This window comes from Crassostrea angulata, chromosome 7 (genome assembly GCF_025612915.1).
Source record: "Crassostrea angulata isolate pt1a10 chromosome 7, ASM2561291v2, whole genome shotgun sequence".
In the NCBI taxonomy this organism is placed as follows: Eukaryota; Metazoa; Mollusca; class Bivalvia; order Ostreida; family Ostreidae; genus Magallana; species Magallana angulata.
This window is the reverse complement of record NC_069117.1, coordinates 39,364,947-39,483,682: the sequence shown is the minus strand read 5'-3', so window position 1 is coordinate 39,483,682 and position 118,736 is coordinate 39,364,947. Positions and strand designations below refer to the sequence as shown.

The 118,736-nt window shown below is 32.6% G+C and overlaps 4 protein-coding genes across 10 annotated transcripts; 1 reads left to right on the top strand and 3 right to left on the bottom strand.

The window, feature by feature from the left end:
* Positions 1–19,017: 19,017 nt before the first annotated feature.
* Positions 19,018–77,891, bottom strand: LOC128156461 (mucin-3A-like). 3 transcript variants are annotated; one of them, XM_052818623.1, is made up of 21 exons: positions 77,755–77,891; positions 77,499–77,662; positions 73,797–73,854; positions 68,961–69,005; positions 67,222–67,349; positions 67,017–67,074; positions 65,671–65,841; positions 64,576–64,754; positions 64,403–64,463; positions 63,242–63,286; positions 62,894–63,018; positions 62,526–62,574; positions 62,179–62,304; positions 61,038–61,142; positions 58,819–58,908; positions 56,809–56,898; positions 26,964–27,101; positions 23,322–23,360; positions 23,200–23,223; positions 21,940–22,093; positions 19,018–19,246 (listed from the first exon to the last, which is right to left on the bottom strand). In XM_052818623.1, exons 1-21 carry the CDS (start codon positions 77,798–77,800, stop codon positions 19,066–19,068), a joined length of 2,076 nt encoding a protein of 691 aa, XP_052674583.1. In that variant the 5' UTR covers positions 77,801–77,891; the 3' UTR covers positions 19,018–19,065. The 3 variants fall into 3 exon arrangements, with proteins under 3 accessions (XP_052674583.1, XP_052674584.1, XP_052674585.1); XM_052818624.1 differs by having other exon boundaries at positions 62,182–62,304; XM_052818625.1 differs by having other exon boundaries at positions 62,218–62,304.
* A 5,320-nt stretch (positions 77,892–83,211) lies between these two features.
* LOC128191178 (mucin-2-like) lies at positions 83,212–91,681 on the top strand. Its single transcript, XM_052863264.1, has 9 exons — positions 83,212–83,323; positions 83,597–83,757; positions 84,955–85,012; positions 85,672–85,722; positions 86,127–86,254; positions 86,380–86,437; positions 86,714–87,124; positions 90,292–90,426; positions 91,601–91,681. Exons 1-9 carry the CDS (start codon positions 83,281–83,283, stop codon positions 91,609–91,611), a joined length of 1,056 nt encoding a protein of 351 aa, XP_052719224.1. The 5' UTR covers positions 83,212–83,280; the 3' UTR covers positions 91,612–91,681.
* A 4-nt stretch (positions 91,682–91,685) lies between these two features.
* Positions 91,686–98,502, bottom strand: LOC128191180 (uncharacterized). The gene is made up of 9 exons (XM_052863265.1): positions 98,370–98,502; positions 97,316–97,416; positions 97,168–97,219; positions 96,860–96,892; positions 95,290–95,396; positions 94,287–94,344; positions 93,998–94,144; positions 92,222–92,387; positions 91,686–91,913 (listed from the first exon to the last, which is right to left on the bottom strand). The coding sequence occupies exons 1-9, from the start codon at positions 98,422–98,424 to the stop codon at positions 91,733–91,735; spliced, it is 900 nt and encodes a 299-aa protein (XP_052719225.1). The 5' UTR covers positions 98,425–98,502; the 3' UTR covers positions 91,686–91,732.
* A 1,657-nt stretch (positions 98,503–100,159) lies between these two features.
* Positions 100,160–118,303, bottom strand: LOC128156453 (adhesive plaque matrix protein-like). 5 transcript variants are annotated; one of them, XM_052818611.1, is made up of 6 exons: positions 118,005–118,303; positions 110,256–111,624; positions 109,227–110,138; positions 108,704–108,865; positions 107,927–108,538; positions 100,160–101,271 (listed from the first exon to the last, which is right to left on the bottom strand). In XM_052818611.1, exons 1-6 carry the CDS (start codon positions 118,077–118,079, stop codon positions 100,739–100,741), a joined length of 3,663 nt encoding a protein of 1,220 aa, XP_052674571.1. In that variant the 5' UTR covers positions 118,080–118,303; the 3' UTR covers positions 100,160–100,738. The 5 variants fall into 5 exon arrangements, with proteins under 5 accessions (XP_052674571.1, XP_052674570.1, XP_052674572.1 ...); XM_052818613.1 differs by adding an exon at positions 101,985–102,172 and having other exon boundaries at positions 100,983–101,271; positions 109,227–111,624; XM_052818610.1 differs by having other exon boundaries at positions 109,227–111,624.
* Positions 118,304–118,736: the final 433 nt, after the last annotated feature.

The following is a 118,736-nucleotide window of genomic DNA, read 5'->3' as shown; positions in this document are numbered from 1 at the left end:
TTTTGATTTGAAAACGCCTCGGAAGAAAAGAACTTTTCAATAAATATTTGTTTAAAAGATTAAGTTATTTGAAGTTCGAAGTTTTTCCTACTCTAAAGAAATACACGGTTACAAAATGAAAATATTAATACAAACTTTTAATGACTCATATTACGTCATTTTTTGGATGTTAATACAAATATCTTACATACATAAGAAATATGTTTGTACATCAATAAATGTTCTTACTTTCATGAAAATATATATGAACAGAAGGCGACACTGTCTTAGTATTTTTTCATTGACCTTCCTTGTTTTTCTTGTATATGAGTTTGGCAAAAATGTAGGGCGTGCAAGGCGTTATATATATCCCCCACTTGGAGCAATAAAAAAGAACTTGTTCAAATGTTACTAAATTTGTATTCTTGGCTTGTATACATTGTTTACACTATACATTTCACGCTGCATGTCAATAGCGTGTTTTCATTCTATAAACACAAGAGATATAGGTTTCCAAATTAATCCACTCGACGTTTTGTGCCTAAATCTTGACCATATTTACTGCACATGTGCTAAATTGCAATTTTTTGGTGTGAATGAGTCCAGCCTCCATCCTAAATGTACTTTTATTAAAAGGATATATTTTCATTTCTTTTTAAATTATTGATTTATTAAAGTGGAGTCTAGACCCATTATGGGTCAAAATTCGTGGTTTTTACAAAGTTTCAAAACTTCAAAAATTAATATAATTGTCAAATTTTTACACATCTTATTATGTTAACGTAGCTCACTGTGTTAGGCGGAGGACTGTAGACAATATTCTCGTCTGAGAGGGTGTTCGAATCATAGTGAACTTTTCTTTCTAAATTTTGCGCTTTTGTTTACTTTTAGGTAAAATGTTATTTTAAAAAAAATATGTAATGGATCTAGAATCATTTAGGAAAACATTTAAAATTCTTTAGATAACGACAAAAAAAACATAATGATCTTGTTCATTTCAAATAACGTTTAATCAACCATAACGCTAGCACATTCAGAGATTGCTTGAGATCAAGTTGTAAAAAAAATAAACATAGAAATAAAGATAAGAAGAAAAGTATAAGTGTTTTTGTGTATGATCTGAGAATGCAGTTTCATATTATACATATTCTAATGCACACCTTTAAATATAAGGTTCTCTTATATGAGATTTACATAAGTCGTTTAAATATCAAAGGCGCGGGGGTTTCGACAGGCATTGTACGCTCTTCTCCTTTGTATACATATGCGTTATTATTTAAAAATCTTTAGTTTATACAATTAATGTACAAGAAAAAACTTGACATGAGTATCGGAGAATCAAATAATTTTCAAAATGATTGAACTTTTCTAGTGGAATAAAGTAATTCCACTGTGTAAAAATTAAAATAAATACTAAAGTCAGTATTTACCTACACATCCCTCGTTATCACAACAATGATGGTGGTTGTCTTCGTGGCAATGACCAGCCTATAATGATAGAATAAGGATATTGAGGGATCTACCGTTCTAAACGGAAACCCTTCTGTTAATATGCTGTTTCTTTCCTTCTTTTTTTATAATTTTTTTTATATGTCATAACCATCCCACCTCTCCAAATATCTCCTTTAAGGTGCAACCGGTTTAAAAAAAATTTATGGAGATGATACAAAATCACAATATCAGAACCCGTTTCTTTTATTTTTCGGTTTTCTCTTGTAGCAGTTGATGTAACGTCAGGCAATAATTAATATTATTATACTTTCATGTTAAATACTGAAATCTGATTGGTTCAGACGCAGTTGGTTATCCGTTCTATTACCCTCAGCGTTAGCAACACACCTAGCAACGGGTAACACAACGAATTGTTACATGCGCGTTAATCATAAGCGTACGGTTCTCCGTAGAATTCATGTCATTTCTATATAAAAGTAGTAAAAAATTCTCTAAAATTAAGACATTCAGTATAATAAAATAAACAGTGCCTGTTTGGGAGGATAGCAGTTGAAATTGACACCCCTCGAAAACCCCTGTCAACCTCCGCTTCGCGTCGGTTGACAATGGTTTCTTCGGGGTGTCAATATCAACTGTTACCCTATCAAACAGGCACTATTTATATAATGTCCTTTTTCAATAATATTTCTGAAGAAAAATGAACCATTCAGTGAACTTTGACACAACTCGTCTAAACATTTAGGTCGATGTCTTACATTTTGTTTTCTGTTCATCGGTAAGCTAATTGACTTCTTAATATTACAATTTAATTAGAGTAAAATATCTATCGCAGAATTTTTTAAATGTCAGTTTTCATACCACACCCCAGAGGATTTTCGTACCAAAATTTTGAAACCTCCCCAGTAAAATAAGGAAGTCGATGATAATATCGGTTTTTTTTAATTTTCACTCGCCATTAACTGTTTAACCTTATATAAAAATTTGAATTAAAAAAACTATTGTGGAAATGAATTGGTCTGCCATCCTTAATTGTTTTAATTGGGTGAAAATAAATTCTTCCTTATTTGAAAAGCGTTATATTTGTGTTGCTCTTAAAACCTGCCTCATACAATGGCTAACTCAAAAGAATTTTTGCTGAAATTAAAAATCCTCAACAAATTGAAAATTATTCAAATCGACTAAAAATAAGTCCCAATCGATACCAACTTATATAAGTTTTCTCTTGCAATTCTAATCCCGATAACATGTTTATGGATCCAAACTGATGAAAATAGTTTTGTTTTAACATTATAGAGCTCTCTTTCCATAAGATTGTTTTGTACTAGGTTCGATTAAATGTATTAGAGAAGTCAAAAAATGTGAAATTTTTACATACAGACGGGAGGGAGGACGGACGAATGACCGACATTAGGTGATCAGAAAAGCTCATTTAAACCATCATCATTCATGTGAGCTTAAAACAAATGAAAGACCAACTCTTTGCTCGCAACGAGATCACAATAATCATTGTATACTTAGAACTCAAATATGTAGGATCAATGAAAAATAAAAGGCTCTTCTATATTATAATCTCAATTCAATGACAACATTTAAAGTGGTAATTTTCCAGGAAACTTGTAAAATTTTATTACAACTTTAAGTTTTGGGGGATTTTTTGTGCATTTTCCTCTCATATTAAGACATTGTAAGTTTCGATACACCTTTTAAATTAGTAATTAGAGCATCCATGCAGATATGGAAAAAAGCTGCGGCAGCAAGTCTCAGGAATGAACAGAATTTTATCATAGATTTAAAGGATACCCATCTAGAGTCAGATATATGATGTTTGTTTTTGCACTGGATGTTTCTATTTATAGTAACGGCTAGTATTGCATTCTGGTTGATTAGCCTCTATAATCCAGAAAAGTTAAGAGAAAAATTGTCAAATTCAGTAATTAATTTCAAAATGTATAAACAATGTTTGAAAAAAATAAAACTATATTCTTAAAGAGGAAGCTCAAACCTTTAATCGTTGCATATTTTTTTTCATATTTCTATTTACCGGTACACCATGAAGTCCCAAGGGTGTAAATGTTGGGAGGATGCCAAGAAATGATAATTATACATTTTTGTCAATTTTTCAGAAAGAATTTCTCAGATAGTGGCGCATTATTTTTTGAAATTTTGTGATAATAAGAAACTATTTTATGTATTGTTACAAATATATAAAATCCATTTTTGAACTCTCAAGGACTTAATAGTAATAAATTAACAAAAACATCCGATTTTCAAAAAAAATAAAAATTTGTTGGTTTTTGAAATTTTATTCTAAAAACGATTTTAATTCACTGAAGTCAATATTTGTACTTAAACATAAAAAAAACCCACCTTATTTTTGCTTTTAATTAGAAAAAAATAGTTGTTATCATTGTTTCTCAAAGAATTCTTTTTCATTTCATTTGCATTTCATTACTACTGTAAGCGTTGTCTCCCCTGTTGCGCTCTTCTGTAGAGAAGGTAAACTAGTCAGAATGTTGACAAAGCTATACAAGTTCATGTTCAGGCTAAGTATAATTGAGAAATGATGTGAGTGTTGTTAATATATGTTATGATATTGAATGATTTTAATTGCACAAAAATTGCCCCATCTTGTTAGTGTTATTCACTATATCACATATTGAAGCTTGATGGAGACTTGTATCTAGTCTATAAACTGCTAATTAGGGCTTTTCGACTTTCGGTCGAAAATACCTATTGTTTTCGTCTTTTTTTATTATTATTCTCGACAGGATTTGTGTCAGCGATTTTTTGAAAACGGAAAGACATATTGAAACAATTATGCAACTGTCTTAAAGCAATTGTTGATGACACGCGTATGTAAGGTTTTGGACTTCCGGTTCCGTTACTTACGGTTTTTACAAGGATATCACTAAAAATTGAATGAAACACAAATTTTACTTACTTTTTGAGTTAGAGCATTCAAATTTTAGAATAAGATGTATCTTGTCAAGTTTTACAAATTTGTCATTATAAACGTTTTTCTATATCTTATCGTTTTTAAGATATTTGACCTCAAACTTGAGAAAAGGGGGGATAAAAAACAAAAAAATTCAAATGACCTAAGAACTTTAGGGATCTGCAGGGGTTAACGTTCAAAACAGCCCTTTTGTTGTAACTTTTTTATTTCTCTTCCGATTTTCAAAATCTTTTCCGTTTATTGTTTTAAATAAAGAGTAGAATCTTAAACCTATGGTCCGAGGGGCCACTTTTTGACTCCTTATAGGGGTTTGGAAGGCCTTAAGATCATTACAAAAAAAAAATTAGTAAGAGTTATTTCGCTTTGCTGTAAAAATGTAGAGCATAAATACTATAGGCATACTAAGTTTTGTGTCCGAGGAATGAATACTTACTTCAATATGATTTTTTGAAAATATTCCTCTGGAAATTAAAAGTGTAGCTTCTTGTAAAGTTCTGGAGTTATCTTTCTTTTGACATTTAACTACTCATGAATTCCTATCTAAGCAACTGGTTATACATGTATCTATGGGTCATGTGTACTTATAAAAAATATGTATTGAAATCTTAGGTCAAGAATGCTTAGCCATTCCCTCTTCTTTCCAAAAACAAAAATGTGCCCAATGTACCAAAAAAATTAAATGTACCAAGGTGTTCAGAAAATTTGGAAATAGATTAGAGATAATTTTTTGACCTTTTAAATAAAAAGGGGATACTGGGGCTGTCGAAAAGCCCTTACTTTTTGTTGAAGACAAAAAAAGTTCTAGTATATTTTACGGTGCTACCGTTCTGGCGAGGGCAGCAAGAATTACACATTCCTTGCATCATTGTCAACCTAGTGTTATTTAAGTATCAACGAACGTCAAAGTATTTTGAGAGAGTATTGTTCTACAATAAGTTTGCCAAAGGTACTAATTTTAATGGTTATGATACATTCAGCGCAACCCCTACCCCTCTCCCGAGAGAGAGAGAGAGAGAGAGAGAGAGAGAGAGAGAGAGAGAGAGAGAGAGAGAGAGAGAGAGAGAGAGAGAGAGAGAGAGAGAGTGAGTGAGTTTGTGTCTGCCAGTCCCTGTTTGTAGGTGTATAATTTCCCACTTTAAAATTTACTGGTTTGACTATGCAATATCTACATAAATTTTCTAACTTTATTTTTTCTCTTAATTCCTTTTTATTTAGTTCAACATGTCCTATTGTTTATTTCCTCCATACTCATATACTTACCTGCCTACTGTACATGCATGCACAATTAGCTTAAAAATGGATCGATATGACAGTAAAGTATGGCTCTTGCTAGTATATATTTATATAATCTCTATAAAAAAAAATAAACATAAATCATATGTCAATGAGGCATCGCAGTCTATACTGAAATAGCTAGTACACGCATTACAGATGTTTCATCCACCTCTAAATTTATCGCGGGAAATATAGCGCGAGAGCACTGTGACGTCATCCATGACTTTGTTCGACTTTGTTTACGTATCTCGACTCAATACGAAGGTATGGAAGCAAGTAACAAATCTCTTGAGTCTCGCCAAAGCATATGCCGTACTCTAAACCTGTCTTCAAACCTTAAGACACCGTAAATTACGAGTTAAAAGTCGGCAATTTTTGTCATAGCACCACGGGCGAAAACATTAAAGAGCATTATGGGACGTAGACAAAAACTTTTGTTTGATGAACTGTACGTTTAGCTCGTTCTTTTTCCCGCGCACACTGGTTCTTAGAGCTCGCGCGCGCAGCGCTCGCTATTATCTGTCCTGATATAATTAAGCAGCACATTTGGACGATTTTTAATCAAAATATACAAACTTGTGATAGAAGTGCAATTAAAATAGATGAAGGGGAAATTTTCAAAGATAAATTCATTCACAGATTATCATATTTTACTCAAAAAAATCACAAAAACGAGAACTGATTTCTTACAAAGATTTAATTTATAATGGGGTATGTTGAAAATGACAGATGTCCTACGGACCCGGTTTGACCTGAGCGTAGCCTGGTCACGGTAAGATTATTTTTTGTTGCAATAGACATCACATTTCTATACGTGTACATTTCACTGGCCATCTATAAACCACCCTGAAGATGTTAAGGTTAGACTCCTATAAGCATTAATTTTGACTGTTTGAATTTCTTAAGCAAACAAATAATTGTAAAAGTGAGTAATTGCACACCTTTTCATTGTGATTCGCACTTAAATTTTAAAATCATAATTAAATGACTTTAATCAAATATAACTATACCTTTGCGCAGTATCATTGCAAGTTTTGATCCACCCGATGGAAGAATTTATAATGTAAGTTATATAGTTAATTTCTCCGATCCTTCTTTTTACATATTTTTTTTATGAATCAGACTATTTTCTAATATTCATGGAATCTTTAAATGACGGGGAGGGGCCAGGGTTTTTTTTTAGTTCTTGAGAATGTAACACAGTAAGTACATCTGAAATTAATATAGAGCTCTACTCCCTACATCTCTATTACATGTAGCAGTTTACCTCCTCTTGGAAAGTTTGTACCTTTTCTTAAAATTAAAATAAAGTTATAAAGAAAAAAATTAGGTGTAAGGTTACCCTTTCCCCCGGCGATCTCAACCTGCAAAAACCGCATATAAATATAAACATAAGCTACCGGTATAAAAAAAAGTTATCCCAAATATTAATATAGACATCATAACTTGTTTTTGTGGGATTGTTATTTGGGATGTTATTTAATCATAACCCATCATAAAAAGACCTGGTCGCAGAGTTATGAAGCTGTCTAATAAAAAAGTCAAAATTGTTACACTCTCTTATTGTCTTGTGACTAAAAAAATTGAAAAAATGAAATGCCAATAATTATATTACGCTAATTTTCTGCTGATATTTACAAAATTTAAGCGTAATTTATGATGAATTATATTTTTTATTAACAATTTTTCAGGCTTAATATCGGGTCCCTCCACCCCTCAAACAATAAAAGTTCAATCCTTTATACTGTCGGACAAAAATAATTACCAAATTATTATTATTGACCTTATTCTATGATCATTTAATGTGATGGACATTCATTGGCAATGGGTTCCACATCACTTCCACATTTTAAAAAATCGTCTGTTAAATTCAACAAAGATATGTTTAATCATTCTTTTTCCATGGAGGTGATCCTTTTGGTTTTGGTTTTTGTTTGTTTGCTTGGTTTTTTTTCGGTTTTTTTTTTGGGGGGGGGGGGGGGCTTTGAAATTTGGTCCTACTTCCTGAATTAAAAGATCACTAGTTCAAGTATAAAAAAAAGAAAAGATCAATACATAATACATGTATAACTATGTTTATTGAATTAGCAGAGAGGGAGAGAGAGAGGGAGAGAGAGAGAGAGAGAGAGAAGGTCAATCTGTAGTAAATATGTAAAATTACACACCAAAAGAGCCCGGCTTTAAGTACTTCAGTACTTTGAATTTTGTACTTTTGTCCCTGAAATTATTCATTCGTGTATCTAATGGGCACTCTGCTTGTCTTAATGTGTAACACTGGCAAATAATGGGGGTATGTAAGCTTGCTTACTTTTTCTTTCATTAATAGTGAGAAATATAAGATTTTTAAAAAATAGTTAAGTCCACTTCAGCGTACTTGTATATTCAAATTCCCATTTTCCCATAATTTCTCGTGTTTTAATGCATTGATTAAAAAAAAAACTTGAAATGTGTTGAAGCAACCCTTCAGTTCAGTAAAATATGGTTTGGCTCGCGAATATGTCGGCTTTTTTCCTCATAATATACATGTGACAATGTAAAGGTACCGCCAAACTACAGTTTCTGGAGAGTTTTAAAAGTAGAAAAATGTCCAACTTTAAGACATTATATTTGCAATATTATTGAGTCCAAAGACAGATTTTTGATATATTGTAAAGATAAAAGTCCTTTTATAACTAGATACAGATTTAGTGAATTTAAAGTGCCACTTTCTGACTTTTAAGCATTTAAAAAATGTATATTTTTACAATTTTTCAAAAAGTTGGAAACATGCCAGATTCATGACCTATCTGCATATAACAGAAAGAATATATGGGCATTCTCACAAAATGAATTACACAAGTGTATCTTGTTAGTGTTAACTCTAAATGACTTTTTGAATTCATATTTAAACTAAACTCAGAATTCTTAACAATAATTTGGTGAAATATGCAAAATTTTATTCTTAAAAGGGTCAAAATGCTATTTTTAGTAACAGTGCTGCAGAACCAAGTTTAGACTTACCACATCAAAAACATTTTTGTGGCAAATTAATTCATATAGATGCACACTGTTACACACAAAATATGAAGTTGATCAGAGAGCTTTGCTACCACCACCTTTTGTATGGTTTTCTCGTAGACATGCTCTTGAAACATAATTTTCAGCCTCTGTTAAGTGGTCATCACGTGTAAACTATCACTCCTATGTCGGTAACTTCCCAAGGGTTTGCTTTGCCAATATCGGAGCTCTAATGAGCCTTGATGTAACCGTTTTATTTTGCATTTATTCTAAGTAATTTCAGCAGCATTATTTATTGTTGTCAATATTCCATGAAATACTTAATTGTGAACTGGAATCAAAAGTTCTAAACGTTTACTTTTTTCATTGTTCGACATACATTGTAGAGACTATCCCATTAAAGGATATATAACAAGATACAAATTCATATGTTCTCAGATAATACACATAAAGCCAAGCATTCCATTTGGTTGAAGATATATGCAAAGTGAATAAAGTATTGAAAGCTTCGAAAATAATTATCGGAACTCTTTATTTTCGAGTTTGGCGTTCAGTGTACACCTGATTTTTGAAGATTAGGGAATCCTGTTTTAAATACGAAAATATCAGTAATTAAAATTTCTCGACTCCTGCAACAGCCTAACGTCTCAAATGTGGTGTTAAACTATTTTGGAAAGTGTAAAATAATGCCTATCTCCGTGAAAAAAATTACAGATAAGGGGAGGGTATTCTCAATAACCTTCAATTTTAATGTCATTTTATTTCCCGCTTCTCGTGTTTCCACACAAACCTAAAAGCATTATTTATTTTCATTTTATTTTCAATTGTTATTTTGATCCACTTGTGAAAGGCTTGGCTCTTTACTTTAATAAACTTAAATCCATTTCACACAAGGTTGCTGTGTGCCAAGTTCGGTTAAATTTTGCCTAGTGGTTCTTGAGGAGACGTTGAAAATATTAATATTGAAACAACAAGCTGTTACATGGTTTGGAAAAATTATCCTTGAAACAAGTCTTTGAATCCCAATGTTTTTTCATTCTGAGGTAGGTAGTTGAACATTTATCTAAAAAGGTCTTCTCAGAAAACGATTTACATAACCGGTGTTGGTGAGAGATGGATTCCCCAAATATTTTGAATGTATACACCATGTTTTCAACATTGCCATGTGTTGTTATTCGATCATAAATCAATTCAAATACAATCATGTAAGTTGCAAGGACATATGTTTATCACTAGATCGAAAAAACCCACATTATAGCCGCATACAAAAATATGAAATAGTGAGTCTCATCATTTTCATTTATGGTTTTAATTAACACAATACACAAACATTCAATTAACTTATTAAATGGTTTGTTTAAATATGTACTGAGTACGTTATACTTTGAGCAGTGCATATCTAACAAAACAAAATGAAAAAAAAAATAGTAAAGATCTAGCTCACCTTAATATTTCCTAAAATACTTCAGATATAATGGTTATCCTTAAAATGAACTCTTTGAATTTCCCAAACAAAAACTGATATACTATATTGTAAATTGCAACAAAAAATGTAGGAATAATGAACATTTGCATAATGAAGTGAACGCAGAGAATCACTTTATCTATCAATCATTTCTTGATTCTATAGATTGATAAAAAGATAAATGTTCTGATTTTTTACTTACTTGGATGCATCTGACATCTACCGGCGGCTGATTTTCATGGGGTATGTAAATCTCACAAAATACACATTGCGTCAAGATGTGGAAATCACAAACGTGATGCTCACATGTCGGACAGTTGATTAGTGGAGTATGGTGATCATCTCTTCTCAGCGAACTTGCTGAGATTCAATTTTTTTAAAAATAACATCAACAATAGGAGGAAGAATGTTTTTGTCGGATTACAACTATAAAAAGAGTAAGCTTTTTATAAAAAAAAAAAAAGAAAAAAAAGAAAAGAAAGACGGCTTGCTTTAAATGATAGAATGCATTTTTATAATATGAGTTATGCCTTTTATTGACCAAGATTGGCTTCAGAAAAAAAAATTACTTACTTAGTGTTGTCCCCACTAATGAAAGTATAACCACGACGAAGAACATGGTACTCTGCAAAAGTTATCGACGGGATAGGCTGGGTCGTAAGGTGAAGGCACGGCTGGCGTACACACAGCTGTAAAACAATTGTGTCACTGTCTTTTATCTCTTCTAAATGCACACAAGGCTATGCCAGTTCTGCTATTGTTATCATTCTCTCATTCTTCACAATTTAGCTTGAGTATATGCAATTTACTGTTAATATGTAAAGAATATATAATGTTCAATATCTAAATAAATGAAATCAGGTGCCACAGTAAGTAAAGTTCTACTATTTTGAAATGTTTAATTTATAAGAATGTACATGTAAAAAAGGGCAAGGTACTTAATGTTAATTTTTCTCACCCTTTTTTATTCTATCCTTCCGTCACACTACTCTTTAAGACTTTTCTTTCGGTTGTTGTAAAACTGAGCCAGTGGTTATTGTGTTGCTCTTAATTCATGACACAGATTACATGAAAGTTACATTGAAGACTCACATCCTTTCAACTGAATTATTATCAAGCGTTGCGTTTGGAAACAAACGTTGATATTTTTTTGTTGTTTTTTTAAGTTTTAAATCATTTAAATTTTTCTTACGCTTTTTCTTGAATATCAACTACATAAATATTATGCCAATTATCTTAGTCAATCGATGATGTATGCTTTATCAAATATTCCCTTGCTCTGTCCCTTTCTTGTAGATTTGTGACACAAAAATGAATGGAATAAAGTTTAGAGGATGATTTTAAAGCGCCACTTGTCTTGATCATACTTTTAAAAAAGTAGAGCAAGTAAAGCTTTATGCACATGCATAGTCAAGTACTCAATGATTTTAGCGAAATACATTTGAAAACGAGAGTCTTTTTAAATCAAATATTATGTTATTGCCACATTGATCTTATCTTAAATTAAAGAACATCTAAAAATTTTGATAAAATATACCTAATGTATTTGATTTGAAATAAATTGGAAAGAATTTCATCGAAATATCCCTTGGAAAGTGTTCTAGCTTTTTTTCTCTCGTGACTCTTACATATAATTTAGCTCCGTATCATCTTATGCAAATCAAATATGACCTGTTCCACGGTACTAAGTCATTGTCCTTGCCTAATCAATGATCAAAGTTTAATGATTATAAAAACAAACGCCTTAAGATAATTATTGATATAATTAAAGTTTTGATAATACAAACATCTAATCCAATAAATAACTGAGAAGAAAACACAAATTGTTGGGTAACGGTATATGTCTGTTTAAGTAAAGAGAAATAGTGAAAAGAGATTACTTACTAGCCGCTTCAAAAATAAAGGGACATCGATGGAAAAGAGCGTAACTTACGGATCAAACATGTCGATGAAAGAAAAACTGTTATCAACATCCGTAGAACAAATACTGCTGCGTTAAGAAAAAATTAATAATATTTTTAAATTTTATTTACTTTATTACGAGTAATCGACTAAGAAAATTTTAGTCGAAGATCGGTGTGATCAAGCGATAGTCGAGTACTGGAGTACTCGTTGACATCCCTAAATTCTGGACTATTTCTGGTTTTCCATTTGAGTTTGCTGAATGAATAAAAGTTTTGACCAAATATTCCCCTTGTCTAACATATACACTTTCATTAGGTTTAACATAAGCATCTATGAATGTCATAGGCATTTCCGATTAGATCTAAATTCTTGTCAAATATGTGTATGTTGACTTATAGTCCCGAAAATGCATAAAAGCTATCACAGACAACATGTTAACTTTTATTGAGTAAGTTACAATTTTTTAAAAGTGCTAGTTGCAGTTCTACTTCAGTTCCATGTAAAAAAAAAAAAAAAAAAAGGGAGGAAGGAGATTACCTAGGAAGCTTTTCAAACATATTCATTTGTACTTTCAACCGATACCTTAAATTTTACACCAAATTTGCGGTTTCAGACGGTATGTTGAAGCATTGCTATGCGTCCTCTAGTACCAATCAATAACTGCTCAACACAAATATTCAAATCTGTTTTGTAAACAGGTGGCAACACGGTTAAAACGGTCATCAAGAGGACAATTTTTTTAAGTTAAAAGAGCAGAAATACTGAAAATATATAATAAAAAATATTTCTTTTATAATTTAATTGTAAACATATCTCCTCTTTATATGCAAGACATTAAACGCATTATTTAAGAAATAAGATGTCATTTTTGGTTGTATATCGGGATATAAATACGGGTTGGTCACGTGATAAAATCCGTGCCAACCCGTATTCATATCCCGAAAAACATCCAAAAATGATACCTTTTTGTTTATATTTACATTTGTTGCAAATTATAACGATAACATTGCTCCATACTTTTCTTTTTTTGTGATGACCTAGAAAACCGCTGTTGCAACGCACTTTGAAAAATTACGTACTTTGAAATTTTTTTTCAAAGTGCATTACTTTTGGGACCAAGTCAACGCACTATGAAATTTTTTTTTTTTCAAAGTGCGTTGATATCGTCGATATTGACGCACTTTGAAGAAAAAATGTTCAGGGTTTAGTGTTTTATATACAATAAATATTTATTATTTTAACCTTGTTTAGCTTTATGTGATATATTTAAAAAAGAACTCATTGCATTCTCAGCTAACTTGATAAACAGTTTCTAGGTGAGAATTTTTTGCTTTTCTCATAAGACAATATCGACAATTTACACAGAAAGTAAAATTCGGGAGGTTTGAATTATCCAAATATGACATACACTTCATCGCTTAGCAACTGCATTTTTCTTTTTTGAGTAAGCAGCAAATTTACTTTTTATCTAGTATATTGGGCTATGTGCGAACGAATATGATTTAGAGATATGAATATTGGAGATCAACGTATAATATATTTCAACTGGCTTATTGAAAACATGTGAAAAAGGATACCTTAGTTATGTTTATCAAAAACAATATGATCTTTTAGAAGATCAGTGCGAGATAAATAACCCACATCCTAATGCTTATCTTTATGTAATAATTTAATGTTCGTTAATGTTAATATAATTTTATTGAAGTGATTTATTTGATTAGAATACGAAAAGAGGATTACTGTTGAAACACATAGATTCTTTATTCAGAGAAATTATTGTTCGGCCAGCTCATTTTTTCAATAACACTGCATGTACTTATACAGAGCATATTTCTTTTTCCAATCTTAAATGTTTATCCAAAGTTGCTGAATATCATATGTTTTGGAAGAAAAAATGGGTGACAAGGGACCTTCATCTTGTAATCAATTTAAATGATGCACTGGTATTTGACCTGTATCTTTGGTTAACCCCAACCCCTCACCCCACCCCCATCCCTGTACTAAATACGGTAAATTAGAATAAGAAGAGTGTCGATAATAAAAAATGTGGATGTACGTTCATAATGCACTTTGAAAATTTTTTTCAAAGTGGGTTAACTTGGTCCAAAATTTAACGCACTTTGAGAAAAAATTTCAAAGTGCGTTAATTTTGTTTAAAATTTAACGCACTTTGAAAAAAAAAATTTTAAGTGCGTAATATTTTCAAAGTGCGTTGCCACACCGCTTCGATAACATGACGTAACAAAACACAGTTCAGCAACGTTGCAAGTACTTGATTATCTTAATAAATAATTATGATATAATGGCACTATTTTTGACAATTTAGGACAAGACTCTTTTATAATAATAAAGTGAAACAGGAAAGATTCACTTGTGCAATTAAAAAAAAGACTGAAGCTTGGCGAAATAGTACCACTTCCGTTTAAGTCACAGAGTGGTTGGAAATTTGAAAACAAAGCGATTAAAAGCTGAGTTAGAGTCTACATAGGCATAAACCATTTTTAGAGAAAAATTCAATCGCAGAATCAGATTCAAGAGCGTAATAATTTTTCCCGGATGCTGTAAGTGCAATTAAGCTCTTCTACTTTCTTTTACGGAAGAAACGGACAGAGAAGCAATTAATTTTAACCATAAATGGAATAAACACGAGAGGTCTGTGATATTGCGTTTGCGATTTCGATAGAGACTTTTTATAAGAGTATGAAATGAACTAAACTGATTTTAACAAGTTTGGCATATTGCGATTGTAATTTCCAAGAAGGCTTTGTAACGATGTTGATCCATAAACATTATCTTACGTGAATCTGAAGCCATGATAATTTATTCCTGTAATTTATGTTATATATAGTAAAAAAAAAATGAATGAATAAAACTTAGAATAACAAAACATAGATTTTTCTTTCTTTATGCATGAATTATGTTTTCATTACGATATTAGGTGTTTCTATTAGCATAAGTCTATTAGTTTAAGTAGTACGTAGAAAAAGTAGTGACCTAGATAATTCTTGCGCTTCTTTGACGTCTTGACCATGACTGATGTTTTACAGGAATAACAGCGGATTGCGCAAACTGTGTTATAAGAGGGGAAACATTTTCGAATGTTGATATTCGTATTTAAAGATTTTTGGTTTTTAATTTCATATACTAGCATATCCTAGTGAGTATTTGTTAATTTATGTACTTGATTCTTCATCTGGCTCTCCAAATTTTAAATGACTGAAGTTTTTTAGCGTTACCGTTGGAATGGAATTAGATTTAAGACAATTAGATGACATTTAGAGAAAAAATGCAAGAAAAATGTCGTTATTGATATCACAGATGGTCCATATCACCCCTCTAAAACAGCGGTCAATTATAAAGTTGTGTGTTGACAGAAGAAAAACCGCAATGGAGACAAAGGAAATGTTGGAATCAACCGGAAATGCAATGATTATTTCAGTATAATTGATTTACAAGTAACACAAACGGTTTTAGATGATGTGACTAACTTGGGAGATGATGCAAAGAGGGGAAGACCATTGACAAAAAACAAAATACCGTATTTTTGACGTCATGAAATTAAGAAAGGCAGCCGTCTTACGTTCAGAAATATTTAGTCCTTCTGCGATTTAGAGCAAATTGTGTGATTTTATGATTATTACTAGGACGTAGTTTTGGCACGAGTCGTGACTGCGCTAAATGGGTACCAAGACTTTTGTCGGACGATCATAAAAAGGCAACTGCAAACAAGTAAAGCAGTTTTGCAAAATATCAAGGCTTGGGGAGAACATTGGCGTGATGGAATTATTACGACTAATAAGACCTGGCCCCGGGGCCAGAAAACTTAGACGAGCTTACTTTTGATCTAAGTCTCACTTTTCCACTATATGTTCCTTTTGTAAAAGTGAGACTTAGATCAAAAGTAAGCTTGTCTTAAGTTTTATGGCCCCAGGGCCTGGCTGTATTAATTTGATTTTGAAACCATAAGAGCTTTAAGTATATGAAAACAACATCATATTATGGTTCTACAGCACCAGAAAATTGAACAGATGTACATATTTTTTTGGTGATCGGCACGAGATGACTCTAGTTTCTAGTCAGACAGTAAATGAGTCATACTATTCTCGGGTAAACATTTTATATGTAATAAGCCATATTTAAATATCTGAATACTGTAAACGTATTACATTTGGCTGTGTATTCTATTTAGAGCTTTTGGCGGAATACGGCTTCCGCTAAATCAAGTACATCGCTTAATGTTATGCGTATATGTATAAGAAAAGGCACATTCAGGAATACGCTAATTCAAATCTACGCCATTTTGTTCAAAAACTAATTTCCGCCAAATATCGTACACGCCAAATATACTACGTTTACAGTAACGATATAAAAAACAAATAATTACAGCAGTTGAGTTAAGCCGGGAAACCAATTTTCTAAGTGATTTTGCAGACAAAATGTCAAATGGAAAAGATTTAGAACAACTAAAAAGCATCAAAGTAGATTTGTTTTCTCGGAAGATGGTGAAATTTTATCTGAAAATGAAGGATTTGGGCATTCATCTGCGCAATCGTTGCACAATGCATATGATTTGTTCATAAATGCATTAATGGACTATACACATTTGTTCATCACACATTAACTGGATAAAGGTTCATCGTGACATGAGATAAATCAAAAAATCCATTTCATAAAGTGAGTTTTTGAGGTACGTGTAGTATCTTAAATTTATTTTCGGTAGTATCAAAATATAAATCACACAAACGAATCAATAGGCCTAGTAAAACAGGATCCCTGGATCTTATTGGAGTGCAACACGTCTCATTAGCTGCTTCCTGTAGACACATTACATAACGCATGTTCGTTGGGTCAGCAAAACCGGTACCATACTAATTTGCTGATCGTGAGAGATTTGACCATAATGTTGTTGAGTTTTGCTGCATGCTTACGTTATGACAAATTAAGTAACACTCTCGAATTGTTAAAGAATTCTTATCAACAATAGAGAAGGCCATCACACATGCCAAGAAATAGACCACCGCACACTGTAGATAAATGATATGTGTTCTTATGACCCTTTTGTTCTGTGAAGTACAGATTGATGGCTAATTTGACTATATGTAGTGTGTGTTTAAGACCATATATGAAGATCAAAAAAGGTTTTGTCCATTAATTTCTTTACATATTGATTAGCTGGTATTTTGTGACCAAAACCGGATGTTACAAATGTACTCGTTCAATAGACGACAATTGATCATTGTAAGGCTATCAGGCAAAATCACTACAAATCAAACAGCCATTTTTAATTTTTTAAAGACAGTTTTCCAAACATTTGCCCATTAAATGTTGATTTTTCATTTTTTTTATTTGGATTTTTGGATTTTCTTAGTACTATTTAATGAATGATCCATTTTGGAATTTTTAATACTATATATTTAATGAATGATCCATTCAGTCTTAACAATTTAAGACTGCACTGACTGATCTCGGCTCCCTCTTTTATCTTTTTAAGTCCATAGATACGGTATTTTAAAGTAGTTTATGATTTCAAACACTTGTATCATCATTGCTGAAAAAACAATTGAAAACGACTCTACAAATTTCGAAAGACATATGGCAGACCGTTCGTTTGGTTTTCAGTCTACTGGTGTTCACTTTATTGACTTGTCGAATATCCATGTTAAACCATGTGAAAAACTTGAATTTTTTAACGACTTTTTTTAATCTCCTAAATACTTAATTAGATACAATATACTAGTATCACTCATTATGGACAAGAGATTAATGAGGATGAGGAATTGTGTCGTCCGACTCAACGATCCATTGACCTGGCTTCCCTTCTGCAAAACCACTGTCAGATGCAGGTCTAACCAACTAGCCTTGCAACAACATCAGGAAAAACTGGACTAAAGATTAACCTTAAGACCTGGTAGACAGACAGGGTGGCACAAACCGTGACATTAAGTCCAGAATTGGCAAGGCAAAAGTGTGCTTACCATGCTAATGAACAAATAGGCATCAAAGAATATCCGCACTACTACCAATCTGTTGATCTTACTTTTTTTTATCCTTGCAGTTTTTAATCAAACAGAGTCAGATAGACATAGAGTGGAAGTAGTCAAGAAAACCTGTCCCAACAAGTTTGTCCAATGAATCCGAGTAAGTGATTGGCCTGTGGATGTACATATGCATGATGTCGACCAGAAATCTTCATATTCTGGAACATTATCTACATGGTTAAGGAACGAGAAATAATGTAGTAAAATACTTCACGTGAGGAATTATTTTCCCAGTGCAATGAATTGCACCAGGGTTTTTAAAATAATACTGGTAGTGACATGCGTAGATGGGTGTATATGACCCCGTCGTTGACCATCATCATTCGCCTTATACCCCACTTGTTAAGGTGGGTAAAATTCTGCACAATGATTCCTTGCATGAACTTTGCATCAGTAACATTTGCTAAAAGGTCCTTTTTATAAATGTTTAGGCTATTTGGGTGATATTTTTTTGGCAATTTTTTGTGGCGAACAAAGATGTAAGAGATGTATTATTGTAACATTTAACCTTTAATCATTTGATTATGGGTTACAGGTTGCTTTTATTAGGTTCCTTATTTTGCTGTTAAAGAGTGTACCAAATCCAATGATATTAATTTTTTAAGCGGAAAGAAATTCATCCCCCTAATCGTAACGCCAGTCTGACGTCACAGATACTTGTTGTGCATTAACTATTTGTATTTTCAGAAATACAGTGAGACAAATTAAAAGACAAAATGCACTTAACCGTTCAAAGCTTTAATTGCAGTACATTTTAAGAATTAATAAAATGTTTATCTTAATTTAAAAACGTTTATCAGCTACACAAATAATTCAGAAGACACAGGTAGATTACCAATTTTTATATGAACATTTTTTATACTTGAAATTATATCGGAACTAATCAAACAAAGAAAAATTATTTTTTAAAATTAAGAACTAAAGTATGAAATGAAAAATAAATATGTAAATTAAATTGCGAGACTTTTATTTTTATATGAAGGAACGGAAAACACAAATTAGGCTTTGATGTAGTAAGTGGAAGGATCTGGGATTAGTCCACGGTTACACCTATCTGTTGTACAGCAGTAGTGACAAGAGTAGTCGCCACTAACCATCACGTTGCCATAATTGGTACAGTGATCCTGGTCAGACGTCTGTGACATCCACAAGTTCCTACACACCGTCTCATTTACACATCTGTAGTATAAATATTTACAGATGTATTTAAACAACTTGTCTTCGTTTCTTAATAAGGGTCATTTATCTATACCCATTCAATTCAATTACTAATTTGTATATATACAAAAGACCTATAAGGACTTGGCGGTTATCTGAGTACCATAACCTCTGATGGATAAATTGACCTGTCAGTGAGTCTCACGCGTGAATTTTAAGTTAAACCTCGGATTATCTATACCCTAGCTCCGGGGACATAAAACATGTAATCTTTATGTAAAAAAGAGACCTGCAGGGTTTTAATGGTCACTCTTTTAAAATATTCAGTTTTATTTATTATGCTCACGACATTCATACAGATTATTGTTACAATCTAACAATGCACAGGTAATTAAAGAAGATTTTAAGCTCACTTGAGCCGAAAGCTTTTGTGAACTTTTTCCAATCAAAATTGTCCTTTATCTTTAGTTGTCGTTGTAAAGCTTTCAACATTTCATTTTTTTTATCCAAAACCATTTAGATGTTTTTAAATCAGCAAAGCATTATTTGGTTAAAGGGATATTACATGTAATTTGTTGAAATGAAGGGTTGGGTCCTCTTTAAATGGGAGACGATTCAGAATGGTAGAGATTTTGTTGGTATTTTGAAAAAATCTTTTTCTCAATAACCATTTGAGAAAACCGTGTAAAGGGATCCTGAGTTGTGTACAATAAGGTTTGTTCAAATTATAAACCATGGAAGTAGGATTGGGCCCCAATAGGGGGTCAAATATTTCTATAGAAATCATTAAACATCTTCAAAAACCAATTGACCAGAAAAGCAAAAACTTATATTGAAGCATCCTCAGGAAAGTAAAATACAAGTTTGATTAAATTATTGTCCTTGGGGGAAAGGTTGGACTAGCTAAACATTTTTTTTTTGGGGGGGGGGGTCAAGTTTTTCAAATAGTAATATCTAGAAACAAATCCTCTTCTCAGTAACCGTTATGCCAGAAAAGCTTCATCTTGTGTTAAGAATATGATAGGATCTCAATGAAAGAAGAATGATTTTTTTAAATTCGAATTAGAAGAGAAAACTCTTTTAAAATCTTCTTAAATACAATTTGATCAGAAGGGCTGAAACTTCTGCGGAGCCAATCTCAGGTGGTGCCTATTCACGTTCGTTTAAATCATGATTTCTGAGAGAAGGGTGGAGCGTTATGGGGAAGGAAGTAAATCTTTGGAATAAATACTAGTAGAATTTTTCTAAAAAATCTTATTCTCAAAAACTAAATCAACGGAACTCAAAGTTTAACTTACAGATATTTTATGTTGGATATTCTGAAGACGATTTAAGTGTTTCTGATCAGTTATGGCTTTTATATTTATGTAAGTTATGTGGGCATTGTGCGTTTTGTTTAAAATAGAACAAACCCTAATTTAATATGGTCAAGTGTCAACTAACATTGTTGTTTTAAAGAAAAAGTAAAAAAATGTAAAATTATTTACGGATGACGGACAAAAATATGCATCACGAACATAATAACCATGTATTCAATTTATCTCCCAAAACTGTGCAAGAGATGGTATTCTCAAATTTAATACATTTTTACTATTAAGCAATATTCGCTCTGGCAAAGGGTCTAAATCCTTGACCCAAGGGCAATGTATTTACAATTAAAGTAGGAAGATTTATGAACATCACAACCATGCATTTAATTTTTCCTTAATATATATGGTAGCTTTTTAGAGAGTTAATACATTTTCACTTTATGGAGATACCAGCCATGCCATAGTGTTTGAGCTTCTGTCCCAGGAGCCGTGAATTTCACAATTTAGGTAAAGGGATTCATGGACATTATAACGATGCATTTAATTTTTCTCAAATATATATGGAAGCAGAGAAGATTATCTAGATTTAACATTTTTCCTATATGGCAGTATTGGCATCGCCGTAGGAACTAACACCCTGACCCAGAGGCAACGAATTTCACAATTTAGGAAGAAGGCTTCATGGGCATTATAAGTGTGCATTTAGTATTTCTTAAATAGAACGGAAAGGAGTTTCTAAGTTTGAGAAATACATATTTACTGTATGGCCATACTTCCCCCACCTTAGTGCCTGAACCCCTGCTCCAGGGGCTTTGAATTTCACAATTTGGTATGAGGGCTTTCCTGGCGTGTTTGGTCCTGCCTTTGAAGCCCAGAGGGTTGTAAGGGTAATAAATTTCACAATTTGGGTTGCTTTTGTCCTAGACACGTTTCAAGCTTTAAATTGTGACAATCGATATTATTAATTTCAAGGAGAAGATTACGATGGAATGTCACTTTGATAGGAGAGATAACTTAGGTAGAAATCAATATCACTTCGGTTTTGTTAACTCACAATAATTAAAACAAGTAGCAACAAGTCGAAAGTGCTGGACCCCAAGTTTTGTTGGAAGGTGACATTTATTTAAATTCAAACATTGAAAAAAATAATTTAAACCAAACAAACTGAGCCCCAACTTTTGACAGACCAATTGCAAAAGGGTTTTTGAGTGACTCAGGTGACCTAAAAATTCATTGCAATCTAAAAACAAACAAAACCAAAAAAGTTGAAACTTATTCTCTGAAAAGCTTTTTATGTACAAAGTACAATGGTGAACAAGTCTGTTTAGATTAATAATTGTAATATATAACACATACATGTAAAAACATGTAGTTCTTTAAGCTGAAATCGATCTAAACTCAAACCTTTTAAAAGTTTTAACGTTTCCTTGTTCATGAACAACGTCGTTCATGCAGTACGCTCCTTCCGTACAAGCAACAAACGACCCCTTGTATACACTCGCTAGATCACAAGGAATGTTACTGTCATAATCTCCACAAACTTGGCAATGAATGGGAGCTGCACAAGTAAAAAAAACCAGTGAACAGGAATCAAGATATATTTTCATCATATTCGCTTCCTAGAATATCTTTTAAAGGAATATTGATGCTTTAATTTTACATACTATATGGCATATGCAGCAGTAAACCGTCAGGGATGGCAATAATATAGCTGGTTAAGTATCTTCTTAAGTAATTCACATTGTACGAATATACTTTAAACGTACTACATTTGGCTGTGTATTCTATTTAGCGCTTTTGGCGGAATGCGGCGTCCGCTAAATCAAGTACATCGTTAAATGCCATGCACATATGTATAAGAATAGTCACATTCAGGAATACGCTAATTCAAATCCACGCCAACTCGTTTACATCCTAGATTCCGCCAAATATTCTACACGCCAAATATAATACGTTTACAGTAGTGTTTATCAATAGAAATTAATTTTTATGTGCAATTATTCATTATATAAATGTCATTTAATTCCACTGAAAATTGATTGCTTTATTTGAGTTTCTTCTATACAAAATTTCCTTAAAATTCATATCAATTACGCGTGATGTGAATTTATAAACTAGTGCACTGACTCTTTTTAAAAGAGTTTTATGTGGTACAATTTAACAGTATCATTACCCGAACCCTCTTAATGGTCTTAAAATCGTGATTTGTCCTTTTTCCACACATTAGATAAAACACTTATACGAGGCACAGCTGGTTATGTAATTCTACGTACACTTATCAAATACCTATTTAAATTATTGGCTTATGGTGTAAGATTTAAACATAACTTCTTATTTTTGAGAACTTGCATATACCTTGGATTTAATGCTGAAAAAGAATGCAGACAGAACAGAAGGGAAAACCAAGAGAATTTTTACTCGTTCTCTAAGTCATATGTGGTAAAAACATAATACAAGCAAAACGAAATTGTAAACAATTAGCAAATAAGATTAAAATATTCAGAACAAAGTATTTTTTTTTAGATTTCTACATTGTATGTTTATTATTTTTTAGATGAAATGTCATTATCATAACCTTAAAAACAATGAAAACCAAACAAAGGATTTAATCAAGGGAACATTATTTTAAAAACCCTTTGTTATTTTCTTTGAAAAAAAACTCACCCTGGGTAGGTCCAATGGTGGTAGCTAAGAAATATGAAAATGAAATACTTTTTTTTGAAAATAAATTCTATAATGACATATTCTATATATTTTCAAGATTTTGGTATATTATACAAACTTACAAGTGGTTAAAGCTACTGTTGTTAATGGTTCGTATGTATCTAAATAAATAAAAAGAACTTCTGTCAATATGCAACAAACCAGTAAATGCCAACAGACCAAGCTTTTTTTAAAGGACTATATATGATAAGGGCCTAAAATGGCCCCCTAAAATGAACATCATCATTTTACTATCATTCTTTGTTTTCTTAGTACAGATATGTATGTGATGTGTTTACATAATATTTATTTTGGTTCAAGTGCCCACAATTTAGAAATATGACATTGTAAAGACAACCTTTTCCCGCCATTTTTGCATTTTTAGCTTAAAACAGCTTGTTTTCAAGCAGTTTTTCCGTCCGAAAACATACAGCGCATTCTTGAACAAATAAAATAATTTAATCAGAGATGTATATAGCCAAGACCAATAAGTGACAAAAAAAAATTTCCTTGTTCAAGCATGCGCTCTATATTTCCCATTCGTAAATAGATAAGAGAAATGTCAATATGTGAACAAGAGGCCCATGGGCCACATCGCTCACCTGAGGAACAAGAGGTATGATAAAATCAGCTCAATGGAGTCATAATATAAACTATCTGGACAATGTACAATAATTCATGTAAATCCTGTATAAATAAAATCCATTTTCCCCTGGATATTCTTATGTTTATAATCATTAGTCCCTTTTCTAACAGGATGATTTTATAGTCATATCATATGTTGAGTATTGCAGATCTAAAAAAGATCCCTAACAATAGTTTATATATGGGATATAAACGTACATCAAACTCTGAACCTTCTCGTGAGGCCAAAGAATTGTCCTGGGGCCAAAGTCTTAACAATTATAAAGAATCATCTGGCTGATTAGTTTTTGAGAAGATTTTTAAAGATTTACCCTATATATTCCTTTGTTAAACTTTGACCCCCCCCCCCATTGTGGCCCCACCCTACCCCTGGGGATCATTATTTTCACAACTTTGAATCTACACTACCTGAGGATGCTTTCACACAAGTTTCAGCTTTCCTGGCTGATAAGTTTCTGAGAAGAAGATTTTTAAAGAATAACTCTGTTTATTCCTATGTAAAACATCGACCTCCCATAGTGGCCCAAACCTACCCCCAGGGGTCATGATTTTCACAAATTTGAATCCACACTACCTGAGTATGCTTCCACACAAGTTTTAGCTTTCCTGGCTAATTAGTTTCTGAGAAGAAGATTTACTGTATATAATCATATGTTAAACTTCGATCCCCCATTGTGGCCCCAACCTACTCCCAGGGGTCATGATTTTCACAACTTTGAATCTACACTACCTGAGGATGCTTCCACACAAGTTCCAGCTTTGCCGGCGAATTAGTTTCTGAGAAAAAGATTTTTAAAGATTTACTGTATTTATTCCTATGTTAAACTTCGATCCCCCATTGTGGCCCCACCCTACCCCCGGGGGTCATGATTTTCACAACTTTAAAATTTACACTACCTGAGGATGCATCCACACAAGTGTCAGCTTTCCTGTCTGATTATATCCTGAGAAGAAGATTTTTAAAGATTTACTGTATATATTCCTATGTAAAACGTCGATCCCCTATTGTGGCCCCTCCCTACCCTCGGGGGTCATGATTTTCACAAATTTGAATCTTCACTACCTAAGGATGCATCCACACAAGTGTCAGCCTTCCTGGCCGATTACTTTCTGAGAAGAAGATTTTTAAAGATTTACTTTTTATATTCATATGTTAAACTTCGACCCTCCATTGTGGCCCCACCCTACCCCCAGGGGTCATGATTTTCACATCTTTGAATCTACACTACCTGAAGATGCTTCCACACAAGTTTCAGCTTTCCTGGCCGATTAGTTTCTGAGAAGAAGATTTCTTAAGAGTTACTCTATATATTCATGTTAAACTTCGACCCCCCATTGTGGTCCCATCCTCAGGTGAACTAAAAAGGTTAAGTTTACAATTCAATAAGTGGGTTTCTGGAAGAACAGATTTTGAAAATTTTCGTAATAAATATTGACAATTTTTTATACTTTTTTAATCTTTAGCTTTTAAGATCTGTGTACAAACATAGAATTGTGAGCAAATCTCTGTATCTTGCTTATAATTCGAAGCTTAACACTCAAATATGGTTAGTAAATAGAAATTGTAAACAACATGCACTACATGTATAACAAATAAAGAAAACAATTTATTTTTTCGAAATGAATCATATATATATGCATGGATATACTTACATATTTCCGTAAGCGATATTAAACTCTATTTAAACTGAATAAACTAGAGAAAATGCCGAGCATCTCAACAAAACCTATTGCATTAATCTACCATTACGCAAAAGATAATGCCGAATTACCGATAGAATGAATTGTATTTCAGTACCCCTACATCAGACTTTGCTTAATATGCGCAGGTAAACAGTTAACGTAACTGTTTGATTTACCGAAGTCTCTGATTGATTTGATAAGAAAAATCACGAAATACAGACGATAGTTTCCAGGTTACAAAGCATAAATAATGAAAACGAAACGAAAATCAGAACAAGCTAACACCAACGTCATGTGTGAAAACTGTCAACGCATTGAAATATTTAGCCTCAATTTACTTCACAAAATCGGCACCAATATATTTTTCATGTTTCAAAACTTCCCTTCATACGCGAACTGTTGCACAACAAGCAAATTCGACCCTTTTTCGTATAATGTCATGGCTGCTTTAAACAAAGAACCTCGTTTTAGAAGTATGGAATACGAGTCTTGGTAAAATGGGTATGCAAACCCGGGCCGTGGCAAAATAAATGCCAGGGCAGATCGGCAATTGTCAATTCCAAATACGCATTATTTTGCAGCAATATCTACAGCGAATACAAATATACTAGTCCATCAAATATCCTGAAATTTTAATGAGATTGGCAGATTAATAACTGCCAATCTTTTGTTTTGCCCAGGCCAAGTCTTGCCTACCCATTTTACCGGATGCCGAGCCCGATTGAAATACGCCTTTCCTTTATTATTATTTTCGTAATAACTTCGATTTGAAACAAAATTACCACTTAATTTTTGCAATTTATATTTTCCTTCCCATAAGGATAATTTATGCTAAACTACGTTGAATTTGCCTCGGTAGTTCTTGAGAAGAAGATTTTTGAAAATGCACACCCCTTTTTCTACGGTTTCAAGGTTTTCTCCGCTTTGAATACAGATCGGACTTTAATTTTTGCAATTTATATTCGCCCTCCCATAAGAATGCTTTGGGCCAAATTTGGTTGAAATTGGATAAGCAGTTTTAGAGAAGAAGTTCAAAATGTAAAAAGTTTACAGACGGACAGACGGACAGACGGACGGACGGACAGACGGACAGACGGACAGACGGACGACGGACAAAATGTGATCAGAATAGCTCACTTGAGCTTTCAGCTCAGGTGAGCTAAAAATATATTTTATATCAACTCCTCTAAAAAATAAGTTAACATTTTATTGTACCCAAAACACTTAAAAAGTGGCGAATTATGGGGGACAAATTTAACTCTTATCATATATAGTTCTTTCCCAAAAAATTGGTCAATTTCGTATGATGTTTAAATATCTTTTTAAGAAACAGATAGATTGATGAGAGAGAGAGAGAGAGAGAGAGAGAGAGAGAGAGAGAGAGAGAGAGAGATTACCATTGCATCGATCACATGTACGTTTACATTGGAAAGCAATATCGTACTTGGTTCCTTCCTGAGGACTTGCGTGACATACACCCATGCTTTTAAACATGGCGCAGTTTTTCAGCTCATCAACACAACTGTTTGTTGTTCCTTCAACATAAATCCATGCAAAAATACATATATACGTAAGTACATGCATACAAAACATCATTGTATGTTACGGTGCGGGGCGAGCTCTGCATAAGCTATACATATATCACGCACCATTGTCAACTACATCCGATCTATATACGATAACCCGCTTGTCAGTTTTATTAGGGGCTGGCCCCTCAAACTAGGAGCCAAAAGGGCAACAAATTATTTTCATTATAACTTATAAAATTTGATATTAAGAGCATGTCTACGAGAAAACCATGCAAATATGGAAAAAAGCTGCGGCAATAAGTCTCAAGAATGAACAGAATTTTATCATAGATTTAAAGGATACCCATCTAGAGTCAGATATATGATGTTTGTTTTTGCACTGGATGTTTCTATTTATAGTAACGGCCAGTATTGCATTCTGGTTAATTAGCCTCTAAAATCCAGAAAAGTTAAGAGAAAAATTGTCAAATTCAGTAATTAATTACAAAATGTATAAACAATGTTTGAAAAAAATAAGACTATATTCTTAAAGAGGAAGTTCAAACCTTTAATCGTTATATATTTTTTTTTTCATATATATATTTACACCATGAAGTCCCAAGGGTGTAAATGTTGGCAGGATGCCAAGAAATGATAATTATACATTTTTGTCAATTTTTCAGAAAGAATTTCTCAGAAAATGGCACATCATTTTTTGAAATTTTGTGTTAATAAGAAACTGTTTAATGTATTGTTACAAATATGTAAAATCCATCTTTGGACTCTCAAGGACTATAAAATGAATAAATTAACAAAAACATCCCATTTTCAAAAAAAATAAAAATTTGTTGGTTTTTGAAATTTTATTTTACAAGCGATCTTAATCCACTGAAGTCAATATTTGTAATTAAACATGAACAAACCCACCCTCTTTTGCTTTTAATTAAAAAAAATTAGTGGATATCATTGTTTCTCATAGAAATCTTATTCATTACATTTGCATTTCATTACTACTGTTAGAATTGTCTCCCCTGTTGCGCTCTTCTGTAGAGAAGGTAAACTATAGTCAGAATGTTGACAAAGCTATATATACAAGTTCAAGTTCAGGCTACATGTGTAAGAGAAATGCTGTGAGTGTTGTTAATATATGTTATGATATTGAATGATTTTAATTGCACAAAAATTGCCCCATTTTGTTAGTGTTATTCACTATATCACATATTGAAGTTTGATGGAGACTTGTATCTAGTCTATAAACTGCTATTTTCTGTCCCGATATAATTAAGCAGCACATTTGGACGAAATTTTAATCAAAATATACAACCTTGTGATAGAAGTACAATTAAAATAGATGAGGGGAAATTTTCCAAGATAATCTCATTCACAGATTATCATATTTTACTCGAAAAAATCCACAAAAACGAGAACTGATTTCTTACAAAGATTTAATTTATAATGGGGTATGACCTGAGCGTAGCCTGGTCACACTAAGATTATTCTTTCTATGTTGAAATAATTTGGAATTCACTAGGAATGCCTCGTGCAATTTTTCATCGTTATCATCGGAGTCTGTTGCAATAGACATCACATTTCTATATGTGTACATTTCACTGGCCATCTAAAAACTACCCTTTAGATGTTAAGGTTAGACTTCATGGAATCTTGAAATGACGGGGAGGGGGCCAGGGTTTTTTAAGTTCTTGAGAATGTAACACAGTAAGTGCATCTGAAATTAATAGAGAGGTCTACTCCCTACCTCTCTATTAGCAGTTGATCTCCTCTTGGAAAAAATTAAAGTTTGTACAGTCGTTTTACCGGTAACGAATACTTGCCAGTATCGAATAATTTTTAGAAAAAAAATATTGCTAAAAGACGAAGGTAAGCTTTTAAAAAATCCTAGATAGGTAATTATAATACAGAAATAAAGATTCTATCAGTGTGTGAAGTTGTTTGACATTTGCACAATTATTTACCGAATTGTTTACAAATTAAAAAGGTGACCCAGGTATGAGCTGCCGGAAATGCAAGGCAGAAAAAACGAAAGTGTGAAAACAAATAAACCTAACTATGAAAAAAAGTTTGTTATTGACCCCTATTTGGTGGATAATAAGTAATTATAATCCATCTAATAAGATAATGCATCATATTAAATAATAATGGAGCTTTGAATGAAATTACGACCTTAAATAGAACCACGTGTAGTTTTCCTAGTTTCGGTTCACTGCAATAGAGGCATTATTTGGCTGGATATATTGATGGATATACGGGCAAAACAAAGGCAAATGACAATTACTTATCATCAATTACTATTATAGAGTGTTTTCATGAAAATTAAATTTCATAAAGTAACACAAATGAAAACTGTTTAATTAAGTCCAGTTTCAATTTGACAGGAAAACGGTTTGATAAAATTACCAATCATATTATTTGCTTAAATGACATATTCCCACAATTATTTTTCTTTCTTCATTTATAATTCTATTAACATGTACCTCTAGTACATTTTTGAAATTAATTCGCCTCAAAATATTAGGTCAGAAGTAATAGAAGGCACTTCATTCGATACTGGAAAACGAATTCGAAACTAGAAAAATGGAGGGGGTGTTGAAATTACTATCTCCGTAATTCATCCTTTATATTTTCGGAAGTTTGATACTACATTTTAGAAGGACAAAGAAATGTGTATTAAACAAAAATAAAAACATTTGGAATTCCGATAATAATAGTCGCATGCACGACGAAACCGCATACTGATTCGTTACCGGTAAAACGACTGTACCTTTTCTTAAATTTAAAATATAGTTGTAAAGGAAAAAATGAGGTGTTAGGTTACCCTTTCCCCCAGGGATCTCAACCTGCGAAAACCACATATGAATATAAACATAAACTACCGGTATAAAAAAGTTACCCCAAATATTAAAATAGACATCATAACTTGTTTTTGTGGGATTGTTATTTGGGATGTTATTTAATTATAACACATCATAAGAAGACCTGGTCCCAGAGTTATGAAGCAGTCTAATAAAAAAGTAAAATTTTTTACTCTCTCTCTTATTGTCTTGTGATTAAAAAAAATGAAAAAATGAAATGCTAATAAAATGTGTCTCTATATTATATTACGCTGATATTCTGCTGATATTTACTAATTTTAAGCGTAATTTATGTTGTTATACTTTCATGTTAAATACTGAAATTTGATTGGTTAAGACGCAGTTAATAATATTTTCTATTACCCTCAGCGTTAGCAACGCACTTAGCAACGGGTAACATTAAAAAATGTTACATGCGCGAAAATTATGCGCGTACGGTTCGCTGTAGAATTCACGTTATTCCTATATAAAAGCAGTAAAATTTTCTTAAAGTAAAGACATTCAGTATAACAAAATAAATAGTGCCTGTTTGGGAGGATAACAGTTGAAATTGACACCCCTCGAAAACCATTGTCAACCTTCGCTTCGCGTCGGTTGACAATGGTTTTCTCGGGGTGTCAATTTCAACTGTTACCCTCCCAAACAGGCACTATTTATATAATGTATCATATTTTTTATTAACATTTTTTCAGGCTTGATATCGGCTCCCTCTACCCCTCAAACAATAAAAGTTCAATCCTTTATACTGTCGGACAAAAATAATTACCAAATCTACCTTATTCTATGATCATTTAATGTGATGGACATTCATTGGCAATTGATACCACACCACTTCCACATTTTTAAAAATATTCTGTTAAATTCAACAAATATATGTTTAATCATTTTTTTTCTCATGGAGGTGGTCCTTTTGTTGTTTTTGTTTTTGTTTGTTTGCTTGTTTTAGAGGGGTTTTTTTGTTTGGTTTTTTTTTGGGGGGGGGGGCTTTGAAATTTGGTCCTACGTCCTGAATTAAAAAATCACTAGTTCAAGTATAAAAAATAAAAAGATCAATACATAATACACGCAGAGAGAGAGAGAGAGAGAGAGAGAGAGAGAGAGAGAGAGAGAGAGAGAGAGAGAGAGAGAGAGAGAGAGAGAGGGGGAGGAGAGATTGTCAATCTGTGGTAAACAATATGTAAATTTACACACCAAAAGAGCCCGGCTTTAAGTATTTCAGTACTTTGAATTTTGTAGTTTAGCCCCTGTAATTATTCATTTGTGTATCTAATGGGCACTCTGCTTGTCTTAATGTGTAGCACTGGCAAATAAGTCCACTTCAGCTTACATGTATATTCAAATTCCCATTTTCCCATGATTTCTCGTGTTTTAATGACATTGATTTAAAAAAAAAAACTGAAACGTGTTGAAGCAATCCTTCAGTTCAGTAAAATATTGTTTGGCTCGCGAATATGTCTGGTTTTTTTCCCCATAATATACATGTTACAATGTAAAGCTAATGCCAAACTACAGATTCTGGAGAGTTTTAAAAGTAGAAAAATGTCCAACTTTAAGACAATATATTTGCAATATTATTGAGAGTCCAAAGACAGATTTTTGATATATTGTAAAGATAAATGTCCTTATATAACTAGAAACAGATTTAGTGAATTTAAAGTGCCATTTTCTGACTTTTAAGCATTTAAAAAATGTATATTTTCACAATTTTACAAAAAGTTGGAAACATGCCAGATTTGTGACCTATCTGCACTTAACAGAAAGAATATATGGGAATTCTCACAAAATGAATTACACAAGTGTACCTTGTTAGTGTTAACTCTAAATGACTTTTTGGATTCATATTTAAACTAAACTCAGAATTTTTAACACTAATTTGGTGAATTATACAAAATTTTATTCTTAAAAGGGTCAAAATGCTATTTTTAGTAACAGTGCTGCAGAACCAAGTTTAGACTGACAACATCAAAAAATTTCTTATGGCAAATTAATTCATATAGATGCACACTGTTACACACAAAATATGAAGTTGATCAGAGAACCTTGCTCCCACCACCTTTTGCATGGTTTTCTCGTAGACATGCTCTTAATCATAAAAACAAAAAGTAAAAGCTTATTATTCATAATTTAAAACTAAAATCCGTTTTAAAATCGGACGATGCATTACATAGATATAGGGGTTTAAAAATTGATTTTTCCGGAAATTTTGATTCCCCATTCTTGGTTAAGAAAATAGTTTTATTGTTCTGAGTTTAATTAACTCCTACCTAAAATTATTCGATAATTGTCAAATTGTACTTCAACACATTCGGATTTGTATTTGCTAAGTCGTTCTTGAAATCGATAAGTTTTGTTAATTCGTACTTAGAATCATTCGGATTTTGTAAACTCGTACCAAAATAATTCGATTTTTTCGTTTTGTCTTAGTTACTTATGTTTCATGGTTTAAGAACTCCGCTTCTTACAGGATCTTTTGCTTTACTTTCGACATTTACGGAAGACCCACTCGTTGCCTGTCACTTGATATAAAAAAGAGGGCTGGCCCCTGAACTTTGGGGCCAAGAGGGCTCTAAAGTCTTCTTACAAGAACTTCTTACTGAAAAATAATTTGTTATTAATTATAGAAGCAAAAATGGCCATTCTACAGCTGTTAACCTATACAGTACAATACATATGCCTTAGATTACGTAATTAGGGGTTTTAAGGGGCCAGAAATTCAAAACTTTGATCATTAATATCTTAAAAAGGAGAAATAGTTGGAAAAGCAATGTAGAAGAAAAGTTGCTAAGAATAATGTTCTAAACAATATGATACCTAAAACTTTTTTGTTAGTGGCCCTGGTAAGGAGTTTAAGGGTCGGCCCCTAAACCACATTTGTCATATAAAATATGTTGACCTTTCATTTGATATCAAGAAAAAGGGGCTGACCCCTAAAAATAGGGGCCAGGAGGCCCTAAAAATAGGGGCCAGGAGGGTAACAAAGTCGTTCTATTATAACTTTCTCATGGACTATAATTTGAGATCAACGATTTAAGCTACATCTAACAATGAAATCCATTTTAAAATCGGACCATGCACTACAGAGATATTGGAAAAAAATTATTTTTTCCGGAAATTTTGATTCCGCATTATTGGTTAAGAAAATAGTGTTATGATCAAAGTGAAACTAAATCGCACGTAAAATAATTCGACAATAGTTAATTCGTACTAAAAATTATTCGGATTTTGTTAACTCGTATCAAGAATAATTCGATTTTTTTCTTTTTGCCTTACTTACTTATTTTTATTGGTTAAAGAACTCTGCTTCTTAGAGGAACTTCTAGCTTTACTTTCGACATTAACGGAAGACCTACTTGTTGCTCTGCAATGAGCTTTGCTCTAGTTTCTCTTTTGTTCCTTGTAGTTTTTATTATGTTTTTACCTGACTTATAAATGTTGTTTGATTTTCAATTTGTACACTTTTTTATGGTAGATATTCGTCGTAAGTATATGGCCCTTGTAGGTGTGAAATGTATTACCCATTTCCATTTAAAGTTTTGAACATATGCAATATGTAATAAGATTTTTTAATTATTTCTCTCTCTCTCTCTTTCTCTCTCTCTCTCTCATATTTTATTACAGATTTCGTGGCTGTTATTCTAAAATAAATAGGTTTATATAACACCTCCCCACTATCGGGTCGATATAGAGTAAAACATGGATCTTGTGTATTCATAATCCACACGTCTAAATCATAAATCAAAGCAAAAAACTAATCAGCCAAAAGATCGAAATTTATACTACAATAAATGTATTATAACACGTAACAGGCGGCATAGATGCTTGATTCATCTCTGCATAGCGCGAGTTAAGTTAATGTGATGTCATTTGTAAACTTCGTTGTGCTTTGTTTACGTTTCTCAAAAGATTACGAAGAAATAGAGGCACGTCGTAACACTCTTGGTTTTCAACATAGCGTGACAAAACGGGTCGACAAATCTAATGGAACCGTACATTGGGGATGAAAGGTAAGCCATTTTGTTAAGTACTGCAAGATCGAGCTTCGCACCGGCGAACTTCGCTCGCTATTATTATTTATTTAAGATTTATAATAAGAGATTAAGCATTAACATTTAGCTGAGAAATGCATCTGCAAATGATAAAAAATAAACACATTTATCATTTTGTTTAAAAAGGCAAAACGAACAATGGAAGAATATGTGCTTTTAAAAACAAGAATTGGAGGACCATTATTGCAAATACAAAATGCTGGTAATCCATTGCGATGAGGACACTGTCCGTAGTTTGATTTGCTGTGGTCATGACACGTAAATATTTATAGATGAACAAGTAAGATTGTGGGTGAGTGGGTAAGTACGGAAGCCCATTTAGGACCTATCAAAAAATATTCTTGAATTTGTTAAAACGAATTTAAATCGTCATAACGAATGGTTGAATCCGTTATAACGAATTAAATTTGTTATAACAAATTTTAGGAATTCGTAATAAAGAATTTAATCTGTTCTAACAAATTTTAGGAATTCGTTATTTCAAATTTTTAAATCTGTTTTAACAAATTAAATTTGAAATAACGGATTCTTGAATTCGTTATTTCAAAGTTTTAATTCGTAATTTCGGTTTTTAAATCAGTTATAACATATTTTCACCCAATTTGTAATAACAAATTTCATGTTTTTGGGAACAAATTAAACGGGGCGGACTTCATTCGTCCCATATCGGCGTACGACGAAACGGCGAAATGGTAAATGAAGTAAACTGGCGTAAAACAAAAGTGGAGGAACATATTGTCACAGCTGTTGCTGTAACCCATGGTAACAGATGTAACAATTCCAAAGGACACCTTACTTTATCGGCTTTGCTAGATTTCCTACATAGATAAAAACAAAATGTTTAAGAACTGCTATATATGTAGCAACGCATTTTCACCAAAAATATTGTGCAGTATATACAGATATACGGGTTTCTGCGCAAAATGCCAAAAAATTGTTTAGTCAATGCTATTAATTATTGAGCATGCTGATTTATAAAAGGGTACATGCAGCCCAGCCAATGTCGAACTTATGTCATAGAATCTATTTACCAGAATTTAATGCAAAAACCGCATCGAAATCGATGCAACAATAATGGAGTTATTAACGCCTCTTCAAAGTGCCTATTTTTACCTCTTTAAGAAATCTAATCAAGAGAAACTGAAATTAGGCAATAACAAGGCTTCAGTTACGTCACGAGGTCAACACTAGGGAAGTTTCCTTACAAAGTTATACAAAATATATTCAATTTTACGGCAAAAATGATTGATATAGGTCTGATGTTTTGACGTATCCATTTATTTTAAGTATTGTAAATTTAGAAAGTTGTATCCGTAATTATTTTGTTACAGTCAGATTTATTTTTAACGATTTTAAAATTTGCTATTCTAATCGTCTCTTACCGATGAATAGGATATCTTTAAACGCTTGCATGGGCAGATTTATGTTCATTATTAGTCCCCTACCGGTTTCACCGGAGGGGACTATAGCTTTCCTCTGCGTCCGTCAGTCCGTCTGTCCGTCTGTCTGTCCGTCCGTCAGTCCGTCTGTCTGTCCCACTTCAGTTTTCCACACTTTTTTTCTTTATGCATTTGAGGAATAATATGAAACTTGCTGAACAGCTTCAAAATGTCAAACTACAGATCAAGTTTACACTTTTGTAGCGTCTGATTGGCATACCGTATAACGGGTATTTTCTGCGGTTGTTTATTTTCTGCGGTATTTTGCGGATAAGAAAAATCCGCAAAAATTCAAAACGCAAAATATTCTTTTTAAAAAATCACTAATTTTGACACTATTCAAAATACAAGCTATAATTTTCAAACGTGATCAGTCCGTTATTAGGGGGCTCTGCGTCGTATTTCACACCTAATTATCTCATGTTACCTGTCCGATATCAATTATAGCTGAACAAATATAAGGACTGTGTGTTTAGTCAAGTATGAAATAAAAATGATCTGAGAAAAGTACAACAGTATTTTGTATTAATACGCTACAATAGTGTAAGTTTGGTTCTCTAGTTTACGTTCCCTATGGCAAATCCGGTAAACACATGTATTTTTTTTTTGCGGTCTAATGTAACCGCAGAAATTGAAAACGCAGAATATAATTTGATACTTTTTAGGGGTTAAACCGCAAAAATTTCAAGCCGCAGAAAATACCCGTTATACGGTATTTTCGAGAAAATTAATTTTTTATATTCCAATTTTTTAATGTTCGGGTTCGTTATCGGGTTCGGTGTGTACCTGAATAAACGAGGTCAGTATGTAGTCAGTAATAATATCGTGCGTTACTTGTACCATTCCTTTTCCTGTACCATTCCTTTTATCATTTCTAACAAACAAATAAATTCTATAAAATAGTGTCAAGCATTGTGTTGTAAATTTAATCGGCAGGGTTTTTTTGTAGTATTATTACAATCGGGTTCGTTGTCGGGTTGGGCTGTTTAACTGTTTCGTTTGATTCGGGGTACAGAAGACGGTAAGAAATGATATAGTGCATAACAGTGCATTGTTTTCACAAATTTTTACCAGCGAATACAGAATAGACTTGGCGAAATTACAGAAGATGAAATAAAGAGTATTATTTTACCTATTTCATATTTAATTTCTATATCAACTATATAGTTTTAATTTCCTCTGTTCTTTTATCTCTGATTAAAGCATGACATCTCGTTTACAATAGCTCTGAAATAGTTGTGTGCTTGGAACCTTTCATAGAATAATACAAACCGGTAGGGGACGTGTATTGCTTATGCAATACTCTCAGAATGCTTGTTCATATTTATTTTGGTCGGAGCGTGTTCAAATCCAAAAAAGCTTGAAGGGAGTTATGATAGATTTGATATGCACGCTCCGACCGAAATTATCACCTCATAGTATTCAAAGAATGATGCCTTTTTGCTTTTAATTATATTATTTCCAATTTCTACACTCCAAAACAACATATCAAAACCACTGGGGGTTTTTTTTTCATGCATAGCACATGTTATGTATTATTGCAGCAAATACCTTTTTCGGTTATGCTGTAGGACACGTTTATTTTGTGTCGCTCATTTTTTATGAAAAATGATTGGGCCATAGGTTTCAAAATTGATTTGTAATGTTATCACAGTAAAGGACACTTGAAAAATATAAATATGATATTTTATATGACATAGCCAGGCATTATAACCAGGATGTGTGCATGCGTGAACCAACTTTCCATCGGGATTGGTAAACGTTTGCGAGGAAATTCGATAGCTTCTTGGAGAAACTTCGAACTGAAGATAGATGCCAAAAAACAAAAAAAAAAAACAAAAAAAAACTGCGACTTTTATATCATATAGTCATTAAAAGTGATAGGAATGTTATGTACCTTTGGTTTACAGTAAAATAAATTAATTAAATATTTGCGAGAACAATAAAGGCAATGTTACAGGAAAACAATAGACACGTAGCTTCAAACGAGTGGGTTGGTGAGGGTGACAGGGAGAGGCCTGTCCCCATACATTTGCCCCCCCCCCCTTTCCTAGCATTTTCGGAGCATTTTAAAAAATTGAAAGTTACTGGGAGGAAATAAACAGTGAAATTTAAGTTTGAGGGAAACTTAGCATTTCTATAGCCACCCCCACGGTGTACGATTTTCGAATTTTTTAAAGACTTTTTGTTTGCATGTCAAGAATTGTTTGGCGATTTTCCCATCCCACCCCCCTCTTTTCACTTGTTTACGATGCCACCTGCCTGAACAAAATATCATGGTTTCCTTACATAAACCAGTAAAAAAGAATTGGGTTTATATATATACCAATATTACTGTATTTCATACAATATACTATTCACCAGGTTCTATAAACACCTACGCTTAAATTCAATATAAAAAATTCAAGGTTAGGAGGAGAAAGACAATTTATTTTGCTTTTCTTTTTTTTTCGGGGGGGGGGGTTATTGGGGTGGGGTAGGGGTGGTCAGAAAACCGACCCCATGTAGCTCTATCTATAACCCCTCGCCAAGGTCTGTGTGTCCATCACCGGGGTCTGTATACCCGTCACCGGGGTCAGAGTACATATTACCAGGGTCAGAGTAAGTACTACCAGAGTCGGTGTACGTAACAACAGGGTCTGTATACGTATAACCAGATTCAGTATACCCATCACCAAGACACCAGGGTCTCAATACTTATCCCGAGGGTCAATGTGTCTTTGTGCTCATTACCAGGGTCTGATTACCCATCGCCAGAAATCCACGTACCCTCACCAGGGTCTCAATGCCTATCAACAGGGTCAGTGTACGTTTCACCAGGGTCTATATGCCTATCACCGGGATCTGTATACTAGCATTAATAGGACCGGACTGCACATCACTAGCGTCTGTATTTCCATATCCAGAATCAGTATACCCATCACCAGGGTAAGTTTACCTATAACCAAGATTAGTGTACCTAATTACAAGAGTGTGTACATGTATACGCGTAACCAGAGCCAGTATACCCATCACCTGGGTCTCAATACCTATAAAAATATAGGTTATGAGACCCTGGTAATGGGAAGACCCTGGTGATACGAACACTGACCTTGGTGATATGTATTAAGACCCTGATGATGGGCTCTAATAACTTGGGCACACAGACCCTGGTGATACGTACACTGACCCTGGTATAGATATAGACATCCTGATAATCGTAATATTGACCCAGGTTATGGGTATACAGACCCTGGTGATACGAACACTGACCCTAGTGATACATACACTATGCTATTCAAACATTTAAAAATCCTAATCCGTGGGGGTATGGGGAAATGCGTACCTTAAACTTCAATTCTACAGTATATTTCCTCCCTTTCATTTCAGTTTTTACCTAGTCCCAAAAACATTTGGGGGGGGGGGGGGGCTCCTTGCTATTTCACCTTTTATATGTTAATTTAAGAAAAATGTTTGCTGCGAGAAAGCGTGTGCTGAAGGGGGTAGTCTAGCTCGTCCCCCTGCCCCTGCTCTACTCCACACCCCCTCCCCCTCCGATGCTAAGTGCCTGTTGTTTTTCTGTAACATTGCTCTTTTTTGTTCTCTCAAATACTAATATTTATACAACATTTTGGTGTAAATCTAATGTACACAACATTCCTATCGCTTTTAATGAACATTTATAATGTAAATTTCGAATTTTACTATACGTTTTTAAATTGCGCGAATATCCTCCCAAACGTTTACCGAAAAGTCGGTACACGCATGCATGTTTCCTGGTTATAGTGCCTGGTTGTACTATATAAAATCAAAGTACTGAAGAACTGATGGGAGTTGATTTTTTCGATTATTATTTATTTAAAAATCAATGATATGTAACTTTGCATGGCAAGAACTTTCCTATATGTATTTGAATTACGCACATTTTTAATAATATGAATTCTTCCACAGGAATTTCGTGAAAACCCAAAATGAATCATGTTGTATAATATTCAAAGATCTATTCTATCAAACTATGTATCAGTAATCGGAATAGTTATGAGAAATTGTATGGATCCAAGCAAAATTGAACTCTAGTCTCGTTCAACCAGACTCTCAGCTGTATCCGTTAATCACCGACAAGCAAGAGAGACTCTCTGATTGTCGGAGATTTACGGAGACAGCCGAGCGTCTGGTTGAACGAGCTCTGGCGTAGGAATATATAAAATGTACGACTTCAAAAATTATCTAAATTGTTCGTACCATTTAAAATCTAACTATTAACAAGGGATCTATAAATAAGTTTCCTTGAAAAACAATGCTTAAGAACTCATTACATCGAATTTATCGATTAGAACTAAATGTTGTCAGCAATGTTGATTTGTACATAGGTCCAAACACTGTTTCACTTTCGGTTTGCCTGAGTAACTGCATACATGTAGGAGAGTTCATTAAAATCAACTCCTAAAAATAGCCTATTCTATACATCGTTCTGATGGAAAGTTGGTTCACGCATGCGCACATCCTGGTTATAATGCCTAGCTACATCATATAAAATATTATATTTATATTTTTTAGTGCCCTTTACTGTGAAAACCCACACATAACCGAAAAAGAGTATTGGCTGCGCTGCGTAATAATACATAGCATGTGTTATTCATTAAAAAACAGTGGTTTTAGAATGTTGTTTTAAAGTGTAGAAATTGGAAATAATATAAATATAAGTATTAAAGTAATAAGGAATCATGCTTTGAATATTATGTGTTGATAATTTCGGTCAGAGCGTGGTCATATCTATTATAAATCTCGTCGAGCTTTATTTGATTTGAACACGCCCGGCCAAAATCACCTGTTAATATGTTAATAAATCAGCATGCACATTGATTGATAGCATTTATTAAACAAATTTTTGAAATTTTGCACAGAAACCCGTCGAAACAAATCTGTATATATTGTATTTTTGGTGAAACTGCAATTGCTACATATAGTTCTTAAATATTTTGTTTCTATCTATGTAGGAATTCTAGCAAAGCTAAAAAAGTAAGGTGTCTTTTAGAATTGTTACATCTGTAACCATGGTTACATTTACTTCATTTAATACCATTTCGCCGTTTAACGCCGATCAATTGATCGGCGCATTTCGTCGTACGCCGATATGGGACAAATGAAGTCCGCCCCGTTTAATTTGTTCCCCAAAACATGAAATTTGTTACCACAAATTGGGTAAAAATATGTTATAACCGAGTTTAAAAAACCGAAATTACGAATTAAAACTTTGAAATAACGAATTCAAGAAATCGTTATTTCAAATTTAATTTGTTATAACGAATTCAAGAATTCGTTATTTCAAATTTAATTTGTTAAAACAGATTTTGAAATTTGAAATAACGAATTCAGTGAATTTGTTATAACAGATTAAATTCGTTATAACGAATTCCTAAAAATTGTTATAACAAATTTGATTCGTTATAACGAATTCAACAATTCGTTATAACGATTTAAATTCGTTTTAACAAATTCAAGAATTCGTTATATCAAATTCAAAAATTTTTTTGATAGGTCCTAAATGGGCTTCCGTACGGAAGCCCATTTAGGACCTATCAAAAAATATTCTTGAATTTGTTAAAACGAATTTAAATCGTCATAACGAATTGTTGAATCCGTTATAACAAATTAAATTTGTTATAACAAGTTTTAGGAATTCGTTATAACGAATTTAATCTGTTTTAACAAATTCGCTGAATTCGTTATTTCAAATTTTGAAATCTGTTTTTACAAATTAAATTTGAAATAACGAATTCAAGAATTCGTTATTTCAAAGTTTTAATTCGTAATTTCGGTTTTTTTAAATCAGTTAAAACATATTTTCATCCAATTTGTGATAACAAATTTCATGTTTTGGGGAACAAATTAGACGGGGCGGATTTCATTTCTCCCATATCGGCGTACGACGAAATGCGCAAATCAATTGATCGGCGTTAAACGGCGAAATGGTAAATGAAGTAAACTGGCGTAAAAATAAAAGTGGAGGAACATATTGTCACAGCTGTTGCTGTAACTATGGTAACAGATGTAACAATTCCAAAAGACACCTTACTTTATCAGCTTTGCTAGAATTCCTAAATAGATAGAAACAAAATATTTAAGAACTGTTACATATGTAGCAATGCAATTTCACCAAAAAATACAATAGATTCAGATCTGTTTCGACGGGCGTCTGTGCAAAATTCCAAAAATTTGTTTAATTAATGCTATCAATCAATGACCATGCTGATTTATTAACATAAATCTGCATTTTTCATCTCATTACATCACCAAACCGTGATATTACGCCATACTTTAAAAAAAATACCGGTCTGGAATAGAATTGATTTAAGAATAAGGAATCATTCTTTGAGTATTACTGGTCTCAGGTAATTTTGGCCGGGAGTGTTCAAATCAAATAAAGCTCGAAGGGATTTATGATAGATTTGACCACGCTCTGACCGAAATTATCAACTCATAATATTCATAGAATGATATTTTATTACTCTAATACTTATATTTATTTTATTTTCAATTTCTACACTTTAAAACAACATTTTAAAACCCCTTTTTTAAATGAATAACACATGCTATGTATTATTACGTAGCGCAGCCAATACTGTTTTTCGGTTATGCTGTAGGACACGCCCATTTTGTGTCGCTCGATTTTTATGAAATTATTAGGCTGGGTTATCACTCCTAAAAATATAAATATAATATTTTATATGATGTAGCCAGGATGTGCGCATGCGTGAACTAACTTTCCATAAGAACGATGTATAGAATATGTTATTTTTGGGGGGAGTTGATTTTAGACCTCAGCACAAATCATTGCTGCTGACAAGACTTAGTTCTTGAAAATAATTGATAAATTCGATGTAATGTATGCTGAAGCATTGTTTTTCAAGAAAACATATTTATAAATACCTTGAAAATAGTCAGATTTTAAATGGTACGAACAATTTAAATATTTTTTGGTAGTCGTATGTATTCCTACGCCAAAGTTCAAGATAGTCTCGTTTAACTCGACGCTCGGCTCTCTCCGTAAATCCTTGTCGGATATTTACGGTGTCAGCCGAGCGTTTCGTTGAACGAGACTAGAGTTCAATATTGCTTGGATCCATACAATTTTCGAGAAATATTTATATTACTGATACATAGTTTCATTGAATTCATTTAATCATTAGATATTATTTAACATGATTCATATGGGGGTTTCTCGACATTCTTGTCGAAAAAGTCCAAAAATTCATATGATAAAAATGTGCGTAATTCAAATTAGAAACTACATGTACTTGTCATGCAAAATAACATATCATTAATTTTGAAATAAATAAATATCGATAAAATAAACTCCTGTCAGTCCTTCAGTACTTTGATTTTATATAGTACAACCAGGCACTATAAACAGGATGTGCGCATGCGTGTACCGACTTTTCGGTAAATGTTTGGAAGGAAATTCAAAAGCTGTTTGGAGGAACTTCGAACTGATATTTACGCAATTTAAAAAAGTAAAGTAAATGTTCATTAAAATAGATAGGAATGTTGTGTACATTAGATTTACACCAACATGTTGAATAAATATTCGTATTTGAGAGAACAAAAAAGAGCAATGTTACAGGAAAACAACAGGCACTTAACATCGGATTGGGGGAGGGGGTGTGGAGTGGAGCAGGGACAGGGGGACGAGACTACCCCCTTCAGCACACGTTTTCTCGCAGCAAACATTTTTCTTAAATTTACATATAAAAGGTGAATCCCCCCCCCCCCCAATGTATTTGGGACCAGGTAAAAACTGATATGAAATGGAGGAAATAAACTGTAGAATTGAAGTTAAAGGTACGCCTTACCCCATACCCCCACGGATTAGGATTTTTAAAGGTTTTAATAGCATAGTGTATGTATCACTAGGGTCAGTGTTCGTATCACCAGGGTGGCCATTACCTGGGTCAGTATTACGATTATCAGGGTGTCTATATCTATTTCCAGGGTCAGTGTACGTATTACCAGGGTCTGTGTACCCATCATCTGGGTCTGCATACAAATAACTTTGGTCAGTGTACGTATCATCAGGGTCAGTGTATGTATCAATAGGGTCAGTGTTCGTAACACCAGGGTCTGTATACCCATAACCTGGGTCAGTATTACGATTATCAGGATGTTTATATCTATTACCAGGGTCAGTGTACGTATCACCAGGGTCTGTGTGCCCATCACCAAGTCATTAGACCCATCATCAGGGTCTTAATGCATATCACCAAGGTCAGGAAACATATCACCAGGGTCTAGATGCCCATTAACAGGGTCTCAAAACCTATACTGTTATAGGTATTGAGATCCAGGTGATGGGTATACTGGCACTGGTTACTCGTATACATGTACACACACTTGTAATTGGGTACACTAACCTTGGTTATAGGTAAACTTACCTTGGTGATGGGTATACTGTTTCTAGATATGGGTATACAGACGCTTGTGATGTGCACTCTGGCCCTATTAATACTAGTATACAGACCCCGGTGATAGGCATAAGAACCCGATGAAGTATTGAGACCCTGGTGTCCTTGTAATGGGTATACTAAATCTGGTTATGCGTATATGCGTATACTGAATCTGGTTATGCGTATGCAGACCCTGGTGATACGTACACCGACTCTGGTAGTTTATACTCTGACCCTGGTAATATGTACTCTGACCCTGGTGATGGGTTTACAGACCCTGGTGATGGACACACAGACCTTGGTGAGGGGTTATGGATAGAGTTAAATGGGGCCGTTGTTCTGACCACCCCTAAACCTCCTAATAATCCCTAAAAAAAATAGATTGAATTTTTTTTATATTGAGTCTAAGCGTAGGTGTTTATAGAACCTGGTGAATAGTATATTGTATGAGATACAGTAATATTGGGTTATATATAAACCCAATTCTTTTTACTGGTATGTGTAAGGAAACCGTGATATTTTGTTCAGGCAGGTGGCATCGTAAACAAGTAAAGGGGGGGGGGGGGAGAGGGCTGGGATGGGAGAACCGCCAAACAATTCTTGACATGCAGAAAAACAGTTTTTTCAAAAATTCCAAAATCGTACACCGTGGGGGTAACTATAGAAATGCTAAGGTAATCAAACTTAAGGTCAAGATCTAGTAAATGATTCCAGAGCATCTTTTTGGTGATAGAACCATTATAACGTCATAATTGATTTGAAAAATCATTCTCCCGTACTTTACGGCCCTAAAGAATTATGTAGAAAATTAAACATTTTCTTGACATTTAATGTTAAATCATGGGAAAAGTAATCCCGATACCTATATTCAATTTGACATCATTTTAAAGAGGAAGTCAAGAGCTTGTTTTATTCCATTTTTGGAGAGACTGTAGGCATTCTAGATATATTTCATTAGTCAAAAATGGACAAAACTCCGAAATATGTTTCTTATTAGGGTCTTCCGTTTCCAACGGAAGACCCTCTTGTTATTCTACGGTTTCTTTTTAGGGTCTTCCGTCTTCAGCGGAAGACCCTTCTATTATTCTATTGTTTCTTTTTCACTTTTCTTATTCTTATTAAGGTCTTCCGTTTCCAACGGAAGACCTTATTGTTATTGCTTTGTTTCTTTTTCCCTTTTATTATTTTTTTTTTTCTTACGCTTTTTTGTACAAGCGATTTCTTGAAAACGGCTTGACCGATTTTCGTGAAATTTTCAGATCTTGTAGATATTGATAAAAATCTTATATATAATTTTTTATTTTAATGACGTCATTTCCGTTCGGGAGATATTGACGTTTTAGTGATTTTTAGAGGGTCATTTTGTCCTGCTATCTCCTCCTAAACGAAAAAAGATATTGAATTTAAATTTTCAGGGATTGTAGACAAAAGATTGTAGATGTGTTTAAAGGCATTTATGGTTGTCTGGCTTCAAAGGCGTCGAAGCTCGCCTGGACCCGAAAATCGAGTTTGAAAAAACGACGTAATTTTTAATGGTTTTCGTTCTTTATCCCCTTTCCTGAAAATATTTTACTATAACATATAGAGCAAATAAAATTCATATTTACAAGAGCTTTCGATTGATAACAAGAAAAAGGGGCTGGTCCCTCAATTTAGGGGCCAAAAGGGCTCTAAAGTCTTTCTTCCATAGCCCTTTACTGAGAAATATTTTGTAATATGTTAAAGAAGCAAAAATGTTAATCTTTCACTAAAAAAAACTATACATTATAAAATTTTTATTCTGCGTTACGTAATTAGGGGTTTTAAGGGGCCAGAAGTCCAAAACTTCGATCGAATATATCTCAAAAAGGACAAATATTTTGAAAAGCAATATAGAATAAAAGATGCTTAGAATGATGTTTTAAACAACATTCAATCATAAAAGTTTCGTTATCTGGCCCCATTAAGGAGATTAGGGGTCGGCCCCTAAAATGTCCTATCCCAGATAGCTCTAAAACGGGAAAGAATTTCTAAACACTTGTTGAACAAAATATGTTTAATATCAAAAGAACTTTCGTATGATGCCAAGAAAAAGGGGCTTGCACTTCAATTTAGGGGCCAAAAGGGCTCTAAAGTCTTTCTTTCATAGCCCTTTACTGAGAAATATTTTGTAATATGTTTAAGAAGCAAAAATGTTCATCTTTCACTAAAAAAACTATACATTATAAAATTTTTATTCTGCGTTACGTAATTAGGGGTTTTAAGGGGCCAGAAATCCAAAACTTCGATCGAATATATCTCAAAAAGGACAAATATTTTGAAAAGCAATATAGAATAAAAGATGCTTAGAATGATGTTTTAAACAATATTCAATCATAAAATGTTTCGTTATCTGGCCCCATTAAGGAGATTAGGGGTCGGCCCCTAAAACGTCCTATCCCAGATAGCTCAAAAACGGCAAAGAATTTCTAAACACTTGTTGAACAAAATATGTTTAATATCAAAAGAACTTTCGTATGATACCAAGAAAAAGGGGCTAGCCCTTCAATTTAGGGGCCAAAAGGGCTCTAAAGTCTTTCTTTCATAGCACTTTACTGAGAAATGTTTTGTAATATGTATAAGAAGCAAAAATGTTCATTTTTCACTAATAAAACTATACATTATAAAATTTGTATCATGCGTTACGTAATTAGGGGTTTTAAGGGGCCAGAAGTCCAAAACTTCGATCGAATATATCTCAAAAAGGACAAATATTTTGAAAAGCAATATAGAATAAAAGATGCTTAGAATGATGTTTTAAACAATATTCAATCATAAAAGTTTCGTTATCTGGCCCCAATAAGGAGATTAGGGGTCGGCCCCTAAAACGTCCTATCCCAGATAGCTCAAAAACGGCAAAGAATTTCTAAACACTTGTTGAACAAAATATGTTTAATATCAAAAGAACTTTCGTATGATGCCTAGAAAAAGGGGCTGGCCCTTCAATTTAGGGGCCAAAAGGGCTCTAAAGTCTTTCTTTCATAGCACTTTACTGAAAAATATTTTGTTATATGTTTAGGAAGCAATATATTCATCTCACATTTATTTAACAATATATTATAATTATTTTATCATGTGCACCGTATTAAGGGGTTTTTAATGGGTTTTAAGGGGCCAGAAGTACAAAACGTTGATAACATACCTCAAACAGAACAAATATTTTAAAAAGCATCATTTTGAAAATCAATATAGAATAAAATGCTGAGAATGATGTTCCTAACAAAATTCAACCATCAATTTTTTTTTATTGTTGCCCCGATAAGGAGATAAAGGGTCAAATATCAAAGTCAAGGTCATATAACCTTCAAAAAATCGCACGGAAGACCTCCTCGTTGCTCGCAACGAGATCGTGTCTAGTTATTATTATTATTCTTTTTTTTTCTTACCGATTTTGTGCAGACGATTTCTCGGAGATGGCTGGGTCGATTTCGCTCAAATTTTCAATATAAACGTGTTTTCATCTAAACCTGATATATAATTTTTATTTTTTGAAAATACACTTCCGGTCGGAAGTTATCGTCCGTTTACGATTTTAAAAAGTCAATTTTGTCTGTCGGGTTTCTCAAAAACGAGCAAAGATATAGAGCTGAAATTTTCAGAGATGATAGATCTACCGTTTTTCTAATGTACCTCGGTCAAGAGAATGTCCGCCGTCACTTCCGGTCGTCACCGGAAGGAAATTTGAAAAATTGAATTTTTCGACTTTTTTATTTTTTAATATTTTTCTTTGAGATTTTTACACCTTATAGTGACCCTTTTACTGATTAAGAATATGTAATTAGTTTTAAAATCGATCAAGGCATTCTCGAGAAATTAAGCGTCAAAGTTCTGAAGCGGAGTCCGAGTAGCTCAGTCGTTATAGTCGTGGACATGGCCCAGGCGACCCGGGTTCAAGCCTCGAGTGCCGCAAATTTTTTTTTTTTTTTTTCGCTTAGATCTACGATTTTATCTTTGAATTGATAAGTTTAATCTTATCTATTCAAAAATTGGACGGAAGACCCACTCGTTGCTCGCAACGAGATCGAATCTAGTTATTATTATTCTACATTTTTCCTCTGACATTTTTCGAGAGCTATAACTCAAAAACTATTTGGTCGATTTTCACCAAATTTACAGGACTGATAGAACATAAAACGTGCTTGCGAATGTAAAATTTTGAGCTGATGACGTCACTTCCAGTTTGAGATTTTGAGGATTTTGTGAATTTTTTAGGACCATTTTGTCCACGTAACTCCTCCGAAACTAAAGGGTATAGAAAAGTGAAACTTTCAAGAATATGTAGATGAATGTCTGTAGATGATCCTCTGTATTTGACATTGTGGAAAATGCGCACGGCGCCGAAGCTCGCCCGAGGTCAAAAATTGGCACCAAAATTTTTGGCAAATTTTGAACACGTTTTGCAAAATATCTTTTAACCTGTTGATAATTTGTAAAAACATGTAATGCAAAAGTTGTTAAGATTTACACGAGCTTTTGTTTTGTTTTAATAAAAAGGGGCTGGCCCCTTTAATTAGGGGCCAGGAGGGCTCTAAAGTCTTTTAATTTTAACTCTTAACTGAGCAATAATTTGTCATTAATTATAGAAGCAAAAATGTTCATTGTACAGCTGTTTATCTACACAGTACCTTATTTTAAACATTTGTTACATAAGTAGGGGTTTCAAGGGGCCAGAAGACCAACACTTTGATCATTAATATCTTAAAAAGGAGAAATATTTTGAAAGGCAATGTTGAACAAAAGTTGCATAAAATAATGTTCTTTAGAACATGGTACCTTAAAATTTATGGTTTGTGGCCCCAGTAAGGAGTTTAAGGGTCGGCCCCTAAAACACTGTTGTCAAGATATCTCCAAATCGGTCAACAATTTCTGAACACTTATTAAACCAAATATGTTTATATTAATAAGATCTTTTATTTAATATTAAGAAAAAGGGACCAGCCCCTCAAATTAGGGGCCAAGAGCGCTCTAAAATCTTTATATAATAACTCTTTACTGAAAAATAATTTGTTATTATTTATAGAAGCAAAAATGTTCATTGTACAGCTGTTCATCTATTCTGGACCATACTAAAGTCATATGTTACATAATTAGGGGTTTGAAGGGGCCAGAAGTCCAAAACTTTGATCAATATTATCTTGAAAAGGAGAAATATTTTGAAAAACATTGTATAACAAAAGTTGCTGAAAATAATGTTGTGAACAATGTGATACCTATACATTTTTCGTTGGTGGCCCCAGTTAGGAGTTGAAGGGTCGGCCCCTAAAACACAGTTGTTCCGATATCTCTATAACGGTTAATAATTCATGAACACTTGTTGCATAAAATATGTTTATATTTGCGAGACCTTTAATTTGATATCAAGAAAAAGGGGCTGACCCTTCAAATTAGGGGCCAGGAGGGCTATGCTACAAAGTCTTTTTATAGTAACCTTTTTTAGAGCGATAATTTGTTTTTAATCATAAAAGCAAAAATAAAAGCTTATTAAGTTTAATGTAAAACTGAAATCCGTTTTAAAATCGGCCGATGCATTACAAAGATATAGGTTTTTGAAAATTGACTTTTCTGGAAATTTTGATTCCACATTCTTGGTAAAGAAAAGAATATTATGTTCATAGTTTAATTAACTCGTACCTAAAATATATCGATAATTGTTAAATCGTACTTAAACACATTCGGATTTGTATTTGCTAAGTCGTTCTTGAAATTGATAATGTTATTGCTAATTCGTACCTAGAATCATTTTGATTTTGTGAACTCGTACCAAAAATAATTCGATTTTTTTTTTCTTTTTGTTTTATTTACTTATGTTTATTGGTTTAAGAACTCTGCTTCTTAGAGACACTTTTAGCTTTACCTTCGACATTATCGGAAGACCCACTCGTTGCTTTGCAACAAGCTTTGCTCTAGTTTCCTTTATATTTCATTGAAAATGACAGCTTAAAACATGATTTTTCAATGTGTTTACCTAAAATTTTAGCCCCGGTACACCCTATTTTAATGAAGCATCATGAAAAGAAATTATATCTTAAATTTTATAAAACTGTAGGCACCTTTCATTTACTTGATCTTGACCTTAAATTTCACTGTTTATTTCCTCCAAGTCACTTTCCATTTTTTACATGCTCCGAAAATGCTAGGAAAGAGGGGGGGGGGGGGGGCAACTGCATGGGGACATGCCTCTCCCTGTCACCCCCAACCACCCACCACCCGTTTGAAACTACGTGTCTATTGTTTTCCTGCAGCATTGCCTTTATTGTCCTCGCAAATATTTAATTAACCTTTTTTAGTGTAAACCAAAGGTACATAACATTCCTATTACTTTTAATGACTATATGATATTAAAGTAGCGTTTTTCTTTTTTGACACCTATCATCTGTTCAAAGTTTCTCCCAACAAACGTTTACCAATCCTGATGGAAAGTTTGTTCACGCATGCGCACATCCTGGTTATAATGCCTGGCTATGTCATATAAAATATCATTTATATTTTTCAAGTGTCCTTTACTGTGATAACATTACAAATCAATTTTGAAACCTATGGCCCAATTATTTCTTTAAAATGAGCGACACAAATAAGCGTGTCCTACAGCATAACCGAAAAACGGTACGGTATTTGCCGCAATAATACATAACATATGCTATGCATGAAAAAAAAAAAAACCCAGTGGTTTTGAAATGTTGTTTTGAAGTGTAGAAATAAGAAATAATATAAATATATAAGCAAAAAGGCATCATTCTTTGAATATTATGAGGTGATAATTTCGGTCGGAACATGCATACCAAATCTATCAAAGAGCCCTTCAAGCTTTATTGGATTCGAACACGCACCGACCAAAAGAAATATGAATAATGAACATAAATCTGCCCATGCAAGCGTTTAAAGATATCCTATTCATCGGTAAAAGGCAATTAGAATAGTAAATTTTTTAAATCGTTTAAAAAGAAATCTGACTGAACAAAATAATTATGGATACAACTTTTTAAATTTACGATACTTAAAATAACTAGATACGTAAAAACATCAGACCTATATCGATCATTTTTGCTGTAAAATTGATTTTTTTTGTATAGCTTTGTAAGGAAATTTCCCTAGTGTTGACCTCGTGACATCACTGAAGAAGCCTCGTTATCGCCTTATTTCACATTTTCTCTTGATTAGATTTCTAAAAGAAGGTAAAAATAGGCACTTTGAAGAGGCGTAACTCCATTATTTTTGTATCGATTTTGATGCAGTTTTTGCATTAAATTCTGGTAAATAAATTCTATGACATTAGTTCGACATTGGCTGGGCTGCAGTTTCCGTTTTAAAAATCAGCATGCTCAATCATTAATGATTAATAGCATTGACTAAACAATTTTTGGGAAGTTTGCGCAGAAACCCGTCGAAACAAATCTGTATACCCTGCATAATATTTTTGGTGAAAATGCGTTGACATAGCCAAGCATTATACTAGTAACCAGGATGTGCGCATGCGTGAACCAACTTTCCATCGGGATTGGTAAACGTTTGGGAGGAAATTTGATAGCTTCTTGGAGAAACTTCGAACTGATGATAGGTGCCAAAAAACAAAAAACAAAAAACCGCGACTTTAATATCATATAGTCATTAAAACTGATAGGGATGTTTTGTACCTTTGGTTTACACTAAAAAAAGTTAATTAAATATTGGCGAGGACAATTAAGGCAATGTTACAGGAAAACAATAGACACGTAGCTTCAATCGGGTGGGTTTGTGGGGTGGCAGGGAGAGGCCTGTCCCCATGCAGTTTCTCCCCCCCCCCTCTTTCCTAGCATTTTTGGAGCATGTAAAAAATTGAAAGTGACTGGGAGGAAATAAACAGTGAAATTTAAGTTTGAGGTAAACTTAGCTTTTCTATAGCTACCCCCACGGTGTACAATTTTCGAATTTTTTAAAGACTTTGTTTTTTGCATGTCAAGAATTGTTTGGCGATTCTCCCATCCCATCCCCCTCTTTTCACTTGTTTACGATGCCACCTGCCTGAACACAATATCACGGTTTCCTTACATATACCAGTAAAAAAGAATTGGGTTTATATTTAAACCAATATTACTGTATCTCATACAATATACCATTCACCAGGTTCTATAAACACCTACGCTTAAATTCTTTATAAAAAAATTCAAGGTTAGGAGGAGAGGGATACTTTTTTTTCAGGGGTTATTGGGGAGGAATAGGGGTGGTCAGAACACTGACCCCATGTAGCTCTATCCATAACCCCTCACCGAGGTCTGTGTGTCCATCACCAGGGTCTGTATACCCATCACCAGGGTCAGAGTACATATTACTAGGGTCAGAGTAAGTACTACCAGAGTCACACCTATACTGGTGATACGAACACTGACCTTGGTGATATGAATTAAGACCCTGATGATGGGTCTAATGACTTGGTGATGGGCACACAGACCTTAGTGATGCGTACACTGACGCTGGTAATAGATATACATCCTGATAATAGTTATGTTGACCCAGGTTATGGGTACACAGACCCTGGTGATATCCTAGTGATACATACACTATGCTATTAAAACATTTAAAAATCCTAATCCGTCGTGGTATGGGATAAGGCGTACCTTTAACTTTAATTCTACAGTTTATTTCCTCCCTTTCATTTCAGTTTTACCTGGTCCCAAAAACATTAGGGGGAACTCTTTGTTAATTCACCTTTTATATGTAAATTTAAGAAAAATGTTTGCTGCGAGAAAACGTGTGCTTAAGGGGGTAGTCTAGCTCGTCCCCCTGCCCCTGCCCCTGCTCCACTCCACACCCCCTCCCCCACTCCGATGTTAAGTGCCTGTTGTTTTCCTGTAACATTGCTCTTTTTTGTTCTCTCAAATACTTAGTACTAATATTTATTCAACATTTTGGTGTAAATCTAATGTACACAACATTCCTATCTCTTTTAATGAACATTTATAATGTAAAAATCGAATTTTCTATCCTTTTTTAAATTGCGCAAATATCAGTTCGAAGTTCTTCCCAGACGTTTACCGAAAAGTCGGTACACGCATGCGCACATCCTGGTTATAGTGCCTGGTTGTACTATATAAAATCGAAAGACGGGGTCTTGAAAGTTCGAATTTGTAATTGTCCTGGATTTCCTCGAATATGCTTTCAAAATTTATGAGTTTGAATTAGTTGTTACAATCTATGTTAATTCGGCTTTTTTGCAATTGTCTGATACGTTGTCTAAATTTTACTCAATCCCGGCCTTCATAATTGTAGAAAATTGATACAACGGTATATTATGTAAAATAAGACCCCAAGGAAAAATTTTAAAAATTACTACTAACCGGGAAAATCAAACAACTCTATTAAAGTAGATAATTTTAATCATTAGATTTATTCAATTTTGTGATCCAAGGGAAAATCCAAAAGTCGGACGTAATAAAAGTATTATAAAAAACCCGAAAACTCAAAAACTCTAAAACTGCTGAATTAATAAACAAAGTGAACATTTGTATACCGATAACAAACACGGGCAAGAAAATTAAGTAATGGTATTGGTAATTTAATGCCCAAATTCATGAAGTAATTGTAATGTAATGTATTTACAATGTAATTCACCCCAAGCCTGATTCCAGCTAAGCCGGAAAATATGAACATTAACATTTATCTTGGTTCTTCAATCGATAAGATTGTATATATTATATGATGTATAAGTCTTCCAAAAAGTATAATCTATGATAGATTTTGCTTACAATGCATTGTTTAAAATTTAAATTCAGTTTAATCAACTAAAGAGCCAACGAACGAGAAGGCAAATTCAGACTTGTTTTTATTTTCTTTGTACAAAATTCCTTTAGAGACGAACAGCAGTCATACCGCAAGTAGACTGGAAGCCAATGAAACACCTATTTAATTTGTAAAACATCTGTGTACAAAAAATCATATTGACGCAAGCGTCAAATGGGCCGCAAAAAATATAACTGTTGTATGAATCATTGGTTGCTTACAGAAAAATACACCACAAAGAAGAAAATAAGAGTTGGTTGTACTAATTTTTATGGTAAATTTTGATATACATGTACTTTCAGCAACTTGTTTTGAAGTTTAACTTTTTACTATTATCATAAGGAATCGATTTCGTTACTATGAGCACTTCTAACGGAAATTTTATGATCATTGCCATAGTATGAAGTAATATTTGTACATTACTCTAATACAAGGTTCAACTCATCATTTGAAATTTATCTTGGAGATAATGTATTTCAAACCATTTTGGTTTTTTTGTTGTTGCATTGTATTGAATGAAAACTAAATGCATTAGTTTAATATATGATTTCAAGGGGCCTCATAATAAGATAAAAATGAATTAGTTCAAATTTTCCAGTCAATTCAAATTTTCATTTCTGTCATATTCTTGTGTAAATAATTGATATAATGTCATTTCATGATATTTTCTACCACATTTTACATGGAAATATAATAAATACACACGCAAAGTCATTTTATTTGGATTGGCACATAGAAATTCAAATATATCATTTATATAAAATTTAATGACATTCAGGTCTTTAGTATTGCAGGTCTCTAGTATGTCCCGCATACCGTTTTGAAAAGAATGAAGAACTCCGAATTTTTCCGAATAGATTATAATAGTCTCGATAAAAACGCGACAAACACCACAATATACTAAGTATGACCTACTTTTCATTTACGAGTAAAACAAAAAATATGTGATATTTTCTAAAAGGAATAAAACATATTTCTACATGAAAATTTACCTTTAATTCTTTAATACCTTAAAACTAAGCATAAAATTAATTCTACTAAAAAAGAACTATTCCGCAGAAACACAGTAACAATATCTAAATGTGTTTCAAATAACGGACCGCCTTCCGGCGGCCCGTAATAACCCGTCCCGAATTTAACTTCGGCTTGCGCATGAAGTTTGGTAGTATTAAGGTGAAATTAACAACTTTTCAAAAATGACACATTGCGTTTGGGAACTTTAATTTCGATTCCATTATCGACCTTTTCTATTGATTAATGAGCTCGTACACAACTGAATCGTCAACGGCGCTGTGCATTCAGTTACGTAACTCATTCCAAATTTGAACCCGAGCAAGAATATTTTGATCAATAAATTTTCTAAATAGAATTTTAGAATACACAGAGGACTTAAAAAGATTTAATGCGTGTTTTTATAATACATATTTACTCAAATGTACTATTTTCTTACACGTAGACTCAATTCATGTGTTCTACGCGTGCCTTCCGGTTTGAGACTTCAGCTGACAGTAAACGGTCACGTGACCCCGTCTAAAAATAGCCTATTCTAAACATCGTCCTGATGGAAAGTTGTTTCACGCATGCACACATCCTAGTTATAATGCCTGGCTACATCATATAAAATATTATATTTATATTTTAAGTGTCCTTTACTGTGACATTCCAGCCCAATAATTTCGTAAAAAACGAGCAACTCAAAATGGGCGAGCATAACCGAAAAACAGTATTGGTTGCGCTGCGTAATAATACATAGCATGTGTTATTCATTTAAAAAAAACCAGTGGTTTTAGAATGTTGTTTTAAAGTGTAGAAATTGGAAATAATATAAATATAAGTATTAAAGTAATAAGGAATCATTCTTTGAATACTATGAGTTGATAATTTCGGTCAGAGCGTGGTCAAATCTATCATAAATCCTTTCGAGCTTTATTTGATTTGAACACATCCCGGCCAAAATCACCTGAGACCTGTAAAATGACTCAAAGAATGATTCAATTCTATTCCAGACCGGTATTTTGTTTAAGTATAGCGTAATCTCACGGTTTGGTGATGTAATGAGATGAAAAATGGATATATATCTTAATGAATCAGCATGCTCATTGATTGATAGCATTAATTAAACACATTTTTGGAATTTTGACAGAAACCCGTCGAAACAAAACTGTATATATTGTATTTTTTGGTGAAATTGCATTGCTACATATTTAACAGTTCTTAAATACTTTGTATCTATCTATGTAGGAATTCTAGCAAAGCTGATAAAGTAAGGTGTCTTTTGGAATTGTTACATCTGTTACCATGGTTACAGCAACAGTTGTGACAATATGTTCCTCCACTTTTGTTTTTACGCCAGTTTACTTCATTTACCATTTCGCCGTTTAACGCCGATCAATTGATCGGCGCATTTCGTCGTACGCCTATATGGGACAAATGAAGTCCGCCACGTTTAATTGTTCCCCAAAACATGAAATTTGTTACCACAAATTGGGTAAAAATATGTTATATCCGATTTAAAAAACCGAAATTACGATTTAAAACTTTGAAATAACGAATTCAAGAATTCGTTATTTCAAATTTAATATGTTATAACGAATTCAAGAATTCGTTATTTCAAATTTAATATGTTATAACGAATTCAAGAATTCGTTATTTCAAATTTAATTTGTTAAAACAGATTTTAAAATTTGAAATAACAAATTCAGCGAATTAGTTATAACAGATTAAATTCGTTATAACAAATTCCTAAAATTTGTTATAACAAATTTATTTCGTTATAACGGATTCAACAATTCGTTATAACGATTTAAATTCGTTTTAACAAATTCAAGAATTCGTTATATGAAATTCAATATTTTTTTGGGATAGGTCCTAAATGGGCTTCCGTTGGGTAAGTGAGTTAGTGAACGAATGAATGAATGCATACATATGAGATAAGGACCCATATTCAAGACTAATGTGAAGTCATGAAAACGAAGGATGGTGGTATTAAGATAAAATACCCTATACTAAAAATTGAAAGCGTAGATGATTATTTTTTAATTGTGATCAACAATGCTTTTCATAGTAGCTGTTTGTCCAAAGAATCTGCATATTTATTTACAAAAATTCAAACGACAAATGACGAAAAACAGTAAAAACAAATATTAACTAGAGTGTTTTAAGTGATCTTGAGGAATCTTATTTACCATTGGGCGATGATGCTGGTGTAGTTGATGCAGTTGCACTAGTAGTATTCATTAAAGTTGTACTGCTTGGCACGTGATGTGTTGTCTGGCCTATTAATGAATAAGTGAAAATAATAAATCAAATCAATAAATTAATATTTAAAGTTCGAGAATTCTGAGAAAATACAACTGTCAGAAAAAAAACTTATATTTTATTTCTAAGGATTGCAAATTCTATGAAGCTTAGAATATATTAACTTGATTTTAACGCGTTCGATAAACTTAAAAAAAAACTTACAGAACAATAAATTACACAATATTGTCAGAGGGTCAATATTGCTAATTTTATATAGATATATATAGATATATATATATATATATATATATATATATATATATATATATATATATATATATATATATATATATATATATATATATACTTGTCCCTGTTTCAATGTTCACACATAAAAGGAGAATGGCGAAGGGTTTCGTGAAAAGCATATTTTAATAGCGAGAGAATTCTAAGGACATAGAACTTTCAGAAAAAACATCATTTTATTTCATAGAGATGCAAAATTCTGTCCATAATGGAATAAATCAACTTGATTTTACAGCGTTTGATAAATAATACTAGCGTACTTTGACATGCCCGTAATTTGTTAAAATCTTTTTATCAATGCATTCAACAATCGAAACTATGTTTGCCTTTCTTATGCGTCGGTATACGTTTGTGCCAGGTATCGTTGGGTGACAGCAGCTCAAGTGAAGTCTAAGCTTAAGTCCGAGTAGGAATACTTATTGTATTTCTATTCATTTAATCTGGGTATATGAATTCAAGAGAATGGAAACAAAAATAGACAATAAAAGGCTTTCTTTCTTGATCAATTTGGGATATCCATGTAAGTGCTCCTATCACAAGCTTCTATCTGGTATGGATTAATTTTTTAAAACCTTTGTCCTTAAATTCTGTTAAACAACGATCATAACATATTGGCCTATTTCATCACAAAAACATGAAAAGAAATGCAAGCTGCCTTACAATGAATGGTGCTGAGTGAATAATTTACGATAACAAATATGCAAGGATCGAAACAATAGATAAATACAAAGTGCTTCATCTCAAAATTATTTAATGCATTAAATATGATTTAAAAGCTATTTGTGTTCCTTTGTTACTAAGAGGCTAGACGACTGCACTAGGTTTTGATGAAAATAGAAAAATATAACAAAGTTGATTGGGGGGTCGGACGAGACTAGAAAACACCGCTGGTATATTTTCAATATATTTGGCAACATATAATATAGGATCTGACCCCCTACATGAAAACATAAAAAATAACTATTGCCCACTATAATTTGCGTCAATTTTGAATGACAGTAAAAAGGCATGTGTTTGTTTACTTATAAAAGTTAACTATATGCTGTACATTACAGTGATTAATTCTTTCTAGTTACAAAGATATAGAATTTTAATTGTTTATTTTCCTAATGCATTTACATGAATATTGATAAAGAAGGAGCGAAACCGACCTCATTGCACATATCCGCGCGGGAAATCAGTTAGCCGTTATTGTTTTCCTAATTATATATCTGTCTCGATGTTATTTACAGTTTAAACAATTGTTACTTTGAAATATATACATGTATTATGAATTTTATACGTTTGTCATTCACGGTACTATTATTTTTAAATGTTGAAATAAGATACATTCAAGATTATGGGTGAGTGGGTAAGTGAGTTAGTGAACGAATGAATGAATGCATACATATGAGATAAGGACCCATATTCAAGACTAATGTGAAGTCATGAAAACGAAGGATGGTGGTATTAAGATAAAATACCCTATACCTAAAATTGAAAGCGTAGATGAGTATTTTTTAATTGTGATCAACAATGCTTTTCATAGTAGCTGTTTGTCCAAAGAATCTGCATATTTATTTACAAAAATTCAAACGACAAATGACGAAAAACAGTAAAAACAAATATTAACTAGAGTGTTTTAAGTGATCTAGAGGAATCTTATTTACCATTGGGCGATGATGCTGGTGTAGTTGATGCAGTTGCACTAGTAGTATTCATTAAAGTTGTACTGCTTGGCACGTGATGTGTTGTCTGGCCTATTAATGAATAAGTGAAAATAATAAATCAAATCAATAAATTAATATTTAAAGTTCGAGAATTCTGAGAAAGTACAACTGTCAGAAAAAAAAACTTATATTTTATTTCTAAGGATTGCAAATTCTATGAAGCTTAGAATATATTAACCTGATTTTAACGCGTTCGATAAACTTTAAAAAACTTACAGAACAATAAATTACACAATATTGTCAGAGGGTCAATATTGCTAATATATATAAAAGGAGAATGGCGAAGGGTTTCGTGAAAAGCATATTTTAATAGCGAGAGAATTCTAAGGACATAGAACTTTCAGAAAAAACATCATTTTATTTCATAGAGATGCAAAATTCTGTCCATAATGGAATAAATCAACTTGATTTTACAGCGTTTGATAAATAATACTAGCGTACTTTGTCATGCCCGTAATTTGTTAAAATCTTTTAATCAATGCATTCAACAATCGAAACTATGTTTGCCTTTCTTATGCGTCGGTATACGTTTGTGCCAGGTATCGTTGGGTGACAGCAGCTCAAGTGAAGTCTAAGTTTAAGTCCGAGTAGGAATACTTATTGTATTTCTATTCATTTAATCTGGGTATATGAATTCAAGAGAATGGAGACAAAAATAGACAATAAAAGGCTTTCTTTCTTGATCAATTTGGGATATCCATGTAAGTGCTCCTATCACAAGCTTCTATCTGGTATGAATTAATTTTTTAAAACCTTTGTCCTTAAATTCTGTTAAACAACGATCATAACATATTGGCCTATTTCATCACAAAAACATGGAAAGAAATGCAAGCTGCCTTACAATGAATGGTGCTGAGTGAATAATTTACGATACAAATTATGCAAGGATCGAAACAACAGATAAATACAAAGTGCTTCATCTCAAAATTATTTAATGCATTAAATATGATTTAAAAGCTATTTGTGTTCCTTTGTTACTAAGAGGCTAGACGACTGCACTAGGTTTTGATGAAAATAGAAAAATATAACAAAGGTGAAGATGAAAATAGGCCTTTTATTCAAATAAATGTCAATGACGTAAAAAAAAAAATGTAAATATTGAGGGGGTCAGACGAGACTAGAAAACACCGCTGGTATATTTTCAATATATTTGGCAACATATAATATAGGATCTGACCCCCTACATGAAAACATAAAAAATAACTATTGCCCACTATAATTTGCGTCAATTTTGAATGACAGTAAAAAGGCATGTGTTTGTTTACTTATAAAAGTTAACTATATGCTGTACATTACAGTGATTAATTCTTTCTAGTTACAAAGATATAGAATTTTAATTGTTTATTTTCCTAATGCATTTACATGAATATTGATAAAGAAGGGGCGAAACCGACCTCATTGCACATATCCGCGCGGGAAATCAGTTGTTACTTTGAAATATATACATGTATTATGAATTTTATACGTTTGTCATTCACGGTACTATTATTTTTAAATGTTGAAATAAGATACATTCACACAAACTAAAAATATCACTTAGAGGGAAAACACATAAGCCTACGTCATTATTCAAGAAGGGTACATGTATGTAAATGAACATGCTTACACGCTTGTATTTTTGCTTTCTTTAATTCGTACTCGTATAAAGAACAAATTTATGCTTTACCGGAAAAAAATTACATCCTTTAATTCCTTAGTAAAACTACAAAATTATGAGGGTGCTGACCCCCACTAAGTTTTGGGTGATAGTCCAAAATTAGCTGTCGATATCACGTAATAGATTAATATTCATGAGAAGGCATTACTTTTCTTGCAGGAAAATAAATATTTTTTATTGTTTAAAATTCGATATATTTTTATGACGTGATCGAATTGGGCATTACAATTAACAGTATAAAGGTACCTTTTGTAAGGAATCAAACACATGCATTTTCCCCGTCATTTAAAATTGACGCAAATTATAGCAGCGTGTGTAGCTTTAATAGGCTTATATCTTATCAACTGAATATTGCTTTATTTCAATAACTTTATAGATATTTTTATGACGAATTTTTACATGTCATTACAAGTAAACACCTGTGACCAACATATCGTTTAGAAACAGTTGGAGAGAGATAAGGATAAATGGATAGGGAAGATACAGTTATTTATTTTTTTACCGTTTAACGATACAGAACTGTCTATTGTTGGCACTGTTGTGTCTGGTGTTGTATTATGTGCTTTTGTTGTTGTCGTTGTCGCTGCTGTTGAAGTTGTAGATCCATCTGTTGCATTAGTATTGTATGTTAAATTTGCAAAATTTTGTGTCATAGTTTGCAAGAACTAAAACTGTAGTTATACGGGGAATTAAGAAAGACATATCAAAATTAAAGAAATCAAGTATAATTTTAATCTATCAAAACTGGTAAATATCAGTTTTACAAATTACAATTATGTTCGATTATGTCAAATTTAAGGATATATCACTAATATTTTAGTCCCACTAAAAGGTGTTTATTACTTCAAATTTCGCATCAATTATGACTGAATTACTTCAATTATCCAAAACTAATTGTAAACATATAACAATAAATTCACCACTCAAATTGCAACTGCAATCGAGTTTGGTTTTCAAATTCCGTAAAATGCAACATTTTTACAAAAATATTGGTGAAAACAAAGCTAAAGTTTTATGTGGTATAAAATATGACATATGGGCAAAGCTCATGGACCATTTCAAAACGTACAGTAATAATGCTATCTGTTTTAAGATCTTTTGCCTCTTTTATTATCCTGACCAGATTCATACTGGATTCAAATAAAAAATGTCCTCCATATTTTATATCAATATTTCAAGTATTGTATAATCATATTTAATTTCAAAGACTAGCCAAATGAACCAGTTTTAAATTAAATTACCTTAAACATTCACTTGTCTTTTAAAGATGAGGACGTTTTATAGATCAAATATCCTCCATAAGCATTGACAAATATTTTGAATGTCTCATTTAAAAAGTTTTCCTAATTAGCCTTGCACGTAAAGTGATATCCGAGTACTAGTTCACATTGTTATTAATTGACATTTTTCACGGGGGAGGAAATGTATCATAAATGATTCAGGAATTATTATGCTCTCTATGTGCAACTTACAATGAAGACATTGTCATTTGAAATAATTATTTTCATTCTCGCCTCTTTTGATAACAATGACCTTATCAGCAATTCTTCTTTGTAACTAGTATACGACTACAGAACAAGCATAAACGTTTTCTCCCAGAAACCGTTGTTTTGCTGTTACTATTATATACATGTACTTATTACTTGTTGTAGCATGGGATAAAGTGTGTGCCTTCGTAGTACTTGTTCGGTCTGTTTTAGATGTGATGCTTGGATTGGTTGTTGTTTGAATTGTCGGAGTGGTTTGAAAATGTGTTCCAAATAGTTTATCTAAAAAACAATAAACTTATTAGATACTTTTAAATTTTCAATAGACTTTTAAACAAATAAACATTATTGTAACTCTTCCGACAGTGTATCGTCGGAACCACTGGTTTGTGTTCTATCCGTTGCAGTGAAACAGCAAACCCGTGGGCTCCGACGATGCCGACAGTGTTGCCTTGAAATATAAATTTAGATAAAAAAAAAATCTATATTGAAGCGAAACATACCTATGCAATGATAATCATGACAGCAAATGACATCATCGTGACTGCATTCCTTTAAAATTAGATAACTTTATATCAAAACCTGATCGGCTCTTCAGTGGATTTCAAATTGAAATCCACTGAAGAGCCGATCAGGCTAAAGCGCTCTGGATTAAATTTGAGAGAAATGGATTATTGTGTTATCGTCTACTGAAAACCTTTTTCTATACCAAGGACTTATTCGTTTATATATATATATATATATATATATATATATATATATATATATATATATATATATATATATATATGCACACACACACGCACACACACAGTTTTTCTATAGGTCTAATTATATAGATGCATTGATAATGAAAATACTCTTACTGTACCTTTGGTTCACAAGTTTTAAACTTATGCAGCCGAGTGTTATGATCGATACCGTGATACACGCATGTCTCGCAAGAGATGAAGTTACAACCATGTATTGTACAATCTGGACAATACATTTTATTACCTGGAAAAAATATTTCACTATATTGTCATTTTTTCCCAAAACTAAATTTTTTTCAATTAATAAGATTCCATATTCTTAATAGGGATTATACTACTCTCATCTCCATGATCATTGTTTTTAATGCGTACTTATTTTGCCTAAATTCTATATCTTTACGGAAAATTTTTTTAACTATGAAACTTATCTATAACTTAACAAATCAGTTTCATTATCCAAAGTATACCATTTAGAGAGGCTCCAGATTTAGGAATATTGCCAAACACGTTCTCTAAAAGTATAAAATTAAGCAATATATTTGACGTACTTTGTTACACAATACAACAATCGCTGAATATGCACATATTTCTAAATAAAACATCTTAAATACGCAACACGCATCCTACTTTCAAATTACTTCCCTTTGTTGTTAAACAAAAGTCAAACCTTGCAGTTGTGGGAATATGGGTTGAGACTTAAAAATAAATGTTATGGTGTCCAATCCAATCAATCTAAGTAAGGTGTGATTCACAATGCATAGCACAATTTACATTTTAAACAGTCTTGTCATTTCTGCAATTTGGTAATAACAAATAAAATAAGATTTGAATATTTGCACTCCGTAATCTTCTGTCCTTACATGAATATTTATTGGTGCGATTGGAGTGTTTGTAGGGTTACAAATACTACCTCATTCAGAGATTCTTATTCAAGATTGCCTGATAATCGTAAAATGAATACTTGAACGGATTTCACTTAATATTTTGCTATTCTTCTAGAAGCTATTTATGTATGTTGTATATTAGTTGGCATATTTTTTTCTCAAATTTTTAGTAAAATCAAATGCATGCATTATATTTGGACTATGGTGCGTACAGAGTTAAGTCGAGTTCCTTACCACGTTGTACATCAGAATTTGTGGTATCAAATCAAACTCAACAAAAAAAAAAAACCAGTATTCAACAGTTATTGGTGAAACCAAAATATATTTTACAATGTATACCTCATCGGCTAAGCATTAAATATAATATATTATAATATGATGTGATTTAAGATATAAGATAAAATTTAAATTACATTTTCTTTATTTTTATTCAAAAGGAGTATACCCTAAATTCCCAACCGAAAACTATTTTTAGAATTAAAAAGATGTTTAAGAGGTTAAACGAAATTCCTTAATTCATAAAAATGTTGTCCATTTCGTTGACAGACACCGTCAATCATTGTAAATGTACTCTAATCCAGGATATTTGGATCCAATGGTTTTTTGTTACTTCTTGCATGTAAATTTACTACAGTGTGTACAATTTCACTAACTTTGCAAATTAAAGGGGTTCGGTCTCCCCGACCTCTACTCTAGATCAGCGAATGAAAAGTTTTTGCATGAGTATGAAAAGAAATAATTTACCTACACATGCCATGTCAGTGCAGCAGAGATGATGATCATCATCTTTACAATGGTGGTCGACCTAAAACAAAAATAATACGGCAATCAACAGAAAACATATAATACTAATCTAAGTGCTTAATGCGATCTTAGAAATAGAACAATAATCACATTAATTCTTAATTTTTTCTTACAGTGAGACAATTTGTTCCTTGTGGTAGTTGATTTTTGAAATGAATCTGGCAAACTTCACATAAATTTGTATTTGTAATATCACATATATGATGATTGCATGACAGAACAGGACAATGTATATCATTAAGTAGTTGGTATGTCTGGTTTGTTTTATGTCCACCTGTGCTGGTTGGGTTTGCTGTAAGAATAATACATGTAAAAGATTTTAAAGAGAAATTGCTTGAATGTGTTATATATCCGTTGATATATTTATACCATATCTCTTGCGATTGAAATACTTTTCCCTAAAGCAGATAAGAATAAATTCGCTGATTACTAGTTCACGATAGATTTATTTATTAGTTTATATACCAAACTTGCTTTACGGCTAATATATCGCAAAATTATACTTTCTGTCTACTAAATCCTCAATCAAACATTTTTATTTGTTTCAAAGATCTCTTTTTTAAATAAAATAAAATGACATATGTGTCAAATACTATGAAACATAACTATCCAATTTTTACGCGTTTAACTGGATTTGAGCAGTTTACGATTCATAATCATTTTGATGAAACATTCATTAATAAGCGTAAACTATATATAAGTATGAATTGGGTACGTAGCAAATGAAATCATTCATTATAACCTAACTTCCTGCTATTAATTCTAGAAACAAATTAATCTTAAAAATATCATAATGAATTGTACAAAGTTCAAACTTAATTTCCGGCAAATCGATATCTTTTGATGTTAGTTCTATTGTTACGTAGGCAATCAGAAAAGGTGTTACAACCAAAATTAATTTTTTTAACGACAAATATGTTGAAAACGGGGATACTCCTCGTTTTATTTAGAAAAATTTACTGCATTGATAATAAAACATTTCCAAAGAAAATACATTGTAGAAGAAGTTGAGTCACAGAAAAGCAGCATTACGGCTTACATTGTACCCATTAAGAGATGACTGATCATGAATATTCCGCCCAGCACATCAAAAAGAGCGGGTTAATGACGAAAGTCGCTCTTTAAATATTCCCGATATTACATGTATGTTAAACAATCTCAACAAACTTTTCAAGGAATAATATTCAAAAGTATAAATTGAATTTTACTTTGAGGGCTTGCATTTGTAGTGGGAATAGTAGTGGTAGGAGACAAATTGGAGGAGTGAGGTGTAGTGGTGGTGGAAGCCGCAGTGGTATTGGTAGGGAAAGTTGGTGTGGCGCTTTTAGTTGTGGTAGTCGTGCTGTGAGATGTTGGGTAATGGTGTCCAAACGCCTGTGCTTTGAAAAAGAAATAATACGATGCAATAAATGCACCTAAATGCAAGTATGATTATACCCTGTCCGGGTTCTCTTTTGTATTACTTTTTAATTCTAACGTACGCATAGGAATTCCAGATGATGCACAAAAGTAGTGTTTTTTATGCTTTGCAAAAAGGCAAGCACAGATACAAGAGCTATTAGTGTGACTATTGTATAAGTCACACCGGGTAATAAATAACTGTAGTCTTTCTTAAGTAACTATTTCCCTCATGTTTTGACGAATGTTAGCAAAAACACATACCAATCAAAGAGTTGCAATTAAAATCGACAAAAGGGAAAAGTTGTTCCAAAATATATTCAAGAACACTTTATCTATTTTTACCCAGAAAAATTTACATAAACAAATCCAATTCTTTTAAACATTTATAATAGAAATGTTCATACATAATTTCTCCAATCGGAAATATATACTTAAGACACCTTGCACAATTTTTCACCGTTATTATTCGGGTACTTTTCATGTAGTTCGCAATCCCCGTCGACTTTCTATTTTTGGTTGTGTATTGAAACCTGATGCGGTAGAGGGAATTTCAAAACAGAAAATTGGGACTAGTGGATGGACGTAATTTGGGCACAAATGTGATTATCAAAATATCAAGTAAAAAGTGGTGGAAGTAGAAACTTAGAGCAAAGTATACTAGTTGTACAACTAATTCATATGATGTGAGCTGCAATTCTCATATCGCAAAATTTCTTTTAATTAAATTGAATTTGCTACTTCAGTTACAGCAGAACCAACCGTTGATAAACGTATGTCAATATTTCTACGGAAGCTATTTAGAATGCATACAGAATAAGCATAAAAATACATCAAAGTTGTAAGAACTTGAAATTTGGATCATCTCCCGTGACATAATTGGTTTATTTCTTATCTTTATATTTTTTGTCTGCTAAAATTATAAGCCATTGTTAATAATACTTTAAAAGATTTGTTACAAATTATTAAACGTCACAGCAGGGCAACACACAACAGACTGTTTTACAGACGTTTTATTCATAGAAGAAGGAAAAGATAATGTGTTCTAGTGATCTGAGAATAGTGGATAGAAATGAGCAATTAATTGGTAAATGGGCTTTTAAAACCCTTATTCTGGATAATAAACATACATGTAAATTAAAATAAGCAGAATTACCTATGCACGGTTCGTCTGAACAACAGAACGTGTTGTGATGAGTGGGGTCGCAATGTTCCTGTGGAAAGAAATCGCAGCTATTAAACATGAACGGTTTAATAGATTTTCCTGTCTACATTCATAATGTTTTATTTCCTCTTATCAGTTCATAGTTAATTGTAGTATTTTATTCTTAAATTAAATTCAGATGATATTTCAAGCTTACATGTTCTTTGAGACAATGGACATGATATGTCCCATCATTTTTCAAATCAATTTTACAGGCAAAGCATTGGTCTCCATTAATGAAATCACAGATTCCTTCATGGCAGCGTGGACATTTCACTGATGAGGCTAAAATACATATTTGTTAATGGGTAACTGTTTTGTTTGGTAAATATATGTTCAAAAATTGATAAACTGACATGTCTTTTAAAAAATGCATGTTTTTTTTTAAAGTGAAGGTTGATATGAACATTTATTTCACCCAAAAAAAATCGCATTTCCCGAGTGCCTCACTTGGTGGGATAATATATACTAGTAGTTGAATTATCAATTTCCTAGCTTACAATGTATCAATTCATTATGACTATTTGTTTATGTGGTATGGTCATCTGTAAATGTATATGGTTTTAAGAAAACGTTTAATTTCTATTTGCACGAGACTGTTTAGACTATTCAGACGACGCGACATGTATATAATTAATATGATGAAGCATCAATTATTTGTGCATAGTATATATGTAATTTTTTGTAATGTTATCAACATTACATTATTTCTGAATACACAGTCAAATGTGTATCCAATTTTTAAAAGTGAAAATTGAAAAATTGACGTGGACATGAATAGTATCCATTCTGTTTCACAGTGTATGAACTAAAGTGTACTGGTGTTTGTCGAGGCGAATGAACATATTAAAAACGTGGAGCTCTATGTGTACAGTCAAAGACAGTATCAGCATATTTTTAATCATTATAAATGAGTCAAAATTACTTTAAAAATTAATCATCAGTTATAATAAAGATGATGAAAAAATAATTTAATAAAACAATTCATTTATTCTTGGTCTCATCTGGAGACGACAACCGAATGTTTTTAAAGAGTATGATAAAAACCTTAATAGTCTATGATCAACATTGTATGCGATTAATTTTATCAATCGGCAATCTATTTCTATATATCTAATTATGAACAGATGATATATGTTTGTAAATGATGTAAAAGTCATAATAAAGCGCAGCTTTGTCCTGATATTTGATCATAAACAAAGCCAATCTCGCTTAAGTTGACGGTGTTTTAGAAATCTAGGTACGATGGAACCAGTCGTGTCTATATATTCCAATATGAATGCTCTCTCCCGGCAGCACATTTTTACTAAAGAAATATATCCATAAATTAACAAATAATACAACAATCTACGTTTGACCTCCTTTTTGCCCCTTTAAGAGTATACAACCCACGTATTACATATAAGTATATACACCCTGCATGTTGTGGTTGGTTTATATGGTGAAACAACTCTTATTATACATGCAATGCGTTCTGCTTTAGAATCAACTCTTGCTTTAAATAACCGTATATCAAAGATTAAAATGTGGGGTTTTTTTTCAAAATTAGTATTAACATTTTATGCATTTAAATATTGAATGGTTGATTATTAATGATTCGATGATGTATGAGTCTTGGTAAGGGGTTTTATGCAAGTGTGTACTTTAATATTTTTCAATATTTGATATAATTTAGCTATCTTATTAAAAAGCATTATTTTGGCAATTTCTTTGGTTAACTCTTTTTGTACAATATTTTATTTAAGTACTACTGATGAGATCATGGGTGCTCAAAAAATTAGAGGTGAAATAAAAGTCGACATTCCTTTTCATAGAATATTATTATCAGAGTCAGCAACCGTATCCATGTAAAACTGACTTTTAAGAAATTAACAAAAGAGAAAGAAAATGAGAGACCTGGTTGAGTCACTGCACTGGATGCATGTTGTCCAAAGTAGTGTGCTGAAATGTATAATGATATCAAAAATTTTATTTTATTCCTCGACAATGTTACATAGAACAGGGTTTTTTTTAATTTAATATTTCAAAAAATGTTAACATAGAATGTTATTTTTTTCTTATGATACTATCTATCTATCTATCTATCTATCTATCTATTAATCGAATCTATATATCTATCCTTCTATCTATTAATGTAGGAGAAAGTTGAGGATTGAAACATTGTTCCACTTTGTTAAGTCCTTACTATGTTTATTTTTTAAAAACATTTTGTATTCAAAATCCTATTCCAAATTAACACATTTACATTTTCAATTGTCTTCGTAATAATATTACGATTTGAAGTGTATAGTTCAATACATTTCATCATTGACGAAAATGACGTACTTTTGGAGCACAAGTTGTTTTTGCATAATCAAAGGAAATGAAATAACGCAATATTTGATCGAACAATTGCTAAAATTTATATAAATAGAACGTAGATAACAAGGCATCATTTCTTGCCAAAAAAAATGAGGTGGTTTAACTAAGTGGGTTAGCTGTACAAACAATCAGAATGCCCAAAGAATGAGGATATAGATGAAAGCCACTAACGAATCAAAACCACTGATTTGTTTAGACAACACGAACAAATAAATATATTTACATATAAAAATGCGTACATTCCATAACAAAATAAATAAAACATCGCATGTTACATTTTTTCTCCTTTATGAAGTTTTTTGTCGTTGTAGAGAGAGTCAAGAACAAATAATATGTCTTCTTAAAAGGTATTATCCGTAAAGCTTTAAATTCAAATTCCAAATGACGCGCAAATACAGATTAAAAAATTACAAAGGAAACGTATAAGCTCTTGCTCAAAGTTTGGTAAGCTGGGGGTTATTGTGCCCTGAATACATAACTAGTCAATCATGAATGTCTTACACAAAAGAATTTAAGATCAATTCTATGTAAGAATCAACGTTCGGTGGCTACGCATAGTCATGGTTTTTCACCATACTTTACAATTTGATAGACTTGGATAAGTAAAAATGCCTAACACTATTCATTTGTTGATATGTGGTCCCGTTGCCATGGTAACAGAAGGAAAATATGTTAAAATGTCATTTTAATGCTTATTTGAGAACATATTGTAAGTAATGTGCACAACTGAGGGTTTTCAGGGTAAAATACATTATCAAAAAATGTTGTCATTTTTCAAGAGAAACAAAATATCGTGGAGATACGCATATTTTTAGAGCATTTCCATCGTTACTCAACAGAAATTTAAAAATATGTTTTCATCATTTAATTTAAATAAAAAGTGCAAATTTAGGATTTTTTGGTAAAAGCTATTCTGATTGTGCAGTTAAGAATTTAAATATGAAAAATGAGAACCGTTGCTATGGTAACGAGCTATAAAATAAGGCAAATTATAATATTTTCAGGCATTTTTGAATGGATATTATTTACATATAATGATTAAATATATAAAATCAATTGGCGAGGAAAACCTCGAGTATATCATAAATTTTAATGACACTTGGGAAAAAATCTTATATTTTCTAAAAAAAATAACTGCCTTTGGTTGCTATGTAAAAAAGTAAGAACTTCTGTGTGATTTTTTATGCAACTTAATTTTCTATAGCAACAACACTTCTCTGTTGCATAACAAACCTTTTTTGTGATATTAATGAAAATTTATTTTTCCAAGTTCCAACTAAAATCAAATTGCTAAATATTTCTAAAATCAGGAATTAAAGCATATCAAAATCATCTTCTTTTTTTCAGTTTTTCTATTTCTTGGTCTTCTTACCATAGCAACGGATGTCAATGTTTATTTTAAAATTTATTTTGCATGGACATTGACAAGGATGTAAAAAATTAATAGTTTCCCATTTTGGCTTATAAAAAACCGGAGAACACTTATTTGAAAAATATTGTAACGGTTTCAATGGTAACATTTTAAAAGTATTGGATTCTTCATCAATTTTCTTATATATTATAAGAAATAAAAATAGGGCAAAGGCTATTTTATGTCTTTGATAGTTTACATTAGTGGCCAAAACCTTCTAATATGGCTTCAAATAAGATAAGTTTTGCTATTTTTCCACCTTTAACCCCGGTTACTAAGGCAACGGTTGCATCCAGCAACCAACTTTTAGTGTCCTTTTTGCGTATTGCACCTAGATGTGTCCATGTATGTAATACAAGGAAAATTTGTGACTATGCGTGGCTTTTATAATTCTTGGATTCTTACATAGAATTGATATTAAAGACTTAGGTAACTTTACATAGTCTTTGTATCTAATTGGCTTTTTTTTACTTCGCATCATGATCTAGTTTTGGTCTACGATTACAAAAACGTGCTTTTTAACTTGGTTGTCTGTTTGGAATTTACTTGGCGCTCTCTCTCTCTCTCTCTCTCTCTATCTCTCTCTCTCTCTATCTCTCTCTCTCTCTCTCTCTCCATTGAACTGAGTTTTAAAAGATCAGTTGGGTAGAACTTTGGTGACTACTCCATTTTTCATTCTTTTGAATGTCCCATCCCGTTCGGTGGTGCGATGCGCACAAGGTCTGTAATCGTCAATTGTTCCAGGTCATTAGCACTACGAGTGATATAATTTGCCGTTTTTTATCAACTTTACAAGCTTCTCTTTCTGCTTCTTTTTCAGAACTCCCGGTACTAGTAATGATTCTTTCGTGGGTAACAAAGTCGGCCTTCTCCTGTTCATGAGACACCGCGCTGGGCTTGTTCCCATACCTGAGTAGGTGTGTTCCGAAAGTGAAGTAGGGTAAGATAAAATTCTGAATTGAACTGCAATGCACATTTCTCTGCTATTTTTACCAATTATTTGCCTTTTCATTGCTCTCGGGGTTTGTTGGAGAGCTTGTGGTGTGTTTTGATCCCCATATGTGTACAAATTCAACAAAATCATCTAAACTAAAGTGCTGTTCGTTGTTACTGACGAATAACGTGGGAATCACATAGCTTCAAATTGTGCTCTGAAGTTTTTGATAATTTTCTTCGATGTAGATCGATGGAGGTTGTATACTTCCTAAAAGTCAGGAATCTTCTAGCATAGGCTATAGATGTACAAAATGAACGATTTTACCCATCAATGCATCTGATGAGTCATGTTTAAAAGTTAGCTCGGCTTAACGTATTAACCAATACAAAAGCATTTCTTTGCCAAGGTTGGGTTGTGTGGTTTTTTTTTGTTTTGTTTTTTTTTTGTGCTTTGTTATTGTTTTTTGTTGTTTTTTTTTCTACTTTCGTTGACTTTGTTAACATTTAGTCTGCATAATTGCTGATGGATTATTACCAAATACGCTGATCCTTTGTTGGTTAATTTCTGCAGCTCTAGAAATGTCTATGCACTTGTCTAAGGTGGGTTAAGAGGTTCTAAATAAGCGTTCTCTAAGTAGAGGATCCATAATTCCACAGACGATTCTATCTCTTAAATAGGAGTCAACAATTACCATTTAAGTACAAGTACATTTAGCTTCTAATGATTTCATTTCGGTGATGAATATCTCCATTGGATCTCCTGGTTCTTGTTTCTTCAACTTGTATTTGAATTCCTCAACAGTTTCGTGACTTTTGTGTCTACAGCATGCGTTTAAAACGACAAGGACTCCTTGCATTGTTCGGTCATTCTCTTCTTATTTAATTTTCAACGTGTTACAGATTTCTAAATCATCCGCGCCGATTGAATACTTCAACGACAGTAATTTCGTTTTGTCCTCTTCCTCTTTCGAAAGAAATATGTAGAGTTCAAATTCATCTCCTAATTTTCTCAATCCTCATTAATATTCTTAGTGTTGAACTTTATTTTGCTAGGGGTGTCTGTCTTTCGAGCCCCATTTTTTAAACGGGTGGTTGTAATCTTGATGCAGCGAATCAAATCACAAAATGGAGAGAAAAATGCAAAATTTATCCTCAAATTTAGGATTTAAGAATACCACTTAATCGTAAAAGTGCGTTTTTCTTCTACCATCCTGCTTTTGACACTGTTTTCCCTTAGTAACAGACAACAGCCATTAACTAAAACGCTGATTTTCTTGGACGAAACGAGCAAATACATAAATTTAGGAGTTATAAAACATCTTTTATAAAACGAATAAAGGGGTATGGTCACAATTTTGTTAAAAAAGAAATATTCCGTTTTAAATGTTGACAGTGCTTCAGTACAGCATTCTAATAGTCAAACAGAATTTATGTGTCAGCCATCAAGTCTTAAGCGAGATATAACTAAAAAATCTTTGTTAGATGCACTTCTAAATCATTATAAACAATAAAAATAGAAAATGGAAAATTTGACAAATATCGTGACCATATACCTCTTAAATATTTCAATTCACCCTGGCTTATGTATGATTAATAAAGGAAACAAATTCAGCTCTTCTTTTAAACGTCAAATTATTACCAAATTTCAAGAACAACTCCTATAATATTATTTTTAATTCAAAACATTAAATAAACTTCTTGGTGAAAATTTTAAAATCTAAATCTGCCAAAAATTGTCGCAGCGTACGTTAAAATTTTTTGCTATGCAAACAATACATCATATTATGTCGAAAGTAATATACGTTTATCTACAAATGTTAATTTTTATTCATTTTTGAAATATTATTCAAAAATTATTCAAAATTGTTTCGTTCATATACATGTATTTAACGTACAAGTATAACTTGAATCATGAAATCAGATAATCAAGTGAATTTAAAAATGATTAAATTTTCATGTTAAATATAGTAATTGTTCGTGACAATTGAACTTACACCATATATATCTTATATCGCAGTATTTACCTACACATCCCTCGTTATCACAGCAATGATGGTGGTTGTCTTCGTGGCAATGACCAGCCTATAATAATGAAATAATGATATCTAAGAGTTATCGTTCCTAATGAAATACCCTTCCGTAATTTAATTGTTTCCTTATTATTTTTCCCTATTTGCCCCCTACCCCAAATAATATCGTCTTAAAGGGACATGGTCATGATCTTGTTAATTTCTATTTTTCTGTTTTTATTATTTACAATGCTTAAGGAATTCATTTCTAATGATTATATGAAATTTGTGAGTCAGTAGATAAGTTATAAGCAAGATACACAGCTCACATTTCTTTGTCGTGTAAACAATGCTCGTGCCCTGTTTTTGTTTACAGGGGTTCAATATACCTGTAAAACATCTTTTTTGAGGGGATTTGTCTATCTTCTTATTCATTTTAAGCTTAAATAATCAGTTCCTAACGTTTAACACATTCATTTCAGGTCTAAAATTTGAATTTTAACTTTGGCATTCAAAATGTAAACAAAAGCTTTGTTTACATAGAAAAGAATTGTAAGCTTTGATACTCGCTTATAACTCAACGACTGACACTCAAATTTTGAATGCCTATTAAAAATGCCTTACTAAAGCATTGCAAACATTAAAATCGAAAAAATAACTTCTGACCAAAATCGTGACCAGGCCCCTTTAACGGTGCGACCGATTTAGAATATTATTTTCAGAGATGATGCGAAATTAAAATACAAGAATCCGTGCTTTAATGTATTTGATTTTTACTTCCGTTTAATCTTTTTTAATGAAAACTGTCCTTGGATATTCTCTGAAACATTTTAGCATTAGGTCAACAAAATCTTTGAAATAATGCAGCTTCATTTGTGGTTATGTCAGTACTTTTTTCGAATTTTGTTTTGATATTTCCTAACGTCAACAGACACAAAGATACCCAAGCAACATTTTTAACGTATTTGTTTTACCTTAGAGTTTAAATGTAAAATATGTTTGAATTGTAAAATTCTTCACGCAAAACAATAAACTAAAATCAAAGTACTGAAGACCTGACGAGAATTGATTTTGTCGATGTTATTTATTTTAAAATCAACGATATGTTATTTTGCATGACAAGTATACAGCCTACTCCGGATATATTGAAATTCAAGGGACCATGCAAATTATTTCAGTATATCCGTATTTCAATATAAGCGAAATTGACTGACGTGAAGCCGCCATTTTGGAAAGTTCAATCCCGATGTAAGCATAGAAAACCAAACCCGAACAAATTATTAGATCATCATTTATCTTTTACAATAAACGGATTACATGGATTATTAGTCCTTGAAAGTTAGATTAAAATTATATCCGAAAGTTTTGTAAGTTTCGTTTTGTTACTATCTTAAACATCATCATAATCTCGGATCGCATTCTTTTACGTTTTAGAAAACGTTAGAGAAAAATCACCACACTCAAACGCTTCAAATATTGCTGAACGCTGCGTGTATATCACCGTAAGTGTACACGCGATAATCTCAAAATCCTTAGCTATTTCGAATTTAGGCTTTGTTCTTTCATTAACAGACATAACTAGTTTGTATTGAGCGTCCGGAGATAAGGTATTTCTTTTCCGTGGGGTTTCCATATTACGTCCAGCCTCAATACATCCGTATTCGTAAAAACAAAACATTAAACAGTGAATAAATTTTACTTTTTAATAAAAGTATAAAAACACACATGAAGAGAAACTTCCCAATTCACACCTTTGTATATCAACCGGTCAGTCTGGCATAATTACTGTTACCAACCGTGACGACAGCCGCCAGGGAGAACTTCAATATAACCGTTATAAAAACAACTAATTATCACATTTGGGGACCGATCAGTGGCTTCAATATAAGCGATATTTCAAAATAACCGATTTCATTATATCCGTGAAATCAATGCAAAGAATGTGAGAGGTAAAATCTGGGGATTTATTTCTATTTCAAAATAAGCGGAATTTCAAAATAAGCGAGTTCAATATAAGTGGAGTAAGCTGTATGTAGTTTCTAATTTGAATTACGCACATTTTTATAATATGAATTTTTGGACTTTTTCGACAAGAATGTCGAGAAACCCCCATATGAATCATGTTAAATAATATTTAAAGATAAAATTAATTCAATCAAACTATGTTTCAGTAATAGAAATATTTCTCGAAAATTGTATGGATCCAAGCAATATTGAACTCCAGTCTCGTTCAACTAAACGCTCGGCTGCCACCGTAATTATCCGACAAGGATTTACGAGACAGCCGAGCGTCGATCTGAACGAGACTTTATTGAACTCTGGCGTAGGAATACATACGACTACCAAAAATATTAAAAATCTGACTATCTTCAAGGTATTTATTAATGAGTTTCCTTGAAAAACATTGCTTTAGCATACATTACATCGAATTTATCAATTATTTTCAAGAACTAAGTCTTGTCAGCAGCAATGATTTGTGCTGAGGTCCAAACACTGTTTCACTTTCGGTTTGTCTGAGTAACTGCATAGGAGAGTTGACTAAAATCAACTCCCAAAAAGGGTTACGACGAATTATATTTACAAATAATTTTTGAAAATCTGAAGAAACGTAAAATATAAATGTAACATGATAAATAAAAGGTTTTTACATAATTTTGTTTTCAATACAATTGTGGTACATGTACATTGTATATAAGGGGGTAGTTTCTAAGAAATATTTCTACATTTATATCCCAAACTTCAGCTTTTGTTTGCATCTCAGCTATGTTAAGAAGGAATCAGAATTTTAGCACGTTATTTGTTACTTAAGGAAATTTGCATAAACCATGCCCATTATTTCTGAGATGTTTATGGAAAGTTGTATTTCGAAAATTAACAAACATTTAACAAAAAAAAGAGTACATATTAGGATTGATTGTATCGAGAATTACGCAAAAACTGTCAGATAAAATGTAGTAGTGCAAGAGCATACTCGTCATCAAATGATCTAAAATTTGACATATGATATAAATTTATCCTTATTGTATTAAAACGTGCTTCCTGGGAGCTGTATAAAATACCTAAGCATTTAATAGCGAGCGCAGCTTGAGATCAACGATCAACATTTACGGCGAGGCTGGCTGTTTCAATTCCAGGAATGATTATAACGAACATATTGGAATATTATACACTTTCACGGTAACACTGTTGTTTAAAATTGGTAACAATGAGTTTTAAATTAACACACGTACATGATCGGTCATCAGAATAAACATGTAGGACTTCATATTTATTGCTTTTATATCTTGTGGCAACATTTTTGGCCAGTTTCGGACAGAAACAAGCCAGTTCAAGAAATGTTTACATTCTCATCTTAAAATGTACAAGATGGCCCCACATCCCCTTTAAAGTTTGTAAGTAGAACATGTTAAATACAGTCAATTAAATGTATGGTGAAATACGTACATACACTTAATGCATTGAATATCTGCTACAAAGTAATTCAAATATTGAACTTTAGCTCATCTAATAAGGTAAAGTACTACATATATATATATATATATATATATATATATATATATATATATATATATATATATATATATATATATATATATATATATATATATAGTTTTCAGCACTCATCATTTAGTTTAACCAAAGAATCACTTTATTTATCAATCGTTGTTTGATTCGATAGATTGTTAAAAAGAGAAATGTAAGAAGTTTTTCACTTACTTGTAAGCATTTGACATCTACTGGCGGCTGATGTTCATGGGGTATATGAATCTGACAAACTTCACATTGTTTTAAGTTATATAAATCACAAACATGATGCTCACATGTCGGACAGTTGATTAACGGGGCATTGTGGCCACCTCCTCTTTTACTCAGAGAACTTGCTGAAATACAATTTGTTTTTATAACACGAAATTTGAAAACAAATAAAGGAATGATGCCCTTATTTTTTTAAATTGGCTGAATATTTACTTACTTAATGTTGATCCCACTAATGAAAGAAAAAACACAACGAAGAACATGGTACTTTGCAAAAGTTATCGACAGGATAGGCTGGTTTGTAAGGTGAAGGTACACCTTGTGTAGATAAAGAATTTGTGTCAGTGTCTTTAATCTCTACTGAATGGAATCAAGGTTATGTCAGTTCTGTTACGATTATTTCTCATTCTACGAATGCCAACTTTAATATATACGTGCTACATATTACTGTAAACGTATGTATTACACTTTGCTATGTATTCTTTTCAGCGTTTATGGCGGAAAACCGCTGCCGCTAAAACTTGTACATTGCTTTAATGAAATTCAATTAAACAATAAAATGTTTCCCTTGGTGTTTCATGTGGGATATGAAGGTAGTGACATTACAGACAAATACGCAAACCGCGTAAATCACCAAACAAGCATTTTATTATTTTTATTTACAACTTTCTTAAAACAAATTAACAAATTGATTGTAAAATGTAAGTTAAATTAACTAAATTAATGTTAATGTACATTCAGTACGTTAGCAAAAAAAGCAGTTGAATCGTCTCCTGTGGGAATTTGAGTTTGACATCATCATGCTTACTTCGTACAGTCCGTGATTTTCCTAAGGTCGTAGTAGGTTTCGACTAATCGATAAACGGGTCCTTTAGATTTCAGTCATGTCAGTTTCAAGAGAGCTATGACTTAGCAATAAGTTTTCGTAAGAAATAGAGGGAATCATTATCGGTAGATGCATACATATTTATATTAGAATAGGTTTATTCAGAAAGCCACCTTAACTTGTTGAAAAGTCATCATCCGCTAATTCGTACACGCTAATTGTCATATGTTCACAGTAATATACAAAGACTAGATAATGTTTAATGTAAATTAGATGAAATAGGATGGCACTCCTTGCAAAATTCTATTTTTATATGTTTTATTCGTGAAAATAGATTTATATTATAGTAAAAATCAGTTGCTTAACTTTTTTCCCACCCTTTTTTATTTCGCATGTCATTTTATCTTTTCATCACACAACTTTTTTCAAACTTTACCTTCCGACTTTTGTAGACATTGGGTCGATATCAAATATGTTGCTCTTAAACCGTGACACAGATAAAAAACGACATTTGAAACTGGCCTACTTATATTAAGCAAAACGTTCATACTTTTTTAATTCTTATCATTTAAAATTTTCTTATGCTTTTTTTCTCAAAAATTAATTGTTTTGTCAAAAATTTTTGGCGACTGTTGTTGAAGTTTTTGGTGTTGGCAGTGGTTAAGTGACTTAAGATAAAGGGTAAAAGTCTTTTCATTTGCAAAATAATTCATTCCCAGGGGAGTAAATAGTTAGATACTAGGGAATAATAAGATAAATACTTTTTTAAACATTTCCAGAACCCATATGTTCTACAATTGTGATTTATCACAATAAAAAAGTTTACAAACTTTGCATTATCATTTTTGGGTTGACTTTATCATCGATCTGCCTTTGCAGCTATTTGCATTACTTGGTGCTATTCCCACACCACTTTTAAAACGAACTTGAATGTTTTGGTCCTCCACACGCAGAGACTTATGTATGTCAGTACGTCAAAACTTGGTGATTTCAACTCCTAGTGAACTTAATTTTACCGCCAATTAAGTGTCTACCTACGTAACGCAATAAGTTTAAATTGGACTATTATAAGGCAGGTCCACATATGTTTTCTTTAATAGTGATAACATTTTAATATTATTTTATTCCGTAACTTAGAAAATAAACTTGGAATCTTTTCGCCATTTTCAACGCATGATAAAATTTTATATCTCTAATAATAAAAAGACTAGGGATGTATGCTAAAGGGTTACCAAATTTATGGAGGGCTTTTAATAAAATTAAGTTATAAATTCATAATACATGCCCATGTTTCCTTATTTATCAGTATAAAATAAACATTACCATATATTAATTTATTTTGTTTTTGTTTAATTTGGCACTAGAAATTAACGAACCCAAATTGTTTTTGTATATGTTGGATGTGAAAAGACAACACATTACATGTGTATAATTTGTCAGAGTAACATATAAGAATAAAAATAAGGCAGTTTTATTTTTTCATTACCTCTCTAGGGTAAATAAGATCCCGATCTTGTTGAATATTGTGCATGATGCAAATTTCTTCTAAAAGGCCTTAATCTTCATGAGGAAACATTAGGCTTCTTCTCATTCTTTTCATTAAACTTAAAATATATATTCTGTTTATGACCATATTAAGAAATCAACTGATCAATTTACACCATTAAAGTTTAAGCTTGAATTTTTTAATGCGAAGTTGTGGTTAACGCGGTAGTATGCATATCGGCTTTTTACTGAAATACTATCCAATATTCTATCATGTTTTGGATCCTGTTATCAATTTAATTGTTGTCACTAAATAAATCGTTGCAAACCTCCGCTGAAAAATCAACAAAAGATTTGTTTCTCTAAACAGTATAATCGGTAAATAAGCTTCAAGTAGAGAACATTTGTCATTATTGTTAAACAAGAGGCCAATAGGCCTTAACGGTCACCTGAGTAGCATATAACCCATACATAAACTTGTCGAGGAGTCTTATACTTGCATTTAATAAGGTTTCATTCTTGAGTAGAAAAATCATAAAAATTTGTAATGACAAACAACTCCCGGCCTGAAATCTTTTAAAACGAACTAAGAAATCTATGATTTTTGAGAAAAACTTAAAGATCTGGTCTACAAAATCATGACTTCATTTTTCCTTTCAAGTGTGTGGGAGTAAAGAAGATATTTTTTAAATAGTATATGCATTAACACCTATACATCCATTCTGGCTCACCCTAGAGTCAAAACCCATACTCCAGGGGACATGAAAATTAAAATTTTAGTAGAGGACTTCCTGGTTAACATAATTATGAAGCCAGGTTTTCATACAGATGTGTGAGAATAGAAAAGAAGATTTTTAAAAATTATATGCATTAACACTATATTGCCATACCCCCAACCCATTGTCCTGAAACCCTGACCCCACCCCACCCCCCACCCCCCCAGAGGCCATGAATTTTACAATTTAGGTAGAGGAGTTAGTGGACATCATAATCATGTATTCAGTTTTTTGCCAACAGGAGAAGATTTTTTAAGATTTAATACCTTTTTACTATATGGCCATATTGGTCCCATCCTAGGGCCTAAACCCCTGACACAGGGGTAATGAATGTCACAATTTTTGTAGAGGGTTTCATGGACATTATAATCAGGCATTTAGTTTTTAACAAATATATTTAGGAGTAGAGAAGATTTAATACAGTAAAACTATATGGCCATATTGGCCCCACACTAGAGTCTGAACCCATGATACAGGGGTCATGAATTTCACATTTTTGGTAGAGAGCCTCTTGGACATCATAATAATGCATTTAGTTTTTAACAAATATATATGGGAGAAGAGAAGAAGATTTTCTAAGATTTAATACTGTAAAACTATATGGCCATATTGGTCCCACCCTAGAGCTAGAACCACTGACACTCCAGAGGCCATGAATTTCACAATTTTGGTAGAGGGCTCCATGGACAATATAACTATGCAACCAGTTTTTCCTCCTTTTTTGTGGGAGAAGAGGAGAAGATTTTTGAAAATTTTGCCTTTTTTTTGGCCTTTTTGGCCCCACCTGTGCCTCTCTCCCCGGGGGTTGGGACAACCATGAAGTTCACAATTTAGACTCCTTTTACTATAGAGATGCCTCACAACAAAAATGGGAACAATTAGCCTTGTTTTTAAGAAGAAGTAAAAAATGTAAAATTGTTAACAGACGACGCACGACGATGGACGAAAACAAATAGCAATAGGTCACCTGAGTTCACTCAGGTGACCTTAAAAAAAGCACATATCAAACAGTCTAGCATTTTGAACTCTTCGAATTTGTGATTCATCATAAATAAAGCATTGACGAGGCTTGGTTTTATGACGCTGACCCATTAAAAACAACAAGATACGCTATAATACAGTCCCTTTTTTTTATAAAAATGTGTTAAGTCCTATTAAAAAATACGGACCCTGCAATTTACTGCGATCTTAGCGTTGACCAACAATATCAATTTAAGCCTATTATTATTGCTCACTGAACCGTTGTAATATCAAACAATTACCTGGAGTTGTTTTCTTCTGACGAATATTTTTTCGAACTTCGATAATTTCTTGTTGGTAAAATATGTAATGCCATTGAATCTCACCAGCGGGAAACTTAAGAAGAACTCTCGAAAATCAAAGTAGCACAGCTTCATTCTTTAGTTTTATTTATTAAATGCAGTTTTTATTAAATGTAATCACAATTTTTTATCTGTTAATAAATTGAATATAGAGAACTATTGTCACCTTTAATCGCAATATTTGCCCCTGCACACACATATACCTGCGTATATGCTAACCGCTTAAATATAAATTTATTAAAAGCTTCCATTGAAAAAATAAATATTTTTAAGTGTAGCTTATTATTAAAATATTAATGTGCTTTTATAATGATACTAGGTTTGTTTTGACATCTGTTGATTGGTGTGTGTAGGAAGAAAAAAAAGAGACCAATATTACTCAAGCTCTAGTGTGATCTATTGACTTAGTCATGTTGTAATGCAGAAGTAATAACGATTCGCCCAAATAGTGTTAGATAAGGGAAACCATTAGCAAGTTTGAATTTGTATATCACATCTTTGTTAACGCATTCGATTGTCGGAAGATGCATGCACGAATATTTTTGATCATTTTATTCAAAAAACGATACCATCTTTTAATTTGTTGAAAGAAACAAAACGACAGTAGATGATTATAAATCATGTAACTAAGGTTGTGTCAGAATTTTTTTTTATTTAGTTCCATGTGAGTATAAAAGTAGCAAACATTGCAAAACATGTATGTCCTAGGCAATACAAATTTTAACTAGGAAAATATAAATTGATGTGTTTTTAAAAAAAAAAAGCACGCACGTAAGCTTATGGCTTTAAAAATACATGCTATTATTAATACATGCTACAAGTTATTGATAAATGATTCTACTGAGAAAAAAAGGACACCCGTTTTATTGACAATAACTCTGCTGAAGGTAGAGAATGAATCAAAATGTTTTAAATATCTAAAAATACATATATATGTGATGTCACTAAAATGCATATCAATGTAATGTCTTGCCAACCATTTTGATGGAAAGATGGAATTGCGAACCGGCAGACGGACGATCGAAAAAAGACAACATAAAAGCTGAGGTCTATTTTTTCTTAAGAAATTAATTTGATTGTGTGTTAATTAAAGATAGATGGACTTGTAAAAAAAATGAAATAAAATATGTACAAACTCATTATTTGCATCCAATTTGTTCACTTTATGTTTATCATGAATAAAGTGTAGGTTATAAAATAATGTAGCACAAATGACATAACCTTGATCTATTCATAAGATATACTAAAGACCAAGACACATTTCTTTTATCTACGAATGCCATACCTTAGCCCCACAATCCAACCTATCCTGACGATAGTTTTTGCAGACTACTATGTTCGTTGTCGTTTTACTTTCTTTGGTGGGAACATCATTTAGTAAGTTATTATTCAGAAGATAAAAATTTTCAGACGATAGCTAAACAAGTCATGTTTAAAAATAGTGTAGTACGTACGTTGAAAACCAATTACCTTAAGAGAAGACTGTAGTTGTAGTTGATTGAATAGCATCCCAATTTACAGTATATGAATTAAAAAGAGAAAATATGACAAGAATTATTTTGTCATAAAATTGATTGGGTTGCAACATATTCCAAATAATGTACAGCATTTTGTATTGTTTGTTGTCACTGAATTGTTTGCGTCTTTTAGCAAGTTCTCTCAGTTATAGAGGTGGACATCACTCGGCTTTAATCAACTGTCCGACGTGTGAGCATCACATTTGTGATGTCAATAGCCTGATGCAATGTGAAGTTTGTCAAATTGTCATACCCCACAAAGATCAACCACCACAAAATGTCAAATGTGCCCAGGTATATCAAACTACACTGAACAAACCTAAGTGTTCACCCTGATAAATATAATAATTTGAAAACTACCAAATAAAATAATTTTAAATTTTCAACATTTCGTAAGTGATATATGTTTTCTCGTCAATAGCATAGATAAAATAAGACAATTCCGATTGAAATCTAGTACCAGTGACTAAACGTCAAAACATTGAATTGCTCTTTTTCTGCGCGAGCTTAGTATGATGGGCAACTTTTTGTTACGGATATTATTCTTTAGTGATAGTTTCAAAAGAAAAACAAAAATGTCACAAGCCAAAATGATCATTGTAAAAACTGTCCGAACCGTTGGAATCTTGGTGTCTGCATCGTTCCTAAGATAGATAGTATTTACTTCAAATTTGCTGTTAATTTTGTTCTCGATATTGTTTTGAAAATGAGGCAATCCGATTGAAACGTTTATTCAATGTGATTTTTTTTCTCTAAGCGTAACATCATTTTTTCATCAGTTACCTAAAACAATCCAAAAGCACTGAATGAAATTCAACCAAGCATGAAATGTTTGTGACATTAAGCAAAGGTCAAGGTCTCAGGTTGCAACCAGGGGTCAAGATTAATGCATCGTTCTTAACCTGTTGAAAGTTAAGTGGAAATCAATCATCCCGACGGCAAAACAAATAAATGGGTTTATTTCATATATTGAAATATTTTATACTGGGTGAACACTAGAACTTTGGTTCAGTGTAGGTGTTATAAAAGTAACGCAGTAACCTTATCGTGCCTAGTTCTTCATACAACAAGCAGGCATTAGAATAAGTATGTCGCATTGATTTTCAACTCAGGTGCTCAAATGTTACTTTAGAAACCATAAATATTATCTAGCAATGGAATAGCATGAACTCTGAAGAGGAACATTCTGACTGGCGCATTGTAGAACACACGGTTGCAACAAATAATCTGTTAATTATATGTATTGGCTCAAAATTTTAAACTTAACTTTAACCTTATCTCTAATCTTGACTTTATCAATCATTCTTTTAAGAATAAAAATTCTCTTCAACCAAACCCGCTTCCTACACACTGTATTAGGCATTAATAATGTGGTAGTTCCCTTGATATCGCTTATAAATATTCCTCAATATCCTCCATTTTCAATCAAAGCTTTCGAATGTTGATGCAAATTGAAAGCAAAAATTAAACTTTACACATATATCATAATAGGCTGGACATTGTCATGAGGACCACCACAACTTTTGCTGTGATAACGAAGGATGTGTAGGTAAAAAAGCCTTTGCAAAATAACAGTTTCATTTTTTTCAACTTTTTATCTATCTATACCAATTATGTAATTAAGTTTCCAATCAGTTGATTCCCCATGAGAAAATCAGTTATTTTCCCACGATTGCTTGTGTTTTGGATTCGACGTTACTCAAATAAATTAATATATATAATTGGATACGACAGAGTTGGGAGCTAGGATTTAAGCCATGAACAAATATTAAAACAACATTTAAAAGTACCACACCTTTAGTAGCAAAAACGATGCATTTAACTCGTATACTCGTCAGCACACTCTGAATAAGTTGTTCTGATTCTGATTGTAATATCGCGCATAAGGTCATAAGGTTTTTCTTTGAGCAAGTAAAATTTAGCATATTAGTTTTTTTTATGAAGTAAGAATACTTTTTTCCAAATATAGTTGTTTTACCATACATTAAAAAAACGTGATTACATAAAAAGCAAAAAAATGAGTATTGCTTGAAGCTGTACTGTTTGTTCAACTGATTTCGTTTCTCTGCAGTCAGTCTAATAATGTTAATTAATTTTAGCTTTAACCTTCCTCCAAAATATCCTGGTGAAATAAAACTTTGTTAAGGATAAATACCCCTCTTTGAAAACACATGGCTGTGTTATCAACATTATAAATTACCATTTCAGAATCGATCTTTGGAAAACTTGGATCTACAGCAGTCCCGAATCCGACAGCAGGTTTTGCTTGTTTTCTTTTTCAAATTGTAACGAATTCGGTTCCATCATGGTCACCTATATTTGGTAACCTATTGGTGTTTTAATTTGTGTGTCTCATAGCTTTCGATGACAATTTTTTTTCTTTTTGTCATGAACTACAAGGTTTTTTTTTAACTCTGATACCTTATAAATTAAGATAAAATTCAAAATTTTTCTTGATGTATCCTTTGGATGTGAAGGTAGCGAGCATTGCAGAAAAAATAGTAAAATATACTTTGTAGATATTATAATATTCATAAACTAAATCTTGTTACAGAACGAATTATGCCATTTATTTATTCTGATATTTACCTTTTATGAAAGTATTTAGTCCATCATTATTACCTATCGCAACCTATTGATATTTAATTATTTAAAATTTCTAGCATCTACTATTGGATGTCCAAGCTGTGAAAAGGGAAACTGTGACTTCATCAATCGAGATCAATGTTTTATGTGCAAATTTGATTTGCACGATGGGCAAATACCTCATGTTCATTGTCTCAAAGAAAATGTAAGCAAAGAACCAATGAACGTTGCTCCTATTTCGATCCATATTAACAAGATTTTCCTGTTTATATGGCTCTTATAAGATATGAAAAAATGTCATATCAAACTAGGGTTTTTATTTTTTCAAAGGAACATTGCGACCCCACTCATCACAACACTCTTTGTTGTTCAGACGAACAATGCATAGGTAACATACATATCATATTATATAATTTTAATATCAAAATGAAACCTAAAAAGAACTTATTTTGAATGAACAATTTTCAAAACTATGGCAATAATTGTATAACATGCAAGTATGTCTGTTTAATTGGTCATCTCGTCGACGCACAATATTTACGATTCAGAGATGTATGATATAGTTTATTAATATGCAATGCTTTTTAAAATTTTAAATTGTCATAAAAATTACTCAAATTTATTCATTCAGTTCTTTTCATATTTATATACATTTCAAACAAAGCACAGGCATTTGGACAGTATTATCCAACCTCCCATAGCGTTACCCCGACAACTACTGCTGCTACTACGGATTACCCCACTACCTCAACTGCATCCTCAACTATCAATTTTACTAATGATGCTCCTACTACCCCAACTGCATCTGCAACAGCTACCACTCCTACAAGTGGTGTTCCTACTACCTCAACTGTATCTTTTGTCACTACCGCTCCACCTACTTCTCCTGATTCTTCTTCTGTATCTTCAACAATCACTGATGTGAACATTTCAACTGATAATGTCTCATCTACTACATCTTTCGACACGGCTGCTACTAGCTTATATACAGCATCTACCTTTACTGATCTGAACCAGTCATCTGCATTGCCATCTTCCAACACTACTGCTTCTACTCTTTCTACAACTTCTCAAGGTAACTGCTGTATATAAGAGAAACATTAGATGCATTTTCTTCAGAAAATTTTGTTTTCGTCGTATGAATTCAAATGCTAATAATTTATCTAGCATTATAAACTATGTTGTGTTTCCCAAGAATTACCGAAGGTTTAAGTTTTCTGGTTAGCTATTGTCCGCTGTCTGTCTGTCCATATACTTGTCACCAGTCTACCCATCTGTCTACTAAAACATTATAGTTTTACTTTTTCTCAAGGCCATTTGTGTGATTTTGATTAAGCCTGACAAAAACATCCAGGTGAAGGTCATCCAATATTGTTAACATTGAAGCCATTGTTATTTTTAAGGAAAAACCGAAATAGGGTTGAGTGTGTTGTATAATTTTAAAATAGTTAGCATCAGATCCTGTTAAGCATATTATGTTAATTAACAGCGGTTCTAAAGGTAAAAAATCTCATACAGAAAAATGAACATTGTACAACTTGTTAAAGCAGGCAATAAAATTAAACTTCAAGGTTTGCTATATCATTATTTAGAAGGATCAAAGAGGGCTACATTATTATATGATTATTGTTTCATAATTGAAAATTGTCTATCTGAAAAAAGTACCAATTATATGACATTTAGACCATATTTCAGGGTGTCATAAAATGTTACAATCTATAAGGTCCAAGTATACCTCAGCGTATCAAGAACATCATATTAAGAGCTGGAAATGTATATTTTTGAAATTAAATAGATTAAGGGTTTTTAATTAAAATCCTTTATCCTTTGAAGCCTTAACAAATTAAATGGTATCAAGGGGCATTGATAGGGCTCAATTACACATAGTTTAAATAACATTGAAAATAAATGTAAGTACGTTAGGACATTATTGATAATCTGCTCATATTGATAAAATGAATACGAAATCTTTATTAAGATCATAAGCCTTATGGCTTAGGAGCTCGTTTCACTAAAAGGCGTAACTTAAGATATGCCTCGGGATGTACGCCTAACGAACTAACGATCGATCGATCTTTGGATCGATAGATAGATAGATATAGGAACAAATTTTCCATTGAAAACCGCAAAATCTGATGTAATCTACGAACGATATTAAAAATCGAAACCATGGACATACGAGTTCTTGTTTTTTAGTTTCACGTCATCTCTGAAAAAAAACCTTCTAAATAGGTTTTACTGTTAAGAACATATGAGGAGGTTAACGGGGAAAGCAAGTAATATTAAAAGGAAACAGGGAAAAAACCAGAAGGGTCGTTTAGAGCTGTAGAACCCTCGGTATCCTTATTTCATTATTATAGGCTGATCATTGCCTCGAAGGCCAACAATCAATGATGTGAGAAGGGAAATGTAGTTAAATACTTCAATGTCAATGCTAAGTTTAATTTTCACACAAATTTATTAACTTTCACTAAAAGGCGTATATACACATATTGTAACTCTACGCCCGGCGTAAATCCGGACACAAGTCTAATTTTAGAGATAAGTTTCGTTTTACTAAAAGGAGAAAATTTTCGCCCCATCAATTAAGCCCAAAATATAAACCTTGCTAAGAACAGGTATAATTTTTTTTAAATTGCTATTGTTTACAATATCGTTATTCAAATTTGTGTAACATTTACAGTTTTTAGTGTAAGTTCTATACAAATGATAGAGACTAAACAAGTAAGCAAGTTTATGGGAGTTACAAAAACGCTATTGCTGAATTTTTACTATGCACATTGACCAACCTTCTATACTTTAAATACATTTTTAAATACATTTCATAATTAGCCACAGGTGCATAGTACTGTATACAGGGAAATGTTCACCCCCATTTTATTTTTGCCCCTTTCGCCCTCATTGTCAGCGGGCAAATTTAAGACCGGGCGAATTCGAATGATTTAAATTATTTCTCTTTAATAAAGATGTGTCAGTCCGAATTCGACATACAAGGCAAATCGGTTTGCAGGCATAGAAGGGCAAAAAAAAAAAAAACGCAGGGTGAAAATAATAAATTACGGTCAGGCGTACGCCTCATGGTAAAGTTACTTAAAAACAGGCTCCTGATTAAAGTTAGAATTTTTTTTTTACAAATATAATCAGCTTTGGTGCCAGCGTGGAATCAAAACGTTACAAAGAAAGATATTTCTATGTCTGTATGAACAACGACCTCCATAACTATGAAGAGTTAAAATTGGGTTAAAATTTGTTTTGCAGCAATGTGGTAAAAATAAGCGCAAAAAGAGATTACTGTGTACAACTACATGTATAAATTTTAGTATATTGAAACACATATTACATGTACAATGTATCTAATGGTTTTATCGCTTTTACAACAGTGTGGGCGAATGAATTGAGACTAGGTAGACGACCTTGCAAAAGGAAAGGTCTGGTCCTTCAATTGAGAATAAGGATAAGATAAGGTATACATGTACCAGCTGTTTGTTGATCATGCATTTGCACAGAACAGTGAAGTAAAATTGCAAGCGTACAATCACCACGCTGATATTGTTACTTATACTAGGTTTATGATTATTTTTATAGACAAGCACAATTTATGTTTTATATTTTTAGTTACATGTATTTATTTCATTATTAATTACTATAGTAAACGAATATTAGAGTTTAAAAGATTGCAATATACAAGGGTATCATAGTATCAACACAAAGCACAATAGAGAGTTATATGAATATGGATATTTTCGGTGGCATCAATTTTAGAATAAATATTAAATAGTATATTGACAAAAATTATTATAATTTATAAGTTGCATTTTCGACATATCGTATTTTTGAATGCTAAATTTTTCTTCAACTGCTCAGAATTTAGTGATTAACAATGTCACGATATATGCTCACGAGTCTTATCCGATTTGCTTCTTATAATATCTACATGAACATAGTGTTTATTGTATCAAGATCTACTAAATTTATTATCTTTATTCATTAAAAGGACATGATCAAAAAAACCAATACGAAATACATTTTTAGACGATCTACAAAATCACCGAATCATAACAATAAAAATCGATTCAATCCGTTTATTTTTTATTCCCTCTCATTTTAAAATTATTAACATCTTGGTAGAATTTCTAAATTGTATAAAAGCGGGTCGCTAACATATTCATGGGATACCATTCTTTTCTTATAATCATAATTTCAAATCATAATTAAGATTTTATTTACACAATTAATTTTCAGGTCAAGGAAACTGCACTGATGATATAAATAACTGTGAAATATGGTTATCATACGGTGTATGCCATGCCCTTCAAGAACAAACGAGCATGTATGCCCTGGCTTTACAATGTAAAGCTACTTGTCAGCTTTGTACAGGTAAGAAGCTTGTTTCAAGTGTTTTAACAGAACCGTGTGAGCTTCGATTTAAGTTTCTACAGATTTCATAACAAATAATCTAGGTTTAAGTATGTTAACCTACTATGGTTTACCTTATTTTACGAACAAAATGGATTTGTAAATAACATTTTCATATCATAGGAAATTAATGGGCATCAACATTTGTGGAAAAACGAATAGAATATTGGATTATAAAACAAATTTAATTTGTAAATACGTCAATAATGTAAGCGAATGCACGCTCAAGTTGCTTAACTCGTTTTCAAAAAAACTAAACTTGTTACAATATAACATGTATATATGAAACCACATTCAGAAGATTTGAATAAATTAAACTAAAATTTTAAGATATTATGTTTAACAAAAATTAATAATTTAGAAAAGAAGAAAAAAAATACCTTTTAAATCCTGGTATTTTCCTATATTTTTGTATATATCTCTTTTTCCAAAGGATATATGATTTGTGATTTTTCAGCATTTAGCGTATCATTTTCGAGAAACCATCCATACATGGATTTTAGATATAGTTTTAAGCATACTTATAATTATGAATAGGAAAAAGCTTTCATTAAAGTGCTATATCGACTGATAACGAACTCTTTAAGTACACAAAATATTGTATTCCAGAACTTGCAGCCTTTTTACAAAATGAATAGCCCAAAGCATTTACGATGTCTTTACATCACATACCGTGGATTTCTATTAAATTATCTTTCTTTATTTGTCATTTTGTACTTTTTAAAAACTAAATTCTTATTTATGCTTACATCCCCATTCAATGAAGGGAAAGGTGACGTTTGGACTTTTTTTAATAAAGCACTTATATATTGGACACCCCCACCGACAAATTACAAATTTAATCTTAGAAATATTGAAATCCCTCCTAACTTATTTAAGTTTTTCTTTTATTGGCTGTAAATAAACATTAAGTTAAGTGTATGTCTTTATTACTTAAATATTATTCCAGATTTATTACAACCCTAGTGTTTCCTCTTTAAATCAGCACACTTGGCTGTCTCAACAAATTATACACCCGAGTAGACTGCTTTAACATTTTAATAGATTAACAATGACAATAGAAGTAAAAAGTAAATTAGCATTACTTATAAATAAGTTCAGTGATTTTTGACGTTACTTTCTTTCACTTTTTCAGATTCGCATTGAAAAACTCAAGAGAAATGTCTTTACAGTTCTTGTACTGTTGTTGATATTCATAAATAAGGATGTAAAAGTTTCCCTCTTTTGTTATACAAGTGACTTTTATTCATTCAAAATTAAAAAACTCTCAGTGTACTGTGTAGAACGTTGGAGGGTCTGGCAGCAATCCCATGTTGCAGTCATCCGACGTACAGCAAAAATGACAAGAGTAATTTCCCGTTGCAAGAACGCTGCCAAAGTTTACACAACGATTTTGTGTTGAGCTGTGTGAAATCCATAGGTTTTTGCAGACAGATTCATCAACACACCTGTTACAGAAGAAATGTAGTAAAAATGCTTACTTATTTTTTATTGGCTCTTCAGAACTGTATGGTATTTATAAAAACCACAAGAGATTTTAATCATACGAAGCGTTTGAGCGCAATGTACATTTGCGTAACCTATTTGATAATTATAATAAAATATAAGTGAAGCTCAAAAAATGTAAAATATTTTCATTGCTTATAAACAAACAAATACAACATATAATTAAATTTCAAACAGGATCAAAACGGACAGCAAGATGTTTTAGCTACCTAATGGTATAAGTATGACATTCATTTGGAAGTCCGTTTACCTTTTATATATCTTGTCGTTTCCGAATTGATCATGAACAAGGTCCGTCATGCAGAAACTTTTTCCTCCTTCACAAGCTGAGGTTGGACCGAAATATATGCTCTGTGTATCACAGGGACTTTCATTTTCATAGTTCCCACACACCTTGCAGGATCGCTGAACCGAATCTAAATGAAAGTAAACCAATTATTAAATACAAATAAATACAAAAATTTGAAGCTTCGCAAATTTTAATGATAAAGAGTTGTATACTAATTACAATCAAATTATTTCTCACAAGTATGCTAATTGGTATATGCATGATATGATAAAATCATCGTGGAAAAGTTTAGCAATATTGGATGCAGTGTAGGAACTTTTAGGAGGTGAACAAATATGAATAAAATCGCCACATCAAAATACGACTTAATCGCCTGCAAATATCAAGCAAGCTACATTGAACTTCTAAGTCAAATCAAAGTACTGAAGTACTGACGGGAGGTGATTTTATCGACTATTATTTATTTCAAAGTCAACAACAGGTTATTTTGCATGGCAGTCCTATATGTACATGTGAATTACGTACATTTTTTATAATATGAATTCTCAGGCAGGAATTTCAGGAAAACCCCATATGAATCATCCTGTGTATTATTCGATGAATTAATTACATCAACCTAAACGTATCAATAATCGAAATATTTCTAAGAAATTGTATGGATCCAAGCAATATTGAACTTTAGTCTCGTTCAACCACACGCTCGGCTCTCTCCGTTAATCTCCGACAAGCAAGAAAAGTCGACTCTCTGCTTGTCGGAGATTTACGCAGACAACCGAGCGTCTGGCTGAACGAGACTATATTGAACTCTGGCGTAGGAATACATACAATGTACGAATACAAAAAATATCTAAATTGTTCGTACCATTTAAAATATGACTATTTACAATGTATCCATAAATAAGTTTCCTTGAAAAACAATGCTTTTGAAAACATTACATCGAATTTATCGACTATTTTCAAGAACTAAATGTTGTCAGCGGTGTTGATTTGTGCTTAGGTCCAAACACTGTTTCACTCTCGGTTTTTCTGAGTAACTACATTGGAAAGTTGATTAAAATCACCTCCAAAAAATGATGTAGAGTAATTACTTATGACTTAAAAAGACTTTGGAGACCGTGTAGGCAAAATGAGTTAATCGGTTTTGACCAGATACGAAAATTGGTTGGTGAAAGTGAATTTTTTTTTTATAATGTCAACTATTTGGGAATTCGCAGAGCACACAGACTTTGCAATCATAAACAAGCTAAAGATACAGACATATTAAAATCAATCAAGGAACAGTTTAATGAATACCTAATAAATCTAACTTTTATAAATCATTTGGGCTTGGAAACAAGGTTAAAAAACAAATATAATAATTCATGCGCTAAAAATATAATCTCCATTAACACCTAGAAAAGCTATCAGCTTCACATTATGTTTGGGTCATGCCCTTCCTATATTCAATGTCTTTGTAACCTTATTTAATATGTCTAAAGCTAAAGATTAGATATTGTAAAGTTTAAAAAAAAAACAAATAAAACTCTTTAATAGATCTTCTTAATCAAACGTAATCTGTCAGTGAGGGAGAGGGCGAATTAAGTTTTTATAACTTGTGCCCAATCCCATTGCAATATAAAATGCAATGAAGTATGTTCAAATCAAGTCAGACTTCTTTTATGAAGCAAACTTATTAAGGATAAAACTTAAAAAATAAATCAAGGACAAACCAGTCGACAATATTATAAAATATCATACGGGTTGTTAGTTGTTGTGGCGTAAATGCTGTTGTCCTTAGAGTTGATGTTGATGTAGTCTTTGGTATTGTTGTTGTTGTCCTTGTTGTTGATACCGGTGTCGTCGTTGTCACAATTGTTGTCGAATGACAATTTAAAAGACCATCATCTTTATTGATACGCATTTATATAGTTATAAAAGTATTTTGATAAAATACGTGCAAAAAGTTTGCGTTACACGTTATTAGGTATAATAGAAATAAACCAATCGTAAAAAAAAAAATAGATTGTCATCAAAAAATTGGACGTACGTATACAGTGGTCATCCCGACAGCACTTCTCGTGAGTATCAGCATGACATTTCGTCGGCTTAATATAAACAAAATGAAACTTACTTTAATTTTCTGGAAAAAAAAAATAATTTTTTAATTTGAATTTGTTTATTTTTCATTTTCGTTTATATCTTGATCTGATTAAATGTTAAAGCTTTGAATCATTTTATTTCAAACCGATAAATAGAAAATGAATCTAGAGATATTACAAAAATCAACTAATTATTTTTGGCTACTTTATTTTAAAATAATTGTGATATAGCATATATGTAGGAAGAAAAAATAAGATTTTACGGAAATTCAATACTTTGCCAATTATTTCTTCAAACACGAATTGCTAGTGGTAAATGCCTTTGGAGTTTTTTTTTCAATGTAAAGGTAATCTTCATTTTTGCAAAACCAAATTGTATATCAACACTTTTTTTTCAATTTCGTTCAATCGGACTACAGGAAACAATTAAAGGGGCATGGTCACGATTTTGGTCAAAAATTATTTTCCCGATTTCAACATCTACAATGCTTTATTAAGGCATTTTAGTAGGCAACTGAGTATCATTTGCTGAGTTTTAAGCGAGTTACGAAGCTTACAATTTTTGGCTATGTAAACAAATCTTTTGTTTACAATCTGAATATTGAGGTGAAAATTCCAATTTTAGACCTAAAATAAACGAGTTTGAACGTTAGAATCTGTTTATTTATGCTTAAAATGAATAAGAAGATTGACAAATCAGATTGTAAAAGAGTTTTACTGGCATATTGAACCTATGTAAACAAAAAAGGGCACCAACCTTGTTTACATGACAAAGAGTTGTGAGCCACGTATCTTGCTCATAAATCTACGACTGACTCTCAAATTTCACTTGATCATTAGAAATACATTCCTAAAGCATTGCAAATAATAAAAATAGTAAAATTGAATTTGACCATAATCGTGACCATGTCCCTTTAAGTACTGAAAAGAATCTAGCTTTTGTATACGTACCTCAATGAAGCATGTGTTTTGTGCTCTGCAGTTTCGTGTATTTATCTTACATTCAATGCATTTTACAGTATGACAGTGGTCACCATTACATATAGGGCAATTTACAACTAAATAAAAGAGATATACATTAACATATTGCATGTGATATGTAGTAAAGTCGCTTACAAAATGCAATTAAATTTTAATCTTAAAGCACCTATTCGTGTTATATTATATGAATATATATTCTAAGTATTACAAAACTTTCTTAATTTTGTTACGAACAATTTGATCGAACACCATTTTTTCATTGATATTTTATACAATTATCTAATTTTTCTAAAAATAACCTACATGTGATATCAATTTTATGACTAAAATAAATTTTTAAATCACATATGTACAAATGTTTCACATAACTTTTAAAATTTAAGTTGTATGATTTTAATGCTAATATTAATTCATCCCAGGTTGAGTTTTATCAATTCTTAACATTTAAAAATTCATTCCATTCATAGTTTTAGTCATTTCCCCATCTTAACAATTTCATTTCTGATTCAATTTTAAAATACATCAATGTATTTAAGAAGTCTCTTTGACATAACATTCCTTATTTAATGTTCTTTCATTTAAACATTTTAGACAGGAAAACGGACAGCGTTCAAATATTTTTTTTAAACCCGTTTTTATTATCATTATTATTATGAAATCTTTTGTTGCAGTTTCGAAATAAGTATCTCCATTTTACAAAATAAGATACCATATCATAGTAATTGCATAATCCAAAAACGGGATTCAAGACATTTAAAATATTCATAGCTTGACCATAATTAGGGTTAATTTAGATGATTTATATTATTTTGTTTTATAGATGTATCAGTCGATTTGTTCTTTACATTCACAATACATAACCGTTTTCAGAGACCTGATATCAGTGTTTCACAAGTCAAAGTAAGCTCAACCATGTGAAATTTTGTTCATCTGTAAATGCATATTCATCAAAGCGGCTCTATTATAAGTTGCAATTTAGTTTGTTTGTTTAGTTTGCTTAATTTATTAAAGTCAATCAACAATCAAAATACTGACAGTTTCAACTTCTTTGATTGAAATATAGATCAAACAATGAAATTCTTTTAAAAAAATTAAAGCCTATCTATATTGTGTATATTTTAAAGACCTGCATTTTGACAAAATAACCATATTCTTTTGGCTCAATCATTGTGTATGTACATTAACTTTCATTCTCCAGTTTCAACTTCTTTGATTGAAATATAAATCAAACAATGAAATTCTTTTTAAAAAATTAAAGCCTATCTATATTGTTTATATTTTAAAGACCTGCATTTTGACAAAATAACCATATTCTTTGACTCAATCATTGTGTATGTACATTAACTTTTATTCTCCTTGGCTGTCCAGAAAAGCCGATACCCATGAGCTAAGTCCTGTGGACGGTTAATTCAAATTATTAAAAAACCAACCCTAGTTCCAGAGCAAATGACAAAATAAGACTCATTCATACCTTCCTTCTGCTGGGGTATATAAAAAAAATAATGTAATGCATTTATCATTTTCAGTAAGTAATACTTACACGTCTGTGAATAATGACTTCCGAACACGGTGGCTGAAACAGACATTCTAACTACATGTAGATATAAAGATTTTAATAAGATCTAGTGATTAATCAGTATATTGAATCCAACAAATATTTATTATTAAATTGGGTCATTTTAATGCATGTATTTATCTATAGTAGTCGAAATGGAAGCAGTTTAAGGGCTCACTTTTAAAGGAACCCACCGTTTAACTGTTTGAGCATTTTTTTTCTTGTAAGCAGATAATTTAAACATATTATATTTACAACAAACAAGTGATGTTGTTTCATTTGTTGCACAGTACCTATACAGTTTTCGTCAGTACAGCATTTATTGTCAGAATGTGGACAGTCATCCTGTGTAGGAAAACCATAAATAATTCATTTCTTTGGTAGTTTTTTTTATCATAAATTAAAAGCACTCATCATATAATGCATGTTACCGAATATTACCTTACATTCGACGTGACTTATGTCCCCGTTGTGGTATGCACAGGCATGGCATTGTTTCGTAGAGCAAGACTTAACATTACAGTATGGACATTGTATTCGACCTATAGATAAATATCACATACATGTAACAAAGGATTACTTGTATAGTAAGAAGTCAGGATGAATTATTGATTAAATAGTGGAGATCACTTAGGTTTGTATATATGTATCTAAGGTCAAGAAAACTAGAATTTTTGGTGGTTATACACCATCATAGTTAACATAGCTAGAACGATTAGCCATGAAGTAGGTGTAAAAACCAGAGGTGTTACATTTACATAATATAAAACGATATCATCATTTCAAGCTCTGAGTCTTTTAACGTTATACATGCTTTAATAAATACCATTTTAAAAAAGAATTACATAGTCTGTAAAAATGAAAACAATATGTGCTCTGACAGGTGCCTATAATGAAATAGATAATGAGCGCCATTTTGTGAAAAATCATAGGTCGAAACATACATTTGCTTTACATTTTTATTATTTTTCTAAACAAGATATCTATCTTTTATGATGAATATCATTTTAATATTGATAAATAGAAGCGATTTCGAACACACTCTTTGCAATCAAACTCTTTTATAATGATTTTCATGTGTTGTTGTTGTTTTTTTTCAATTACGAAATCTCCTAAAGATATTGTACAAATGCCGATAAAAGGATTCCTTAGGACGGTCGAAGAAACGGTAGTTTCACAAATTCTTATAATTTTCATCTCGTTGTGAAATAGAAATGAGTAGTAGTTATTTGAGTATAATGTCGGGTTATATATGTTACAGATACCTAATGGCTGAGGTCATCGAAACAAAAATAGGGTTTCTCATGTGGTCTAAGACAGATATTTTTAGCCAAGAACAGAACAAAATCAATTTATATCACATGACATGCCGCTATAATACACTCTATCACATTCCAAAATCATATCATGATTTCCGAAAGGCAAAATATTCTATTTCCAATTTCCGATTGATCCAATGTCGCGTTTTATGATGATATGTTAAATGTGTACTTACTTTGTGAGAAAATCCATTGAATCGAGATAATTAGTAGAATCTGCAGTGTATACATAATGTGTAGTGGACTTATCGCTCCAGGTAAGTATCTTCAAAGTACAAGGTCATATCATAAAATATCACGAGTGAACTTATTTCTAGTGATCGTAAACGTCAAACCCACATAATTTTACAGAGACATCAGCAAAGTACTTTCATTTCTCGTTTATATTCTATATTTTATAATTTTATCGATATGAAACTTATCTTATTTCCAAATAAAACATGTTAATTGTGGCATCGATTTAAATATCTCATAAATTTAAATGTGAATATAGTTGTTTCAAGATATATGTGTACAATGTTAAAAATGTAAAGCGAAATTCATTTACAAACTACATTTAACGTGCACCGGTTTATCATACCATTACCATCAGAAACATGTTTTATGTTTTTTTATCAAAATAAAGTTAACATGCTCTTTCAAATTCATTTACAAATTGTGATTTAAATCTTTTTGGCGCCTAAAGTGTAATCAAAGTACGGAAGTACTGAAAGCCGGGCTCTTCTGGTGTGTCTTTATGCATATTGTGTAGTAAAGACTGAAAATCTCTCTCTCTCTCTCTCTCTCTCTCTCTCTCTCTCTCTCTCTCTCATGCTTTTAATGTCGGCAAAGCATCAGAGAGCGACCAAATTTTGTAAGCGGCTATAAACAAAAAATATGTCTGTCTAGTAGAAGTTAAAAAGCTCAACAGTTGCTGCCTTGAATTTTGCAAGCAGCATTATGTATTCAATCTCCGTTTCTTCATCGCGCAGCAAAGTAGTTCATGGAAATTCATGCGCATTGTATGTGTCCAAAATGCATAGTAATGTTTTAAAAACACGTTATTAATAAGAAAACTAATAAAATATAGACAATTCATTAAAAATTTAAAAAAAAAGAAAAAAAATACCAACACTTTTGACAAAACGTGGCTCTTTGTGTAACTATTTGGTATAGCGGAAGCTTTACCTTGACGCTGTTTGGTTTTTAGTTTATTTGTGCTATTTATAGTAACATTTGCGATTTGCCTGCCTATAGCCAGGACTCTGCTTTCAGCAGAGCCCGGCTAAAAATGACTTACAACCTGATTCGATAGAAGTGTACTCATTGCTACAGCAGAGAAAAGAGAGTGGAATTTCAATAAACGTGTTGAATAACAATATATTGGTTTCTATTTGTTATTTTTCACACGAGTGCATGCATACATGCACATAATTTGATATTATCATATGGTATGGTCTTATTTTACATTGTGGTAAATGATTGTTTGGGATCTTGCATATTCGTGTTTTAAGGAGGTCAAGACATTTCCTTACATTTTTATAGCATTTTTGTTTCAAAACCTTCGTAAAATGCATTATCGTAATAAAATATCAAGATACATGTAATAAGCATGAATGCGCGTTTCCTTGCAATTTTACTACATTTTAGTGTGTGTTGCGACTCTTTGGAAAGCGTTACGTGATAATTTTAAAAAAGAGAAAAACGTGAATAAAGAAAGAATTTCTTCTACTTATTAGGATTGAATATTTGCTGTGTATCCAAAATAACCGGTAATTATACTCAATACACGAAAGTGTTAGTCTGGTCTGTTCTTAGTAAATCTAACTGGACATATACCAATCATTCAACAGGCCTAGGCTTGTCATAAGTCCAAATTACAGTTTACATTGAGTCATTAGCATAATTATGATATTTATCGAAATGCTAAATAATGTCGATTTGTTATTATCATATAAGATACAATATTCCCAACAGAAAGAACACGTTTGATTTTTTTTACAAATATAGTTTAATGAAAACACAGTGATGCACAATCCAGAAAAACATACTGTTCATTAAAATTAAAATTCGAGTCATTTAATAAATATTTATGTAATTGTTTGTTGTGTTTTGTGGGTTGCTTTTACATGTACTGTACCAAGTAGATTTATTATGCATACTTGTAATCATTCATTTGAATATAAAATAAAAAAGCGTGGCTTAAATTATCTTAAAGATATACATGTACCATTAAATATTAATCTATACATTCGTCTTTGTTAAAAAAGTTTGAGAAGGCTCTGTTAGCAAATACATAAATCTATCAGAAAAGATTTTTTTGTAGATGATAACATGAAATCAGACTGATTAATTTATTGCTAAAATTCAAAAAGTGAAATTAAAATACGTCATAGAGTTTATCAGTAAACTAAAATTAACTGAATGTTATATCTTATAAAAAGAATATTTGTTAAGCATAACTAATACAGATAAAAACGATATGAAGTTATTAATCTAACTTAAATAAAGTTAAAATACAAAACATTACACATTAAAGAAATAAAACTTCCCCAATTTTCATAAATTATTTCTTTTTCAGTATTTCACCGAAAAATCTGTTGTTTTGTCCCCCTTGCCCTTGTCCTTGACCTTCAGCCATCATATATGGCATCAATAAGTTGTTAAATCCCACATCCATAGTCTCAGGCCGAGCACAACAACCAGTTCCTCTGCCCCCATGGCAGCATTTCTGGCGACCATAGCAATGACTATCGTGGCTACAGACATTATGACAGTCAAACATCAAAGCAAATGCAGTAGGACAAGAACCAGGTTTGTTGCCTGGGTACGGCGTTGTCGGTGTAAAACTGAAAAGACTGTCCCAGAAAGATTTGGTGGTAGGATAAATTGGGAGAGTTGTCAAGTCGGGTGGGAAAATAGTTGTGCCAATGTTGTTCATCCTATGAGAGTCTACTGCTGCCGCTTTGACGTCATACTGTGGTCCTCTGTAGTCTTGTCGCGGGGGGCCATAGCGGTGTGAATCCTTGAGGACGGGCTTCTGTTGAACGTAAACACCTCTCTGCGCGCTCGTTTGGACTCGGCTTTGGTTATTGTTTGCTTAAAAAAAGACATGTGGGGAAAATAAATAGATTGACTGTGTAAAGTAAATTGCATAAAATTCAAAATAGATATACGATTTATCTTACGAGTTTTCTTTTTCATATAAACGGAAACATCGTTATTCATTGTCTTAAAAGAATACTTAAGTGCTTTAATAAAACATGAAAAAATGACATGCACTATACCAGTTATGTTACTTTAAGGAGAATTAGTTGCATTGTTACCTCCACCAAAAAGATTTAAATTTTCAAATTTCTTAAATTGTTTGACACGTTCTTATTCTTTTATCTAGAATTATCAAGTTTTAAATTTACGTATTTACTCTTGTGTTAAATAATTACTGTGTATCATTTTTTAAGATTAAAGATATTTCATCAACTATATTATTTCAGTTTTTTCCAACAAAATTTAATACAATAACAATTGTACATCAAGGGAAAGTGGTGACTACTATGCAAATCACAATAAATTGTGCAACATAACTGCATAAATAGAACATAAAAGGACCTGTCTACTTTAAAGCATAACTAAAGGTGTGCTACTAAAAGCGGGAAACAAAAAAAAATCTGAGAAATTCTACATTGTGTGAAAAACACCAGGACGATCACAAAGGATAAAACACGTACAGCTGTTTACTAAAGGACATTTACTACCTTCGTACGGGATCAGGTAAAAGTGACCGGGATCTACAAGGTGTACAGATTACCTACAAGATAGGAATTATCTGGAGGAGTGCCTCCGAGGTAAGCCGCAAGGATGTCAAAAATGATGATTTGTTGGTCCTTAGACGTCGTAGACAGAATTTCTTGTTTGATAGTTTCTAGGGAGGTTGGGTCAGATGAGTTGCTATAGAGGAACTGTAATATCTTTACAAGAATGTGTCTGTTCGATGGCTCCACTGAATTCATAAGAGAATTGTTCTGAGTTAGAAGTAGTTGATTCTCTTCGGTTGTCAAATTACAAATAGGACCTGTACGTCTGAATTTTGTTGCCATTTTGTCTTTCTGCGAGTTTGATGTCATGATTACTGTTTCATTTCTCTGAGATCTTCTAGCACTGCTTTGGTATTTTGGTTTTTTTACTATGGGGTTTTGCACTTTGATAGTTTTGTTTGGCAATGATACTGATGAAGGAGTTTCTACTATTCTATGCTTATTTTTATACTGAGAGACTTTAACAGATCCTTTTATTTCATTTCCTATTTTTGTTTTAGGATGGTTTGATTTTTTCACTGAGTTATAATTATTACTTTTTATTGAAACTGATTTTAAAACAGGACTAAATGATATAAAACTTTCTTTATTTTTTATTGTCCTTACGCTAAATTTATTTGTGGAAAAAGGGGAGATAATAGTTTGGCGTGTCATTTTATTTGTAAAGGGTGAGTCTTGTTTTATATCAGATTTTATTTCAGTTTGATTACTGGCTGTTTTGATTGATACCGTTTTGTCTAATGTGTTCAAATTCTGTTTATTTTTACGTTTTGGTTTTAAAATGGTGCGATTATTTGAGTTATCTTTAATCTTATTGTTTGATACGGGTACAATTTTGTTGTTTTGTTGGCGGGCTTTTGTGAGTTTGATATTGCCTATGGACAATGTTTTTCCTTGGTTCAACGCTTGTTTTGGACGATTCGTTTTTGACAAAGTGAGTCCCATTTTTCTTATCAACTGTGCGGTTGTCGCCTTTGTTCTGGGAAAATTTTGTGGCCTTCTCTGTAAGCGCATGCTTGATACTTGTTTTGATCCATTTAGCGGGTTGAGAGGTTCAGTTTTATTTGCCATTCTTCCGTCTGTGATTATTGTCTTTGATCCAAGATTGTTATTCTGGCTTCTGGTCTTCCCGACTGTAACGAGTTGCTTTCTTTCTCCAGAAGATATCATAGAATTCTTCGCTTTTGTTATCAATTTTCCTGAATTCTTTTCTGAAATGTTGGTTTTAACATTTTTTGACATTTTAAAATCGGATTTGTTTATTGTCTTCCCCACTGTCTTCTTTTTAATCGAAAACACTTTTTGTTTTTCGAGTTTTCCTGACATCCGGCCAATGTTGCTTAGTTTTGGAGTGTTTCTTTGCCATTTTATTGTTTTATGTTGTTTTCCTTTTATTTCCCCCATTCCCTCTTTCGTCGCGAAATTTGAATCTTTGTCCATAGCATTCTGTGACGTTGTTGGTTGTAAACTTTTGATGGTTGATACTTCGTTGATTTTCATCTTTATTAAAGAATCTTGTTTTCTTTTTATCTTTTTATCTTTTGAAGTATCGTTTGTCCTCTTCATATTTGTAATCTTTGTAAATGAAACTTGTTTTGATTGAAAATTTTTATTTTCATTTGTAGCATTACTTGTCTTCATATTGTTGGCTTTTGTTATAGAAACATTTTTTTCTTTTAAATTATTATTTGTCCCTTTCATATTGCTAATCATTGTAAAAGAAACTGTTTTTGGTTTAATCATTTTAGTTTCTTTTGAAGTATTACTTGTCTTCAAATTGTTGACTTTTGTTAAAGAAACATTTTTTGCTTGTTCATATTTCTTTTCTTTAAAATTAAAGTTTGTCTCCTTTATATTGCTGATCGTTGTAAAAGAAACTTGTTTTGGTTTAATCTTTTTAGTTTCTTTTAAAGTATTTCTTGTCTCCTTCATATTGATGATTTCAGTTAAAGAAACATTTTTTGCTTTTTTATGTCTCTTTCCTTTTGAAGTACTGTTTGTCCTCTCCATACTGTTGATTTTTGTAAATGAACTTTGTTTTGTTGGTTTCTTTTCATTTTCTTTTGAATTTTTACTTGTCTTTGTCAAATTGCTATCATGTAGTGTTGCGTTTTCGGTATTTATTGACTTTCTGGTATGTTGTTTCGATTTTTCTGTTTGTAAATCTACTTTAACTGTTGTCTGGCTTTGTGGTTTCTTTATTTGCAGTTTTGTTTTTCTGGGAATATGGAATATTGGGACTGATTTCTGATTCGACAAAAATGTTCTGGTCTCCCGACTAGTACCAAATGCAGGTGTAGATATCGTATATGATTTTATTTCATATTTCTTTTTCTTAGAAAAAACTTTTTCAGTCATTGTTTTGTTTTCCATTTCCACATTTGTTTGTAATCCTTTTAAAACAGTTTTGTTATCCACCGTTGTTTTGTTTCGTGGTTGCTTATAGTCTGGAGCTGTGGTTGCGTGCAATCCTGTTACATGTGATGTTATCTTTCTATCTTTCTGGTTACCTCTAGTTACGATTACTTTGGTGCTGAATTTTGATTTTTCCTGATCCATCGATATCTTTTTCGCCTTACCGTTTTCATTGTCTAATTCTGTATGCTTCATTTTTTTCTCGCTTTTCACTTTAATGATAGTTGTCTCATCATTTTGTTTAAGCTTCTCTTTTTCGGCTACTTCAATTAGATTTATCAAATATTTCATTTGTTGAAATTTTTTCAGCAAAGAAGTCGATGGTTTTTTGGCTTCCTTAATTATTTCCAACGGTGATTGTGTAACCGAGGGCAGTTTGATATCTGCCTTATTTATTGTTGGCGATTTGGTAGTTGTAGTTATCTCTGGTGTTTGAGTAACATAGTCAATTTGGTTTTGTTGATTATCTTTTCTTTTAACGTATTTAATTTTCTTAACTAGTGTTTTCCTGAGAATCACTGGTCTGTTGTCATGTTTTATTATTATTTTCCTTCTAGAGTTCTTATCCGACTGTTGTGTTGATGTCCTGTCGTTCAGTGCTTGGTTTTTTGTTATAGTGTTAGATTGTTCTACATATTCCGAGGTTAACATTCGTCCTTTATCGGCTTTTTCTTCTGTGATTCCCACTACAAAGCGATTGTTGATTTTCTTTGAAGTTCGTGGAGTTGTTGGTACCAGCTGCGAACCTTTATTATTGCCCATATTATTTTTTCTCCTCCTGACATTCCCGAATATTTCAGTATTTTGTCTATTTGAAGTTATCTTATTGGACACTTTATTATCCTTCTCCATAAAATTCGTGTCACTGTTTGATGTTTCCGTTGATGACCATGCTTTATTTTTAGGTTCTTGTGTTGATTTTGTTATCAATTTGTTATTGATGGTTTTTGTTCTATGAATCTCTTCAGCTAAAGTATTTTCCTTTTGTCTCACAAAATTACCTTCGTACATATTATCAAACAATGCATAATCGTTGACTTGTGGTTCTACTTTATATATATCGTATCCAGTATTTTGATTCTCAGTTTGTACCCGGTCTGGTGTTGTGTTGAAAACTATAGTGTTTTTCTTATTTTTTGGAACTGGTAGACCGTCTTTGTCACTCTGAGCAACTGAGGGACCAAATCCTGACTGAAAATATTCCAATAAATCTGCCTCAGAGAATATTGTTGTTTGTTCCTGATTGCCGAAATTATTAAGACGACTATTATATGTTTTTGTTTCAGTGTGTGTCAGTACTGGAGACATTAATTCAGGGACGTTCATTTTTTCTCCGATGTGTTGTACTTCATTATTCACTGTATATGATAAACCACGATGAACATCGGGTATAACTTGTTCAGAATTAAACGTATTCAAAGATATCGCCTGTGAGCCTTGTCCATTGCCTTGATATATATTTGATACTGGAGGTGAAATGATATTTTGACGTCTTGTACCTCTTTCGGTATTCAAACGCTTAATTTCCTTAGGTTGCTGCCATTGGAACAAGTTTTGTGGATTGTCTGTAGCTTTGAATTCACGTCTTTCATTTAATACCTTATCTGGCATTTCAATCCTTCTTTTTCTTCCACTATTAATTATCATTTCATGTGGCAATTTGATGTTTTGACTTTGAGTGTCAACCTGAAAATTACCTCGAGGAACATCGTAGGTCCTTTGTTTTTCTCTAACTGATATTTTTTGTTGGCGATATGTCTGCATTGGTACATTCCTTGCCATTGTTAAAAAGTTATTGCTTGCTTTTTCAAATGTTGGTGGCAAAGTTGCTAAAATATTTTGTTGAAGTCCATTTACTTCATTCCTTTCTCTCGTGTTTGAGTTGTGGATGTTTCCAAACCTTTTCTCTGCCTGTAAAAATTGTCTTGATGCTTCCATTACTCTTTTGTCGTGCAGAAACTTATTTCTTTTTCTGGGATCGATTGGCTTTGAATTAAAAGAATGTTTCGATTTTGTTTTCGTTCTCAATGGTTTTCCATCTATAGTAAATATTGTCTCTGTTTGAGTCGTATCAACATGCTGAAAAGCTGGTTGTAAATTTGAGTTAAAATCAAATCGACCATTTGTGTTAAGTAAAAACTTATTGTCTACAGTTACTGGTGGTTTTTGTATGTGGAATATATCATTACTTCTAAGGAGACTGGTCTCGTCAAACGCTGCAGACATGTCTGGTGTTGTTGATGGTAAATGACGAGCAACTTGGGCTTCAAACGCTTCTCTCATTTCAATTGGATATACTAGATTATTATGTTGGGATATACCTGATGTATCAAAATGGGTATTTAATAAATCCAAGTCCAGTGGAACAGGTGGCGGGGTACTGATTTCTGGCAATGGCATTACGTTCTCTAGAAGACTTTCTGGCAACGAAGAGCTTTTAACATTTAACTGCAACTTTTCTATTGCACCTTTTGTTTCAATCCTTGGCTCCTTGGATAAATCAAGTTGCGATGTCAATAATGTAGAGGAATCAAGATTTAAATGGTCTTGTTTCACATTATTCAATTTATCTTTAAAATCTCTTTGATATTGCTTTCTCAGCATGTTCATTCTTGATTTCTCTAACCGTTGAGCATAGTTTTTCTGAGCCTCTCTCTCTATCTTTGATAACCTTATTATCTGGATATTTGTTGGTGTTGTTCTTGGTCCACTCTTCAGTTCCTTGATAAATTCGGTTGGTGGGAGTCTTCTGCTCTCTTCTTTTGTTTTTGTACCCTTTTTACTTTCCTTCAAAATAGTTGTTTTATCAGAGCTTTCAATTTTAGTCTTCATAAGTGTTCCTCTATCAAAAGATCCTCCATCAAAAGAAGTATTTGAAATGTTTTGAGGACCGATAATGTTGGTTGTTGGGTGTCGTGCCGATAAAACTGGTTGTGTTAAAGCTGTAAAATGTTCTATTAATTTGACAAAACTACGAACTAATTCCGCATCCATTGACACAACACCTTTATCCCTGGTCATTTGTTTACTGGTTTCCTGATTATTGTTCATCGAAATATCTGATGATACAGTTTTATCAACGTTTAGGCCTCCCGTTTTAATTTTAGCATTATTTTCATAATTCAACGATTTCATTTCTAATTGATACGACGTATTTGAAAGGTTATTTATATTTGAAGTACTTAATTTACTTAACCTATTTATATTTCTAGAGCTTTTGCTAGGGTTCTTCTCATTTATATTTGAAGTACTTAATTTACTTAACCTATTTATATTTCTAGAGCTTTTGCTAGGGTTCTTCTCATTGGTTTGTTTATCATTTAAATCGAATGTTTTGCGTTTCTCAGGCGGCAATAATACTTTATCTTTTAATTTTTTGCTGTCAGTGGATATTGCAATTTTCGAATTTTTAAGAGTTATGTTGTTTTTGTGCTTGGATTTATTTGTTTTAGATTTCAATAGAGTTTTAGAATCCATAGTTTTAGTATGATCGACTATATCAGTCTTTGAAACTGATTCCTTACCTGCTAGAATTCTGTTGGTAGGGTTTTCAGAATTTGGCATTCTAGAAGTATCAATTTTAACACTAGTGGTGCTTTGTTTTGTAATCTTTTCTTTGACATCGACGCTAACGTGAGGTTTAGTTTCCTTGATCTGCTGTGAACTAGCTTGGTTTTCAATTTTATAGTGCATGGAAGATACTTTGGGGCGTTTCGTTGTTGTTGTTGTTGTTGTTGGCGCCTTTGTTGTTGTTGTAGTTGTGGTTGTAGGTTTCTTTGTTGTTGGCTTTGGTGTGGTCGTTGTTGTTGGCTTTGGTGTAGTCGTCGTTGGCTTTGGTGTCGTCGTCGTTGGCTTTGGTGTTGTTGGTTTTAGTGTTGTTGTTGTTGGTTTCTTTGTGGTTGTTGTTGGCTTTGGTGTCGTTGTTGTTGGTTTTGGTGTCGTCGTTGTTGGTTTTGGTGTCGTTGTTGTTGGCTTAGGAGTTGTTGTTGTTGACGTAGTGGTCGTAGAGGTGGTAGTTGTCTTGGGCTTTGGAGGATCCTTTGACATGTTTTTATCCGTTTTCAATTTGGCATTAGATTCCAATCTAGATACATTGGATTTTCCATCAGTGGTAACATTGCCTTTGACTGCCTTCTCTGGAACAAGTTTATTAGTTTTAATGGCTGATTTCTTAACGGCATCTTTATTAATTTTGCTTTTATCATTTGCATCAGATTGTGAAACTTTATTTTTAGTTTCTTTAGTTTTAGTTGTAACTGATTTATCTTTAACATTGATAGAGATTTGATCCTTGGAGTTACCTATTTGAATGTCCCCCCTCAAGGGCTTATCTGACCCAGTGTTAACGGAAGTTTCGGATGTCATATTAATGTCTAAAGATTTTGTGATTTCAATGGGGGTATCTAACAAAGTGTCTCCAATTATTTCGAGATTTATGTCATTAGGATTAGGGGCAGGGTCACCTGAAACAAATGATTTGTATAAATAAAATCATAGGCACTATAAAATAAAGCACTAGATGCAAAATTTAGCAACTCTGAATAAATAAATAGGTCTATAGTCATGCAACATGATTACTGAAAGCATCTATAAATCCTTTGAAAAAATGACTGTTGTCTAAAACTTTTCCCGAAAAAATGATAAACATAGCTATTATACATAGTATTTCTTAACTCCGTTTTGTTGAAGTGGGACTCTGGTTATATTTTCATGTTTGAGTATTTTTAGAACAATGTTAACATTTTCTATGGTGGGAGCAGTTTACAACAGCAATCACATCACAGTTATGAGTGAAGTAAAAATGTTTTAATCTACTATACTTACTCCAACCTGCTACATCTGGTGGTGCTCTCGTTGTGGTGTCTTGCACTTTTTTATTTTGATTCACTGTGATAGTTGACTGGGTAGTCCAAGTTGGTTTGATTGATCCTACTTGAACCCATCGTTCGTTACTCGGGGGTTTAACTGTGGTCATGATGTTATCAATTCTAACCCAGCTTTGTTCAGGAGATGATCCAGCTCCCCCACTCTTGGGTGGAATGTAATTGTCATTATATCCTTGTCCCGGTTGATATTGATAAGGAGCATTTGATGAAATGTTTTGTGGTTGTTGAGCTCCTTGTTGGGGGTTTGTTTGATAAGGAGGATTTCCTTGTGGCGGGTATGGTTGTGCAGGTTGTGCTGGCTGGTAAGCTTGACCTTGAACAGGTGGAGGCCCCTGAGCTCCTGATGGTGGTCGATACTGTGTATTTGGACCTTGGGCTCCTGGTGGGGGTTGGTATTGACCATTTACCCCTTGACTACCCGGCGGTGGTTGATATTGTCCATTCGCTCCAGGATTAACGGGTGGTCCTTGATTAATTGGTGCTTGAATACCTGTTGGAGGAAGAGATTGGGTATTCAGTCCTTGAATTCCTAGTGGTGGTGCATACTGGTTATTGGGTCCTTGATTCATTGGTGGTACTTGATTACCCGGTGGTGGCTGATATTGTGCATTGGGTCCCTGATTGGCTGGGGGTGGTTGATATTGAGTATTCGGTCCTTGATTACCTGGAGGGGGTTGATATGGTGCATTTGAACCTTGATTTCCTGGAGGAGGTTGATATGGTGTATTTGGTGCTAGATCTGCGGATGGGGGTGGATATTGTGCATTTGGTGCTTGATTTGCTGGTGGTGGTTGATATTGTGTATTTGATCCTTGATTTCCTGGCGGAGGTTGATATGGTGCATTTGAACCTTGATTTTCTGGAGGAGGTTGATATGGTGTATTTGGTGCTAGATTTGCGGATGGGGGTTGATATTGTGCATTTGGTGCTTGATTCGCTGGCGGAGGTTGATATGGTGCATTTGAACCTTGATTTCCTGGAGGAGGTTGATACTGGGTATTTGTTCCTTGATTACTGGGTGGGCCTTGGTTCGCTGGTGGGGGTTGGTATTGAGTATTTTGTACTGGTCCTTGTGGCTGAGGTTGATACTGGGCATTTGGGTCTTGTCCAGGATAATTATGATTAGAGTAAGTCTGATTTCCAGAATAGTTCTGGGGATAGTTTCCGCCTTGCTGTGTACCTGCTGATGGGCCGTAGTTGTTTTGATAGGCCTGGTTGTTTGGTTGCGCAGGAGGATAATATGGCGGGGTTGTGTACTGATATCCCTCCTGATTTTGATAACCTTGGTTATATTGCCCTTGATTTTGGTATCCTTGATCTTGATAATAAGGAGTTGTAGTAGCATATCCTTGATAATTACCTTGATACTGTTGATTATTTGGTCCTTGATATTGTTGATTATTTCCTTGATATGGAGCATTGTTGTTTTGATATTGACCTTGGTAGTATGGGTCGTAGTTATAGTTATTGGTTGTCTGATAATACTGATACCCGTATGTTGTAGTTTGATAGTAATTATTTTGATAATTATTTCTGTAAGGTCGTTGATAAGGAGGCTGAGTTGGTGGATACGTTGGTGGTGGAGCAGTGGTTGTTGAATAAACATATAAAGGATCTTGATTTCCCATGTAACTTCCGTCTTTCGCTATTTTTGACAAATCGGTGTACTGAACTCCGTTTCCAGAGACGTATTTCTTTTCTGGTTTTGGTGTCGTTGGTTTCTTGAATTTTTGTTTGTTGCGAGGTTTTTTAAAGCGATTGAATCTGTCAAAACGATTAAACGAAGAAGTATTTATATTCTTTTTTGCAGGTGGGGAAGGTTTCGGAGAAGTAGTGCGCATACGAGCAAGTTGGGCTTGTCTGGCTTTCGCTGCTTTAAAGTTAAAGCGCACTTGTGATCCACCAAGGGTATCTGGGCTTGGGGTTGGAATTGGGGTAGTCACTATAAAAGGTTGTTGTTTTGCAGGGAATCCGGAGCTACCGGCCCGTAATAGTTGATTTCTGTTAAATGTTTGTGGCATCAACTGGTTCGGTTGATTGTTTCTTTGAAATAATGGAGGTACATTTGGTTTGCGTTGCTGGATGGGAGGAAATATCCCCTGTTGTGGAATTTGGTAGGAATTCCTTACGTCCCAGGGTTTTGCTTTTGCTTGAGGTGGTAAAGGTGGCAGAGGTGGCGCTACCCCGGCATTAGAATTTCCAGAAAAACTAAACACCTTTGCACTTTTAACACCTAAATTAGCCTGTTTTTGAAAACTTGGAGGTGGCTGTGCTGTAAACGTCCTCGTCGTGTTGATTGGTGCATGCAACGCTTCGACGAAAAATGGCGATGATACCTGTAAAAATCAGAAAATGTTGCTGGTTTCCTCAATAATTCTTTTTTATCGATTTCTAATATTAGTATTTGTAAATGTAATATGTATGCATGTTATGATTATGTAGATGGATATGCGTAAGAATATGTAAGATATTCGTCTTTTGGTTTGAAGTGATTTACATCTTTATGTAGATATTCTTTTGATATATTCCTAATATTTTGAATTTTGTGTTCAATTAGATACCGGTCATACATGTACTTATCTTTTTCATTCAATGTTATACTGATATTAAATCACAACTTCATAACTGCTAGCATTTTTGACCTAGAATGTTTATTTAAAATTTCATTATTATAATTTTTATTATTAAATGACGAGATGGTATCCTGCAAATGCACGGGAATGACCACCCTACACATTAATGACAATACTAAAATTTTAAACCATATTTGTTGTTCATTTTCGTCTATACTGTGTCGGAATTTTTTCTTAATTGTTTTCAAGATTAACCTATTCTTTTAAATCCAAATATGAAGAAAAAAACTGCATATCTGTATATTCAGCTTAGGAATCAAAAATCTAAACTAAATCGGATAATTCATACATGGCCTTAATTCTCTTTGTTGCAACTTCGTAGAATATGATAACAATGTTTTTTTCAAACCAGTGAGTGGGTATTTATAGGACGTTATATCTCTAAAATTTGTTCTTGAGGTCATTTCATTTCAATTTTTATCACCGTCCCAAGTAAGAATTTCATATACAAGGATTTGAATAAAACTGAAATTTTTTGAAATAAAAATAGCGAGGGTGGTACCCCCCTTCCCCATTTAACTTCATACATCATTTATACATATAGACTTAGAACACTATGTTTACAAACTAATGTCTGTGGTTTACTACCAATTTGTCATGGTGTAAAAATGTGTGAAATCAAAAAACGCTTATGCATGCATATGTCAATTTGCTTTATATCCAAAGTTTTCATATGCAAAGCATCTGCCCTACACTTTCTGCAATGGTGTAAAATTAGTCAAACCGCGTTCCTGGGCACCCCGTTGTGGAAAATAAGTTCTTTCGGTCAAAACTGAAATCGCACCAAACTGTTCCATTTTATTAATTAACTTTTTGCATTAATTAAAGATGCCCCATCCAAAGTATAAATATTTGCTCGCGCAACATGATGAAACTGTCCTACACTTTTCGTAGTGACGTTAATTAGTCAAACCGCGTTCTTGGTTACATCATTTTGTTCCATTCTCTCGTCAGATCTAATTTTACAATAATTGCATAGTATAATTCAACTATAGCTTACATACATCATATAACACGTGTTGAAATACCAAAGGTGTAAGCAGTCACGTTGGTGCTGGCATTTCTTAGTTAATTGGCAAAAAGTCTTAATTTATAAGTATAGATAGATATTGTGTCTTCAACTGTATAACTACATACTATTACAGAGTTTGCATGCATAAAATATGTTATTTGCCTCAATATAGCTTAACAGTATAAACTAATGGAAAATGACGTGTTTTTAAACATGTCTATATCATAAAATATTGAATTGTTTTAGTAATAAAGTTGAAATACTAAAGTATCAAAACATTATGGGATATGCATGTAGAAATTTATTTTGTTCACGAAGAATTATTTTGTATGAAACTTCCTACCTTATGTTCAAAAGCATGTCTACCTTTAATTTTTATGTTAAAGGAGTTTCATGAAGGAAAATCATATTCGTGTTAATGCATAGAGTTTCTGCACATAATATAGTTTTATGATTTTACTTTATCATTCTAACCTACTGACGCCAATAGTTTACTTTTATTACTTTTATTCTCTGCAAATTCAAAAGACAATATTCTAAAGATAAACGGCATGTTTTAGTTTTAGGGGAAAAAATAGAGTATATGAATATATGATCGCTTAATATTTGTCCTAAGCCTGAACCTTTGCAAACCCATTATCAAAATTCCTTGTCTATTGTCAATCATTACAGAATAGCTTTTATAGTATAGCATAAAAAACTGATCGATTTATCGATCTGTGTCGGCTGATACGTATTTCCCTATAAACTATCGCACGAAATGGGATGAAATTCCTTCATATTGTACGTATGATAGTGACGATTTATTTTACACGAACATTACGAAAGAAAAACAATGTAGGCCTTTTGTTTCGCATAAAAACGACACTTACGGTGAGAAGTCATTTATTGGGGTCTGTATTACAACGACAGTGGTTATAAATCAACCCTTACACTGCGTATCTGATAGTCTACAATGGCGCAAATGCCAGGGACAGGGGAGGACTATAGCCTTATCGTTAGTGACAGATTCCGTCTAGTAGCTCTATATACGTTAAGAGGACTATATACGACAATGGCCATTTGGAGACTACATCAAGCTTCTTGAGATTAAGAGTGCTGTATAAAGATATGGAAAAATCACAGGGGCCAAGCCCGTTTTAACATTAATTTCAATGTAACCATAAATTTATTAACATTAATTTCAATGTAACCATAAATTTGTGGTTACATTGAAATTAATGTTAAAACGGGCTTGGCCCCTGTGGGAAAAATGGTCAAATTCAAGTATAAGATATTTGTTTGTTTTTTTCTTTACGCAATGAAATTTTTACATATGGGTGTAAGTTGCTGAGGATGGATATCAAGATAATGACAGTATCCAAACTTATCAGGAGAGCTAGCTCTGTTTGAAAACTCGTGTCTCACTCAGCACCTTTAACTTTCACATAATATGTACAAATGGTAGTGCTTTTTAAGCGTATGTGTTTAAAAATATCTTTTTAAAATTTTAATCACAAAAATAGACATATTTTATGAACTATCTATATGACTTTTGAGATCGAGGCTCAGTGGTCAAGAAGTAAACTATCAGATCCATTCCTCATAGTTTTAAAGATTATTTGTTCGGGAATTAACCATTAAGTTAAAAACATTTCTTTCATTTATTTTAACATTAAAATTTAAAATCAATCTCATACAAAGCTCTTTTTAAAAAAAAAGATGTATAAAGTCTAAAAAAAAAAATGGTCATGACCACCCAGTCTTCTTAAACCTTTATGCATAGCTATGAGTGCACAACCTAATATAAGATAATATATGATATTGTAGGCCCTAAATTTAATTTTCTTAAGAAAATACGTTATCCAAATATTTTAGCTTTAGGATTCATCTTCATTCAAAGTTGTTCGTCTTCAAAATGTAGTTATATGAAAAGGCCAGGACCATTCAACCGTCTTAAGGAGTGGAATTGTCTTTGTGGTATAGTCAATGCATGGTCTTGCATACTATTGTAAGTCTTATCCTTATCACTGCACTGCTGAATATCGCCCACAGCGACGGTGATCGTGCCTAACTCAAGGGTCATAATGCATTGTACTTGTTGGATTTTATCTTGCATGTAATGATAGTAATACAAATTTGTATCTTTTTAAAGAGGATGGGCGAATTAGGTGGATTATTTAATCCACGTCGGATTAGAAACTAAATAATAAAAATACTAATATATATCTAATATTTCTTTATAAAATCCAGTATTTAATTAAGCTATAAATTTTAAATATGATATCGAGTTTTTGCTCGTGGATAATTTCAATACTTGAAACATTTTAATGCAAATTTGAGTTTCCGTTTTTAATTCGTCAAAAGAACTTCAACGATTCAACTAATTGGTTTTATGATATGTGTCTAGCTGTATATTCCATATTTTTACCATGGTCTAATTCAAGTTCATATATGTACATGAAAAGGAGTTCACGCAACTAATGATATTTAGTTCCCGTATTTGGAATATCTAAGATCAACTTGTTTCCAAACAAGATAATAACATTTCGAAAATCCTCAAAGTAAAAATATCCACGGGTGATCCTAATCAATATTCAAAGCAAGCTTTCGGGGCTATAATAATTTTATTTATACCCACTGTTGCATATAAATGCTCTGACAGCAATTTGACCGAGAGCTGCAATGAGGCCGAATAAATAGGCAACCTTATTCTCAAAGCTGGAGTTTTGTGGTTGCATGCGTGCAAGTAGCAGTTTATCACACAAGTTCTCAAATAAACCACCAGTGGTTTGTGGGGCATGTAGCCAGCATTGTTTTGCAAAGGCCGTGACAGATATGGTAATTGTTGTTGTCATGAAACAAATGCAGCTTTTGTCGGTTAGTTTACTAGCACAGGTCATATAATTGCAATTTTAGCCTCGAGGAGTCGGAATGTTTTACAAACCGAAGCCCAATGGCCTGTTGTGTTTAAAATGGGCATGCATGCGTGTTTTCGTCATCAATCAAAGTTATCACTTCTTTCTTCAATTCCAGAACTCTAGTGGTCTAACAAAAGAAACTAGTACTTGGCATTTGCATAATTAACGAAGACTACGCAGCAGCTACAGCCCAACATGAGAAGTTTCGTCTGTTTGGTTTGGTAAAATTGGCAAAATTAATTAAGGATATTCACTAATGCTATATCACAAATACGTGTTATAAAGACTCAATCAAAAATGATCTGATATGTTAAAATACAATATCATTGTGTTACCAATTAAGAACTTATATATTGCTTATTTCCATGTGCTACTTCCATACGGAATATTGCCACAATAATGATAGACATGGCCCATAGTTACAATGATTTAGATCTTATCGTAATATCTAGGCGCCGTTAGTCATGTCGTAATTACGATAACATGACAAACAGGTATACGCGATATGTTTATGATTATGAGAATTATTTTCTTTGTAGCTCGGGATTGATTTTAATTTATATGTGGCAGTTTTAGGCTTCATTACTTAACATACACATCTACAAGGGGTGGACATTTCAAGAGTTTCTCGATTGTATGCATAGGTATTTCATGGTTGATGACGAAATATAATACTGAAGTAGTTTAAAATCACTGCGTTTAATTGGTGAGCGTATTCTTTTAATGTTTTAACGCGTGGTATCCGTTCAATTTGCTTGGTTCTGATATTTTATAAAGATTCTTCATGTAAAATCTAGCTCTGTTATGTCAAATATTAGTTTTAAATATTTAGTTTAAGAAATGTTCTAGAAAATACAAAGCCCAGTACTCAGTTTTTCAGATACTCGTCATTATTTATCACCATTGGAATTAATTTTCTGATTTTGCGGAGTTTCGTGTAATTTGCAGGAATATATATTCAATATTCACTTTCTTTCTTCAATTGGGCACTTTAAATCTTGAGCATCTAAAGTCGTACGTTGTAAAGTCATCTTCGCTAGCCAAGGGTTTTTGGTCCACTTTGCAAATGGACAGAAAACCCTTGGCTAGCGAAGATGTTGTAAAGTGAGCTTGACATTAGAAAACAAATTCTCCATCTCATGGTGTCGGTTATCTTTTATATGATAAGTAGCAAATCGATTATCATTCGTTTCTGGTATATTGTAGATTTGAATGAACGGGCCGGGTGGATGTACGTACAAAATTGACGATATCGTTAATCTTGTATAAATTTACACCCACCCAGTTAACTCAAAACTTACAATATGGAATTTTACCTTCTCGAAAGATATTCGGCCAATATCGATAAACGAGCTACAAAAATTTAGTCTTCAGAATCTGTCGATCCCAAGAAATTAAAGCTCCGTTGTCACGTGGGCTTACAAATCTAGACATTCATGTATATTTGATTTTCCTAGCCAGAAATGATTTTTTTATATATGCATTTAAGTATATATTCGTTTCCCTCCATGGGCTGGAGAATTTCAGTAAACTTGTATAAATCTTCGGTATCTGTCACCTCCATCGTAAAATGGCGCTAGGACCGTTGGACGCTAGTATAATGCCGAAACCGTCTCAAAGGTCTATTTCTGTACAGTGAACAACTGACTGGAGCACGATTTCAGGTGTGTCAGAATGTGATGTATTAGAAAAGACGTCGGTTTAAAAAAGATAAGGGATATCGGCGCAAAGGAATTAGAAAAATGTCCCTTGTCGTGACATAAATGGCAAGGGGAGATAACTTAAAATGGGTATCAGCATCATTTTAAGTAAATTGATAAAATGATAAAAATCACAGCGTGGTTATTTGTTTTAATTGAGATTTTTTTTTGGGGGGGGGGGAGGGGGGAGTGGAACTGATATCATCAAATATTTGCAGCTTTTAAATCTGACATATTCGTTATTGAAAATGAGGGAAATGTTTGCTGTGTATGTACCCTGCAAAGATTTCGGATTTGATTTTCTGATTTGTGACTGTTTCTTTCATAATAATATTTTCCTTGATATTTAACTTTTAAGAAACAAATTATTTTCATTTGTTGAAATTGATGTTGTTGTTATATTGTATAGTTGTCATATTGTTATTCAAAAATCAATAAAAGACTAGTTAATGTTCTCGTTAATATACTTACCAATGAAAAAAGTAATACTGGAATTAAGAGATCCATCGGAGAAAGAAAAGTCAAAAGTTTGTTTATCACAATCATAGTTCACTCAATCTGCTTCACTCACAAATTATAGAAGAACATCTCTCGTGATTATTATTCCCTCACATTATATATATTGACATGATAGAGTCAATATTTGGATCCGCTTAGTTTTGACTGAGAAAAAAATTCGAAAAGAGAGGAAAAGAAAAAATTTGAGCAGCACGAAAACTTAAAAGCAAAACGCGACCTGCTGCACCTTTGGACCGGAATCACGGCCTGGAGTGACGATTGACGGCCGCGTTTGACATTGCCTACATGTATTTTATATTGGTCGGTCATTTTTTTTTTTCGCGCGTGACAGCTTGTCGTCTGTTTGTCCATGTATGTGTCACTGACCAATTCATCTGTGTTCCAGCACGCAGGTTTTTCTCATTGGCGTTCTTGTTGTGCAACTTTTTAAATAATTCGTGTTTTAAAGAGATTATTGTTGTAATACATGTCTTAATAGACTAAGATATTTTTATAGATAATACGATGCATGAAAAAAAAATTCTTTTTAATTTTAAATTGTACTAACCATGATATTTGCAGTTGCATGTGTATTATTTGGGTAAAAATATGGTTTGACATCAATTGAAATATTTCTATTATAACTATGCAAAATACATGCAGTCTTGTTCCGATTTTTATAAATTGCATATAATTATAAGATCA

Bases quoted from the DNA above. Each gene is read 5' to 3' on its own strand.
- LOC128156461 (XM_052818623.1), bottom strand. From the start codon at position 77,800: ATGTTCTTCGTTGTGTTTTTTCTTTCATTAGTGGGATCAACATTAA. The intron at 67,350-68,960 runs GTCTCTCATTTT...TATGTATTTTAG, and splicing joins CAGTGCAGTGACTCAACCAG to CCTCATCAGTGAAATGTCCA. The intron at 61,143-62,178 runs GTAATAAGTACA...CTAATGCAACAG, and splicing joins TTTATCCCATGCTACAACAA to ATGGATCTACAACTTCAACA.
- LOC128191178 (XM_052863264.1), top strand. From the start codon at position 83,281: ATGTTCGTTGTCGTTTTACTTTCTTTGGTGGGAACATCATTTA. The intron at 85,013-85,671 runs GTAAAAAAGCCT...TTACCATTTCAG, and splicing joins TGATAACGAAGGATGTGTAG to AATCGATCTTTGGAAAACTT. The intron at 86,438-86,713 runs GTAACATACATA...TTTCAAACAAAG, and splicing joins TTCAGACGAACAATGCATAG to CACAGGCATTTGGACAGTAT.
- LOC128191180 (XM_052863265.1), bottom strand. From the start codon at position 98,424: ATGTATACACTGCAGATTCTACTAATTATCTCGATTCAATGGATTTTC. The intron at 97,417-98,369 runs GTAAGTACACAT...ATTTATCTATAG, and splicing joins TCAATGGATTTTCTCACAAA to GTCGAATACAATGTCCATAC. The intron at 91,914-92,221 runs GTAAACGGACTT...CTTCTGTAACAG, and splicing joins AACGACAAGATATATAAAAG to GTGTGTTGATGAATCTGTCT.
- LOC128156453 (XM_052818610.1), bottom strand. From the start codon at position 118,079: ATGATTGTGATAAACAAACTTTTGACTTTTCTTTCTCCGATGGATCTC. The intron at 111,625-118,004 runs GTAAGTATATTA...TGATTTTTACAG, and splicing joins CAGTATTACTTTTTTCATTG to GTATCATCGCCATTTTTCGT. The intron at 101,272-107,926 runs GTAAGGAATCAG...TCTTTTTTTAAG, and splicing joins TACCAACAGAATTCTAGCAG to CAAACAATAACCAAAGCCGA.